Here is a 144,179-nt window from a genome sequence, read left to right on the forward strand (position 1 = left end):
CTAAATTGCATGGCTTTGTATTGTGAAGATTTAAATATGCAACCGATTAAAATCGATCGTGAATAAAACGGTGGGCAAGTTAATTTTTTTAGAAGACATTTCGTATGCGTCTTATTTGTTGTCTCTTACTCGTATGATTGTTTGGTTCCTATCAATCGCCGTAAGTACGATCTGATATTCTTCACAAATTAATGGTTAATCTTACCGCAAGGCCGTAGTCTAATTTTGAAAAACGCTTAGTTTTCACGAAATTACGAGAGACTTGAGCATATTTGTTTGGATTTGTCGCCACACATAGCCAATGTAATGTTACTTACAACATTGAACCGCTATATTGGTATTAACCTATCGTGTAATGCCATAGAAGAGTGATATATTAGTAAATTGCTATTCGTTTGACAATTTCAAATGCTAATGATCTCATTTCTCAAATACCAGGGAATCATTTTCAAAGATTTACTGATGATAATATTGTTGAAGTTGTGATGTATATGTACCCATGGTGAATGAAAAAAACACATCGGAGAAAAATCCAGTGGTCAAAAGGTTTATGGCCATGAAAAGAATGTTTCAGTAGGATTAGGAAAATCAGATAAGCCGGTATTGTCATCTGTTACCAACTACCTCTTGATGAAAAAATGGAAGGCTAAGTTGCATGCTAAAATTGGAAGACAAGAATTAGACCAGAAAGAACTGTTTTCCTAATTTGGAAGTGTTTTACAAATATTTTGAGTTCTAGGGGCATTATGTTAAGAAATGGCTTGCCAAATCGTAAATAAGGGGCTTGGTTTTCTACTACATAGAAACATGGCTATTGAACTAATATCTTAGGTGTTCATTTGAGGCTTTTGAAATTGGGTTGTAGAGAAGAATAGAAAAGATTAAATGAACAGAAAGGAAAACAAACGAGGATGTGCTCGGTATGTTGGAGGAAGAGAAGGGATTATTGGAAGAAATCTAAAGGAGGCAGGAAATATGGACGCAGAGCATTTTGATTAGCAATGGGATATTGAAGACTTTGATCAAGGGGAGAATGTTAGGCACACAAGGAAGGCGCAGGAATAGGATAGGAATATTGGACAGTAAGAAGGGAGAAAGGAAGTATTCAAATAAGAAGATAGGCTAATTAAATTTTGGATTTTAGCTTATATTTTCTCAGGAGAGGCAAGAGAATTGTCACTGTACTGTGACTTGTGACCCTCCAAAACCTACCTTAACCAGCAGATTACTGTTTATAATATGATTATAGCACTTTGTTATCTGAAGAAATAGATTATTCTCAGATTTTAAACCTGAAAAATAAGACCTCCATGCTAGCAAATTTGAAAAAATACATTCCTATAGTCATTCGTATACATTAAGAAATAAAGTCACGAAAAAGTTTTTTATTTAAAGAAAATTGATATTACAGTGTTGCCATAAAATACATGTAAACTTCACTTCATCTCATTAAAAATGGTACTCTGACAAGGATTCTTCAAGAAAGAGTGATCATAATATTTTATTTACATAATCAATTGTACAAAATTTCAATTTTATGCTATAATATTCATGTGTAATGTAATAAGTTTCATTGATTGGCTACAGTATTGTATCAGTACAGCTACAGACTGTACAGGTTGAAATATGTTAAGTGTGCTTACATATCTGTATTCTTCTGATAATGAAAAACACTTTCTATGAAGCTGTTTCTTCACGTAAGGGGTACAGGAAAAAGTCACATTGGGCTAGGTCTGGACCTTGGGAAATAGGACAATCATGCTTCAGATTGATATTTTTGATGTTATCTTGATTTTGCAGAACTCACCATGCCCAAAATCACATCTCATGTGCAAAGTGTTTGTTACCAGCATTTGGATGGCATTAAATTAAATGTTCAGTATTATTGATATTTGATGATATTCTCTTGCAATGGTGGCAGAAATGTTAATGATTACTTGCACAAGAGTAATGACTAGAACTGTGGTTCAAGCTTCCTTGGAATTTGCCTCCCCTCTTTAAACATTTTAAAATCATCTTCTACTTGTACTATAGGGAAGAACAAACTTCCATAAACCCTCTGTATTTTTATAAAAGTCTCAATTGATGGTTTGTTTGGGCGAAAGCAAAATATTATTGCAGCATATTTCTTGTTGCATGTTATCTCCTTTGCTGACAGGTGAACAGTATTTTACAACTTGCAATGGCAAAATGTATGTCAAATCAATGTAACGTGGACCATGAATCTATTACTCTATTAATATAGCAAAATTAAATTTTGTACTGTAAATTATGGTATTAAAAAAATATGATAACTCTTTATTAAACAGCCCTTGCACATGTTTTTGCTATCATGATACGCAGGAGTCAAGCTTGAATGTATGAAAAAGAGAATTAAAAATGCAGTCCTGAATGCACCCAAAGCTTCTTTCTTATAGCATACTAAGAGTAAAAAGACCTGGACTATTAAATTTTCCATGTTCATCTACAAATGCATTTATACACCATCTACGTATGCACTATGATACAATGATTGTCTTTCTAGACATAAACTACCTTCCAAATTATTTTATTAATTGGTCATTGTATATGAATATAGATGATACAACTCACCTAACCTCCTCGAAGAACCTAAACCATGTTGTACAACGTAGCATTGACTGTATGAATAAAGTTTGTGAAGATAATTTGATATTCATGTGCAATGAGAAAACTATATTTATCTAATTTCATCCTTATCAAATAAAAATTATAGCCTTCCCACTTTTGAGGATTAATGGGTCTTCTCTCAAGTCTTCTAATGTGACAAAATGCTTAGGGATGCATATCCATGAGATTCTATCTTGGAAAATTCATTCCAATAAAATAAGCACTAAAGTTGCTATAGGTTTTTACCACCTGAGGAAAATTGTGATGCTGGTACAGCTCTCTAAGTTTATCTGCATTCATCCATAGTTGAATGAATTATGAAATTGCCATGTGGGATGGCTGCACAAATGGGTAGTGATAATCCTAGGTAAAGTTCCAAGGCGATGTAATTGTAGACCTTACTTTAAAAAATTTTTAATTTTAACTATTCCCTGTATGCATATTTTCCTTGGTATTATTATTGTGCTGCAAAACAAAGCCAAGTTCTATTTGATAACCAATGCTGATGTACATAGGCACAGCACAAGGGGGTGTAATGACTCGGGGATAACTACTCACAACTCAGCTATGTTTGCTAAGAACCGTTGTTATGCTGGTGTCAAATTCCTGAAATAACAAATACTGTGAAAACTGAGGGAAATAGAAAATTTGCTCTCATTTAAATCTAAACTTCATGAGTTCCTGTGTGAGCATCAATTCTATTCTATGGATGAATTCATGTCTCTCTCTGTTGATGTCTATTAGCAACCAATAAGTATCAGTCAATCAATGATTGCAATTTGGAAAGAAAAAATATAAAAAAGATATAATGTGCTAATCTGGAATTGCCTTGACAAAGTGACAACTTTATATGGACATGCATGAAATTATTTTATATGTACCATTTCAAATGGAGTTTTTGCTATAAAAGGAATCTCTGAGATCTGGTTTCTTCATTACTTTTGAAAGAGATCCACTTATGAATAAGGGATTAGTTCACTGGCTTCCCACCCGAAGGACTTAGATTAAAATCCCATCAGTGGCAGGATTTTTTAGTGATTTGTCATGCCCTATATGCAGTACTATGTAGAGATCTCTTCAAGTAGAGAATGTGGTTTTTGAGATGGGATATTTAACTGTTGATCCCTTCGCATTTTTAGTAAAGAATTGGCAAATACATATGCAAGGTTTTTCCTTACCCTTCCCCTTTTCCCTGAAAAATAGTACCTCTATCAAATTAACCAACATCGACAATAACTCAAGTAACCTAAGCTTTCAGTCACCTCCCCTAATAACTACTACGCCTTTGGTGTGTGAATTTTGGTGGATAGGTAGGTCAGGTTTTAATAATGAGCCTTTTTATTCCCATCATAGATGTTCCCAGCATGGATGTCTTAGCTTATGATTCAAACCCATTTCAGAGTTTTATGAATAACTTTCATCTGAAATTGAAACTGTCCATAATAATTAAGTACTCCTTTATTTCCAGGTTTTTGAAGCTGAAATGAATGAAGTAAGTAGCCTTCTATTTGAGTTCAAGATCCCAGCAGTTCCCAAGAGGAATGAAAGAAATGCAATACCAACAGGAAAGCAAATTCCTCGTACTCCAATTAAGCCTGAGAAGGAAGTTAAGGGGGTTAGCGAATTTCACACCAATGCATCATCTTCTGTGCATGCAGAGAAGAAACCCATATGCTCTCTAGCAGTCCCTCAGAGAACAATTAACTGTATTCCTAAAGGGAAAGAGATCCCTCGGACTCCCATACAAATGAAAATGATTATTGGCCCTTCCTCATCCCTCACCCTTGCCACGTCTTCGCAGGAAGTAGATTTAGGGGTACAACCATTAGTTGATTCAGATGAGAAAGAGGATATTGATTTCAAAATTGAAATGAGTATTTTAACAGGGAAAGTAAATATTAGGAAGAAAAATTCAAAAAAGAAAATTACGGATGAGAATGCCGAGTGTGTCTCCAAGGTAAGTAATAATGACTCCATAAGCTCTTCAAATGCAAGTAAAATGCAAAAAAGTGCAAAGCAAATCAAGAGTAAAACTCGTTGTAAAGGAGGTCCCTCTAAAGCCTCCATTGAGAATGTTTGTGAAGAAATGGAAACCAAATGTGCTCTTGTTCAGAAGCCACTGAAGGATATCATCAATGATAACACTAACAATTGTGTTCGTCGTAATCCAGAAAGAAGAGCAAAAGCAAAGGTGAACTATAAGTTTTAGAACTTAGTGTTAAATGCGCTTTATTAAAATAAAAATTACCTTGGTCAGGCAAGACATCATTCATTGCAATTATAACATAGATCTTCGAAGCTGTGACTAATGTTATGTGATCGCTTATGCAAAAGAACAAAATCAACGATATTGGTGTTAACAATGAATCCTTATCTTCTTGTGTTGTAATTTTTAGACAATGTCTGCTAGAAACAGTCAGGATGCCTGCTGTGAAATGATCTCTTTTTTTTGTTGTAAATCATTCTTAAATTCTCTTGTCAGTGTGGGATTTAGTGCTTGGATGCTGTGGTTTTTGTTTAAAAGTGGACTAATGTTTACATTGAATGAAATTTCTTGGCTAGATGTATTGTGGTTTTGGAATAAAGTTTTAATTATGTACAGTGTTTCATTAGAATAAATTGGTATATTTAAGATAAGTTTAGTGTAAAATGCCACAGGCATGGCTGAATAATAGATTTGAGAGATAATCTGAGGACACTGGATCAATTTCCTGGAGTGGCTTGATTTTTTGAAAGTTTTCACATCTCCACCTTTATGCAGAGGAAGACATTTCAAATGAATATGCTATGAGTGAAAAGGTGCAAATCTGCCTTAAGCCTAAATACATTCTTTATTGAGATTGGACCAATATAATAACATTTTTATTCTCACCCCCTCTTCTTATCTGATCACTTGATATTTTTGTTCCCATCTTCTTAAATAGTTATGGTGAGTGACTGCATTTACCTGTAGATGTATCCAAAACTCTGTATTAACACAAAATTTTTCTTTCTATGATATGAGCTTAATTCATGAATGAGATTTTAACCATTGGTGAAACGATGTAAAACCATACAGTATATTTTTATGGTAATTTCTTAAATTCGTCACCAGTTTTTATCTTTATGTCAAATTATATGATTGTATTTCCGAGTGGATTGAATCCACAAAGTGATCTTGAACATGTTCAACAATGTCTTTCTTACAGGTAAAAATTCAGGATGACAATTGGAGCCTCCTTAATTCTGGGAAATATTTGAATTAAGAAGCCTAAATATCTTGGTGGCCATGTAAATTTTCATGTGGAAAAAAGTATCTCTGCCTACATTCCAAGTTGATTGGCCATGACGAGGAACTATATGATGAATTAAAAACCATTTTGCAGTTAAGTACAGGAAAAATGTCACCAATGCTTTCACTGATATTAGTGCAGTCATTCACTACTGTATGCTGAAATTCCATTTTCCATGGGTATTGTTTCAATACCATGTATGTATTTTTAGTTCCACTGCCATATGTAACTTTCCTAGTTCAGAAGAGCTTTCATACAAATAGCAGTTGAATAAGAAATGCCCAAGGGCAATGTTTTTAAGCCAATATAGTAAATTACTGGGGGAGAATTTTATGTAGAATTGATGAAATATTATTGTTTTTATAAGAAAATTGCATTTTATATAAACAATGTTATAAAACACATTGTTGTGAAGTGTGTACTAATGGAAGTTTGATTGTAGCAATTTAAGCAAATAATGTTTCATATGACATTGAGTTGTAAACCAGTTTTCCATTTGAAAAGTTGTCCTCTAAAATTTGAGGAAATGAGTCTTTTTCGGATTACAAATTTGTCATTTACCGAAATGTATCTTTTTGAAGGACAATGGAAAATTCCTAAAAATAACTTATTGGTTTATATTAGCAAGTTCAATAATGCAAAACATTCATCTCTTCATAGTGTGTAACAAGCAAGAAAAAACTGCCTTTGTGATATATATATATATATATATATATATATATGTGTATATATATATATATATATGGAACAATTTTAATTTCTTCCTTTGTGGAGAGGGTTTTGTGAGATATTTAAAGGAAACTTTATAGGGTATACCATTGAACTGTCCCCATCCTATTCCTCTGAAATTCAGGAAAAAGTTTCCATGCATTTTCCTGTATAAATACATAGCTTTTTCTTTTCATGTTGTACATAATTTTCTTCCTTTTAATGTAAAAGGAATTCATTTTTTCCTAAATGTATTGCAGTTAGGAGTGGAGGAATAGCATTTAATGATGCCTCTGTATCTTCATTTTGGAAATTGCTAATACAGGACTATGTATCTTTACCCTGTATATATAGTAGACTGAGATAATCAGCATTGAAAATAGTATACATAATTTTTTGGATGCTTTTGTGAAAATGCATGTAAAATATCGTAAAAAAATTTGAATGCATAAATATATAATGGATGGCAACATCTATCGGAAGAGAGAGTAAATAGTACTTGATTTTCATAGTACTATAATTATACAAATGGACCAAATTAATCTGTTTTCTGTTCGATGAATCTGGATATTTGATATCTTATTTCAAATAGACCCAAAGGTTAAGATGCAATTCCCCACAAAATCTACTTCACACTCCATTTTGTACCCTTTCCATACTAAGAAAATGAGTGACTTTTCATTTGCTAAAGAAACACTTGTTAAAACAGGTGATGAGTAACATTAATTACCAGAACATCAATAGTTTTTGTAAAGATATTTGCAGAAAAAAAACATTGACATAGTCTTAATCATATTTATTAATATATAATGTATTATTTTGAACTCTTGGCAGGTAGAAGCTGAATGAATGATGACAGAACTTATACATTTGATAGACGTCATTAAAGAGATTTTAAGTTCAACTGGGAAGTATATGACGGGAAATCTTTATTTTCTGGCTGATTCAATCGCAAAAAAAGAAGATTAACCCTAGGACTCTTGGTGTATGTAGACTGATTGTCAGCCCTTTTAGCGCTATTTATTTACTAACTTTCTCATTATTTGTAATTTTTTTCAAGTTTTTCATCGTTTCTAAGTTATGATCATTTTAATGTATTTTGAAAATTTTGAACATGATAGATTTTTGAGCATTATTACTATGAATAAAAATATAATTTTTATTTGCCCAAGAGATCAAATACAGTGAGACCATACAAGATGAAAGACACATCAGGGCATATAATATAAATTTAAGCAGGTTTAGGCACAGATACGATAATTCTTTGATATAAGTGACCAATTTTCCATCAGTTGCTCAGTGAAATTATTATTGTTGGTACTCTACCATTTAAGATTGGATTAGGATGAACTAAGTGGCAATGATAAGTTTTGCTGCTCCTTCTAACAAAACGTAACCAGGCATCTGACACTACTATAAACCCTTCTTCATACTTTCTCCCTTCATTCCATCCATCCTGCCCCTATTGCTTGCCTAAGGTTCTCCCCTTTATCAGTCTTCAGCATCCTGTCACCAATCAAAATGTTTTGCATCCACTTTTCCTGTCACCTTTGGATTTCTTGCCAACAATACCCTCTCCACTCCTACCCTTCTTTTTTTCCTATTCTGTTAATTTTACTTTTCTGTCCTTTTTGATACCCACTTTTCAAAAGACTCTAATCTATGCCTATCATCTTGCTTCAATCAGTATGCTTCCATGCTGTACAGCCATGCTCCATTTCAAAGTTTTGAGAAGCCATTTCTTAACTCCTTACTCAACATCTCTGTTATCTACTGCCTCCTCCTGATGAAAGTTTCATTCCCTAATGCAAATCTTCTCCTTATGTCCCTACTACTTTGACCATTTCATTCCAGAATATATCCAAGATAGGTAAACTCTTCCACTAGCTCTAGTTTATGAACTTGGCCTTCCTCTTTCTCAAAACTCTCATAACCTTAGTTTTGTTTATAGTGATTTTCATCCCACACCTATTGAACTTATTTTCTAGTATGGTCAACATGGTTGTAACCACTTGATTGACTGAATAACCAAAGCTCGATCATCAGCTAATCTGATTTCATGAATTCCCTATCTACTTTCACTCCTGTCTCCAGCCCTTTCTGAGGCCTCCCTTACTAATACCTTCACATAGATGTTGAAAACATAAGCTTGAGGTCATCTCTAACTTTGATTATTTTCTCCAGTTCTTCCTATGTCTCTCTTACCAAGCTGTTTTATACTTCATATTTTTTAACTTTCACCTTGTACAAATTTTTATCCTCTCCCCTACTCTCTCTTCCCTCCCCCTCTACATATGCCAACCCCTCATGCCCATCATCTGCACTCTATTTTCTTCCCTCCATCAAAAGAGATGTTTATACCACCAAAATATCAAAAAATAGAATTGTGAATGCCTTTTTTTGTGTTTCTAAGTTTTTTATGCCATCACTATGCTTATATATAACCTTATATTCACTTTTTGAGCAGATTTATTTTGTAAATATATACTCATTGCTACTTAGTGCATTAAATCTGTGTTTTCTTCTCTCAATATGTGTATTATTGTTTCTTATGCAGTAAGCCATAGTCACCTATTTTTTGTCCAATTCTTCCTTTTAGTCTTACATGTTTTTCTCTCCTTACATTTTCCCTAACCACCTCTGCTGACTTCAATACCAAACCTCACAACATGAATAAGTTTGGTTCTATGCTCACTTTGTTATGTCTAATCAGAAAAAAATTATTCAAACTAGCTCAGTACTCCTCCCAGCAGAATTCCTCTCATCCTGCATAGTTTTAGGCATTATTTGTAACAGGCTAACTCCAAAGTTCCCACTCTGAGGACTGCCACATCCCTTCACACATATTTCCACATGTTAGCGAACCAATGTTCATTCTTTCTATTTCACTCTATCTGAAATCTATGCGCTAAAGTAATTAATACATGCTAATCATCGATACAATCCCTCATCAAGATACTAACTCTCTCTCTACCCCACCTCCTGCACAATATCCAGCAAATTTTCAAATCAGCTCTTCGCTTCCTACAACTTTGCTGCATGAAATCTCCCAGAAAACTGTTCTTCATATGCATGTGTTACTTCCTCCAAGGCCTTTCATGACCACTACGCTTAGTCACCCTTCCCTGACCACCACCACACCTGACCTGACCTGACTTGACTTGTCAACCTTCCTTCCCACCTCTCCCTAGCATTCATGGCCAACCAATTGTTTCTTCGCACAACTTGTTGACGGAGAATTTCAGCCTTTGTCGACTACTACCGCCAATTGCTGGGCCACTCTCTACTATCCTATGTTAAAGACACCATTTCCTCAACATTCTCTACTCAATCTCTTTCCCTCAGTACACCCAAATTATCCTGCTGCAATAGGCATCACATCCCTTTACACATCAATCCCTCACACTGTGTCTCTATCATCTTTCTACAAGTACCACTATCTATCCAAATGTCCCATTCTATATGTTCCTCACCCTGAGTTTTTTTTTATCCCTACCATCTTATCCCTAATTGCGATTCCTTCTCCTTCCATTATAAACATTGCCTTCACATCAAAGGCTGTGCAATAGAAGTAGATTCAGCCCTTCATATGCAAACCTTCACCTTGGCCTCATTGAGAAAAATTTCCTTTCCTGTAACCTCTGACTAACTGTGACTCTGCCTTTCTGGGTTAGGTGCATAGATGATATATTTCTTCTCTGGCCACATGACATTGATTACTTTATTTATTTCTACCCTCAATGCTTTCTCTTCTCTCTTCATTTATCACTTTCTTTGATGTTAATATCTCTCTTACCAATCAAAATGTCATACATGTGTCCCCATAAAACCCATTTATAATTAACAATACCTCCACTACACCAGCTGTCACCCATCGCACACTAAACACTCTCTTCTATACTTACTACACATCCATGGTCACCAAATCTGTAGCCATCCAAATTTCCATAATAAATCTCTCTCCTATATACAATGCTCTCCACAACTACAGATACCCTGAGTCCCTTTTAAAACGTAAAAATTCTCTCCAACTTTTGTAAGCACAAAACCTTTCCAAGACATTAACTCTCACACCCTCAATATGCACTTTATATTTCCGTGGAATGCAGTCCCTCAAAATAATTCAAAGACCTCTTCCCCATTCTGCCCAACCACAAAACAATATATACTACCCTACTACCTAAATGTTCCTCTGTCACTTCTAAATGACCCACCAATTTATATGGTGTATTGGAATTCACTAAGCCCTTTTTTAAATCTTCTGTCTTCCACAAAGCCACTCATATCCACCTTGCAATTGACCCAAATAAAACCTCTCCCATGTTCACCACTCCTTGCCTCACTTCTCAGCTGACACATTCTCTCCTATCCAATTGTTCTCTCTCATGCACATCCCACAATTTAAATTGCCTGTACTAACTAAACTGCAAACTCTGTCCCTTCATCTACATTGTGTAATACACTACACTCTATACCATAGGAATAAACAATCACCATACCTCTTGCAAACCTTTTGCATTAGCCTCTCTACCAGTTCCCAAACATGGCTCCCTCAACTGTTTACTTTAATAATTGTTACAATGTTTGTATCCGTTATTGCCTTAACCCCCCTCAGACAAACTGTTAAAGCTCAAACCACTTGGAAGTGGTTTGCATGTGACTTCTGGGAATTTGCTCAGGCTCAGGTCTGAGCCTTGCCCACAAGGGGGTGTACCCTTCTTCCAGTGGACCCCAGCATTCTTCATTCATCTAATTCTAGTAATATATTTTGCTAAATTTTGTTGTCTCTGGCCTAACTTTATGGAATTTGAATAACATATTAAAATGAAATAAAATTATTGACTCTGTAATTCCAACACTATTTAAAAACATGACCCAGGTTTCGATGTTGAACATCATCATCAGGCGATGGTGACTTTCAACATCGAAACCTGGGTCATGTTTTTATATGGTGTGTGGAGTCGTAAATTCAATATTTTACTTTTAATATAAATGATGCCAATTAAGTTACTCAATTTGTCATGAATCAAGATCATCTTCCAAAATTTAGATGCACATTAAGAGGTAAAAGATGCATGTGAAGAACTGGATATAGACATGAAAGTCTGTGAACAACTAAAAATCAGTTAGGTTTGTGGATGATCATTCTTTAGTTGGTCAGCCAAGGGATTACAATCACTGCTGAGTGGACTAGAAAACTAGTATGGGGGGATCGAGATGGTGCGGGGGCTAACGTACTGGCTTCCCACCCTGAGGGCGCGGGTTCAAATCCCGGCGGTGTTGAATATTTTTCAGAGGTATCTCGATCCCTACTTGAGGTGCTTTGTGGAGGGCACTTTGAGGGAGTACGCCGTCCGTCGGATGGGACGTTAAACTGCGGACCCCTTGGCGCCTTTCGTAAAGAGTAGGCTAATGCCGACGCCGGGTTTCTCTCCACCCTTCATCCTTTCCTGTCCATCCCCTATGGCGCAAACGACCTTAGCTGTCGGTCGCCTCCCCTCAAAACTACTAACTAGTATGGAAGGTATGAGAATTAATTTTAACAAAACAAAGGTTATGAGGTTTTCAAGAAAGAAGAAGGCAAAATTAAAAACTGTAATAGAGGGTCATAAACTAGAGTAGGCGTAACATTTTATCTATCTTGGAATTGTATAGGACCGAAATGGTCAAAGCATTGGGTGCATAAGAAGAAGAATTACATTAGGCAAAGAAGCCTTCACAAGGAGTAGGGCATTGATGACAGATGTTGAGTAAGGATGTTAAGGGAAGGATAACAAAAATTTTGACATGGAGCCTAGTTTTGTATGGCGCAGTAGCATGGTAACTGAAACGAGCGTAGATTAGAGGCTTTTGAAATGTAGTAATGAAGAAGGATGGAAAAGGTGACTTGGAAAGAAAGGAAACTGAATGAAGGAAAAAGAAGTGCTATGCACAGTGAGAAATGACAGAGGATTGTTGGAAGAGATCCATAGGAGACAGGAAATCTGGATGTTGAGCATTTTGATTGGTGATAGGATGTTGAAGAATGTTTTTAAGGGGATATTGTTGGGGAAGTGAAAAGGTGGACGAAAAGGATAGGTATGCTAGATTGAATGAAGCCAGAAGGAAAAGTTCGCAGAATTCAAGAAAGGTCCATTATCATTCCACAATCAGTTAATTAGCTTTAGTAAATTTGTGTTATCACCGCCGTTAAATCCATTTTAAGGATGCCCCATGTGCAATTTTGGAATCATTCTCATCGATTATTAGTATTAACATTAGTTTTACGCACCAGAACATTCAGTTCTCCTATTGGTTAGCATCTTCGTGTCTGTTTATTTCTTCCTTAGAATACTAGTTTCCTTATAATTGTCATGTATTTCAATTTTTTATCGAGATTGGAAGTAGCTATAAATAAGTGATTCCGCTAAAAATATGTAGGCATACTTAATGAATGCAATGCATAGATGTATGCACCGTTTAAGGCAAAGGGCTCGTATAACTGCCGCTAGAGCGAAAAGTGTTTCCAATCCTTTAAAATTACGTCCTTTGTAGTACAAGGAAAACTTTTAATTATCTCCTTTCCCCACTTGCACGGTAAACGGCCATCGAAATTCATCGCCAATTAAATGAGACTGGTGGTGATGGTTTATGAATATGAAAAGTGCACTTTTTGTTGCGACAGTTCAAAGAAGGCCGAACGTCGCGCGACATCGAAACCAAGAAGCTTCGGCCACGACGTATCAGCAATTTTCCAGTTGGCAAAAGGGATCCTTACGGAAATGTTCTCGGCGCCCATGTAATTATAGCGTCGACTTTACGAAAAATGTGTGCATCTGCTGTGAGATTATGCTGAGATGTAATAAGTTTCATCTGTCTGGTATGAGCAGTTTGTCAGAAATAAATGAGGATACCTTAGAACCTTAACGCACATAGTGTGCAATGACCTACATACAGGTGTTGCCTACATGCACCTGTATGTTCTGCGTGCGTCTTATCCGCAATTACCTCTGTTTGGTATGTCCGTTAACATTTTTTCGACGGAAGTCGCAAAATAACGGCAATTGTAATGTACCCGATGAGTATGCCCCTTCTTTTTCGTTTCTTTCTTCTCCGACTTTCTGTAGAAGCTCTAGTTAGGTATTCGATCCTGTATTCTGGTCTTCATCACGCTCCTGTAGCAATACATTTCTAATATTCCAATCTCCTCTTATCTCCTGGTGATGTTGTCCATGGAGAAGCGTGGTCCAGATAAACGTTTTGCACGAATACCCTTAAATCAGTCAACTGGCGGCAGTTTCCAAAATGCTGATTCACCTCTCGGCAGTACTTACCTTGGCGATCATTGAGCAAAGACTTCATTATGACGCGGGTTTAAAGGTCGAACTATATACGAGCCCTTAAGGTAAGCTGAAACAACGCCAGCGATTCGACGAAAGAAACGGTTCGGGGTCGATAAATTGTTTAAGATTAATTTCATAGGAGCGTTATTATAAAGCCATTTATACGAAGTTGGACGAGGAACTATTATTTGATGATGTTCCCATACGGATTTAAGCTGAAAATAACTCGCAGACCGCAGAGCTTCGTGACGCACTTCCGCGGTGAATCGCGAATCCGTTCAAGGGAAAGTTCAGTGGTGGCAAAGTCACGGTGTAATTGAATACAGAGCTGCGCCGGCAGGGTAATTGCAACGGCCTTAAAACTCTCTTCGAATTTCAAAACAGTTTATGGCCCGGAGATAAGACTGACGAAAATATACGATGAGTCTCCCTCCCCCCCGCCGCCGATAGTGGAAACACGGGGCACCGGTTGCCGAATTGGAGGGATGCTTCGAAGAATCCTGTATCCGTCGTTGTGGTCTTCAGTCGACGATGGAATCTAGTCCTGGCGAGGGAAATGAGAGAAAGGAAAGGAAGGAGAACCCGAGGCATGGCGCCAACCCATTATCCGTGGCCGTCTTCTGGTGAGAGACCAACGGATTTGATGAAATGATTAGTGGAATTTGTGCAAACCTGTGGAAAAGTACAAAACCTTTTCATATGGATACTAAATACTTCCACGAAGTGAAGCCTGAAATTGTAGAGTATATGTACCCCAACAGATTTGTCTATTCTCGGCTGCTTCATCTCCGAAATCCTGGAGAGTTGGGTCTATTGGGTTAGATTAGATTTTTGATGGACTCAGGGATTACATATTGCTGTATTCCTAAGGCCCAACTTGCTTGACGCGAAATGCCCTTCCATGGCAATGAAGAAACCCTCTGCATGTTATAGTAATTCATTATTCAGCTCTACGTGCATCCTGCTTTCCTTGATATCATGCAAAATGCCCATAAATTTCCTCCGTCTACTCTTTTACCAATACTATCCTGTATATCACCGTCTTTAGCATCACCGTGTCTCTCAGTATCTCCTGTAGCCACTTATTCTACCTTCGAATTTCTCCTATCTAAAAATTTGTCTATCTTTCCTTAACCTGCCCGAAACTTCATCGTTTTTTTATCCATTCGTCTATTTGTTTCAAACCCACCTATTGAGTCTCCAAGCTGTGCTTATCCTCCTGCCTTAAAAAAATGTTATGGGTTAATTTTAATATTACCACCTACTACCCAATAGGAAGGAGAGAACAAGGGTGGTGTTTTTCCATTGTATTTTGGCTTTACCAAATTGCCTCTACGTTACCGTCTTCAACAATTCTTCTTGGCTCTCAGTATCCTCTGCATCCACTTGACCTGCCTTCTTTGAATTTTTCTCAATAACCTTATTTCTTCACCTATCATGCCTAGACCTTTGTCGTTTGTTTTCCTCTCCGTCCATTTTATTTTTTCCATTCTTCTGCAGACCCACATCTCAAAGGCCTGCAATAACAGCTGACTATTATACAACCATATAATGGCGAATTGTTTCTGATTATAGCGTTGCTGGAATGAAATGTGCGTGCAATCGCCGGAGAACTAGGAAAAAAATTCCTTCGAACTTCGTTCTATGCTCTATTTTAGGATGGGTAGAATAGGCAAATTCCTTTTCAAACATCGTATTGCATTTTCGAAGGCTTTAGACAGAACTGTGGTCATTGCTGCTGCTGTTTAAGTATCACAAATTGCTGGCGACGTGTACATTCAAAAGTTGTATCTGGGTGAATTTTAATTGGTGGGAATCATTCAGAGAATAAGTAACAGAGACAAGAGGCATTTTTCGTATGTTTTTGTGGAAAAATTTATTCGTTGTTAAATAATATGAAAGCATTCTTATGCTGGTGTAACTTTGTGTCCGGTCATAAGCGTATGCAAAGAATTTTGGAATTGCCATCAGCTGGAACAAACTTTCACATATTTGCGCATTCGAAGTCGATGGTGTAAGAGTTTGCTGAATTTCGCATGGGAAACGAGGAAGCAGCCACGGTATTTGTGGCATAAATAACTGCTGACCTTGGGTAAAACACATGGGGCCACAAAATCTTTAAGAAAGCATAGGATATAAGTGAGGTTGAGGGAATATGCAAGCTATGTACATGCGTAACATTTTTTTCCGTGAGAAAGCAAGTTAATGTAAGCATACATGTTGCGTCATCAGGGTGGCGTATATCCTGCCCCGGAACGCAAATAGTGTGACTGAGACGTTCAGTCGTAATCCATTGAGCAGTGAACATTCCAGCTATTTGTTATAACAAAACAATTTCTAATTCGAACCCTCCGTCTCTACGCACCAAAGGAAAATTCTGTTTTGAGCCATGCACAAGTTAGATAGCGATACCTGTTTTTCTCAACTCGTTTCAATTTCGTACACAAAAATAAAAATGGCTTGAGCGATAAATAGCGAATTGACATCGAAAGAAAACTTGATCGCATTTCAATCAACTTACTTTAGCTTAATCAGTATTGTCAGTAGATGTATTTGCTGAGATCTCACAATCTAAATATATTATATATGAATTTGCTAGTCCTTCGGGAACTTAAAAAATAGCGCTGGGAAATTAATTGATTATTTGTCCATTTAGATGTGTATCATATATTCGTATTTTCAGGTTTGCGATAGAGAATAATGACGTACAAATACTTTTTCATTCGTAAAAAAGTTTCAACATTTCACGAAAGATATTTCTACATTTTTCTGAATTGCAAAATTTGTTTTCCAACCCGCGGTCCCGCGGGACTACGCTCGAAGTCTTGAAAAATGTTATCAGGACGTAAAGAAGTATTTTATAAAAGTTCATTGGAAATATTGCGGTGGAGAGACTTGCAGTTCTGATGTCATTGATCATGCTTTCTCCCTTATTGTAATGGAAAAATGTTCGTCGTGATAGATCACAACAGTGCAAATTGGAACGTAGTTGTAAGCAATATTACTCGAGCAACTCGGGCTAGCAATGAATGAATTTATATTTTTCGTCAAAAAAAACGAGCCGGGTACCCCATACGATTATTATTCCTTAGAAAAATACGGAAATTATTAGTGAAATGACTTACTTGAATATTCATAAATTACGAGGTGCCATCCAACTCTTCGATCACTTGAAATTAAACCTCTTGGCTTTTCCACATGGTTCTATGTGGAAAAGCCAAGTGGTGCAATTTCAATAGGAAGATTTTCAACCAAGTGACGCCAGAAACTGTTTTATTATAAGACCACTTATTCTTTCGGGACCGGGAGGAAATAAAAAAATGTGATTGGTCTGTTGCGAGATTGAGAAGCGTTTTCAGTGCATCAAATGGAACACAAAATAAAATAGGTAACACATAACACATGGAGGACACTCACATTGTAGATTGTTAGAGCTTTCGGCCTTCTCCGAGGCCTTCTTCAAGCAAGACTGCAAATTTTCCGAGAGAAACATGGAGTCGGGCGAGGGGGAATGGGGAGAAGAGGGGAAGGTGCAGGGAATACTGGGAGGGGAATTAAAGATGGCGGTTAAGAATTGGATTTTAAAAGATCGGAAAGCTAGTATTTGTGCGGATTCTCGAGTTCTCACCTCTATATTGGTGGCTGAATCGGGTAGGGATTTTAGGATGGTGAGGGGAAACACTGGTTGAATGAAAGATTGTGGGAATTTGCATGTGAACGGAGAGGAAGAGAAGAGAGTGAGGCAGAATTACAGGAGTAGCGGTGATTGTTCATTCAAATGGATAAGAGGGAAATGCATTCGCCTATGTTAAATGAAGTGCATTGATTGCATGACAAAAGATAGATAATGTTTTTTGAGAGGCAATTAGGGTGGGAACGAGATGAGGGAGCAATGAGGGGATATAAGGAGAGGGTAGTAGATCTGATAAGTAGACATGTTTTACATCGGTGGCGGTTGCAAGTAGGGGCAAAATGAGGAAATTCGTCAGGGGGAGCCAAAAGGTTGGTGCATCTCGGAAGGTTTTTGAACTGGCGGGGTCTGGCGGGGTCGGGGTGTCTTTAGGCGAGAGAGGGGCATTGGGGTAGTTAGGATTAGGTCGCATCATTGTCGTGTAAAATAGGAAATAGTTCTTTAAGAAAGGTTTTCGGTCTTTGGGATCCGGGGAAATAGGTGGTACAAAGGTTGAGTCCTGCGTCAGATGTGGGGTTGTTTTTATGTGGTGTGTGCGGTCGGGTGGAGCAGTTGATTTTATTTTATAGGAGCTTTTCTGGGTAAACGCGTTTGTGGAGTGCATGGTGTAGATTGTGAAGGTTTTGTTGAGAGTGGCTTTGGTGTCGCAAATTCGGTGTCCGCGGGACGACATTCAGCCACCTGTGTTGACGACAACATTGATCGTGTGCGGTCCCTAGTCCTTACCGATAGTCGAAAACTGTCCGAATGAAAGCTAATAAATAGAATTTAGGAATTTCAGCAGTGCACACTAATTTAATTGGACATGATGGATGGATCCTTCACCATGGCAATACACCTGCACATTTAGCAATGATTGTTCGCCAGTAACTGGCAAAAAATTCAATCATCATCCTTGATCATTCTTATTATTTACCAGATCTCGCCCCCTGTGACTTTTTCCTATTTCCAAAATGCAAAAACGTGATGAGGGGACATCACTAGGAAGATGTGGACACCATAAAGCAAGAAAATTAAAAGCCTAACAGCCGAGGACCTCCAAGGGAGCTTAAAACAGCGAAAAAGAAGATGGATTAAGTGTATAACAACGAATGGATTGAGTACTTTGAAGGGGACAGAATCAATGTGGACTAAATTTTGCAAAATAAGGTTTTAATGGCCTCAGTTTGTGTATTTATTGGACAGTCCTTGTATGTGTGTGTGTGTATGTATCTGTGTGTGTGTATATATATGTTAAAAAAATATATATATATATACACGCATATATATACACATGTATACATACACACACACACACACACATGTATATATATATATATATATATATATATATATATATATATATATATATACTACCTTGATCAAAAAGTTCCCGGAATAACCACCGTGTGGCGCTCCCATCGTTCCGATTTGAGTTCTGTTTTTTTTGTTAAATTGGTACATCTGTTGTTGATATTCCCTTTAAATCTTAGTGTCATAACTTGACATTTGCAAACGTTACGTAGCCAAGAGTACATCTATCTCTGTGTGTGTTGGCGATTTTTTACAATTGCAGAAATGGATTTAAATTTGCAACAACGAACTTGTATTAAATTTTGCGTAAAAAACGGATTTAGTGGCGCACGGACGTTGGAAATGTTGGAAAAGTGTTTCGGCAACGATTCTCTAAAAAAACGGTCGTTTACCAGTGGTACGAGCGGTTCAGAAGTGGTCGTGAGTCAATCGAAGATGATGAACGCAGTGGCAGACCATCGACATCGAAAGTCGGTGAAAAAATTGATAAAGTAAAAGAAATGTTGGTCAATAACCGCAAATTAACCATCAGAGAAATAGCGGAGGACTTGAACATTGCCTATGGATCCTCCCAAGACATTGTGGTTAATGATTTGGGTTTCCGTCGTGTAGCAGCAAAGTTGGTGCCAAAAGACCTCAATTTCATGCAAAAAAGAGACCGTGTTGACGTCGCAAAAGACATGATTTGCGAGGCTGAATCCGATCCCACATTCATCAAAAGGATCATTGCTGGAGACGAGACGTGGGTTTATGAGTACGACACGCAATCCAGACATCAGGCAAGTGAATGGCGTTCACCAAATGAGCCGAGACCAAAAAAACCACGTCGTTTTCAGTCAAAAAAGAAGGCAATGCTGACGGTTTTCATGGATTACAACGGTGTAGTGCATCATGAATTTTTGCCAGAAGGCCAGACAGTAAACAAAGAGTATTATTTGGGCGTTATGAGACGTTTGCGTGAAGCAATTCGCCGAAAGAGACCAGAAATGTGGGCAGAAAACTCGTGGATTTTGCACCATGATAACGCACCGTCGCACAGTGCTATCATTATTCGTAATTTTTTGACGAAAAATGCAACAAATACCATCCAACAGCCACCGAATTCACCTGATTTGGCTCCCTGTGACTTCTTTCTGTTCAATCGAGTTAAAAAACCATTACGGGGAACGCGTTTTAGCAGCCGAGAGGAAGTAATGGAAAAATCGCAGGAAGCACTGATGGACATACCGAAAACCGACCGTAACTTTTGCAAATGTCAAGTTATGACACTAAGATTTAAAGGGAATATCAACAACAGATGTACCAATTTAACAAAAAAAACAGAACTCAAATCGGAACGATGGGAGCGCCACACGGTGGTTATTCCGGGAACTTTTTGATCAAGGTAGTATACTTATACATGTAATAATAATTGTTAGACATTGAAAAAGAATATGACGTAGAGGAAGATAGCTTAGGTCCAGGCATACTAGACAATGAGATAGAAAGGGCAATAAGGGAGATGAAACTAAATAAGGCCGTGGGGGTGGATAATATTCCTGCCGAACTATTGAAATGTGCAGGAAAATGTGGGAGGAAGAGGCTATATGGGCTGATTCGTAGTATTTATGAGGAAGGAATCTAGCCGGAAGACTTTGTGAGATCAGTTTTAGTTCCTATTCCGAAAAAGGTAAAGGCTACATCATGTGAGGACTACAGGACAATAAGTTTGATATCCCATGCAGCTAAAGTCGTTCTCAGGATCATAAACAAAAGGATAGGGAGTAGGGCAAATGATTACTTAGGGGATGATCAGTTTGGGTTTAGGAAGGGGAGAGGTACAAGTGATGCCATTGCAGTAATGAAATCATTACTCGAGAGGAATATAGAATACATTTTGGACGTATTTGCCTGTTTCGTAGATTTCGAAAAAGCATTTGATAGAGTGAATTGGGGAAACCTAATAAGTGTATTGAAGAACATAGGAATAGATTTGAGGGAAAGGAGGCTAATCCGCAACCTGTGCATGTCTCAGATTGCTCAGGTGCAAGTTGGGGGGATGGAAAGATGGGCAGTGTAAGGAAGAGGTGTAAGGCAGGGTTGTCCATTATCACCGTTGCTGTTCAACCTGTATGCATAGGAAATGATTAAAGAGGCATGGGAAGAACTGGAGGTAGGAATGAAAGTTGGCGGGGGATTTGTAAAATCAGTTAGGTTTGCTGATGACCAAGCTTTAGTTTGTCAGTCAGCCAAGGGGTTGCAAGCATTGCTCAGTGAATTGGAAATTCAGTGCGACAGGTATGGGATGAGAATCAATATTGATAAAACAAAGGTTATGCGCTTTTCTAGAAAGAAAAAGGCTAAGCTAAACATTAAAATAGGATGGCAAAAACTAGAGCAGGTAGAACATTTTATGTATCTCGGTAGTGTTTTGGACCAACACAGTCGAAGTAGTAGGGACATAAGGAGAAGAATTGTGCTAGGAAAAGAGGCTTTCACAAGGAGGAGGGAGTTAATGACAGGAACGTTGAGTAAGGATGTTAAGAAAAGACTCGTAAAAACTTTGATATGGAGCGTAGCTATGTACGGCGCGGAAACATGGTCATTGAAGCAGGAGGATAGATGTAGATTGGAGGCTTTTGAAATGTGGTTGTGGAGAAGAATGGAAAAGGTGAAATGGACAGAGAAGAAAGCAAATGATGGTGGGTGAAGAGAGGGGTTTGTTGGGAGAAATCCTATGGAGGCAGGAAAAGTGGATGAAGGGGGTATTTACCGGCAGTGGGATGTTGAAGACTGTAATAGAGGGGAGAATGTTACGCAAATGAGGAAAGGGAAGGAACAGGATAGGAATGTTGGATGGGATGAAGGGAGGAAGAAAGTACTCAGAGATGAAGAGGGACCTGATGTAGTGTAGGATGTTGTGTTCTGTTTTGCTAGGGGTCCCAAATTATTTAATTAGTAATTATTTCCATCTAAAAAACCTACTTTAACCGGTAGATTACCTAATAATAATACAAATATAATCATTTGCCCATTAAGTTGTTCAGTAGCTAATGGCTGGCAAATTATACATGTAGTCTTTGCCAGGATTTACTTCTTTTCTGACCATAGACATTGAGGGTAATTAGAATGCGCAAATATTGCTTATGCTGAAATATTATGGTGGTTAAATGTATAATAATAATAATAATAATAATTGGGCCCGTTCGAGCAGGATCGGGCAATTTATTGTTTCAATTTGTTTTTTGGGGTGCCTTATGTTTAAACCCCAATACAATTTCGTTAATTTTACAAAATACAAAATATGAGTTACATGCCATTCCTTTCCGTTACTCTCCCCGTTCTTACTTTATCTTTTATTGATAAATCTTACCAAGATTTTCCTAATCGGTTCCTCATGTAGGTATTGCCCAATTTGTTGGACGTTGTGCAAATTTTTCATATAACTGGAAACCAGATGTATCAGAGTTTTAGAACACAATATCTTTTCTTTCTTTCTAACTTGTAGGTGGGCCATCGAGATGTTTAAACTTGGATATAAGAAACCAATTGTGGAAGAAAATCTGTTCAAGCCCTTGCCTTCAGACTCATCAGAATACTTAGGGGATAAACTTGAAAAGTAAGTTACACTGTTACGATAAGCTAGCTATAATTTACCTGACTTAACACTTGGATGAATGTTTAAATTGAGGAATGCTTTTGACTTATTCAGCTGATTGAATTATCCTTCAAGAAATTGATTTATTATGTTTACTTCAGTCTTACCTTCAATTCTAATATTTGAGGTACACTTATCTATCTGAAATGAATACCTCTCTATGTAGTGCATGTAGTCCGAAAACTCTAAGGTGTTTGTAGGGTGGCCTATCAACCATGAATATCATTTTAAAATGTGAAACTTGTGCATATTTTGATCCCTCTATTATTTTAAATTAAAAGTTGGAACGGAAATCATTTATTTCACCATATTGGAGCACTCCATAGCTGTCTACCAAAAGCTATCACAAGTGATGTTTCATATGTGTTACTTATGCTAGTGCTCATTTTTTGTCATATGTTACTAAGCGGCTATCACATAGGAGTCTATCACACATCGTATGTATGCCTATTTAGGACACCAGTGGTGATTCAGTCAACACTATTACAGCTTACTATAATAATAATGATGATTTGTATTCACCTATGTCAACCTATACATAAAGAATAACACAAAGGATACAAATACATGTACATGCAAATACAATGCATGAAATTAACAATAACCCCTAGATTATAGTACAATTGTAAAAGCGATTTCAACAGTCCTGTTATTTTTTACAAAATAAAAAAATATAACGCATGTCAGAAAGCTCATAATAACACACAAATACGAATCATTTTAAAGCTTTTTTGTTATCATTTAAAAATTCTTTTCTACTGAAGCAATATTTGCCAAAAACAGTAATTTTAACTTAGTTTAAAATGTGCTAATAGTCATGGCTGTTTTATATGTTTGCGTAGATGATTATAAAACACAATCTCTAGGTGGGAGGGCCCCCTACCGTAAAATGCTGTTGTCTGGCATGATAAATGAATGTCCAGCCTCTCTTTGGTTGCATATTCTTGAATTCTTGCATTCGTCATTTGTGAATAATAATATTCTCTAATAAACATACAAAGGTGAAATATGTGTTTTGGACCAAAATGGTCAAGATAGTAGGGGACCAAACGAGAAAAATTGCATTAGACAAAGAAGCTTTCACAAGGAGGAGAGAGTTAATAACAGGGACTTTGGGTAAGGATGTTAAGAAAAGGCACGTCGAAACTCTGATGTGGAGCATAGTTATGTGCAGCACGGAAACATGACCATTGAAACAGGATGTAGGTATGGATTGGAGGGTTTTGAAATGTCAGGGTGAAGAAGGATGGAGAAAATTAAGTGGACAGAAAGGAAAACTAACGAGGAGGTGCTAGAACCATGAGACACCATTTTAATTAATGTAGAGGAAATATTAATGACATTAGTAATACCATCAGAGAAATTCTAACTGAATATGAAGACAAAGTAAAGAGATTGGTATAGTATTTGAAGAAATTTTGAATTAAAAGATATGCATGTTAGAATGCTGGAAGCTTAGTATAATGTAAATGATTGGAGAGGGGACTAAATTCTTAGGTCTGAATTTGTCACTGCAGTAAAGAGCCAAAAATGTGCCAGGGATCAATGATAAACACTTGGAACTAATAAAATATATGTTTAGGAAATAAGGATATGGCACAAATTTACATTTTAATATATTAAATGCATATGAGAGAATAAACACCAATGGACTATAAGAAGAATGTAATCGTCCCTGAACTAAAAAAGTGGTGGAAAAATGTGAAAACTTCAGTAAAATGAGTTCGATAAGTCAATCATGAAAGATTTTGGCAAGAATATAAACCAGAAAATGGACAATAAAGTGGAAGAGTTTTCGAATCAGGACCAATTTGGATCGAGAAGAACTACCAGAACAAGAGAAGCTATTCTCATTTTCAGAGTCATCATAGAGAAAGAGATGCAGAAAGATCAACTGATCTAAATCACATTCCTTAAATCTGGAGAAAGCCTTTGGCATTGTGGACTTCCATATGATGCTTTTCATATGTATCCTAAAGAAAATTCAAATAAACTACCATGAAAGGCGATTGATACACCTAATATGCAGCAAATGCAGAAGGGATTAGATGTGGTGAAAGCAGGGAAGAAGGTAAAATAGAAAAAGGAGTAAGATTTTGCTGGAAGGTATTTTAGAATTATGTATGTATCTGTAATTGTGGATATGTGAGAATGAGAGTTTAACTATCTGTTGAGTTTTTTCAAGGGAGTGAACCCTGGTTAGGATTATTTTTATTCCTGAAAATTACAGCTACTTTGACATTTTTATTTTGATTTTTTGCATTATATGTCTCTTTACTCCATTAAGAATATTCATAAACATTTATTATAGATTCTTTCTTTATGCTCTCAATATTTCTGCATTAAAAAATAACTGCGGGTGTGTAGGTAGTCAAGCTCATTGCACAGAAATGTCCCTTTTATTTTTGTTTGTGCTTTGTTATTTTCAAACATGTTTTATTTCTGAGATATTTTAAAATTGTTTTTGTATCTGTATTTGTAGATGCATGACAATGAGAAAATAATCATCGGGTGTGTCTTTTTTCTATTTTATATTGGACACTAAATTGTTGTTTATTTTTTAAGGTGAAAACAGATTTTGGATTGACAAGAAAAATCTTTTAGGTTTATATATAGGAATAAAACTTTTAGTTCTGTCATAAATTTATGTAAACATATATAAATTGCAGGCATTGGGAGGACCAAGAAGCCAAATGCAAAGCAAATGGTAAGAATCCAAGTCTCTTCATAGCCCTGCTTAAAACATTTGGTCCAGAATACTTTTCTTGGGGACTTCTCCTGAGCATGAATGAACTCATATTAAGGTATGATTGAAATTCTATATTATTTCATCTATAAAAATTTATGTGTGAGCGTCTTAGTTAATTTTTTATTATGCTCTTTGTGTTGTAATTATAGTCTTAACCTTGAAGCTGTGTAAAATTAGAGAAAAAGAAAAATATAAAAACAATACCTTTTCACTGTCCTTTTCATTGGTTCCTTTTTACTTGGTTACTCATTGTAATGTACCCGTTTATCAACATGCTTTTTATTTTATTATTATATTGTGAACTATTTGTGCCATGCATTACATTTTCACCACCAGCACTAGATTAAAACCCAGATATCTAATCACTTGTTGTGATATCTCTTGCTACTATGGGTTCAAGAAACTGAGCTCAAAGGAAGTTGTTATGCCATTGATATTGAAGGACTACGACTGGATATATGACAAAGTTCACTGATTCTTCAACATCTGAATCTGGTGTGATTTGTGACTTTCAGGAGATTAACTTCTGACCGACTTGATCCCCTTTATAGTGGCTAGTCTAAAGTCCCAATATCATTTTCAGTTGGAATCAATCCATTAGAAATAACTTCCTTGACTATGCCAGATCATGAAGCCCAAAAGAATGGTTTGACCCTCCCTCCTTGGTTGTTTAGATAAGGATATCTGCTCCCCAATTTCTGGTCTTTCCAATTGCATAAATGGTAGACTGTATTGGCCCCATGGAAACTGATCATGGATATCCCCCACTTTCACAAGCTTTATCATTTCCAAAAGTATCTTAATGAAATACCTTGTGGATTTCATGAAGATATTCTTTCTATTCTGTGAACAGTTTCATCCCGTTGGCTACACCTTCAGGCACTTTCATCTAAAGGATGAAACTTGTTATAACATTTACATTGTTTTTGGGAAATCCAAAAAGTTATTATTCAATTTGAAGTCAATAATACATGAAACGTGGGAGATTGCGATGGTGCGGTGGCTATTGTACTGGCTTCCCACCCAGAGGGCCCGGGCTCGAATACTAGTGGTGGCAGATATTTTTCAGTGGTATCCTGATCCCTTCTTGAGGTGCTCTGTGGAGGGCACTATGAGGGAGTGCGCCATTGCCGATCCCTTGGTGCCTTAAGTGTAGGCTAATGCCAATGCCAGGTTTCTCTCCACCCTTCACCCTATCCTATCATCCCTAAAGGTGCAAATGACCTCAGCCTTCAGTTGCCTCCCCTAAAACTACCACTACTACTTCATGAAACACCAGCAGTCTGCTTAGATGAATTGATTGAGAATATCTTTATGTGTTGAAATGCATAAAATATTATTTGGTTAACTGGATATATCAGGTATCCAAAAGATGATTTGAAACATGGAAAATCATGTTATATTAGGGCTCTCAGGCAATGCATGTTATAATTACACCATTGTAGGATGACATTTTAATGATTTCGGCGCAGGAAAAAAGCAAAGATGTCATTTTAGACTGCTTGGAATATCAATTTCTGTAAATAAACATGGGAAAAGATGACTCTACATGGTCTGTTTCTGTGGAGTTTGCCAAACACCCAATTAAAATCTCTCCTGGGGTGTAGATATGTTTTGTGGTTATGGTAGTCAGGTAATCCATGAAGGGTTCCAGATTTAAACCAAAATTGTGATGTTAAAACTTGGAAACTTCCTGTTTCACTCAATTAATGTTATTTTGTGGATACCAGATCCTCATGGGTGACACAGGGAAAGAAGCTTACACCTGCCCCATTGAATCTTTGAGTTTCACATGCTGTAGAGATTAGTAAGATTTACCTTCAGCCATCAACTAAATTTTCAGATTGGTTTTATGGTCTAGGATCCCTCCTGGTACAGTGATTTTCAGAAGGGTATGGATATTGTGTCATGATAACGATAACCAGCAGGGAATTTTATGTATATATAACCCTAAATGGCCTATATCATTGGGATACATTGGAGAAACAAATTAATCCTGCCATCATTTACCACCACGAAAGGAAACTATCACCTTTACTGCTTAAATAAAATAATACTTATATTGGGATTGCGAATCATGTATAAAACTTGAAAACTTATTTTAAAACTATATTGGGTGACTAATTTTTGACTTGAACGTATTTTTGAGCACAGTGAAATCATTAAATTCCTAGAAGGTACAAGAACTCTTTACTGACAAAAATACGCCATTGTTTTTCTTTTACATAACCATTGATCATATAAATTACCTACTGAAGTTCCAAACAACAAAGCTCCTTAGATCATAGTTCAAATATTAACCACATGAAATTTGTTATCTCTTTGCAGAATGATTCAGCCAATGTTTCTTGGAAAGTTATTGTCATATTTTAAAGTTGAAACCACAACGAGCAGAAATGAGGCTTTGCTATATGCCTCAGGGATTGTTGGGATTACAGCAATCAATGCCTTTATCCTTAACCATTACATGATTAAGACATTTCAAATTGGAATGAAGGTTCGGGTCGCAACTTGCTCTCTCATTTACCGAAAGGTGAGTGAACAGCCATATATCATGGTGGTCTGGTGGGTACATATGTGCACATAAATTAATGCATGATAATTTCGGGTTTTCTCCCAAGATGGAATCTAAAGTAGGTATTAGTTCTAAAGTGAGTCAAAAAAGTGATTAATGAATCTGTTAAATTTTACTTTACCATGTGATTCAGTAAGATTTACAATACTAGACCCATTTTTCCCCTGAAAAATTTCCTGAATGTGTATATTTTCAAACTCTTCATTACACAAACATTTAATTTTTCATCAATAACTCATTTAACTACACTATTTATTGATTTAAAAAAGTAAAATAAGCATAGATTAACAAAAGAAGTAATGAATTAAGTACTGTAAGAGATAAGTTGATAAAAATTACGTTCACAAGATTAGAATTGATTTTTTTGGCAATTATGGTACTCATAGAAAGGTTAATGTGTATGTAAGTATGAAAAATATGGAAAGCTGAAAATCGGCTATGTTGAATTTTAGGTGCTCTGGGAAAATCAGGTAATTGATAAACAAAGCTTATTATATGATATTCATTTGAATAACTTGGCTGGATAATAACATCCTCAAATGATTAATCATTGATATCAAACATTCAAAATTTTAGTTGGTGGAATAGTTTATAAAAATTAACAAACATGGTCCTACATGTAACTGCATGCTTAAGAATCCTCTGTGTTGCTGCTGGACTTAGTGGTACCCATGATGCTCGCTTGCTAGTTAAGAGTACCATATATCTATTGGGATTAGCCCAATTCATTAGAATTTTGATGGAAAAAGTATGGCTGACCTGTACCCTTTTGTAATTTTCAGTCACTACGTTTGACCTGCACTGCTTTGGGAAATACTTCTATAGGGAAGGTGATCAATCTGCTATCCAATGATGTCGCTCGTTTTGACGTAGCATCACTCATCCTCAATTACTTGTGGATATCTCCATTGGCAGCAATAATTGTTGGGTTTTTGATTTATGAAGAAATAGGCATAGCATCATTTGTTGGCATTGCAGCTGTCTTTGTTGTGGTTTCACTTCAGTGTAAGTTTTATTAACTTTGCCCCAGTTTTCACTATCATTTGCAAATAATTATGGCAGAAGTCACTGTGGTTCTAAATACAGAGACAAAAATATCTCTTCTCCATGTGTACTTGAATGCTCTTGAATGTTTTAATGACCAGTGAAGAGGTTTGATTTATTAGTACCCCAAACAAATGAAGAAACTTCATAAAATTTCTCGAATTTTCCACTTACTGAAATAATATTTTGCATTGCTGGATGACTGCAATTACAGTAGTAATGTATGATATCTCTGATGGGACTTTAAAATTACAATTATATTGATTTTAATTTACCATTTCAAATGAATTGATAATATTGAAAATTATTTTTTATGCAATTATCTATTTTAGTTTCATCTTATATTTTGACTTATTAAAGTTGGCCTTAATATTTCATCAATAACAAAGAAATGCATGAGATAAATTGTTAAAATTGAATAGCTATTTATGGTCATTATCAAAGGTTCTATGTCTAAAAAGTGGGCTAGTTTTTTTAAGACTAAATTTTGTTGATAGGGTCATATGTACCATTAAATTTGGAATCAGACTAGTGTAATTATCTGAGGTTCTTTCATCTCTTCATATCAGATATCTGGATTTCATTAGTCTTGTTGGTACTAAAGACTAAGGCTTGTCAGCTTAACGAAATTATGATTCGTATTTGGGTCACTATATCAGCGATAATTTTGCAATCATCCAAAAGCATGTCAGTCACTATTTGGCTTTGTACAGAAAATACTTAAAAACACTTTGCTAGAATATTTTTCTGCTTTTATACATCCCTTAACACATTTTTCCACAGTAGACTAATGACAATGCCAGGTTTCAATCAATAATCCAATCCAGGTTGAAATGGATTGGATTTCTTTTATTCTAATGCTGGCTGTTGGACAGAGGGTAACTCTACGTCTTGTAGTTATTCATTGGAAATAGTTACACACCAGTCCTTGTGGGTTATGGTTAAGAGTAAGGGAGTGGAGGTTATAACAAATGATTACAGATATTTTATCTCAACCTCATCCTACATTTTGTGCTGAGTTCTGAGTGACTGAGGAAAGGAATCATCAAGAAAAAATCCAGCATTGTAATTAGCTTAGTGATAAAGTAAGCACAAGAGGGCACACTAATAGATGAGCTGACTTGGTTAGCCTGTTAGGAAGAATAATTGCTGATTAACCTTTAGGTTGTGGGCTTAGATTTTCCGCTGGTAATCTATATATTGGCTGTAGTTTGTCACATAAAGTATTTTCCTTTATTGGTCAAGCTTTATGATATGACTTCAGTAATTGAATTACCCTTAAAAACAAATGGGGAGGCTATTTATTTACTCAGGTAGCACACCAAGTTTAATTTTTAGTCTTAATCGCTTCCAAGCCAAAACAAACTAAAGCAAATGAAAGAGATGTGTCCAGAAAAGAAAAGGGGTTTATCCAGCAATTTTTAGTATTAATATGCATTATTTTAGTGGAACTTCATACGGATTAATGCACTATTAGCTATGCTATGCAGGGTTGCCAGAATAATTTATCCATACAGCTGTAATTGTATTTAATTTGCATTAGGAATCTTTCTATTGCATGTGGGCAGTTTCTTTTTCGTGGTGGCTTCTATGGGCATGTAATTTTGGACAAAAATACTTTGGACAAATGGAATTTTATTTTTCCAGGCATAGTGAACACTGAATTAAAAAAATGAACTGATAAATTTAAAAGTTAACTCTTAAAGAAATAATTTGTGACCATTGAATTTTGCAGCCGCAGTGTAAGGTGTAGCTATAGTCCTCTTGGGGTAATTGATTTGCTGATTAGCACACATTGAGCTCTTCAGCATGAGTTAAAATAATCAGTGAGTAATCCTTAATCTGGGGACCAGATGCCCTGGGCCTAACTGCATTAGTTTACTGGTGTGTATATAAGACTTTGTGGAGATATTAAGACTTCCCTCTCTTCTGAATCTGACCTTCCACCTTACCAATAGAAGCCCTTTGGTAGCAATAGATATCCCATGAATAAATGATGAACTTTCAAAATTGACCATTCAAGAAATGAATCAAGATCATTGAATTTTGTTGTAGCAGTTTACTAAAAAAATGATAAACTTTTAAAGAAATAATCCAAGACTATTGAAATTGACAGCAGCTGTTTACAATGTACGAACAGTCCGCTCAACTGTCAGAATAAATAATGATGAATGTTAATAAATGATAAAATAACTAGAGAAAGAATGAAAATTTAAATTGCTGCTATTCATTACAGTGAATGAATTGAAATCTTAATTTTAAGTACATCTGAGGCATTTGTGTGTGAAAAAGTACTTTTTCTTTCAAAAATAAATTTTCAATCTAAAAAAGTTCCAGAAAAGTATATCAAAATCGGACCTAGCCTATGTTACTTTGCATATTTTAGTCTATTTATATAAAAAATTAGAAGCCATACATGCGTGCCATCTTGGTGTGATGTATCCCTAAAAAAACAAAGAAACAGATTAATATTCAGATTTATATATTATTAGGGTTGTATGGTTTTGGTGATAAATATAAAGAAAATTGTGGATTTTAAATCCAAATCTAATTAATTGGAAACCTCCGATTGATGAAAACATGCCAATAAATATATCTAACCCCCTAAGGAATTTTTATCAATACAGCATATACTGTTTATGTTTTCTGTTTTGGGTCCATTAATCTGATGTTCTAAAGCATGGACTGGGAAACTCACTTCAAAGTTTCGCTTGCGCAGTGCTGTGAGAACTGATGAAAGAGTCCGCCTGATGGATGAGATCATACGTGGAATTCGTGTCATTAAGATGTACGCTTGGGAAAAGCCATTTGCCATTCTAATTGCCAATTCAAGACGGTAAGATAATATTAATTTTGATTTTTTCCATGGTGAAAAAAATTGCCATAGCCATGTGGAATTAGCATTAATTATGATCAAAAATATCTTTTTAGCCAGCCCCAAATATTGTCATTGATGTAAATCCATCTGGATTTCAAATATTCAAATTTGATAGCGTGTAGTGGATTTAGGTTTATTAATTATGGAGGTCATTGAGGATTTATGCTAACTTATTTAGCTCAGTGGAATTTACCCCCAGACCTTGCACACACCATACTGACTGCCAGAAAAGTAGTCATTAGGGAAGTCCCAGGAAATTATTGTGTGGCTTAAGTAATTCCTTGTTTTAAATTAGCCTTCGCTATTCAGAATAATTTTCAGGGAGGATGGATGAATGGAAGAGTCCTCAGTGGAAATATTGGGGAACTTCAATATAGGATTTTCTAATATTTATAAAGCTTGATTCCATTTGCCAGAATTAATTTCAGTTTCTCCCTATTTGGGATAAAGGAAATGACTTTAATAAACAAAGCATTGCAGAAATTTGAATTCTTTAAAGTTATAAAGTTTTTAGAAAGAGACTTTGGCTACCTAGTAAGGTTAATTAATAGAAGTAAACCATTTAAGACTTCAATTTAACAATTTCAAGAGTTATATTAAAGCCCCTCCCTGTGGACTACAACCTTGATGTGGTGGAAAGGCTTTTGCTTCCTGATGACCTCTGCAGATGTACTGGCAGGACAATAATAAATGCTCCTAGTATGACTCTAGGTCCTACCAGATAGTTTAAAGGGTTGGAGCCAGATGAAAGGTAGTCCTTGTAGAATGAGGTCCTCAGTGAGGTGGCTGCCAAAGGCATCTGGCCCCAGTTGGGCAATCAATTAAGGGATGGAGTCATGTTAAAAATACTACTGAGGAATGGGCAATCGACTCAATTAGTTATCCCAAGAAAATATGATGGAACCATGTACATGGTTAGTATAACAAGAATTGGGAAAAGTTTAGGAAAATTGAATTTATATCAGATATTGCTACGATGTCTCAATATTATTCTTAGCATATCCTTTGAGCATCAACACTTTTGCCAGTGGCTTATCCACTACTCAAAGAAAAAATTATTTTTGATACTTTTTACACAAACCTTTTATGCAAATGAGTTCTGGCAATTATGGCACTCGGCTCACTGGGCCATGTGTTATGCCAGGTAGTGGGTGAGGCAAGGCTCCCTTAGCAGTCATCTTATGAATTTTTTGCAAAATGGAATTGATAGCAGCAATAGTAAAGATGTTGAAGAAGAGGACCCAACTGATTAAAGTTAGAACATGGAATATTAGGACATTGTTCAGAACAGGAAATTAGAATATATAAAGCCGGAGATAGAGATAGGAAGTATAGATGTTTGAGGGCTAAGGGAGGTGAAATGGAAGGATGATAGGGATAACTGAAGGGATAGTAATAGAATAATATACTGCAGGGGGAAAGAGACCCAGCAAGGGTGGCAATTGTACGGAACAACAAAGGAAGGAAGAAGCAAACAGACTATGTGAGTCATAGAATAATGTTAGTAGAAGTAAAAGTGGAACCAACAAACTTGGTCACTATTCAGTTCTAGATCCAACAAGCAGGCATAGGGAGAAAGATGTATAATGTGGAATCTTGGTCACTGAAGCAAGTTGATAAGAGGGTGGTCCCCAAAAGTACCTGACCCAACAAAGAAAACACAAAAATTTTGGAAAAAAAATGTATTTATTTTGCAACATAATCTCCTTTCAGCTCTATAAACTTTTCCCAGCGATTTTCAATTATTCAATGCCCGTTTTATAATGTGAACTGTCTTTCCCCTCAAAATAGCCATTATTTGCTGACGTCACTTCTTCATGGTTGGAACATCTTTGACCACAGAGCCATTTTTTCAAGTTTCCGAGCAGAAAATAATCCAAGGGGGGCTATATCTGGCAAATAGGGTGCATGGCGTAGCAATTAAAACTTTAATTCATGAATTTTGGCCATTGCAATAACGAATTTGTAAGCTGGTCTTGATGAAACAACACTTTCTTCTTAGCCAAATGCGGCCACTTTTGCTTGATTTCTATGCTCAAACGTAGCAATAAGTTTGCATAATACTCGCCATTGATAGTTTTTCCTTTTTCAAGATAGTCAACGAAAATTATCCCACCTGCATCCCAAAAAACCGACGCCCTGACCTTGCCTGCAGATGAAATGGTCTTCGCCTTCAAAGGCACCGGTTCTCCCTTTTGAATCCATTGTTTTGATTGTTCTTTTTTCTCGGGTATGAAGTAATGGGCCCATGTTTTATCCATTGTTATGAAATGGTGCAAAAATTCTGATTTGTTGCTGTGGATCCTTGCTAAACATTGAATTGAAACATCTTCATGAGACTGGTTTTGCTCGAGTGTGAGCAAACATGGCACCCATCTTGCACACAGCTTTCTCATATCCAAATATTCAGTTAATATGAAATGTATTGCACCTTTTGAAATGCCAACTATTTCTGCTAGGTTGCGCACTTTCAGTCGACAATCATCCTGTATCACTTTGTGGATTTTCTTCATGTTTCTGGAGTCGTCACCTCATTTGGCCTCCTTTATACTCTGCTACCCAATACTTTGATGTTATAAATGAAGGAACAGAATCACCCTGAGTAGAATCCAGTTCAGCTTTTATATTGGTTGGGGAGAGGCCTTTCATATAAAAGTATTGTATCACATAATGATGACCAATTTTCTCAATTTTCACAAATTCACAGAAAACTTTCACTATTGATGGCTTCCAAACAAATACTAAACAATGTAGCATCTTCAAACTTGAAATGTATGCTCAATAGATTGCGTACTTTCTAATACAGTGATGTTTTTCAAAGAACTACTGCCATCTCTATGTCAGGCTGGGTACTATGGGACCCCCCTCATAGGCCTTGATTGGAGGCTTTAAAAATATGGATGTGGAGAATAATGTAAAATGTGCAATGGATGGAAAGGAAAACAAACCAAGGGTTTTTAGGCATGGTGGGGGAAGAGAGGGTATTTTTGGGTGAAATCCAAAGGAGGGAGGAAAGGTAAAAGCAGAGCATTTTAGTAGGGAATATAATACTGAAGACTGTGATGAAAGGAAGAATGCCAGGCAAGGGAGGAAAAGGATAGTCATGTTGGATTTGATGAAGTGAGGTGGAAAGTATGCAGAATTGAAGAACAGTTTAATGTAATTTGGAGATAGTTAAGTTGTGTCTTGATAAATGAAGCTAAGAATTGTGCTATGGTTAGTCAATGTCCATCCAAAACTTACCCTAAATGGTAGACTTACACAAAAAATAATAATCAAAGCACTGAGTGCATTTCAATTGCAAAGTGTTCTAGAAGTTTGCCTATATTTATTTAATTTATTTCATATTGAATTACTGCATATCAATACAATACAAGATACATTTACATATAATCTTGATCATATTCAATAGTAGTATAATCTTAATCATATATGATGTACAACAGAATTACAAACAATAAATACAGATGATCATAATAATAAGATATACAATAACAGATAATCTTCAAAAAATAAAAAAGGGGTATGAACTTCACAATATACAATAGTAGTATAAATTATAAATAGAATACTCATTCTGGTCCTGCTAAGCCAGTTAGTTCTGACTTGACAGCAGGCGTCACATAAATAAAAATGATAGCTATGCAATTATAAAGCTACATATATTCTGGGTCAAGTTTGGTTCTAAACCTTAATCCATTCTGCATGATAGCCAGTCTTTTATTCTCCCTTTCACAGTAATTAATGACTGTGATATTCTTCAATCCTTAGGGATTTCATTAAAATATAGAGGTACAGTAACCTCCAATTTTCTTCTGCCTTGGTTTGTATTATACTTTTTGTTATATACGTAATATCGCCCCTAAAAGGGTATTCTTTCTTATTTAAATCAGGTGTTCTATATTTGTCATGAAAATAGTTTCCTCTTATAATGGCATATCTATACAGCCTGTCTACTGGCAGAATTCCTAATTTTGGAAAGATATTTCTTCCATCCAGAATATTTTTATTTTTTGATCTAGTCTCAGAAATTTTCTCAAGGATTTTTTGCTTTTATTAGCTTTGTTATACCTAGTATGGAGGTCATTAAGGGTCTTAAAGGTTAAACGTCCTTGAAATTGGATTTTATGCTGGTTTAAATAACATTTTTTCCAATCAAAGTTATACGAAATATTTCCATAATTTTGTCTATTATTTAGTATATTAATTTTTGCAGAACCAGTGGGTCCCCATACTGCTGTGCCATATTTTAAAACACACTCAACCTATACAAAATGCACTACTTTGATGACATTCAAATTTGTAATGTGGTGAACTTGACAAAGGATGTAATTTAATTTATTTATTTTTAAAATATGTTTACCAAAGTTAATATTTAGGTCAATGATTGCCCCCAAGTAATTATATTTATTTACTTGTTCCAGCATGGTTAGTTAAGTCAGAAAAGTTAGAATTTACTATAGACAACTTTTAATTTCTGAAATGAGATTAAAAATTTTTCAATTTTGTTCTAATAGTATTGCACTTGTGGCATTATATCCCAACATGACACTGTGTATTTATTGGGGGAACCAATTGTAATTGTAGATTATAGAGCAGAAGAGTGTATGTGCGCATGGGACTCTCACCTGATCTTTACGCTATTGAATACCAATCTCCAGTTATGTGATTTCCAAAGATTTTCAGTTTTACTATATGGTATTGTATCGTTTGCCCGAGTCCTTGAGTTACCCTCGGAGGACGAGTCATCAGGAACATCATTTTTATCCGTCATCCGCCCTCGTCTCTGGTGACTTGAGCCTCTAAATCCGCGCCTGAATATCCTACGCATATTCGGTTTTACGCACGTTGGGTTGCATAACCAGAGGGATATAAACTATATCCTGGAACCCCTTGGGCTCGTATTCGTTCTCTTCTTATAAAATACGTCGCGTAGATGAATTGGAAAGGGTTTATCTCTATTCATTAGCGAGTGTTGTAGTATTTAATAATAACATGTGCTGTGAATGAATATTATTGTTATGAACATGCTACAGCTGCTTTCTACCCTGTGAATTAACCAGACTACTGACCGGAGGGTCCCGGGTTCGATTCCCGGGCAAGTCTCTACGCACCTGTAGCTGCACTCTTGGTACCAGATCTTTCTGGGAAACCATAACTGGGACAGGGAAAGGAACTGGCCCCCTACCCTGATGCTTGAATTTCACATGGCGTCGGGCTTAGTACAGGGTGAACTCCACCATCACCTACCAAACCAACCTTCGGGTTGATTACTGTGTTCATGGTTTTTTTTAATATATGTATATATATGCTAATCATTGCATAGATATGATGTATGCATGTATGACATTAGACATGATCATTCTTGGTATCACTCATTTCGTTATTTCATGAAAAAATTGGCATTTGGGTTTTTAATGAAAAGTGAATAGTCGATTAGTTTGCACATATTTAGTATTTGTTGTTTGTATCACCTGAAAAAAATGATTCTGTAAGATATCGGTATGACATGGTGTGGCATTGAGAAAAGGAAGCACCATGAAAAGCAAATGTACATTGCAAGGCCATAGAAAGGATCTTAAGGATGTGGTCAGCTGCCAAGTCAGTAATTGAGATAAACTCAGCGGGCTCCTCCACTATGTATGCATTAGAATGCTAGATGTTATAATAAAGGAATCCCACTTTGGGATTTAGATTTCCTCAAATTGTTGAATTTGATTCATCTCTAGCTTTTATAATTGAAATTAGCGTAATAACATTATTAACTCTCCTCCAATGATGACTCCATTATTTTTAAGACTTGTGATCATAATGGAGTCAGTGTTTTGGAAGTAATTCATTTCAAATTTTTTAAATGCATTATATTTGCACAAATATGTGTGTATATTGCACATATTTTTGTAAATAATTGAGATGATCTCCTGTTTCATTCCTCAATATTGTTTTTAATGTGATACCATCACTGGAAAGACCATCTTGAAGAAGTCAGATGACTTTTGATCCTTCTCACTTAGGAACAGATACTGAACAAACTACCATTTTTCTGGTTCCTACCCTTAAATCTAATTCTTATGAATAATCCTACCTGGAGCAATTATAATTGACTATACTGGCACAGCTATATTGGTCATTAAATATAAACCCTTCCAATATGTCATGGTTGTAGTTTCTGTGGAGGGATTATTTATTCATATAAGGAAAATTATGATTGATTGCTTAAATCTTCACAATTAATACAAAATCCAGTTTGGTTGCTTAAGTATTGATACCAGATAGAATGGGATTGTTAAAAAAGTAGAAAAATTGTTTTCTTCCAGCCCTGTTCAATGAGTATTGTCCCAGCCTTATATTATAACAGGGAGGAAGTAATAGTACTAAGAAATTAATGTTCACAGGCAAAAATGCCCGTAAGTGCTTTTTTCCAATGAGTACTACACTTATAAAAATTTGATTGTAAATTGCAGGAAGGAAATTAATGTCATACGGAAGACTTCATTTATTAGAGGGCTGTACATGACTTTTAACCTGTTCACAACAAGAATGGCTCTCTTCTGTGCAATCACCACCTATGTTGCCTTTGGACATATTGCACCTCCTGAAAAGGTAATTAATTTCTATTTAAATTTCTCCTGCAAAATATTAATATACATTTTTATTTTTTAATATTTAAGTCTTGGTTTAATAGACTAATGTACAGGTATAATTCCTTCCATTATGCAAAATTAAGTTTCAGTTTTGAGTGGTGGTGATTAATATTTAAGCGAACCTTGCAAAATACACTAATGAAAATTGTTGAAGGGTGACCAGTATCTATGAAGACATTGGTAAATGAACAAATGAAGTTAGGACCATATTTATGAACTACTTAATACACGACGAATTTGGTCATTAAAAAAAGGGTGAATGTTTTTAACCAAGGATTGTTGCAAATGTCGTTCAATTTTTTCTTAGTTAATATATTGAAGCCTATTTTGAGAAAATTAAAAAATTGATCTTAAGGAAATAGACTTCTTACTTTCTGATAAAAAGTTGCATCGAAATAAATTTTCAATGCTGATAATTTTGCACCTTGCACATGGATGAGGAATCACATTTACCGCTGCGTTAATTTGTTAGTAGTACAACTTTTTATGCTTATAACTTAATCTTTTAAAAGATAAATTTCTATAAAATTTGCACAGAAACTGTAGCATTTTAGTTTTGAAAAGTAAAATTTATGTTAACAGTTTCTCTGATAAAAAGAGTCAAGTCTACAGACAGAGTGAAATCATTAAAATCAAATAAGTTATTAACAGCTGGCAAATAAGCATTATTCATTTGCTTTATGGATTGAATTCCATATAAAATATTTATATATAAAGTCAAATAAATTTTATGCCTATTTTTACATCATTCCAACCTTTTTATTTCATTTGCTTCCAAGTAAAATCATGTGATTGTTTTTGAAACTATATTTTCAAAATATAAAACAAATTAAATATTATTGATATTGGCTCATAAATAATATTCGTTTTTATTTTTCTGTAACTATTTCTCCAATTTTAATCAAGCCAAATATTAACTTCTCAAATTCCAAAAGAAGGGTTCACTGAAAGTTCCTGGTTTCTAGCAGATTGAATTACATTTAGTACATAAGGTATATGTACCAAAGGTGGCAGTGCATCACTCACAACTGTCCTGATGTTTTGATTTATCTCACATAAATTCCACAAAATATGTCTTTACTTTTCGCAGTTTATATGTCAATCATGCCACAACTTTATAGAAACTCAGTTCTATTCTGAAAGGCAGTTTATAGATAGCTATGGTCGTGCAATAATTTTTAAAAAATTCTGTTTTCCATAATTTTTCTTAAAGAAAGGAAGTTAGATTAAGAGTCCATTATAAACCTGAATCCTTACTCTGACTATACTTATATTTGGCTAAAATTTTTAATTGGACATGGTTTGGCTGGATAATAAAATAGATAGTTTGGTGGTTTCCACTTGAATTATTCTTAATTAGTATTTTTATTGCAAACCAAAGGGTTGGTTGTGGTTATGAATATGTTGTTATCTCTTTTTGGGCAAATATTTCATATTTCGATGATCAAACCCGATAAAATCTGATTAATGATTAAGAGAATAGTGATTGTCTGTGTTAAATCACTGTTGTGGAAAAGTTTCTTCTCTCAGCTTCATGGCCTCTTTAAAAGTCAGCTTTTCTACAAAATTGGTGATGTAATTTTATTGGCACAACCACTATTGTTCTTTTATTTGATTTATTTAAAGGTATTTGTAATATCATCATATTACAACATCCTCTCACACACAATGAGCAGTTTTTTTGTCCGAGGGATTGCAGAAATAGCAGAAGCAAGAGTTTCTGTAGGGAGGCTGCAGGTAAAAAACCTTTACAATACATAAAGGTACCTTATTTAATCTCAGTATCGAAATAATTGTGCCTGCACTTTGATTCATTGAAGTGGTACTTTTATAAGTGACCTTGACATTTTAATTCACCTTTTCTTAAGAGCTGCAGATTAATATGCCATCATTGTGTGCATGGGATTAAAATAACTAAGCTCACTGTTATAACTCACCAACAAACTTGAAAACTAGTGTATTGATGAGGCTGTGTGGGGCTAGAATGCACAGTATAAACATTCTTTGGTCATGTGTGAATGTGGTGCATTTGTTACCCATACAGATGATCACATACATGTGGTTGATTTTTGTAACAAATCACCATGAAGCAATAGAATAAATGTTTATAAAATTGTTTTAATTATTTTTTGTAACTTTTAAGTTTTGAATTCACAATTCATTTGAAAAGTTAATCACCTAACGATTTCCCCTTCTATGGTTTTGAGAAATAAATTGTTACTGAACATGGAAGCTTGTCTAAGTGTTGCTTAATCAGCTCTTTCCGTGATACAACATTGCATTGGTAAACTTTTATAAAATTCATGGTCAAAATTAGTCCATAATGCTTAAAATTAAATTAAGTAGCATTTTACTTAGTACAGGTGCTTATTTAATGTGCTTGAATATATGCCAGTTCCCATTACAGATACTTATATTTTGTACTTTACAGATCTACTAAAGTTTAAACTGGCTTGCTCCAAAATCAACAATGACAAAGTCCTGTAAGGGCCTAGTTATTTACAACTTAGATGTCAATGCAACAATTTCAGAGTATAAAAATCATTTGCCTTGACTGGGATTCGAACCCGGATCCCTCAATATCCGGTCAAATGCTTTAGCCACTTCAGCTATCGAGGCATCCTCTTAAACTCTGAAATTTTGGGGCTTTTAAAGGAACAAGATGTTGTGACAAAATACTGTACATACAATGTAAAGCCAACTTTTAAACACTTATGGTGTTTATACCTTGACAAATTCCAAAGAAACTGCGGTCAAGGCAAATGATTTGTACACTCTGAAAGTGTTGTATTGAAATGCACATTAGCGGATGACTCCGTTAAAAGTTACTGTTGCTGCATCTCTCGCAGTTTCTTTGGAAATCGTACAACTTAGATGGTTTAAAATGGTCAGTTAGTGATTAACATTTATTTGCAGAAGTTTATGATGCTTGATGAAGTGAAAAGAGAGGAAATATTGTGCAAGAAAAAGTCACAACAAGACCCAGCCCCTCTATTAAATGGGACGGTGAATAAGAAGACCAATCAAGATCATGAAGGTGAAAGTTCCATTTCCATGGAAAAACTTGAGGCTAAGTGGGACCCAAGTTCATCAGATGCCACCTTGTCATCTATAAACTTGAATGTTAAACATGGTACTCTGCTAGGCATCATTGGTTCTGTTGGTTCCGGAAAGGTGAATATTTATTTACCATTTAATAAGACCATGTTAAACACAAACTAAAAATTATGAATAAGTTGTTTTTAATCACACCAATTATTGCTAATTCCTGGGAAAACTCTCCTATTTCATATTCTCTCAAAAACTAAGGTAAGATTCTGTTCATTATCCCTCTCAGGAGGGATTAGGAGTTGAAATAATCAATTTTTACCTTATATATCTATTGAAATTTTTATTTAAAGTATAGAAAAGTGAACACAACGATAAAAAATTATGTATGAAGCCCACTGTCTAATTTGATGAACTGCTTAAGGAATGTGGCTCATCAACTCATTGAAAGGCTTTTAGCAAATCATAAAAGTAACATTGTGTTACATAGTAATCATTAAAATACATTTTATCCATATTAGGTCTGCAATTAGGGCATATTTTTAATTTAAAGTTAAAACAATTGGACTTGAATACACAATAGTACATTGACCAACAAATCACTCAGGGTTTAGCATTTTCAAGAAATAAACTTTTTTATAAATTCTGTTTTGGTCTCTAGACAAACTTATTCTCAAGATACAAATTTTAGTGCTTTTCTAATGCAGCATATCAAATACTAATGAGAGCTACAGTTAAGTAACATTTATTCAAAGGTGTGTCTTTTCAATTGTATTAGTGCACCTTGCATGTGCATTTACCACTTCACTCATCAAGCATTGCACAAAAAAAAACAAAAAGAAGTCATTGCTGAGAGCCAATCAAAACACTGAACCATAAAAATGGTCATATGGAAATTGATAATTTAAAAATTTAATTAAAGATGATTCTTATAAAAAGCATTCAAAGCAAAAATATCTAAAATAAAATAAATATGTACTAAGTATACACTTATTCAAGCCAAAATGTCTAAATCTAGGAAAAAATTACCTAATTGATTTTCTACAAGATAATATGTAAAATCGAATTTCAAGACATGCACTTTTCAAAATACTATGGGCAAGATTGAATTAGCACTGCATTAAAACCAGGAACAGCATTATTCATATATGTTAACTTCTAATGGTTTTCTTATATTAGTTATGCAAATGCATGTGTCATTACCATTAAGTTGAGTAGCAACTCCCAATAAAACAACCTAAACATTAAAAAACTTGATTTTAACTGCTATTAAGTGGATCAACCTTTTAACTGCAATTCAGTGTATTACCTATCACATCCATAACCAGGTAACTAACAACTGACCATCCAATGACCTTTGCAGAGTTCACTACTTCAAGCTATTTTGGGGGAAATGCCAACAACATCAGGGACAATGCAAATAAAAGGCCATGTGTCTTATGCATCTCAAGAGCCATGGGTATTTGGAGGAACAATACGCCAAAATATTCTTTTTGGTAATAAGTATGATGAGAGACGCTATAAGGCTGTTACTGCTGCATGTGCCTTACGTCCTGACTTTCGTCAGTTGCCAAGAGGGGACTTAACTCATGTTGGAGACCGAGGATCTCTTCTAAGTGGTGGACAGAAGGCAAGGGTGAATCTTGCAAGGTGAGAAAAAGTTAGTTATAGCAGATATTTAGATTTCCAAAATGAAAATGAATTTGTTTTGGCAATGAATGTATTATGTTAAAATTAATAAATGCAAATTTAGCCCGTACAGAGAAAAGAAAATTTAAAAGGGTACAGGAGAATAGAGAGAATTTAAACGATAATACACTTAAATTTGTGGCTTAAATGTGATGAAGGGATCGAGATGGTGCGGGGGCTAACGTACTGGCTTCCCACCCAGAGGGCACGGGTTCAAATCCCGGTGGTGTTGAATATTTTTCAGAGGTATCTCGATCCCTACTTGAAGTGCTTTGTGGAGGGCACTTTGAGTGAGTATGCCGTCCGTTGGGTGGGACGTTAAGCTGCGGACCCCTTGGCGCCTTTCGTAAAGAGTAGGCTAATGCCAACGCCGGGTTTCTCTCCACCCTTCATCCTTTCCTGTCCATCCCCTATGGTGCAAATGACCTCAGTTTTCGATCGCCTCCCTGAAAAACTCTTGCTACTTGAATGTGATGATTATATTTTAGAATGCTTGTGGGAGTGCTCAATGTTCATTGATGACCCAAGATAGGATAAGAAAATCTTTGGTAAATATGGAACGAATACAATTAAGTAGAGCTTAAGCAATGAATAGAGGTGCAACTATTCATTCTTAACCTTTCCTCTAATCTTGTTGATTGACCAATTTCAGAGAAATGATAAATTTGTGACCAATGAATCTACTAAGAAATTTAAATGAATGAAAAAGTTGGAAATATGTTTGCTTATGAAATATGTGTACAGAATTTTCTCTCATTCTTGATTTGGTATGCTGAAATTAGGCCATTTGCGATTTCTGTCTTATTTTCCCTGTCAGATCGTAAGAAGTGCTCTTTCCTTTAGTGCATAATTGCTTACTTTTACTATTTATTTTGAATTTGCCAAAATCAATTGTTGTTTTAGAATACAGCGTAGTGATTTCAAAAAGAAAAAAAATGCACGTTCTTCAACTGCAGTGTTCCTGGAAATTGACTTTTTACCCTCAATTCTCAGTTATAGAATTCAATCATTAAGTATCAGTTAATTGAACCTGTATCATTCATATTACCCAGGTTATATCCTGCAAGGCATTTGAAGTAGATTAGGTGTTTTTTCTGAAGAACTGCTGATTCAGGCCAAGAACTTTTCTTAGTTGGCTCTTGAATCTTATCCTTCTTAGTCAAGAAATTTATGGCTTACTACTCAGGAATTGTATATCGCTAACCCTTCCCTATGCTAGTAACCACAAATTCTACAATCCAGAGATTTTCAAGATAATATCTTCAAATAGTTAACAGTCAAATTTCCAGATACCTTTAGATTTCTTCCACAATGACCTACTCCTATGTAAACCTTTTCAATACCATATTTTTAACTGTTAAATTACTGTTAAATACACAATTTGCACAGTATGAATACAATTTATTTACTCTAAAAGATTGTGCACTTTTCCTCAGGCTTTGTTGGTTTGGAAAAGTACAAAATCTTTTAATAGAAATATCATATACTTTTACAAAGTAAAGCCGTAAACCATAGAGTATATTATATTTATATTTGTGATTTGCATTTTATATTTGCATATATATTGCTAACTATATATACACAAACAAATGATAAGCTAGTATCAAACAACAGTACACAATGAAACTAATGATGGTGTGGAACACCATATTTTTCTGAATAAAATCCTTCTCGGAGAATAGACTCCCATTTCCTGTTTCAGAAGCTTTGTATTCTAAAAAGAACCTGGTGAATTCAATTAATAGTTACCCAAAAATTGTTTTACTCAACTTTTAACTCATCAGTCTTTCTTATCCAGATTTTCTATTATGTATCTTCATGTTGAATTTTACAGAAGTAAATGATTAATTGAAATTTTATGCATCCATTCCATAATCACCTTAGAGCATTATATGGGAAGGCTGATATTTTCCTGCTGGATGACCCACTATCTGCTGTTGATGCTCATGTAGGTAAGCACCTGGTGGATGAATGCCTCTCTGGTTCTTTGCTGAGAGGAGCCACTGTTCTGCTGGCCACTCATCAGATCCAACACTTGCGCAATGCAGATGAAATAATTTTGCTTGAGGAGGTATGCATTCTCAGATAGTAGTCTTTAGTTTTAGGCTAGGGTTTTTTCTCTACAAACAGCAACAAACTCAGCAAAAAAGTGTTTGAGAACATTTTCCTTCAAGCAATATGAGCAATTTTGAGAGCAATATTAGCCAATAATCTTATTTTAATAGAGTTAAAAAATTAGTGCACCTAATATTGAGGTAACATGGTCCTCCAGAAGGCAGAGCATTCGACTTCTGACCAGAAGGCCCAGAATGGATTCTGGGGCACACCCCTGGGCTTCCTGAGCCTTACCCAAGCTGTTTTATTTTTGGGTACCAGATCTTCCTAGGAAACTATAAGTAACATAGGGAAAGAAACTGACCCCCCCCCTATCCTGATGTGTGATTTTTGCATGTGATTGGGCTAAGTAGTGGGTGGGCTCTACCCTCACCTATCAAACTGACCTGTTGATAACTGTGGTTGGTTATACCAAATATTTCAATATTATATAATAAAAGATTAATGTGTCATGTCTATGATAATTCCTGATTTTTCTGGATAATATGAAAAAGAATTCAAACGGTTCAAAAAATCCTGGATAGTACACTCCCTAGAATTCATTTACTAACTTACAAAAAGCTTTAATATTTATTGTCTAAATACTGTGAAAGAATTATTTTACATAACTTAACATATATGGGCGAAAGGGAATTACAAGTTTTGACACACAAAGGTTAAAACTTCCAAATACACAAGTCTTTTTATAGCTAATTAAGTTTGATCAGCATTTTGAGTAGCTTACCAAGCTGAATCAAAATTAGTTTTACCCTGTGTATGTTTTTGAATGAAGCACTTACAACATGATTTCTAGTAGCCAATTTCTCATGGAGTAGAGGAAATGGTTCAGAATGATTTAAATATGCATCTTCTAAATCTGTTTCCAATTAAAAAATATGTACATATGTCTCTCAAGAGATGAATTTAAATACCTTTAGTTTACAAAATGCAATATTTAACTTGTATTTCATGAAACCAGGATTGAAGATTGTTAGCCTTGCCTTGTTAGCATATTTTTATTTATTTTTACTTCTCTGATTTCAAATGGATTATGTGCCACACACAGGAGTTAAATGAGTATAGTGTGGTATGAAATTGATATTTAAGGTAAATATGTACATATATGTGTATACAGTTTTAACTGGGTATTGGTATGGTGACTGTGGTAATGAGCATTTACATGGAAGTCTGACAGATATTTTTTCATATACACAGTCTGTCCCAAAAGAAGTAGGACTGGGTCAATCAAAAACAATTTATTGCCTGAATTGATATATTCACTCAAAAATCTTTGAAATAGCACCCTTGTGCATTCACACACTGCTGCCAGCGGATTTTCCTTGCCTTGTATGCCTCCTGAAAGGCAGCGACCGGAAGGCTGCTAAGCTCCCTCATTATGTTCTATTGTAATGCTTCCACTGAGCTGTGATGATGCCCTTTCAGCACAGATTTGAGGGGGTGGAAGAGGAAGAATCTGGCGGGGTATTGTCTAAAAAATTTGAATCCTCACTCACATGGTCGAGAAGCTCGTGGCAGATTCACATGAAAGTTTCCTTTTGTTCATTCGAGAGCACTAATGGTACCAATTTTAAACATTTCCTCATGCCCATATTTTTGGTCACTAGTCGATACACATCACTTTTAAGGATGCCAAGTTCATCAGAAACCATGTGAACACTTCAACTGCGATCCCTGTCCAGCAAAGCTTTCACTCTTGCAAGACTTTCATCACTTTTTGAAGTCGAAGGGTGTCCTGAACATTCGCCATCTTCTCTACCCTCCTAAAACTTGTGCCTTTCAAAAACAACTGGTTTGCCCATGGTGTTATCAACATAAACTGCCTTGAGCATGCCATGAGTCTCTTTCCTGGTTTCAAGCAAAATTTGATGGTGCAGCACTCTTTCAATAACTGGTTCATGACCGAGCGTAATGAGGTCATGTTATCGACGTTTTGCAAACAAATGATCAGCTCTCTGCAAGGGCTGGGAGCCAACTACCATCAGCCTTCAGCCTTCCCTGAGACTCCCCTCCCTCGAACCCAGCCAGAGGAGCCACTGCCCATCAGTCTATCTGGGAAAAAATAAGTCATACTATTTTTGGGACGGACCTTGTATTTTACGTGGGAAAGGATGTATGCAAATGGAAGTGGTAGGAGTCCAAGTATGACTGCCTTTTCATAGTCATTGCATTGCATTGCATCACTGATTTCAAATCGAGTAACTATGTGTACATTATGGGGTACAAAAATCTAAATGTAAGCCTGTTGTTTGTGTAAATAACGAGCTTATATTTATACCTAACTTTTCAGGAGCTGTTTTCTAATATTCAAAATTAGTTAGGCCCTATCTGTGAGATATTTTTGTGTGATACACATACACATTGTCAAAAAGATACTCAGTTTTATATGACATTTAAAAACTATAATCACATGGTTAACCTTTGTGAATGATATTTCATGGATTATTTCGCTGAATCTTTAGTATTTTATTAATGCATGGTGGGTGACCATGTTTGGTAGAATACAATTTAATTTGATCCCAGTTCTTTAATATGTTTATTTTTTGTAAGCAGAATAGTTATCAATGTGTAGAATAACCAATGCCAGGTTTTCATGGTGATCTAGCATTACTATTTGATGATACAAATGAATGAGTTCTTTATGGATCTTCAGTCAGGTAAGGTAATTAACTTTTAACTATTTGATGGCTGACTTTTCCACCAAAACATTGACAGTTTATTAACTTACCTGTTGGAAGGCATTTAAAAACTTCACTCACACCATTCCCCTGGAAAACACCAAATTTATGTTCATCCTTGTTCTATATCTGAAAGTGCATCACTGAATCTGATGACTCCTTATTTTAATAAATAATAATCCATGGTTTGACTTCCCATTTTATTTTTTAGGGATCAATTAAAGCGCAGGGATCCTATGAGGAGCTAATGGGTGCTGCAGATGGGCGGAAAAAGAGCAGCAGTTTAGAAGTCAAGGAAGGTGGAATTGTTGGGCTCATTCGTCAGCTCTCCCAAATGTCTTCTGCAGTAAGAAACTCTACTATATTTGATTTCCTTTTAAGAGTTGTTACATTACATGCACGAATTAGAGAGAGGAATATAAGTGACAATACATACTAGTAGAAAGAATTTCTAGCTACTGGCTGTTGATGGAATACACCCATCAAATAAAATGATATTTGAACAAAGCTTATGAATAGGTCACTGTGGCTATTTATTTGAAGAGATTATTCATCTTCATGATCTTGAAAATTGTAGCTGTAATTTTGTTTTAGGAAGAAGATTGGTGCTAAGGCCATTTAATGAAGTCAATTATGATTCAATAAAAAATTAATTTACTTAATGAGTTGAAGAAGCTCAAATTTAATGAAAAATCATTTTAACTAACAGAAAGCAAAAAAAATTAATGGAAATTCTGGGTAGGGAGGCACTGGAAGCACAAAGATTAAATGCATGAATTAAACAGTTAAGTGAGAGCAAAGACATGAGTTTAGAATAATTCTAGCCCTACATATTATTGGCAGGTAAGAGCCGAAAAAATGTTAATGGAAATTGACTACTGAATATACCAATATAAGGAATCCTTTTCCCCTACTTTAATATGTGACCATATAATTAGAATATGTCACATACACTTGAACATATTGAACATACACATATTGAACATACACATTGAACATACATACATACATATTGAACATATTGAATATACACATATTGAACTTACTAAATTTAAATAATGCAGAATGCTAGCAATCATTTATTACTGTAATGTCTGGTGGCCAAGTGCCCAGCTTTATGCTGCAATGGTGGCCCTGCAAGTGTAAATGTTTGATATTCTAGTGGGATGAATTAAAAGTAAGATCTAACCGAATTCAGGATAAGTAAGAAAATAGATGTGTCTATTTTTTTGAGATATATAGTTGCCTTTGTGGAATTCATACTTCCCTTCCTTGTTTTGGGGTATGCACAGCAATTATTCTTTAGATCAACTTTTATATTTTGAGTTGAATTTGGCAGTCATCATCAGTGTATTCTACCAAGACATTTAGAATAGTCTGTTATGCATTTGTAAATCATTTTTTTCTAAGAATCTTATAGATGAAAAGGATGTTGAAAGCATTGTTTGTATCACATAAGATGGCTGAATAATAAGGCAAGTTGAGAATATGTACCCAAGTACATGTTATGGAGAAAAGGTAGAAATAGCCTACTGTGTATTTTAGACTACTCTTAATATAATATCTATCTTATACAGGCTACAGATTAACATCCAGTCTATTGGAAGAAGCAACGAAAGTTATACATTCTTCTCGATATAGCTCAAAAAAAGAATACCGACGAAAAGTCCTTTCAACTGCAAGGTTTACCGAAGAAAAAAATCCTAGTCTTCAACCCATTAAAATCCTTTGAACAGTTAGTGAATGAGAAATATACGTAGATGATTTGCCAAAATATATTTTGAACTCAGAGGAAACTTGACATGCAAATAGATTTCTCATAGTATTCGAACACTAAGTGATGGTGGTAAGAAATAGTGCACTGCAAGAAATAGTTGTGCCACTCAATTTTGTTGCCTACTATTGAAAGCAATAGTACCTACCTAAAATATAAGTTTTCATATAAAATATATTCACCATGCTAAGAATAAAAGTTAAAATGTTAGTCATGAAAATATCAAATCACTGTAAATAATAATTTCTACTCTTTGGCAGAGCAAAAGATCATCTATAAGTGAGGCTCCACCTTATGCAAAGAAAGATGATGATGAGTCTGTTGGAAGGGAAGTGGGAGGAGAGAAGGAAGCAGAGAAAATCAAAAAGGGGTCAGTGGATGGATTGGTTTACATGAGATATTTCACAGCGGGTGCTCAGCCCTTGGCTCTTTTTGGGATGATGATGTTATTTGCATTGACTCAAGCAGCTGCTAGCGGTGTGGATTATTTTGTTTCATTTTGGTAAGCAACTAATTTAAAGTCAATTTCCCTATAATTCAAATTAAAGTATATAAATATGCATGCATTTATAAAGTATATTAATTGGTAATCTACCAATTAAGTTAGATTTTGGATGGACACAACTACCAAACAAAAATCTTGTCCCTCATAGCAAAAAAACCCTTTATTTTGCTCTTCAACATAGACCCTCTTCATCGCCATATACTACATTCCTTTCTTCAACTTGTCCAACATCCCTGTCCTATTTATGTCCCTTTTTTGTTTCCCTCATATTTTCCACTCTATCACAGTATTCAACATCCCATAGCCAATCAAAATGTTCTGAATTCATATTTCCTACCTCCTTTTGATTTCTCCCAACAATCCTCTCTCCACCCCCACTGTGCCTAGCCCTTCCTCATTTGCTTTCTTTTCAGTGCACTTCACCTTTTCCATCCTTCTCCACCCCCAAAGTTCAAAATCCTCCAATCTACATCTATCCTCCTGCTTCAGTGACCATGTTTCCACGCTGTGAAAAATTGCACTCCATATCAAGGTTTTGATGAGCCCTATCTTAACATTCTTACTCAAAGTCCCTGTCATGAACTCCCTCCACCTTGTGAAGGCTTTTTTACCTAATACAGTTCTTCTCCTTATGTCCCTACTTTTTTGACCATATTGGTCCAAAACACTTGCGAGATACATAAACTGTTCCAAGTGCTCTAGTTTCTCCCATCCTAGTTTAATATTAAGCTTAGCTTTTCTCTTTCTGGGAAATCACATAATCTTTGTTTTATTAATATTGATTCTCATCCCATATCTGTTGCACTGAATTACCAATTCACTCAGCAATACTTGCAACCCCTTGGCTGACTGACAAACTAAAGCTTGGTCATCAGCAAACCTTACAGATTATATGAATTCCCCTTCGACTTTCATTCCTACCTTCAGTTCTTCCCATTACTCTTTCACCATGATGGTGATAATTGACAATCCTGCCTTACACTGCCCTTCCTGACTCGCCATCCCCCACTCACACCTGAGCAGCCTTAGAAATGTACAGGTTGTGGATTAGCCTTCTGTCTCTCCACTCCATTCCTATTTTCTGCTATATACTCAATAGTTTTTCCGGTCCCACTCTATCAAACGCCTGTTCAAAATCTACGGAACCGGCAAATACATCCTGATTGTATTCTATATTTCTCTCGATTAGTGATCTCATTATTGCCATGGCATTGCACATGTTTCTCCCCTTTCTGAACCCAAACTGATCATCTCCTAAGTAATCATTTGCCCTAATCTCCATCCTTTTGTTGATGATCCTGAGAACCACTTTATCTACATGCCAAATCAAACTTAGTGTTCTGCAAGTAAAAAATATATGTAAGTAAATAGTGTAAATAATTTAAGTAAATAAATAACAAGTTATGTAAATTATATATGCAATTTTGTATGGTGTGGAAATATGGTCACTGAAACAGGAGGATAGATGTAGATTGCAGGTTTTTGAAATATGGGGGTGGAGAAGGATGGAAAAGGTGAAGTGGGCAGAAAAGAAAGCAAGTAAGAAAAAGGCAAGGCCTAGTGGGGGTGGATTGAGAGGATTGTTGGGAGAAATCAAAAGGAGGTAAGAAAGATGAATTCAGAGCATTTTGATTGGCAACAGGATATTCTCTACTGTGATAGAAAGGAGAATGTAAGGAAAATTAGGAGGGGGCAGGAATAGAATAGGGATGTTGGATTGAATGAAGAGAGGAGAGAATTATGTGGAATTTATGGGGGGCTTACTGTAGTACCCAATTTCAGGGTGTAATTTTAGTTAGGAGAAATTTTATGGGCTATGTCTATCCAAAACGTACCTTGACCGGTAGAATATGAATAAAAATATGCTTAGTTATCACACAAGAAGTAGACTAATAACAGTGGCTGTTGATCTAGTTTTAAATTCACCAGATCCTTTGATGTATTAACACATTATATATGATCGTCAAAGTGATTTTGCACCACAGTACTAACGTTAGTAAAGCAAAGGTAACATTAGTAATAAAAATCTTTCGGGCCAATATGAATTATTTCCTCAAACTCCCCTGTGTATACCATCCATATTTATAATCACACATTCTAACTCTCCATTTCCCCTTCCCTACCCTCTCTCCTAACCAGAAGCAGATTGGCCTGGCACAATGCTTGGAGTTTTCTTTAAGGTCATCACATGAAGGGCCAAAATACCTGACCTGTTCCAACATAATTTAGTTTAGATATGAGCCATTCAAAAATAATTTACCCAGACTATTCAGTGGCAATCCATATCAGGGATGCAAATGACAAACCCCACATTCAACAGGGTCTTTACCCCATCTATCTCCAAACATATTTAGGAGCACTGTATGTTTCATTATAAATTCTTGTGTGCCCTATTAATGATGATCAATCATGGAAATCAACAATTAGTTATGTATAACAGTATGGACATAAACAGAGTACTGTTTTAACCTTCATACACCATCACAAATGGCTGCATGAAACTTTCATCTATAAGATATATACTCTATATTCTGATATCTTATGTCACAGTGTAAAATAAATCTTACTAAGTGATTTGCACATTTTCAGGACAAGAAATGAGGAAAAACGATTGTACCAACAAATTTTGCTACAACAGGTTAACAATGAATCTAACTCAATTGGATGGGTGAATGAATCCCTCATTATTCCTGAATATGTTCAGGTAATGATTTACTTTAGTAAAATTTTTGTTAGCTGATTTTTAAGCTAAAGTCCTAATAAATTGGGATAATTTTTACCTCATAATTTGTCCTACACAGCACACTCACTGGTATTTTCAAATGATTACTTTGACTACTTTCATTAGGAATCTCCGCCAATACCAACCAATATTCTTCTGAGTTTTTATGGAGCAACAGTGGTATTTCTTTTTTTTATTTCAATCATCCGTTCTATCCTCTACTATACCACCTGCATGAGATGTTCATCCCGTCTACATGACAGTATGTTTAAAGCTTTAGTGAGAGCTCCAATGAACTTCTTTGATGCTAACCCATCAGGTAAATATTTTACTTAGAAATAGAAGAGCTGATCAATGGGCACTTTTTCATTTGTAATGGAATATTTCTTCTAATATGATTTCGTAATCAGATACACTAATTGATGTGTATCAGATGTATCAATAGATTGTTTTCTGTACCTAATCCTTTTTTTTCTAAGTTTTACTTAATATTTCTCCTCTCATAGCTCTTTTCATTCACGAAGAAATTCTTTAAGCCAGGGAATAAGACCTTGGCAGGTTATTTATGTCACTCTGGTTTGTGAATGCATCATATAAATTGCCGATTCAATATTTCAAAAGCTATTTATTTGTAGGTCGAATCCTGAACAGATTTTCAAAGGACATGGGTGCCATTGATGAATTTTTGCCAAAAGCCATTCTCGATTCAACACAAGTAAGTCTCTTTATAAGGTTTCCCATTTTTAGTAACCCTGCTTGAATTGTGGGTTCCAATCCTACTTAGCTCATGAAGCACTGATGTATTCATGAAGTTTTCTCAGGTCTTCCACCGAGTCAGGGGTTCCATGTTGGTCAATGTTTCGATGCCCAACTTGCCCATCGTGCATCGTCCTCAGGGTAGAGAAATTGAAAATTTGCAAAATAAGACATTTTAAGTTTTCAAATATGTGCCAATGCAAGTGGAAAAACCTTGCCTCCAGATATGACTCATCTCACTCAAAACACTTGTTCACTCACCTTGCCCTCTAAATGTTAATCCTCTAGTTTTCTCTCTTTCAACATTAGTTGCCACATAATTCAAATTTGATTTTGAAAATTACCTGTTACATATTTTGTTAAAAATTGCTCCAAAAGCAAAATTAGTGGTGCCAGTTCTTCAAAGCCATAGAAAAGCAGTCAAGTGCTCATTGTTAATGGAAAAGAATTTCGATTCAGAAAGAAAAAATATATACTTAAGTCATTAACGTGCAGGTATTATGAGAATGAATTTTCCATTAGTAGGGAAGAATACAAAAAAATCTAACCTATTTTTATGTGATTTTTTTTGCAATACTGTAAAAGTGACATGTATTGAAAAGGTTAGTTAGTATGGAAAGCACATTAAATTTGTGGGTTGAAGATATGAACAGAAAACATCTGTTGATGCTAGTATGCTAAATCTAAAAACCCTAAGCCTATAAAAAGCCTTAACAGTAATAATCCTCTGAAAAGGCAGAAACTAGCTGTTCAAAACTAGAAAATTTTTGGAAAATACAAAAATTCCTGCTGCTGCTGATGAAGAGAAGCTGCTACTGAATTTCCCATAGGATTGAAAACAATGTTCAAGGAGGAGGGCTACCATCACAATTAAGTTAATAACTATGATGACATTGGTTTGTTTGGTAGAAAGATGCTCAGGAGAATGTTTATAAAAAAATCAAAACACAGAGAGAGAGAGAGAGAGATGGTGTGCTAAGTTTGAAAGAATCTATCTATATTTATGTTATTTTTCTCAAATGTAGCTACAGTCACAAAAATGTCACCACCTTGCAGGTAAAATTCTTCTGAGTCTAGCATTTATGGGGATTGACAACCCAGCTTAAAAAATTCTCAGGAAAAGGAAATAAATGCTCACAATGAATAAAACTGGCGCTCTGCACTGAGATTTCTAAAGAAATTGGGATGAGTTTGGATTTAGAAGAATCTTACTGTCTGCAAAGATCACCAGAAGAGAGTAATGGGCTTTGGAGGTTATTTGGGTTTTCTATGAGTCACTGGTGTTTAAACCATCTTTAAAGAGTTCCTTGGGACAGTGTGTGAATGTGTAGTGAAATGATGGGCCTTGGAATGAGAATGAGGGAGAGAACCCCATGCATTCAAAACTTCCAAGATGAATTCTGGCTTACAAGAGATGATTTATGAACAAGATAAGGCGATTTCTCAGTGTCTCAGACCGAGAAAGATGTTATCTTATTTTTCGACCTCCATTAATATAAATTTAGGAAAAAAAATTAGCTTAACCTTCCCAGGGTAGTCCTTATTTCCCTCCTTATCTGACTTTCCCCTTGATGGGAAGGATGTAGGGGTAGGAGAAGAAAGTAAAAGGGAATCTGTATGTGGTGTCAATGTGTGTAGTGTATCTTTGTACTGGTGATGTATGTAGTTAATAATATAATAAGATGCCATCCATTGTGCATGTACAGCAATTGTGGCAACAAATCTTAACTTGGCAGACAACTTGCCAGCATAACATTCATGCTATGCCCATGGTTAGCCCCAAATATTTTTATTATAGCAGGATAATAATACTTCAAAGCTAAGCAGTACCTACATCAAAATCAAGCTTTAGAACATTGAAATTCATAGTTTGGTTACTATGACATTTTTATGTTATTATATTACACATTTAATTCTAGCACATATTTTTAAGCTATGATATAACCAGAATTAACATTCACATTTTATCTATTTCATGGTGAAAACTCTCATACAAGATTTTGATGGTGATGATGGGTTCTATTGTTGTGTCTGCAACAGTGAATTATCTTTTGCTTTTACCAGTCCTAATTTTGGGAATCATATTTTGGTTATTGAGAGGCATATATCTCCACATTTCTCGAAAAGCCAAAAGGATTGAAGGAATTAGTAAGTTTATGAATAGCATATAATCTATTAAAATTATGTATTTGATATATGTGATAATCTTAAAATCTTATTACATCAAGATTTAAATTAAAATAAATCCTATTAGAAAAGTGTGTTGCACAAGCACCTTGTTAATGCATTTGTTAGCTTCTATGTCGCCCGAGTAGAGAGTTGAAATTTTAAATGGATAAGTTGAATTCTGAAAACTGATATCTAACAATTAGTGTTCCCTCACTTTAGCTTTAACTTCCAAAAAGTGACTTTTTATGCAGCCATTTGCTATAATATTTCATTGGATTAATGCCTGGATATCTGTGTAATCATAAATACTTATGGATTCATTCTTTTTAAATATTTGATCATAATTTTTACAGCCAGGAGTCCCATATTTACGCACATTGGCAGCAGCCTACAAGGCTTACCAACAATCAGGGCTCATGGGGCTGAGAAGATTCTGCAAAAAGAATTTGACAATATTCAGGTTGGTACACAATTATATACAAATAGGCTATAAAATGTAAGGAATTTTTTATTCTAGATATTTGTTTAATTTAATACTTTTGAAACTTTAACAATTAATATAAACCAAAGTAATCAACCCATAGGTTGGCTTTGATGGGTGAATCAGGAGGTTACTGGGCGAGCTGACACTTTTATCTTTTCAGAAAGCAAATTTTATGGAAAAGACTAGCATCATAACATACCAAAACTGCTGCATTACATGTGTGTGTTTTATGAGAAAAGTCATGCTGAATTGATGTTGTTATTATTAGGGGGTGTACAGTACCCCTTAAGTTAGTGCATCTCTTACAAGAGAAATGATGAATCAATTTGAATGGAACAAAAAGGCAATCTGGAGGAAAAAGAGCAAGGGGGGTGTAGGGAGGCAATTTTCCTTTCCTTTAGTTGCATAGGAGAGCGTTTGATCTCTGCTTGTGCACTTACAATATTCAACCCCTCAATAAACAGTTCCAAACTTGGGTCAGGTTGAATCAGATTTATTCACTGCACCCAACATCTGGTTTGTATGCACCCCTCAAACTCTTCCCCCCTTTGGAAATACCTGTAATTTCCTCATTTCTCATGTGATGCCAGCAATCCAGTTAATGGGAATGCAAGGTGCCCACAAAAGTGTTCCTGAAAGAAGATACATCAGGAAAATGTTTGGGATGGTTCGATGAAAGAAATTGACTTATGGCTAAATAACTGCTTTTTATTTCATACCATTTATCATATTTTACTACTGTAAATCACATCATTGATTTTTATTGTTTTTATACCTTGTAATTAAATAATACTACTGGAAAATGACCACTATGCAGTGTTTAAATTCTTTTTATTACACAGATTATAATTAATTCAAAACAGGGCGTTTGATAGTAAAAATATTATATAAAGAATAAGAGTGGATCTGGATTTTGGTAGGGGATATTGTAGGGATGGATACCTTTGGTAAATTGACTTCAGTACATATACAACTTGCTATAAATATGCGCTTTATCCTTCGAAGTACATATAATTATTACAACAACAACATAAGCAAAAAAAGAAACATCCAAAGACCTGTTTTTATGACATTTTCTTGTTGCTCATCCAGTAAACTGAAGTTTTAGGTATGTTGGGGACAAATAAATGGTTGTTGGTAGAAATTTGAAGAGGGCAATACAATGGAATGCAGGAGATACTGAGATGTAATGGGATATTGAATACTGTGATTGGGGGGGGGGGCTGGAAAAGTCAGGTAAAGAGAGGAAAAGAATAGACATTTTGGATGTAATAAAGGGTGGTAGAAAGTCTGCAGTACTAAAGAATATTTTTTTTTAATGTAGCATGGAGATTAAAGATATTTTGTATCATGTTAGTTAGGGCTCAGATGGATGGTAATGTGTAGTGTCAGGGGTTCCTTAAAACCTCCCTTAAGCTGGTAGCATAATATAATAATAAAAATTAATTACACCCCAGAAACATTTTTTATGCATTTCAGATTTTCACAATGTAGGCATAGAATTTAACTCTAAATGCAAGGTACTTCAACCACTAGGAAAACCAAATTATGCCTTGGGTACCAAAATTATTGTGTGGAATTTTTTAGAATATATGCCATGGTTAAAGAGGCATGGGAAGAACTGAAGATAGGAATGAAAGTCGGAGGGGAATTGGTAAAATTATTTGGGTTTGTTGGTGACCAAGCTCTAGTTTGTCAGTCAGCCAAGAGGTTGCAAGCATTGCTGAGTGCATTGGAATTTCAGTGCCAATATTGAAATAGAAGGGCAAAAAATATAGCAGGTGGAACAGTTTACTTAACTGGGAAGTGTTTTGGGTCAAAATGGTCAAAGTAGTAGGGACACATGGAGAATAATTGCATTAGGCAAAGATGCTTTCTCAAGGAGGAGGGAATTAATGACAGAAATGTTGAGTCAGGATGTTAAGAAAAGGCTCTTTATAACTTTGATATGGAGCACAGTTATGTACAGCATGGAAACATGGGTATTGAAGCAGGGTGATAGGTATACATGTAGATTGGAGGCTTTTTAAACGTGGGTTTGAAGAAGGATTGAGAAGGTTAACTGTATATAAAGCTAAACAAAATAAGAAGGTGCTGGGCATAGTGGAGGAGGAAATGGGGTTACTGGGAGAATTCATATGGAGACATGAAAAATGGATGCTAGGATTATTGATTGGCAATGGTAAATTGAAGACTGTGATAGAGAGGAGAATGTTAGGCAAATGAGGAAGGGGTAGGAGCAGGATATGAATGTTGGATGGAATAAAGGGAGGAAGTGGAGCTTATTGTAGAGTAAGATGTTGAGTCATGTGTTTTGTTAGCAGAGATAAGGATTTATTTGGTTACTCGTGGCCATTCAAAACCTACCTTAACCAGTAGATTACCTATAATAATAATAATAATGCCCTATTAAAGACTTTGGTGGAGCATAGGGCTTTATGCATATGAGACCTGGTCTTTTGAAGCAAGAGTATAAACTTAGTTTGGAAGCTTTTGAAATTTGGGTGTAGCAGAGAATGGAGAAAACAAGTTGGACTGATAGTTAAACAAATGCTAAGGTTATAAATAGAGTGGGCAAAGAGAGGAAGTTACCGTGAAAACAAACAAATGCTGTAGAGGAAGTAACAAACTTTTTACCTAGCATGAAGGCAGGCAAAAGTTATGAAGGAGGAAATACTATAGGGAAAAGAAAGAGGAAGTTCTCACAATACTTGTAAATGACCATGAGGGTCTACCTAAAACTTGCTGTTAAATAGGTAGATTACCCTGAATGAAATGTCGTATGTTCAGTCCATAGGTTGAATAACTCTATTTCTGCAAGACACTTTCCTTGCCAAAAGCTTACTTTTTGCCCCTTTTGCTTCTTCCTCTACTGACTAGGGGCATGACAATTATACTTTACTTTATGTGGCATGTATCGAAACTCTAGATCTGCCTAATTGCAAATTCCTGCACTTACAATTATAAATAAAGACAACAGCTCATGGATACTTGATTTGACCATAAAATTCTTCTGGTTTCAGGATATAAACTCATCTGCTTATTATTTGTGCATAGCAATCAGCACTGCCTTTGGATTCTGCCTTGACATCATGTGCCTTATTTATGTGTTCTCGGTAACTTTTAGTTTTCTGTTATTAGAACAAGGTTAGTATATTTACTTGTCATACTGTTTAATCACTGTATTAGAATATAAAAACTAGAGTTCACATACATGACATAGTAATTTGAATACAATGTTTACTTTCTCCGTAGAGAGTGTAGGAAAGTATTTTTTTCACAAGAAAATCTGACCTCGGGATTAAAAAAAATAAATGTGTTGCGGCCTCTAGGACATGCTTTGACCATTTTCTGACAATATGTTTCTGTATCAAATGTTTGTGTTACCCTGAGCAGTACAAAATTTTATAATTGGTGACATTTTTACTAAGAGCAAATTGACTGCGTAGGTTTTAGACAACATCCAACTACCAGAAGCAACTCTCAGCTTTTATTTCAACATGTGATTGTTGTGCATCAAAACAAAATATTCAAAAAGAAGGGATCATCTGAGAACTTTTTATTTAAACTGATGAGAAGTTTTATCAAGCACCATTTTAAATTTCTCATAAAAAATAGTATAATTGAGTTATTCCAAGAAACTGTGGGAGATGCTGCAACAGTAACTTTTAACGGAGTCATCGGCTAATATGCATTTCAATGCAACAATTTCAGAGTGTAAAAACCGTTCACCTTGATTGTAATTCGAACCCGGATCCCTCAGTGTCCAGTCGAGTGCTTTAACCAGTTAAGCTATCAAGGCGTCCTCTTAAACTCGGAAATTTTGGCTGAATCCTGGTCAAGGCAAATGATTTTTACACTCTGAAATTGTCGCATTATAACTCAGTTATTAGCATGGACATTTTGAATCATTAGTATATGGATAAAGGATAGCATTTATTATTCTGTTCTCAATGTATAATATTCAGTGCAAAAGACTTAAAAAGATACCTTTCACATGGGGATTTTTTGCCCCTTCTGAATTCGGCCACCTTAGAAAACCAATTGTCATGGCTGACTCATTTTTCATAGTCGAGGAAATGCCAAATCCATTCCACCATGGAAAAAAATAGGTTTCTGAAACACAATGTATTTATAAATGCACACTAAGAAGAGATGATTTTGAGAGTATTCCTTCATTTGCCTTGCTAAGGCACATGGAAAAACTTTCATGTCTTGAGTAATACAATATGTTACTGCCAACTATTAAATACTGTCTTTATCTTGGTCATATTAAAGAAAACTATTACAAGAAAGAAATGTGCTGGGAATATTAAATTTAATTTCCATTAATTTGTTCTAGTAACATTAAAATTGTTAAATATCTTATAATTTTATGTTTTATTTGATTTAATTGATTAGTTATTATTATAAAAAGTACTCTTGGTTGGTCAGAAAGAATGAAGAAGTTTTAACTTAATTTAACGGCAAAAATTAATATGCATTAAAAGGCCAATTAGGCCAATAATAGTTCAATTTCTATGAAAGCATAGGTTGTAAAATTTTCTCATTGATAATTATGCAGTGAAAAACTTGAACAAATGCTCAAAACATTAAATTGATCAAAACTTGTATATATATAACTGGTCTTCCCCATAAGAAGGGGATTCAAGTTATCAATAAACTTGACATGTACTAATGCCGCTTAACTAAATGTTATTATGACTCAAATGACAGTTTGTCTGGTGAACTGTAACTGAAAGACACAACACACATTTAAGCAAAGATTCAGGGAAATTATATAAATATTCCCCATATTGTTGGTAACCAGCGAACAATATGGGGAATACTTTTTTTAGCTTGTTTTTTAGTTAGCCCTATTTGACTGAGAGAACATTAATTATTGTCACTCCATCTTGTCTCAGTATTACTTTATTCTTGAAGTTTGTAGGTTTTAAATGGATCTTACACAAAGTTAAAATCTACTATCAATGAATTAGAATCTAAACTTCATCTATGAAAATTTAAGTTTTGTATTATTCTGTTTTGCAGAGAAGCCACATAGGTAGTATTTTTCACCCATTTTGATAAGCTCAGGAAATTTTTTTGTTTTATTGGAAAGATCATCAGAAAAATTCCCAATTGGCCAATACATTACTCGTAGATTAAGAAGTATATAATAGAAAGGCCTCACATATTGACACACAACATAATATGTACTCTTTTATCACAGAATTTTGAAATATTTTTGTTTGCTTGTCCTTCAATTGCTACTGTCATGGATTTTCTTTGAACAATGGCATGAAATCTGTTGATTCATAACTTCAATATCAAGACTATCTCGAATCATTAATTTGCATTCTGAAACTCCTGAGCATAAACAGGACAGAAGTAAGTGATGAAGAGTGCAGCATAAAGGCAACTATGGTTTCGCGAAACAGATAAATTAGTGTTTCATATGTCTTTTGGTCTACTTATCATTGTCGTGCATACTTAATGTTTCAAAGTTTTGGACAGCTGATCCAATAATAAATGCAATGCTTAAAGGGAAAGAGTCATTAAGAATGTCCAGATTTTTTACCTGCAAAACCTTTCCAAACAAATTCTCAGAGAGGCACCTGAAATAATAATTTGATTCAAATGAATGATTTCGTTGCAGGGTTTATTGGTGGAAATGTTGGGTTAGCCATAACACAATCTATGCTGCTGACAGGAATGTTTCAGTGGGGTGTACGTCAAACAGCAGAAGTGGAAAACCAGATGACTGCTGTGGAAAGAGTTTTAGAGTATACGGATGTAGAAAATGAAGAAAGTCAAGCAAAAGTTGGTGAGAGCAATAATTGTGGTATATGTTTATTATGAATAAACACTGATGTAAAATGGAAATGTGGCTGATGTACAAACTTGTCTTTCATTAGTAGGTTAATAAAGGTATATATTTGTTTCTTGCAGATTCCAAATCTATCGAAGGATGGCCTTCTAAAGGAGAGATCTGCTTTCAAAATGTAGGAATGAGTTATAAAAGAAATGGAAGAATAGTTATACGACACCTAAATTTAACCATTCAAGCTTCAGAAAAGGTATTTATGTGTATAATTTTGATGACAGAGGGGTTTTAGGACTTTTGGTAGGGTCAGGCTTGGAGACAAGGGATCATTGATCTCCTGAAATAATCACTTTTTTGTCATGTCCACTTTTCTCATTCGTAGGTCCAAAAATATTTTTGAATGTATCCAACCAATAATTCTTTTTAGACTTTTTTCATCTGGGCATTAACCTAATATTACTTTTCCTTTAAAGGTGGGAGTAGTTGGTCGAACTGGTGCAGGAAAGTCCACTTTAATAGCAACCCTTTTACGCCTGGGATATATAGAGGAGGGTACCATTACTATTGATGGGGTTAACACCTGCCACATACATCTGGAAACCCTGAGATCAAATATTTCAGTCATACCTCAGGACCCTGTTCTTTTCTCAGGTACACTACGTTCCAACCTTGATCCATTTCAAGAATATGCTGATCATTTACTATGGAAAGCTCTTGAAGATGTAAGTTATTTCTTGAGTACAAATAAAGTACTTTATATTTTCTCATGGAGTAAGAATTTTATATTGTCTAAGGAGTACTAGGAGAATATGTGAGCCCTCAGTATTTTGTACTGAGGGTTAAATATATCAGGGTAGGGGGGCCAGCTCCTTTCCCTGTGCCGGTTATGGTTTCCCAGGATCTGGTACCTGAAAAATCACACAGTTTAGGTGCAGCTGAGGGTGCCCAGAGAGGCTTGCCTGGGAATCAAAACTGTGCCCTTCCGTCAAAAGTCCAATGCTCTACCCCAGGACCACTGCGACCCATGTATTTTAGTCTCTGGGCAACCTCAGCTGCACCCAAGCTGTGTGATTTTTCGGGTACCAGATCTTCCTGGGAAATCATACCCACCACAGGGAAAGGAAGTGGTCCCCCTACCCTGATGTGTGAATTTCACATGCCGTCGGGCTTAATATAGTATTGGGTGAATTCTACTATCACCTACCAAACCGACCTTTGGGTTGATTATTGTCCTTATGGTTTATAATGAAATACACTGAGAAGGTTATCACCGAGTGAGGTGAAAGCAAGTATTCCATAGCTATGAAGTCCTGTTTAGGGAGCTGAATTTATCAAGATTTGTTCTAATTTAACAGTCATAAAAAAGTTTCGGTAAACATAAGTTTTTCAATTTCTTCATGTGTCATGACAATCTCAACCAATCTGTAAAGTCCCATTGAAAGAATTATTTTTTCAACTTAATGGTTTTAATTCATTTTACTACATATTTTATTTATCCACAACATTAAAAGTAGACAATATCAATTCTTATGGAAGGAATTCATCAAGTCAAATATGTTTCAAACCTGCATCATAATAAACTTACAATGGCATTATCTACTAATGAAAGATTAGGGTTGAAAACAAATCATTTTTTGTAAGTTGAATTGTGTGGAGCATGAATAATGCCGATAACTCATGGTTATGTATTTGGCAATCAACCAATATTGTTGATATTATTCTTATAATTTCCATAAAATTGAATGGGGTCAGTTTTCTACTCCAATTAACACTTTAGAACATAATGTAATTTAGTAGATGCATTAATTATGGCTGGTTGAACATCTGTGTTACAAATGAATGCCTTTTAGTAAAACATTTACATAAGGATTTTGCAGTTGAGACTTGTCCTATTTAATGTTTGTAAGGAATTGTCGAGAGACTATTTATTAGTAGACTCATTATAGCTTCTGAAGTTGCTTTTAGTTATACCATCCAGGAACTAGCCACTATCTAAATAGGACAATGTTTTAGCTAATATTTGTGGCTTTGGGATAATTTTATACCTAGTAGCCAATTTATTTACTGAAACATATGATAGTGACAGACAGTTTATTCATGAATGACTACCTGGAGATAAATTTAACCAGTTATGATCAATTATTAGTCTGTATATGGTAATGAATAATATTTCTTTCATTTTTGAAATTTTTGAGGCTATAAAACCTTAAGAAATTAATACAAAGGAAGGATAACAAAGCTGGGGAAGAGGAAGTTCATAGTCCTTCCCTTGCCTTTACTACTGAATTGTAGTCAAGTTATCAAACCTACCTTAAAGCTGAAATGATTTCAAGAAAAAGAATCATTTCCATTAATAATGACAGAAGTGCAAGTTTAAATAAGACAAAATAATTTCAGTTTTGTTGGAATGGTAGAATAGTGATGAAAATGCAAAAATAAATTTGTTCAAGAATATCCTGAGTAAATATCTACAGGTGTCTGGATGTATCTATATTTCTGCAGGTGGAACTCAAGGAAATAGCATCTGAAACAAATGGCTTAGACACTGTAATATTAGAAGGAGGAAGAAACATCAGTGTGGGCCAAAGGCAGCTTCTATGCCTTGCACGAGCCTTATTGAGACAGAATCAGATTCTGCTGCTTGATGAAGCTACTGCAAATGTTGACCCCAGGTAAATGACTTTCTGGTTGCTGTTTTCTCCCGATATAGTGCTACAGCCCTTAAAAGCAAAAAATCCATTTAAAAGTTTATTTACTACTCTGTCCAATAAATAAGCGAACTGAGGCCATAAAAACTTTATTTTGCAAAATTTAGTCCACATCAACTTCGTCCCCTTTAAAGTACTCTCCATTTGTTGCTATGCACTCATTCCATCTTCTTTTCCACTGTTTAAAGCACCCTTGGAAGTCCTCGGCAAATAGGCCTCTTAGTTTTCTCATCGTTTCTTGCTTTATTGTGTCCACATCTTCCCAGGGATGTCCCCTCATCACATTTTTGCATTTTGGAAATAGGAAAAAAATTTGCAGGGGGTGGGATCTGGCAAATACAGAGGATGATCAAGGATGATGTTTGAATTTTTTGCCAGTAACTGGTGAACAATCATTGCTAAATGTGCAGGTGCATTGTCATGGTGAAGGATCCATCCATCATGTTCGGTTAAAATATTGCGCACTGTTGATTTTCCCTAATTAGTTCATCAGCTATCGCTCGGACAGTTTTTCAGCTATCTCTAAGGACAAGGGACCACACAGAATTAATATTGTCATCGACACAGGTGGTTGAAGGTTGTACCGGCCTTGCATCATCTGCGGCATCTTATCAGCCATCTTTAAAATTCTCAATCTACTTGAAAACGGATGTTATCTTCAGAGCATCATCACCATAAACAGCCGTCAATATTTCAATAATTTCTTGATAACTTTTATGGCACTTCACCAAAAAACTTGATGTTTATTCGTTGCTCCATGATTTTGTAAATTTCCATTTCCGACAAACTGTAAAAATAAGATCAACAGAAACTATCATAACTGGCACCATATGTCTCAACGATCTGCCAAGACAGAAGGTTCGTTGGGTCTCAGGCAAGTAGCACCATTAGTGGGTGGCGCTATAGTCTGCGTCATGGCCACCGGATTGCACATTTATTGCACAGACTATGTATAAATCAAATATAAAACTTAATAAACCTCTTTCAGTGATATTTTGAAAAGTATTAAATGTAGTAAATTTATTTAAATCAGAAGTTTGTGCAAGAATTATCAATGGTATCTTTTAGTATGGAGAAATGTGAACCCTAATTGTCTTTTGCCAAACTTTAGTATCTCCAATTTTGACCTAGCACTTGTATACATGCATGAATCAAGAAAATAATTTACTCCACGATCACATATATGATTCACCATGTCAAATCATTTATTTACAGAACAGATGCCTTGATTCAGCAAACAATAAGAGAGAAATTTGCAAATTGCACAGTTATCACTGTTGCACACAGACTGAATACTGTCATTGATTATGACAGGGTCTTGGTTCTGAATGAAGGCAAACTGGTGGTAAGTTCAGCATTTTTTTGTGTCGAATCAAAGAAGTTTATTTATGCTTTAATAAAGGTATAAAATCTTGGCGAGATTAAATGATGTGTGATTTATCAACTATATAATATATTACTCTATGACAATATTTACTCTGAAGTCGCCAAATTAATTCTTATTAGACATGATAATTGGGATTCTTGCAATATTAACCTGAGCCAAAGAATAGTTTTCATTCACATTTAAAATGACATTCTCCAAAATTATTGGTACAGAATTACTTGGAATTCCATTGCAAGTTATTGAATTGTCTTGCATGTTTCACCTGAACAGTGGTTATGAAATTTCTTTCCTTAACAGGAATTCAATCATCCACATATCCTACTACAGAATAGGGATGGTTTATTTTATAAAATGATCCAACAAACGGGCATAAATATGGCCAGAAATTTAGCTCGGATGGCAGAGAAGGTGAGAAATTTCAAGCATGTTTTGATTTACTAAGTGGCAGTCATGAGTATTTAATATAGAGATATATTTCATAAATCTGTATAAACAAAATTAATTTCGTTTTTCCAAACACTTGCAGAGTTAAAAATTACAAATAACTCTTAAATTTAAATTTTTCAAATGAAAATATTTTAAGAATCAATTAAGCTTAAAGAAAATATTTAAACCAAAAAAGCTGATGTAAGATAGTAGGTGCCTGCAAGTGTACCAAAATATAAAGCAAAAGTGAGTTTGATATGGCCTCATCAGCTGTATCTCATTTTCTATTCTGTTTTACCACAGATTTCTTGTAGTTATCTCTTTAATATTGCCCATTCTTTTCCTGTGGTCTCCCTATTTGCCTCTATTGTGGTTCCCACTCCAAAATTTTTCTTGATCAACATTGTTATCTATGTCTTCCCATGGCAGCAAAATCTCAATCTATATTTTTCCACAATTACTGTAACCTTCATATAAGCCCAAATATTTTTTTCTTTTGTTGTAGCTTCTAAATACTATAGCTTTATATAATGAAATCCATCGTAATAATTGCTAATTTTCATTTCTCTTTTTAGATTGTTGCCTGTGTTTCTGTCATGAGTGCTAATATGCTTAGGATGATATTATATTATATGCTTTCTTAAATGTTCTTATTGTTTTGTCCGCTATAGAAGGGAATTTCAATTATTTATAGCTTGTCCACTTCATACCATCCTTTACAAAATTTACCTATAACATCCTTCAACATGAAATTGCTACACAAAAATACTTAGTATAACCACTCCATTTGAGAAAATTTCCACTAATTGTGATATTGCTTTTGTTTCTCAAACTGCAAAATATTTTTCATTAAAATTTACTTAAGGCTCACCACATATAATTTTAATAATTTTCTCATCATATTGTCTTTATGAAATTTGTCGCATGCTATGATGAGATGCTAATCAGAAAATGAAGGACATAGCTGATTATTATTTATCATTCTCATTTTACCATACTTTTGCCATTTGTTTAGAATTTCATTGGTGTCCATCATAAAAGGGCTAATTTAAAGCATTTATGAGGGAAGAATTCAGTCATCAGACTTCATCAGATCAGTGTTAATTACCATTCCAAAAAAGGGAAAGGCAGCAATACGTGAAGACTACAGAACACTTGACTACTGAAGTCTGATTTCACATGCAGCTTAAGTGGTTCTCAGGATCATCAATAAGCAAATGGAGAGCAGGGTAAATGATAACTTATGGGATAATTAGTCTGAGTTTCGGAAAGGGAGAGGCACGCATAATGCCATTGCGGTAATGATGTCACTAATATTGAGGAACATAGAATACAGTCATGAAGTGTTGTTCTGTTTCATAGATTTCAAAAAGACATTTGATAGAGAAAATTGGGTAGAATAAATGAATGTATTGCAGAAAATTGGAGAGACTTATCTGCAGCCTATGCACGTCACAGGCAGCTCAGGTACAAGCGGTGGATGGAGAGTCCAGATGGGCAGTGTTAGAAAGAGTACTAAGACAGGGAAGTCCACCTTCACTTGTGCCTTCAATGCATATGTTGAGGAAATTATTTTATAGGCATGGGAAGAACTGGAGATAGGAATGATAGTTTGGTGGGGAATTCATAAAATCAGTTTGTGGGTGATCAAGCTTTGGATTGTCAATCAGCCAAGGGCCTGCAAACTCTACTGAATGCATTGAAAAGCCAGTGTAATAGTATAGGATGAAACTAAATGTAAATAAATTAAAGGTTATGGAGTTTTCCAGGAAGAGTAAATCTAAGGTAATGTTAAAATAGCAGGGTAAAAACTAAAGCAGGTGGAACAGTTTATCTATCTAATAAGTGTTTTTGACCAAAATGGTCAAAGTAGCAGGGACATGAGGAGAAGAATTGCACAAAGCAAAGAAGCTTTCACAAGGAGGGAGTTGATGACAATGACTTTAGGTAAGGATATAAAGAAAAGGTTCGCCAAAACCTTGATATGGAGCATGGTTTGGTATGGTGCAAAAATACCGCCATTGAAGCAGGATGGAGAAGGTTAGATGGACAGAAAGGAAAGAAAATGAGGAAGTGTTGGGTTGGGTGAAAATGAGGGGGAAGAGAAGGAGTTGCTGATACAAATCATAAGGAGCCAGAAAAAATGGATGCAGAGTATATTAATTGGCAATTGGATGTTGAAGAATGTGATACAGAGGAGAATGTTAGGCAAGCAAGGAAAGAGGCAGGAAAAGGATAGGGATGTTAGAGAGAACAAAGGGAGAAAGAAAGTATAAGGATTTGAAGATGGACCTAGGGTAAGATTGGATGACTGGTTGTGGTTTGCTAAGAGAGACAAGTCAATTGTCATTAATATTTGGTACTTCATGTCCATCAAAAACATACCTTAGCCAGTAGATTACTGATAGTAATATTTTTCATGAAGTTGGAGATGATCTGCACCCTGGATGTAATACCTTAATTGGCTTTAAAGTGGTTGATGGTTGTTAAATTTCTATTTTACCTTTTGTTTCCATGTCATGATACAGGATTTTTTTCCAGATATATTTATTCTTAAATCCACTCTGATCTAACACCTGATATATATATGTATGATATATGATGTGTGAATTTTCACACGCCGTATAGGGCTTAGTACTGGGTGATCTCTACCATCATCTACTTAACCGACCTTCGGGTTGATTACTGTGTTTATGGTTTATATATATATATATATTCATGTTAGGAACATGATTTGGAGGGTTTTTTTAGGTCCCCAAATACAGGCCTGTATGCTGTACAGCCCTGCCTGGCACTTTACTCTTTTTTAATATCTACTTGTTTAATCATTGAAATATAATCAATACAATCTCTCCCTACTGTAAATCCACTACATCATTCCCAATTTCTATATTATTTTTTCCTTTATAATTTATCCATAAACCCTTCCAATAGTTGATGTTTGGCCAATAGCATTAATTCATTTTTATAACCTTTTTTATGCATCTCTTGGACTGTTTTTCCAATATATTGCTAATACTATATGTATTCCTATCTGCATCAATATAGTACAGGGAAAGAAATGGGGAAGGACTGTATGCATCAAGGAATAATGTAATTTTAATTGTGTTCATTAAATTATTTTGACTAATCGGGGCACAGGAATAAATTTTTACTAATAGGTTAACATGATGTGAATATCATACTTTCAGAATTTACATTTCAACGACTGAGGATGAATTTTAAGGCATTGATATTATCCACAACAATAAGTATATGCATTAAAAGGGGGATGGATGCTACCATGAAAAACTGATTAGATATTAATAATATTGTATCTCTTAATAGGATTACAAGAGCAAGTTTAGAAGAGATTCAACTCAACTAGAATCAGAGGAAACAACAAATCTCTAGAGATTAAATCGTGGCAGCTTAGTTTTTATGAATTAAAAATCATACCCATTATGTGTGTCAAACTATAATCTAACTAATCATTACTCAGCATTTACCATACATTTACTGCCAACTAAATGGAAAATACCTTTCATATAATTGTCCAATGTTAAGTAGGCAGGTACTACAAATAAATTACAAAGTTATTTAAAATTATTATGATAACATAAAATCAATTTTTCTTTGAATAAAGATCCTTGTACATCAAGTTTATGAGTATTTGGGAAATAAAAACTACGTACAACCTCAAAGACATAGTTATAAATTTCTGGTTTGGTATTTGGCAGTCCAGTGGTTAGGGTGCTAGGCTATTGACTGGTTGACCCAGGTTTGATTTCAGGTGATGTCCCTTAGCATTCTCGGGCTCACCTGATCTGCATGATTTCCGGACCCAAATCTTCATGTGAAACCACAGGTGAAAGACATAGCATCCCCACCCAGATGTGCAAAATTTACATGCTATTAGGGCTCATTGCTAGGGGAGCTCTTCCATACCCATCATCAATCACCACCCCACATCATCCCTACCAATCTACTTTCATGCTTCTCCAGGGATGATTATTGCTACAAACACCAACTTTTTGACAAAAAAAGTCTGCACAGACCTGTCTGTCTACCATGCTCACACTTGGTTTACACAAAAAATACGTCATCCTAATTCCAGCTCAGTAAAGAGATATTCATACTAAACACGAAATAACTTTATAGTTAATGTACCAAAGCTGTAAATAGTAAAAAAAAGTATTTAACAATGGTTAATTGTTATTTCAGGGTAGATTTCACTACCCAAAATCAAGAAGTAATAAAAGCATCAATTTTTCATTTGATTTTATTACACACAAAATACACATTCAAAATGCACTGTGCATATCTCATCAAATAGCATTTATCATAATGCATAATTAAGGCACTTCTTTACATAGGATGAAAACAATTATGAGGCACACATGTAAAATGCACCAATTAGCAGGCAATGGGTACATTAACTGAAAAAATTATTGCTTCTCAAAGAACAAACATTGAAGACAGAAACCTTCAATTTGAGAGTTTATAAATGTTATGAAATATTAATTCACAAATGGATGTGGGGTTATGTACAAACTACTAGCAACACAGGTTAATTTTGAGAACCCAGTGTATTAAAAAATAAGGCTCTACAGTGAACCCTTCACTTACAATACAACAGCGAAGTGTAATAGCAGTAAATAATTAACTTTCATTGGAAACTTAACTGTAATTACACATGAATTTCACCAAGACTAACTTTTCTAAACTGATGAAAGAACTCTGTAAGCACATAGATACATTAAAACTTATTTAGGAAGATTCCCATTGCATTTATAGCAAAAAAAACCTCTTCAGCGACAATAGTTTCCACTCCTATTTAGTCAGAAGTGTGATCACAGCTTTATTTCAACTACAAACATTTGAAATGCAGCCACTAATTACCCTTATGTCTTCAAATGTGATGCTTGGCGTGAATAACATATAATGTAGAATGGTTTTAAAAACCTTCATCTTCCCAAAATATTATTTTTGAACAAAAATGGGAAGAAATTTCTCCCAAATATTAGATCCAAAGTTATAGGTGCAGGACTTAGGTTAAAAATATGTACATCTTAACAAACAATGCAGAGGCTCAGATTTGACATTACACATTAAAATGTGAGTTCACCAGCACATATCGTTGATTAGCGCAATCAAATAACATTAACCATTAAAAGATTATTGAGTTGGTTTATCCAGTTTTGGTGAATAACTAAAGTAAATCTTAAGGCTATTTCACATTTTATAACTACAAATTTAGGGGAACTTAAAATGAAAAGTTTGAAACAAAACTAAAAATGCAACTACCAATGGGATTAGGCATGAAATATTGAACTCTTAATAAATTTAGAGCCCCAGGATTTCTAAATGAATTCTTTAATAAAAAGGTGATCATTTATCCCAAGTCCAAAATTATTATTTGTTACACTGAATAGCATAGTGTCAGCCTAACCTGAACAGTTAAGCCTCATTTTTCAATTTACTCTTTATAATTCATCTAACTCATGTGTATGGGATAAGATTGTAATTAGTAACCATAGATTATGCCCAGATATTGTTCATTTTATACTTCGTTTTAGTTCAACACATAATCAAAATATGTAAGAATAGAAAAAATGAAGTTCATCACAAAGCAATAGTTTTAAACATTAATCCCATTGACTAATTTATTTTTACAGTTAAAGATTGCTCATATATAACTCTGGAATGATTAAACAAATATTGATTCCCAAATATGGTGCTTCATGGAGAGCATACTGTTCATCGGCAGGCACGTTTTACTGCGGTGTACCGAGTTAAGAGTGCTGATGCTAGGTTTCTCTCCATCACTCACCATACCCAGAACATTCCTCCTGAACCAAATTACCCACCTATCCCAAATGGCAAAAATGACCTTGGCTGTGGGTCATATCTAATAACAAATAAAAATATTGATAAATCACTTGAGCAAGCAAATAACAAAATTAAATAATAAGTAAAAGTCAGAGGCTAATATAATTTGTGTAGAGATGATTACCTTAACTATAAGGCTCCCTCAAACATTTGATTAAGATGGTAACATTTATAAACAATATACTGGAATAATAGTTTTTTTTCAATTCTTGTCCATTACTATAACAAAAACTGTAAGCTAACAGGTAAGTTTCATTAAATGCAAAAACATATGCTAGAACTGAGTAAATCTATTTTTCTGTTTCATTCTTATTGCCATCATGGCATACATATTTGTTTCTATACAGAAAACTTTACTGGTGTTGTCGTTATTTTGGCCATCAGTGACTGGTGTTTATAACAAATATTGCAGGCAACCTGATATGTTTCACAGCAGAAAAATATCTTTCAACTTAATTAACCTAATTTACTATTCAATTCCTATGTTATCCTAGGAATCAATTATTACCAATGGAATAACAAGAGAAATTTTCCAGTTAGCTTAGCATATGGGATGTAATAGAACTAAATAAAAAAAATTCAACAAACGGCTCCATAAACATCAAAAAATCAATTAGCTAAGGAAATATATTTGAGGTGAAGCAACCAAAAACTGGCAAACAACAACAATGTTAAAAGTTTTGATACAGCCAAACATTGTTTTAAAAGAACACAGAACATTAAATTGCCTGCACCATTAACAATTATAATTATTAATAGAGAGCACTTATCTCACTTGCAAAAAGAAAGTATCAATAGTGAAATAAGGTTATTTCTGTACATACACCACTTCAGACATTTTTGTAACAATGTTACTTGAATTGTAAAATTAACCAAGACGAGGAATATCTCATCCAGTGAAGGATTCTGATGAACTTTTGTCAAGGTTTACTATATTACACAATGACCGGAACAAAATTTACACAATTCTAAAGTTCAATTTTACCTTTAACATGAAGGAATTATTAATGCTGATTGAGAACCAATTCCTGAGATTAATTGAAATAGAAGAAGGCTAAGAGTGGATCATCAGCATATTATTCCATATTTCATGAATAAAACAATATATACTAGGATGTTAATGCACACTTCCTGGAGGTTTTATGGATTTAACGTCTGCTACCTTATTGAATATTTTAAGGAACCAATTATAGTATCATTTGGTACATAATCAGTTGGCAAAATTAGATTTTACACAGAAAAATATTACTCCTTTAAATTTAAATGCTCATATAAAAATTATTACACTAGAACAGATTTAGAAAAAGGGAGTCTGGCAAAAGATATTTCTGCCCAACAATGCTCAATTTTTATACAAGAGTATATACACATTTTTCTTGATATGAATCCTGCTCCTTTTTTAAATGTTAATTTTGTATAGTTGAAATACCATTTAAAATCTGCTCTAAAAATGAATAGAGGTGATAAAATTATTGCTGTCCAGATTACCACAAAGAAAACAAACCTCTGGTAATACAAATGTACAATAAAAATGGACGTCAATATTTTGTACGATGAATCATATGGAAATAATTGCACATAACAATGAAAATATCCACAAATCATGGAGGCCTGTTTTTCCTGAGATAGTTAACCACTAATTGATGCATCACAAACACTTTTATGAAATAATACTTCCATAAATACAGCACAATTTTACAGCAAGAAACAATAAAGAATTATCTGAAAACCGCATGAGTATAAGAGTTAGGCAGCCAGTTGAAGAGAATTTAAAATTTTATTCGAGTAATAATTTATAAATCTACTGGAAAGTATGTATCATCCCCAGTCTGAAGCTTCCTGAAAGGAAAAGATGACTGCATGAAATTTATTCATCTCCAGAACAAAAATAAATGCCATTAAATTGCACTGCAGTAAAAATTCAATTGATACCAGCAGTGTTGAACCACTTCGACAATTAGTCAGGATGTTAATGATTAAAAGTGACTTACAATAATAATTAACGTAGTTATTCCAGGAAGAGTCAATTCGAATCAGCAAGAACCTAAATATTTGATAAAGATACATTCGAAGAAAAAGCCTATTCACAAATTTTTCATTCTCACCTTTAAATGAGCTGTACATTGCCAGATTTCACTAGGTCAGCAATTGCTTTATACTGCATTATGTGTTGGGTATTTTCATCCAAATCTACTTCTTCATCCACGGCATCTCCACCAGCATCCACTACAACACCGTTGGATGATTTGTTGACTCGGAGAAAAACTTGCGACAGTAAATTCGGTGTCACACACATTGTGTTCTTATCCAAAGATTGGAAATTATAGGGCATATGCCTTAAAACTAACGTTTCGAAATGGCTTTCCAAATGAGACTGATGCTCTTGTGCAAATTTATATTCTGCTGGAGACAGATAGCGTTCTTCCAGCGGCCTCTTCGACTCTAGTTCTAAAATGTGACTTGTAAACAATTCAATTTTATCAAGACGATTCCGTAAGTAACTAGTGACAATGTAACGGATTCTGTCTAATTCCATTCTATGAACTACAACACGGAAGTCGTTTTTCTTTAGTTTGTTAACATTTTCTTCCATCTGATTGATTTGTTCCAACATACAATCCACCAACTCAGACCTGTGCGGTAGAATTTCAGGACTAAACTTTTCGTTGAGCCATGCCTCTTCTAATTTCTCAAGGACACTCTGAGCAGTGATAGTCTCTTCTGAATCACTGTCCTCCAGGTTTATGTCAACCTCCATTGATCAATTTGTTACGGAAAATATTAGTTCATGTAAAAATTAAATTACAATACACACGAATAACCGCTTTAGATTTTCGCTGCGCGTATGTTTGTCCCCATATTCACTGCACTCCGATAGTGGCGCAGTTATTCTACAAGTGGGGATTTTGAAACGCGGTAGTTCGCTCTTGCGTTGTCTCGTGAAGTGCTCCAGGTGTGTACGCATTTTTTGAACGGGGTATAGTTATTTACACCGATGTTTTCAAGGCTTCAGATGAATTGGTAAGTACGAAATAAAATAAATGCTTTTCTTTTAAGAATAATCAAATTAATTTTGTAATTGTTGAGTCAGGAAATGGAGTATCAAAAATAAGTATCTCCTAATACGCTAACAATATATTTAATTTGAAATAACTGAATTCGAAAGGAATTCCATATAATAGTGTTTATTATATTAACCTCGTTGATTTTACCAAAGAAAGTGAGTTATTCTCTACTTCGGAATTCACATGAATGATATGAACATGAACGTAAAATGAATAGGATACTCTCATATATGTAGGAAGGGTGCGACGTAAGTTATATTTTGATGGAGGATGTAGAATTAAAATGCATTATCATTGGCCTAGAAAGAATATATTGGCATTAAACTTTGGCAAATAAAAATGTGGTTATGCATATAATTCATAAATAGGTGTGACTGATACATAAGAAAAGTGATTAAATAGTAAAAAAAATAGTTGAAAGATTTTGGAAAATAAGTCTGAGGTAGGGCATGATAAACTGCTGGAATTTTAACAAAAAGTGTTGGACAAGAAATACTGAGTTATATTTGACCATGCATCATTCAATGACTTGTTAAGTAGGTATGAGTGCAAAACTTCAAAGAAAATTATATATAAAGTATTTGAAAATATTTACCTCAATTTCAGTGGTCAAAGCTTACAGTTCACAAAAGTGATTGTAGCACCATACATTGGCTATTAAGTTATACTGTTGCTTGATACTAATGAAGACATTAGGAAGAAATTGTAGAATTGAGAGTTTTAAAATTAAATTCTTATTTCAATAGATTCTGTATAAAGGCTCAAAATGGCATGAACTCCAACAGCCTCTTTTGTTAAGGGTGCCTAAGAATTTGTACAATGGTATACTAGAAAATAAATAGCAGCAGTTATTACACATATTTAAAAAATGTCCAGAGAAATTTGAGAAGGGGAAAGTGATTCAACTAATTAATGTGGGTTCTTCATAAATAAAGATACATCAAAAATGTGATTCATAAATGTGAAACTTAACATAATTCTCGTGTATATGCAAATATTGTGAGTCAAAATTGGTTAATTGTAAGCAACATCAAGGTCCATCATTGGTAGTTAAATCATGTCTCATGAAACTAAAATGTAGTAAATTGTAAATTTTTCTTCCTTAGTGATACTAGTGCCATTCACCAATGAGAATATATTTATATTATATACTTTCGGAATGAATTACGTTATGTGGAATGTGATAAACAGGCAAAATGCAGGACTATCTCGCATTTATATCATATAAAATTGGATTGTAGGCAACTATTCTCATTGAATTACGAACTCAGCTTGTATTCAAAGCAAAGTGAAGAAGTAGCAAAAGACACATGGTAATTCAAATGAATGAAAAACTGACACCTCTTTAACAACTTTCCTCCTTACATGCTTCCAGTGCCTATTACCCATTTTGTTTGATGATGTTTTCTTGGGTCTTCCCCCGGGTCAGGGGTTCTATGTTGTCTGTTGTTTTAATGCTTGACTCAAGCATCATCCTCAGGGCAGATGAGTGCCATGAGAATATGCCATGTTATGGGTGATTGAACCCTTCTCATTGCTTATCCCCATTCCTGATATTCTCAGTTGAACTGAGTTTGTCTGAATAATTTTTTTTTCAATACTTTCATTAATTATATCGAATTTACACAATTGAAGGCCTTCTCAAAATCCATTATTCAATCAACATTCCAGGAGTAAAATGGACTATATTAGTTATTTGAAAAACATTTATTTACAATAAATTATATGATTCAGACAGTGAAAAAAATACCATTTTGTTTAGGAAATTACACATTAGGAAATGACAGTGTTTTGAAAATACAATGGTATAAATACTTAATATTAATAATAAATTCTAACAAAAATTAGGATAGAGTTAAAAAAATTCCACCTTCTTAATGCTGTTATGTCATGTAAGACAACAAAGTGTTTTGGAATGAGAAAAAAAATGTATAACTGTTGACTGATTAGTTTATTCAAGAGAGCGCTGGACACGCCGACAGTGCCTACTACTGCCTTCAGCTAAAGCCTGTTCCAGTATCCCTGTTATGTGAAGTAGGCCAACTGGATCAATTTGAAGTGTGTGCGTTTGAATTTGAGTTGACTTACTCGAATTTTCATTTATTTTCACCTGCAAGACAAATGAAAACAAGATATAAGTATAGATTATAATTTTCTGGTCAGAGTCATTTAATGTGTGCAATTAATTTTTACTGTAACAAGGTTAACCAGGGAATAAGTCACATAGCTACAGGAAAATGCTCCAAAGATACAAGAAATAATAATTAATTAAACCTTCTTGAGGTACTAGTAGACAAGTATTTGTGTACATCACAAATGATATTATCAGATACTAAGGTTTTTTAAACCATTTATGTCCAGTTGGTCATTAACGACCAATTAATGAGAAAATACAAAGTATGTAGACAAAAACAGAGTAGAAAGCCATTAATCTCTACCTCTGTTACTACATTGTATCTAATTATTTGAGAAATTATTACCACTCAATGCATAGTTATAATTCTCTTCAGTGGTAAATGAAATTTTTCTGGTGAAACATAGCTCTAGACGTACTGGAAAGAGGTTATTTATGGATATTTATGTAGTGTATGGCAATATAGAAGGCAGTATTTCTTCGCAAGTACAGTTAAAATTTTCAGTAAGAAGAAAATCATGCCATATTCATGTGCAAACTATTTATCAATCATATAACAATTTATAAATCATAGTATTCCTTTTTTTAGTCATTTGCTCTGATAATATAAATATTTTATTGCCCAGATATCCAGGCAGGAATCTCACAGCAATCGAGATTGTTGCGAGTTAACCATATGAACATCATTACCAACAACTACCAAATAGAAACAAGATGAAAAATGTGGTATAACCGATTTGATTACTGCTTATTCATTGCACTTGTCTATATACTTTACAGTATTGGCTATTTAGTATGTCCAGATTTGACCTATAGGCGAATAAGGAGATACTGTAATGGTATATTTTGCAACTGTTTTCAACAAGTAAGCAAACCTTAAGGATAGGTTTGAAAGCAATAACATATTTTTTAACGTCAAATAATAGAAATTAGTGTTCCATTTAAAATCATTGGTACAAGTCTATATTTTTAAGCATTTTTTCTCTCATTTAACATAAAAAAATCATAATTTGAGGATTTTTTCCTAATGGGCTCTTCACATCCAATGGGTTTCTTGAATACAAAGGAATTTTCTTTGTAATTAATCACCTACTTAATTATGCATTGCAATGCATTTTAGCACAGAATATAGTGCCATAAGGAAAAAAAACTCCAAGTCATAAATGTGTTGAGTCATAATTAATATGTTGCAATAATTTTTGCTCAGTCAATCAGAAATTGAAAGTTTGCAATACCAAAACAACACCAACATGCTAACCTTTTCATGGGGACCAATTTGTGTGTCTTTTAGCTGCAAATTTAAAGTCACCAATGGACAAAGTTGATGCATCAAGGAACGGGATGCAACCTGGAAAGTATATCAAAGGTCATGAGAGTTACATGGAATTAGCAGTTGTGCATTAAGGAGCTAAAGCAGAGCACTAATGCCAAATGACTACAAACATCTCATATCAAACAGGTTAGTAGGCATGCACATACATGGCACATTAGCCAAACATGAACCACATATTCTCCCTACTATTAATATAAAAAAGACAGTCCATTCATAGCAATTTTTATGGTAAAGAGGCATCACACAGTATTATTGTTGAAGAAATAATTGAGAGTAGCAAGATGTAAAACCATGAGATGAAATGAGGAAATTGGAATGTAAGTTCGATTCAAAATACATGCTTTCATTAAAATCCAATAATTTGACCAAATTTTGACAGCAAAATTGAATGAATATATGATCCCATAAGTTTTTCTTCAGTTAATAACACCCAAACACCAGCAATCAATTCAAAAGTTGGTTTTTCAGATGAGGGTAGAAATCACCTTACAATAAACTCAATAGCATTTCAAATTCACATATCGGGGTAAGAGGGACAGATTCTGTTACCAGTGCCACATGTAGTTCCCCAAAAAGACCAGGGTCAAAAAAAATCAAATCAGAGGAACCACTTGGAATTAAATCTGGGCCCTCTGGTCTGAATACCAGTTCTGTACCCCCTGGGACTACCACACTCCTCCAGCTTAAGAAGACTTGCAAAATTAATAACATGGTTGGAGTAGAAAATTGAGAGAGAAAGTCCAAGTCAGAAAAAAATAAAAATTCCTGAATGAACATATCCGGTTTGATAGAGTTACATTACTTCTGATATAGAGAGAATTGCTCATTCAGGATTAATTTCTCAAATGTTAATGGTGCAAGTTCTTTATTTCCCAGATGAAATATACAATTAGAGCAATTTATCTGATTAGGAATATGGTAACTTGAAGCTCTAATTATTTTATTATTAATTTTAGTAAAACTACCGACTATTTAACACAATTAAAGTACATTGTAATGTGCAAGTACATAAGTTCTATTTTCAATTGAATGCATAGGGGAAATTTGGAATCTCTATATTGATGGTATTTTTGAGAAAATTTAGCTCCTATTTTAATGACATTCACCAGTCCTCCCAATTTTTTCAGGAATAAATGTGAAAATGTCTATTTTTCCAGGTTTTTCACGTTTGAAGCACTCCAAATCTATATTAATGCAGTTTGCCATTTCATCAGTTTCATGCAAATTATGACACAAGCATTTTTATGTGAAATGATTATCTTTAAAAAAATATGATATTCTCATGGAAACAGTGTCTAATAATGATTATGATTAGCAACACACTTATTTCACATTCATGAAATCAGGTCAAATACAAAAAACATGAACCCACCTGAGCTTCAAACCTCCATTCCAAATTGTGGAAATGAGGAGGAATTAAAAGACCTCCATCCTGACCAAGAGACTTCCCTTCTTCTTCAAAAATTTTTAACAGCAGTTCTCTCTGTTCATCATCAAAGCCTAAGGCCTCAGATGACCTAGAGAATTCATCAGCCTTCAGCTGTGGATGAAAATTAAGGGCTGTAGAGAGGTTTCTACTGATTACTGTTCATGATTCTAAAAATTATAGTTCATAAACATTATTGAATTAATATGTATGCCATCAACAAATCAGTTTTAAATTATTTTAGAAAGTATGCTGATTGTGTGAAACTTATTAATCTTAGTTCCTGTGATATTTAATTATGTAATACTAACAGAAACAATATTTTGTACCTGCTTGGTAATTTGTGACATGGATTAATAGAGATTAAAGGCTCATAGAAGGATTCATTGAACATCAGACATCTCAACTGAGTCTGTTTTTAATTTATTAGGGAAGCAATAAGTAATCTGTCGCAGGTTAAATAGGCTTTCAGTCGGTAGATAAGTACATACATAAATACTTCCAATAGTAAGCAAAATAGCAGTTGCCTATTTTGATGTTAGTATAATTTCACATGAAAAATGATAACAATTAATGCAAAAGGGTCCCTGCAACTCGCTTTGCTTAAATTAATGCAATACGCACTGTACTTATCATCAGTGAAGATATTATTCCTCTACTCTGCCACCTTTAATATTCCTTAGCATATGTATTCGTTTGAAGTATGGCTCATTACAGACAACCCTACCTCACCCCCCTGCCCATCACTACCCATCCTAAGTCTCCCTCTGATAACCTCCCATACCAGTACCTACTGCTTCAAGTATGTGCAGGCCTTGAATATGTTGCCTGTTCCTCCCATTTACACCTATTCTCTGCAATACTTCCTTCAATTTTGCCCACTCAATTCAGTTGAATACCTTCTAAAGATCAAGAAAATGCACACAAAAAAATTCCGATCAAAGTATACATTTCTTTCCTCTTATGTTCTCATTTTTGTAGTAACATCACATGTTCTTCTCCCCTTCATAAACTCCAATTGACTAAACCTAAGTAGTCATTTGCACCATTTGGTAGCTTTCTCCTGATGATTCTTCAAACAACTTTTGCTCCAGATTAAATGAAACTTATTTTCCTACAGTTGTCACCACCTGTTGTTTTACTCTTTTTTGGGATAAGAATAAAAATGGATCTACCTAAGTCTTCTGGTCAAATTCCTTCTTTGCATATACCTCCTATGCACAAGTTAAAATAATCTCATTCTCCTCTTTGTAGTAGTGGTAGTATTTAGGGCATCGACCGACAGCTGAGATAATTTGCGCCATAGGGAATGGACGGGAAAGGATGAAGGGTGGAGAGAAACCGCGTCGGCATTAGCCTACTCATAACGAAAGGCACCAAGGGGTCCGCAGCTTAACGTCCCATCCAACGGATGACATACTATCTTGAAGTGCCCTACACAAAGCACCTCGAGTAGGGATCGAGATACCTCTGAAAAATATTCAACACCACCGGGATTGGAACCCGGGCCCTCTAGTTAGGAAGCCAGTACGATAGCCACCGCACCATCTTGATCCACTCTCCTCTTCATCCATTAACTCTCCAGTAATACTGAGTGGACATTATCTAATCCTGCTGCATAGCTCAACTTCTCTGTGGAGATGGGGGCTACTGGTTCGAGTCCCATGACTGGTGGAAATTTTTCAGCTTAGAAACAATTTGTCAACAGTTTTCCTGAGCCCGTGGCGGAGGGCAGCAGTTTCACCATTAGGTACTGGTGGTGCACACCGAGTGGGTTGACCTGGCATCAGCTGTGGGCAAGAGTTGAGTTCATGGTATCGGCCGCAGTACTGCGATTTGGAAGGCAACGGGAAACCACCACTTTATTCTCCCTAGAATATGCAGCCTTGTCTCGCATTCAAATACAGTAGAAATGAAAGATATGGGCTGCTGTAAACCAATCCTAGGATTGAAATAATGATGATGATGATACCTAGTATTCTTGGATCTAAGCTATCCTCACTTACAGCACATTTCCTTTCTATTCTAAGCAGCCTGGCCTAATATCTTTGGCTCTTCTTTCTACCTTTCGCAAATCTCTTCCAGCTCCATTAATAGCTTCCCTCTTTTTTTAAAAATTTTGCTTTCCACAGGATAGTTCTTGCTTACCCTGACAATTTTCCTACATTATTCGGTGCTTCGCTATTGTATAGTACTTTTCCCTGTTCAAGAGTTTTCTGTACCCTTGCAACAATCTTCTCTTGAAATTTCTTTGAGCATGTTTCTTGACAAACTTCATTTTTTTGACCTCTGCTCATTCTCCTACCTACATCCATATTAACGTCCTTCCACTTCCTTCATTCATATATCCTCTTAAAACTTCTCTCCTATGATCCAAGGCTTCTTAATTCTTCTACTCTCTGTTATTCGTATTATTACTATTCCATATATTTTCTGATACCCAGAAAATCATTCAGCCTGGACTCATCCATTGGTATCCATAAGCATCATATAGATTAAGCCAAATGTGTCAGTACCCCACTCATACAACCCAGTAACCTGGCACTCTACTTACTAAGGTACCTAGGCTGCTCAAGAATCAATTCATGTATTGTTCAGCCTTTAGGTACGGAATATACATGGAAACAGAGACATCTATTAAATGCATTTACAAGAATGAGAAGGTGACTAAGGGAATAGATACTGCTGCACAACAATCAACTGAAGGCTTAACAAAAAAACTATGACAGGGAAGACCTACAGAGGAAGGCTAGGGATTAATTACTAGAAGCAAGTAATAGAGGAGAGCAGAGCAAGAAATTATAAAGGCATGAAGAATTGACATGCCAAAGAATCATTTGTTGTAGTGGGAGAGGGGAGTAAAACCGAGTTCATAAATGATCACCTATGATTATTTTATACTCGAATTCAGATGGATGGGAGATAACATTTATTTTTTTAAGTTGACGATACTTCTATTTAGACGATATTTTTTTGGTTACGCTGAGTATCGGTATTGCAGAATAAAAACATTCTCATCAGGCCACGGAATTTTACGTAAACGACGATTACTCATGAATGTCTGATACATAAAGCTGGACAATATGGAAATTTAATATTTAATCCTATCGGTACCTTATTCTTGAAACTCTCAAGAAGAAGCTTTACCAAAGCTTCTACAGCATGCTGGAGCTGCTTAGGTGGTAAATCAAGTTTTTCTGAAAATTGAGAGTATATATATTATACATATACATGGGTATGAGAACATAACTTCATTGGAGGAAAAATAACTACGCAGCAAAACTTACGAGAAGTTTCCTGAACCAGTTTCAAATCAGGGCCATTTTTAAAGTAGGAGGAGGCCACAGTACATGCATCTTTGAAAGCTGCAATGAAAAAGGAAACGATTTCAACTCTTTCACTGAATGACCCCCAATATACTCTATAGGACAAAACGCTGTTACCAAAGCCTAAGAACTTGGTGAATATTCAAAGTAAATACAATTGTATTTTTTACAGATATAATTTAATTAAATAAGACATTTCACAATTAAAAATTGGACATTACTGAGCGCTAGAAAAGCATCTGTAATCAATGGACCTGCCTGGTTTTCGACAAAAACAAACGCGATATGGTAATAATATTTGATGAGTACTTGATTTTTCAGAACTGTGAGGTTTAGGGTAATTATATTATTAAGTTACCTGATAGTGACAGCTCTGACAAAATACCTAAATGACGTTTATGTGCCTCCGTCAGAAAAAGCAGCATCTTTCTCACTATATTAACTGATGCACTATTTTATTACTGTAACCAATGAACTCGGAAAATATTGATTATACGCAGGGAAAAAATTATGCAAACCATGCACAACGGGTTCCAATTCCCAAAATTCGCGTCGTAACGATAACAACGATTAAAGGTGAATATTCCATAAGCTCATTCAGACTATCCAACACATGAAGTTGAACTATGTCTTTCTTCCTATTAGAGTTCGTGTAACTTGAAGAATATATACAGAAATTAACCTATTTATTTATTTTATTATTATTACATGGAAATGAAAATCTTAATTTTGCTCTATTTTCGCCAAGAATATTAGAGAAACCTTAAATTTTTTAATTGTTCCCTCCATGTTGGTAGTGCTGCTAGTGGCTATCGATTCTCTTTCAATATCGATTCAAGTTGGATGCCGGGGAAAACGAATCAGGCTTTTATGCGGTAGGTAAATTTTAAATATTTCCAGGGCAATTTATTGTTGGTTTTTTGAATTTATTGTTAAAATAAATAAATAATAGTTAATACGGTTACCGATACAGATGAAATCCAGAGAAATTCGTCGTTACTAAATCTTTACGGCCCTACTAGGTGTCTTCAAACTGACAATTTTTGCAAACGCTATTTAATATGAATTAATTTAGGTCCAAACGTAACCGGTAGACATGTTTTCCTCATAAAACTAAACCCGAGTTTGCTTTTTTAATCTCCGTCATTATTTTGAGATTTTAATTGGTTCCTGTCGTCTCTTTTCTGTCTTAATAGTTTACAAGCCTCACCACTCTAGAATAAAATGCCACTTGCTGTGTTGACTTGTTTTAATACTGCCTGCCACATGTTACGGACAGTTCTTACGACTCCCTTCTGAAGGAATGCTTTCTTTTTCAGTCAAATAAGCCTTTTTCCAAGCTTCTTTCATTACTACTGATCCGGCTTCCAATCATTTTGGATCTTGTTTCATGTTAACCTGTTGTCTAACTTCAACTTTGATTGACTGAATATCTTTTCATAAGCTTAAGGCTATCGCAGGAATATGTATCTGTAGTTGTTTTGAATTCAGCCAATGAGGGTTTGACTATATCTTTATCCGGTCATCATGAAAGGACATGACCAGGGACACTATGTTCTATTCAATCATGTGAAGGAATCATATTATTTTTCATGAAGAATATGAATAAAATATACAATGGAGAAGGTGAAATTTTCAGTCTGGATTTTCATATATATATTCTATATACCATTTTGGAATTGTTATTTATATTATTAAAAAATAATAGACAATTTAATTTAGCTAAAATTATAAAAGCTAAAATAATATTATTTCTTGAGGATTTATAACATACCTGTATATCATATGAATGATTAAATATTAAAAGAATAAGTACTTTTTATTATAATAGTAATATGTAATTTCATTGGGTTCAAGAAAAAATATCTTGTAGCTGCTCAATAAAAATTGATCATAGCATTTTTTATTTAAATAATTATAAAAAATGTAATATTGCATATATATTGTTATTAGCTTGGCATGTAATGCATTTGTGGAAAAAGTTTCATTGATTTGACCCAAAAAATACATAAATGGGAGATGAGTTAAAACATATTTGTTTCACCTGTTTCTTATGATTAAAAACACTTTTCACAATGAAAAGTTACATGGGGTTAGATCTGTAGTATAGTTAGGAGGAAAAACTTTACATTTACTTTTATTAGATAATGGTGATATGTCGAAGTCACAATACACAAATGGGTCTCATGTACAATTTATGTGTGCAGAGGGCTTGTGTGTATGTTCAATATGTTGGTGGCACCCAATTTAATTTTCAGTATTTCTGTAGTACTTCCACTTAATATTATTTGATAATATTCTCTCCCAATGGTGAAAGCAATGCTAATTTTTACTTCCATTAGAGCGGTGACTTGAGCTCTGGGTCCATCCATTGAAATTGATTACCTTTCCTTTTTTAACATTGACAGTAATCTTGTAACTGTCCCGTATGGAAGAACAGACTCTCTATAAACCGGCCGATTCGTTGAGACAAGATCAAAGTTTCAATGCAGCATTGCATGTTATGTCCTTCAAGTGGAAGGAAGGATTATCTCCTTCCTTCTATTGAAGAAGGTGATTGAAAAGTTACATACTTGCATGAATTTCCTTTTTGTGGTTACTATGTTTGTTTGTGTATGCCATGACTGTGCTAGCAAATGGTTTAATTATCACTTTATGAGCTTTTCTGTACTACAGGTCGGTGTGCCACTCACAGTTTTGGTGTTTTTTGTATCTGAGTCATATTAAAAAACCCAGGTCTCATCATCAGTGATGACGTTGTCCAAATATTCAGGATCATTTTCAATATGTTGCAAAATTTCCCTTGAAATTTCCACTTGGTTGTCCTTTTGTGACACATTCAGTGCACAGAAGTTTACAATAACTGACCTCCTGCTGCTTCTGCAGCTTGGAGAGCACTAAGATTGGTTTTGCGGCAAAGCTTAGCGTCCCCCCCCCACCCACTCCAAGTGGTTTGATTTCACTCTGACCAATATGAGTGGCGAGGGAAATTAAATGGTATTACTTTTGGAATGCACCCTATATATATATATATATATATATATATATATATATATATATATATAGGGTATATATATATATATATATATATATATATATATAGGGTATATATATATATATATATATATATATATATATATATATATATATATATATATATATATATATGTTACTCATAGAAAAGAAAACTCACATTGGTATAGTTAGTAGGTGTAGTGCATTTAAAGGCATGCATCAGGTATAAGACAGACATGAACCAGATTGGCCAAATACTTTATTGGTAGAGCATTGGCCCAGCAAGTCGAAGGCCTGTGGTTCTAGTCCCGGTCAAGAAAATTTTTTCTCCTTCAACCCATACCTTTCCACTTTCCCCATCAACCTTGTATTTGTTAGTCCTTTATGTGTATTTTCTATCCCTTTCCTTGTTTCTGTTTCCATTAGTATATATTTTTACCAATTTATGTGTTTTCAAGTTTGGATATACATTGGAAACACTGGTAATAGAAATATGTGAAAGAAGTATGCTTTGCTGGTTTGATCATGCCAAGAGAATGGATGAGATTTGAACTGCCACACAGATACATGAGTGTCACTTATTGTGCTTGTGTGTTTGGGTAGTGCAAAGAAATTACCTAAGGTTGCCATTACACTGTGGTTACCATATACCCTCACATTGACATCTCTCTGGACAACACTGACATTGGTTGCAGCCCACTCAGAATGTTAAATCAGCTTCATCACTCCCCTTTGCACCATTCTGTCCTGCCTCACATGAGTGCTATGAATAAAAATAAAAGGCATTAGCTGAGATTGATTGAAAATAGACCAAACTATGGGCTTCAAATTCACTACTGCTGGAGAGCCATTTTTTTCCCTATACCTGAAGTAAAAACTCTGTCCTGCTCCCTCAGCTGATTTTGGACAACTGTCTGCCTGCCTCATTGACAAAATATTAAAAATGTTCCATTTTTGGTAGTCTACCATTTTAAGGTAGGTTTTTGGTTGAACACAAACTGCATACTTCTACTCTTCTTAGCCTTGCTTAGCATGGCAAAATCACGACACGATTAAAATGGCACCTCACACTACTATAAACTGTTCTTCAATTCCTTATACATTGTATCATCCCCTTTCATTCCATACATCATCCCTATCCTTTCCCAACCCTTACCTTACCTACCTAGCATCCTCCCAGCTGTCACAGTCTTAACCATTCCATCGTCAATTGAAATATTTTGCATACATATTTCCTGCATTCTTTTTATTTCACCCAATAATGCTCTCTCCTCCCCACCATACCTAGTGCTTCTAATTTGACTTCCTACTTGTCCATTTTACCTACATAGAATGAATGTAACACTTTCAACAACAAATTAAAAAAAACTAAAACCTAATACTTGGCAACAGCAATTAATATCCAACTGATATGAATATATTACTTTTCTAACAACGTGGTAACGACTGCATAATGTTTTTTTAAACCTTATGCAGATAATAAAAATACTGAGATGAATATACAATTGCAACCAATGTATAAATATAGTATTAATATCATAGTGACCTAAGTCAAGCATATTTTTATTTTCACTTACTAACACTCTGAAATACGATATGCTTCATTTCAATAAAGTCTGGTGTCATCACCACCCCAATGATTGATCGGCCAACGGTAGGTAAGATCTACATAATTAAGGGCTTGTTGTGTGTGTCTAGTGTTTTTATTTTTTGATATTTCTGCCATCACTGATAGACCATGACTTCATAACTAAATAGGATAACTTGGGTCATAAGTAACAACAAGTGGGAGATAAATAAACTGGCTGCGAGTTTTTCACAGGAACGCTTCTTCCTCCTGATAATCCTTTTTTTGCGAATGTATTTGCACTGCAAAATCCACCATGGAAAGCATAACAATTATAAGAAATTGTCAACCATAAAGTGTTCATTATAATTATAATAAAATGCCTGGTTCTCTTTTAATATCACAGGAGACTCTCGAGGTATTGTGAGCTCTGATGAGTATGGCTGGAAGACAACTTAGCAGCCAAGTCCTCAAACATGTACAGTATGCCGAGGATCCAGTTTTGTCATAAGAAAAGGTACAGCTGTTGTGAAAAAAGGTAAATGAGTATGAGCTTTCAAGAGCATGCTTCTCATGGCTAAGCAAACTATACTAAAATGGCACCCAGAATACAGTTGATGAATTAAGCAGTCTTTCTAACATTATCTCTTTTAAAACTCTGTATGGGAAATTTTCATAATATTATGATTAGGTTATTATAATGGTGTAGTCATGAAGGTTGGGGGAGTAATGTTCCCCCAACTTCCAAAGTCTGGCTCCATATATATTGCCGAAAACAGTTGAGTTTCTATTTTAATTTCATTGAGGAGGATGGGCTGGATATCTATTTTCCATGCAATATGCAGGTTTTAGGTGATATAATTCAAGGATCAGAAACCATCACAGTGGAATTTCCTTTCTATCCCATAAAGTCTTAATGTCTTTGACTCCAGCCCATTGCTTCAGAGAAATAACCCCATATTACTATCCAGTCATCAACCACTGCCACACATTCTCCCCTCCACTTACTCACTCAGCAAAATATACAGACACATGATTTTATGTGTTGCAAATGTACTATTTAACTTCAAATGCTGAACTAAATGTCTTTGCTGAGGGTTTATTAGCAACTCATATATTGAGCATAAAAAATACTGCATAAAACTATTTTATATGATTAGATGTTATATGGTGATGAATTTGGTTTCAGAAATTTTGTATGTAGTCGAAAAAAATAAGGAACTCCTATACATATTTTTGCATGGACTAAACTCTTTCCTGGAACTGTACAGGAAGAAATAAAAGAGAATGTTAAACCTTTATATGCAGTCCATTAGGCAGAGAACTGGGCTGCTGCAGGGGATCCAGATTGGGCACAGGGATGCTCTTGGGCACCTTCAGCTTCACACAAACTATGATTTTCTGGGTATTAGATCTTCATTGGCAACCATAGGCAGCATAGGGAAAAGAACTGGCCCTCCTACCCTGATATGTGAATTTAATGTATATTAGGGCTTAGGACTTAGTATCACAACAAACCCTCAATTATATTGATCTTTCCTGTTAATCGTCGCTCAATCATCGGGGTGATGACACCAGACTTGATTGAAATGAAGCCTATCGTATTTTAGTGTTAATAATTGGAATTAAAAAGATGTTCGACTTAGGTCACTATAGCGTCAATACTATTTGTATGTATCGGTTGCAATTGTGTATTCATCTCAGCATTTCTATTATCTGCATAGGGTTTAGGAAAAAAATATGCCGCCATTGCCTCGTTAAAAAATAATGTGTATATTCATATCAGTAGGATGTTAATTACTGATATCAAGTATTAGGTTTTAGTTTCTTTTAAGTTTTTGCTGGAAGTGTTGTATTTATTCAATAATAGGTTTAGGATTTATTCTGAAATATCCCCAAGTATTGAGGTCTATTGAAGAATGCTGTGAGTGAGAGGAAGCCTGCAGACTAGAGAATCCAGGATCGCATCCTGGTGATGCTCTCAGACAAGACCAAGTAGGGATCTTCACCATGCGATTTTTTTGGATACTATAGTGCCGCGGGAAACTAAAGGTGGCGCAGGGAAGGTAACTGATTCCCCTAAACAGAATGTTTGTACTCCATGCACCGTATGGCCTAGTTCAGAGTCAACTCTGCCCTGCAACTATCAAATCATTTTTCGGGTTGATCACTGCGGTGATAGAGTGAGATGTTTTCATTGTTCCGCCGATGATGACTATGCGTTTGCGTTTTTCAATGTGCCTGGGTGTCTCTCACTGTGTAAGTTATTACAGTTTAATGGATAGTACTGCTAAAGGCTACGATTCTGAGCCGAAGTAAATTTGATTTATCAATGACGATTAGGTTTTTATAATAGATTTTACAATTTGTTTCTACGTATTCATTGCATACTTTCCCTAAAACTAGTCTTTTACGAAATATTTTATTTCCTTCTTTATCAAAATCTATCAAAATTAAGTCATGTGCCAATTTTGTTTCTGACAGATTCTCGCAAATTCTTTCCTTCGTTTTACTAATTTCAATGAATGTAAAACTACTCGTACACCCATCCAATTGATAATTCAGGGAAATCGTATAACTAATAAAGCGGTACGTCACAAGACGCCCCATGGGAATTTGTCGGGGCGGTTAGGACACCAGCTGTAAAAAAGGGAAGGTCAAAATGTAAAGAGAAAATGAAAAAAATATTAGCTTTTCCCTTTATTTTTGCTATCAACGAAAATTGTGAGTGGAAAAAACGAAACCTAAAATTCCTCCGCTCAACAGTCTCTGTCATATTTCCTCCATATCTTGCCCTGCGGATTGGAAAACTTGGACTATTTCACTTGCAAGGGTGATAGAGCAATTGATACATTCGCATTGAACTTAACCCATCATTAAATCTTTGTCCCCATAGGCCCTCTTCTCAGATTTTGTGAAAATTACGTAATGGTTTTTGATCTTGCATAACATTTTTTTAAGAAGCCAGGAGGCTTTTTTTCTGAATTTTCGTCGACTGTTCTTAAATCAATATACAAGATGAATGAAATGATTTAATATACTATACTTTCGTGTATTCAATTTGAGATATAACTAAGAGAAACATACTGCCTCCTTCAGTTTCCTGACCGATTCAATTAGAGAATATCCAAAAAATAATTATAAGAGGAGATCTGTGGATTGTGAAGATCTGACGATCTGCGGAAATGTAAAAAATTATGCTCTTTGCCATTTAGGTAAGTCAAATTATTTTATCCTTGGTGGATACAAAATGTACCCCCCTTTATAAATACTTAATTTAGACACAGTGGAAAAGAAAGAGATGAAAATATCGATTGCCAGTGTAACATAATGTTGGAGTTAGACGCGACTTATTTTACACGATTATGAATAGACTGGTTTTTTCGCAATTAAAATTAAACATTAGATTGTCAGGTGTCATGCGAGCTAGATTAATGCTAAGTGGTTTTTCAAGACATATATTAAATTATTCGGTGGCGTGGTGTCCCATGGTTAGAGCGTCCGGCTTTTATTTGGTGATGCTTTTGAGACAACCCCATCTGACATAAAAGCGATTTGATTCTCTGGTTGAGAAAGCTTATTGGGGAACCGCGGATGACACAGAGAGAGGAGCTGACCTCCTCTCTCTGTGTGAATTTGATTAATCTTACTGTTTGGTGTGGGGTGAGCTCTACCCTCTCCAATTAGAACCAACCTTTGGGTTCATGACTCTGATTTTAATTATTTTCTTCATAGTACTGACTTTTAACTCGTCCATATGTAGCATCAGGGATAGAGATGTATTGATGAAGCATATTAACTTTGAGGTTGCAACAGAAATCCGCGTTTTGAGTTTCCTAAATCTGATGGATCACCTACCCGAGAAACAGATTTTATAGTATACCATTTAATAAGCGGGGTTAGGCCGCTAAGTCTTCAAGTAAAAGGAAATATTTTCTATAGCTATTGAACGAAATGCAATCATGGTTTTCCTTTAATTTTTAGGGATCATTTTTGGATTAGAGAAATTATTATTGATAGAACTGAGCTCTTACGGCTAGTAGTATTGAATAAATGAAAAACCCAAATAGCCGTAGACATACGTCTACAGCTACGATGTCTATGGCTATTTGAGTTTTTTATTCATTCAATACAAGAGAAATTACTGTCGAAGTAATTACGAAGAAATTTTATCCATGAAAATGATTTTATTTACTCTTGGTATTGATGAGTTGCAGGGTATTAAAGAGGAATCGGATAAATTTCAGATGAATCGACGTTGTGAAGCTAAAGGCGAGTTTTACGAAAGTCTGCTGGAAACAAAATCGTTGAGGGTTTAACTTTCAACAAAAATTCCCTGGATTGGGGAAGATGAAACTTATATATCTTGTTCAGCTCAGGTAAAACAAGCAACATTATCCATAAACCCTATTTCTGAGGCTTACAGTCATCTTTGGCACCATAGTCTAAACCAATTCCCCAATTTAATCGGCAGCGGTTCCTCTTTGGAATAAAAAGAGAACTAGTTTTAAAATGTTCTATCGGACCATAGATAGGGTTCCAGTCCCTAAAGAAGATCAAATGGTGAAATGGGAAGACTTTGAAGCGAGTAGTTTTTGAACGAAAAATGCAAGGGAGGCTCGGGTAGAGCACCACGTATTTCCTCCTCCCAAACGTGCCCCGCACGAAAGCCTTTTTCCACCCCTCTCGGATTCCAGTTAATTCTCTTAATTACGAAACGGTCCGCCGAACTTGCACACATGCCTTTGGCGTGGTAAGAAAGTGGGGTTGGGGAAATGCAATCTCGGGCGTGTTTTTCCGGCGGGTCCCGCCATCGCCACCGCGTTCCTCGGAAGCGATTCCGTCGCTCGGCGAGGTGAGGCGAGGGGTTGAGGACGAGCCACGGGAGCGTCTGGGTTCAGGATGCTTAATCAATTCCCTCAACCCCCACGCCGCACACACACCCCCGAAGATTCCTGGAAACTACCTCCTGCTCAGCTCTTAATCTTCGCGTTTAATCGCCCCATACCTCTCCCCTAACATTACCTAAACCACCACCGCCAAGCCATCACCCCTCCTCTTTCCAGAGACCCCTTCTAATACACACGTCTTCCTCTTCTGGACGGAAATCTTCCCCTTCTCTCCTCCCGAAACTCCTCCTTCTTCTTTCGCTACCCCCACCTCCCTCGGGGGTTCTCTTCCGTTTCACCTTATAAGCCGAAATCACTCCAATTTTTGGTTTATTGGACTCCGATATTGGTTTTACTCCAATTACCCCCATCCCTGGAAAAATAAATATATGCACGTCGAAAGACCTCCCTTTTAATCGCGCTGAGGTCAGGAAAAGTTGGCTGTAGGGAAGTCTAAGCACGCGGCACTCTTTTAGGACGCCCCTCATCGTGACCCGTAAATCATCACGGTGCGTGCGCATTCCGAATGGAGGGGAATGGCTCGCCGTCAAAATTGGACCTCTATAATTCAGGAATGGAAAAACAGTGGAACGACGACGACTTCTCTGCTGCCCGGGAGGGTGTCACAAACTGGTCTGCTACGGGAAATTAACTTACTCTATGGCTGGATAACCAGACTACTCTCGCACCAGTCTACATTCATGGATGCTCTTCAATTTACGCCTCAATGACTTGGAAAAAGAGGACACTTTGATTTTCCTCGTAATTTTTTGTTATTATAACCAAGGTTTCCTTACAGCGTAATTTTCAGGTTGAAGTACGCCTGAAACTGTGTCATTTGCCTCAATGACTTCCCTTTATTTGATGTCTTAATTATTGAAATGATTAGATAACGAAAGCCTATTAACATATGAGAACTTTTCTATTTTGTTAAGATACCGATAATATTTGTATTAAAATGAGAGTAGTACATAATAAATTGCTAATTATAGGTGAAAATGAAAAATGAAATGGTTGCTGATTTTAGGTTATGGTTCAAATCTAATTTTTAATATTAAAAGTGTATTTTAGTCAATGACCAGCTTTGTAAATGGCGTTTCAACGAAGTAAAACTTGATAAAGTACGTTTCGAGCATCTTTAGTAAGAAACATGCCACATATCTGGATGAATTTCTCTTGATTCTATGCTTCAAAAACATCAAAATTAATTTAAAAGGTTACGATGATATACATTTTTATTTCTTAAAAGCGTTATTAATTATTTATAACGATACATATTCGTTATTCATGACGACTTCACTGAAAATCGGAGCCTTCTCCCTATTCACTTTAACTGTACCAAATACTCATGTGACATTAGATTTTCACACCGAGAATTACTGATATGAATTCAGTCGCTAATCTAAATTTAATGGTTTTCTAGTGATAAACAAATCTGTAATTAGGTAAACTGTTTCAATGATGGTTAGTACAAGCTATAGGTACACCTTAGTCTTAGTTAATAGTGAACCTTTAGATGGTTTTGTTCCCTGGAGGCAGTAAGTCGTTGAATGACCAGGGTCAGCATCTATTCCTAACTTTTCATATTAGATGAACTAAAACCTGCTTTAGAAGTTGCTGTTGAATATTGCGCCAATCTTCGTTCTGCCGTGTCGTGAATTTGTGATTGAAATTTTGAAGAAGATGGGTAGATTTATGATTTTTCAATGTATGGATGTATGTAATTGTCAAATCATTATATCAATATTCAAAGTCCGATGTAAATGTCAAAGTGCTGTTTTCGGACTAATACAAAATAAATAAGAATGCCGCTGCTTTCTGTTTTCTTATACTTACCTACCGCTAACTTCTTTGAAGGATTTCAGTGGACATGTCTACTTAAGAATTACTTTGATAGTGTAACTTCTTCCTTAACCAACTTAAAAAAATATTTTTTACTTTTTAATTATTATTTTCTTTTCGTCTACCAGGGAAAAATATTCAAGACTTAATTAACGCAATAGCATTCAATGGAAACAGCCTCTTGACAGCTGATGAGGTCCTGTTTCAGTTCCAGCAAAGGAAAACGCGAAAAACGGGCAAGAAGATAGGAAAGGAAAATGCGCGAGAGGAGTTAAACTCGTCGTTGGCTCTCACCAGTGAGGTTCGCGGAGGAAAGCCACAATATTCCGCCTATCCGCAAAATGATTCAGAATTCCATTTCCTCGTGCTCGCCTCGGAACGTTTTGGAGACAGCCTTGGACAATGAAAAGTGAAAGTTCTCATTTTACGATGCTCATGCTTACCACATATAAAAATGCATAAGTCCTTTGTTATGTCAACGATCATTCGATACATTCACCTCTTGGCGACAAGTGAACATTAACTTCCTATGATAAAAATCTTCTGGCATAGTAGTAAAATATTTTTGCGTAATATTCAAGTATGGCACTTTTTATGAATATTTACACTCCATTTTTATCTAGACGCCAAAGTGAATAGTTAGAGTCCCTAATGTTGAAGCATACTCGCTCTCTTTCTATAATGCCCAGCCATAAAATAAAAATACAATTCGACGGAATATAGTGAATTAATATGAATTTGATGTTGAGATACTGTTTTACTCTCTCGCTTTTCCCCAACTGGAAAGAGTTCATGTCGCTATGGAGTGCCCCGTTTCCTACAACCTTTTTTTTCCCTTATGTGAAGTGTCTAGTGCTTATCGTGCTAATTTCGGGAGTGTGCTGCTGTGAAGCCTAATTCTGTGAGTGCATGTGTATTATTGTAGTGAAAAAGTGCGGCATGTGTTTTTGTTTGTCTTTATATATGTGAGTTGTGTTGTGAACCCAAGAGGGATTTACTGAATCTGCGAGGATGGAATTTTGAAGAATTACATGAGAAGGTAAGGAAGAAATCGTTTGTTTTCTTTTCGCTGAAAAACATCTGCTGGGTAATTTCTTATCTTTTTCTGACGATCCACTAATCATTTGAAAATTTTGGGTTACGTCATTTCTATGCATAATAGCTTAAACTTGTTAAACATAGCTTGATCATGAACTTCAGTAATTGAATTATTTCATTGGCTAACATTTAAAGCGAATACTCAGTTTTCAAGCAAATTAACAGTTGTCACCTGGCCCATAATTGCAAATCTTTATTAGAATTTACTTATAATACGACTAATCTTTGATCAGCATAATGTCATAATATAACTTGAATTGCTGTGTAAAAATATTGGTTTTGTTTAACACACGCAAAAAATTGCAGTAACTATTGAGTTGATATCAAATTCCTAAATTCATTCATGTAATATGTATAAAATCTGCTTAGTGGATGCACAAAAGCAGTAAAATGTATGATATAATATTTATTGGGTTTTCTTAGCAAGAAGTAGGGTACAACTTGTAATTTTATTCCATTTGCGTTGTGATTGAACAGGAGACCCCGGTTGGGTATTTATGGCTAAGCAAATTGTTTAACTGTTTCAATAGAAGATAATGAATTTGAATAAGGCGTTGAAATTGGGCACCAATTAGAGCTAACTACCTCATGTTAGCGTATTTACTCGTAACAGTAAATTTGATTACACGGGTAAAAATAATATTTCTCTTAAATTTTCTAAGTGATATGAAACTGGGCTTACTTGTTCTTAAATTGAAGAGAAAACCGAATTTTTACTTGCATAATGGACATCAAAAGTCAAAATGATTGTAATTAATTGCTCTAATTTTTAAAGGTATTTTTTATAAGCAATATTTTTTAGTACTAGCTAGGTTTTCTGATAGATGATCAATTCATCCCAAACTGTTTTGAATCAATTAAGTTTTAACAGTACATGCACTTCAGCTTTCTTTTCTTCTAAGTTAATGGCCCCAAAATATTTGACGAAATTCTCAAAGCTTTAAGAGCGGAATACACTAAAAATTTAATAATTATTTTCTTTATTTTATTTCCAGTTGGGCCTACATTGGACATCCAAGTTGACCACAGCAAAGGTAGGGATCGTCCCGGGGGTGTACCCAAAATCGGAAGAGATAATGATTCACTGAGAATTACCTGCAGTTTTAATTTAAAATTTTCATTTTAATATCATTTTATAGTTTGTTGTTTTAAAATAAAATAATTTTGTATGTTAACAAATATATTTTGTTCGCACGTCAGCAAGGCCATGGATTACCACAATGTAGGACACTCTTGTGCTTGACTCCATCCCGATGTAATATATCAATATATCATCGTTTTTATCGAAAAGTTATGCCAAAAACTTTAAGTTGAATCAAATTTATACAATATAAGATTTTAATTTCCTTGGATTTAAACTTAATTTTTGCTTGTACGACGCCAAGTATAAAAATAGTAAAGTGGTTATCAAAGTATCTACTGAAAACTGTCAATAAATATCGTCCATGCTTGTACTTTCCTTTGCAGAAAATTTGGTGCAACATACATGTATTATAACCTCTCTCTTAGAGCAATTTTTGTGTGGTGTGGGAGAGTATTTGTTCAAAATTTAGAATGTTAAGGCGAAGATTCCATGGTATTGTTGACGTGTCTTCAAAGTAAATCCTTAAACAAATTCAATCAACGATTTCAGTCGCCATTACATTTATTTTCTTACTCAATTTGAGTCAATGACTTTTGGGTATACCCTTGGAGTATTTCCTCTCTGCAATTCTCACTCTTTTTCAGGCTCCTAACATCAAAACATTTTTATTTCGGCCTCAAGTAGGCATTTAGTCAGCGTTTATTTTTCTTGTTACGTAGGTGGTAGGACACAGAGAGACAATGTCGCCTTTTTCCCATCAATAATCGCCCGTTTCTTCGCATACTATGAGAATATGCTATTTTATCTCGTTAGTGCGTTACAAGCCAAGCTTTAGTGAGAAGGTTGTGTGCTACATGAAATATTTCCCCACTATTCCGGAGACGAAAAGCATCAATCAAAGGAACTTTTGTTTACCATTAAGGATGTAGGCACTTAATTTGATTAATATGACATTTAGAGCTTTATAGCGAACGGTTACTTATAGTCCTTAAGGATATTAGGTTAATTCGTTGTTTTCATATACTGTATTTTTATTTTAAGATTATATTCCAATGGTGTTTTTTTATAGATTATAAGGAATGTGTTTATATGTGCTTCCTATTTCTTGATGTGAGCTATGTTGTTACTAATCCATAAGAGCCACAGAAGTGAGTTTCTCTGTAGAAATTTTGTAGATATTTTTCAGGTTCTACGGAAAGAATGAAGGAATGGAGAAATATGTAGTGCTCCATATTAACGTTCTTAGCCATATGTAAGATCGTTTCTTGCTTTCGAAAGCAGAATATATTTCCCGGAATTAACATTCAAGGTAAGTACTCGTATTATGTTTTGGTATCAATGCATGAGAAGGAAATGAAGCATCAGGTTTTTTCCTTCGGACTCTTTTTGGTCCTTACTTTGTCCTTGTATAAGCCTCAAATACTAAAATTGGAAGCAATTTGATGCATTGTTATGTGAATATGACGGTTTTGCGTATCAATTTTTCAGTTAGCATAAATCATAGATTTTTGTTAGCTGATTCTATTTTAGTGCCCAGTTTTATCACTTTATTCTAATTTTAGTATTAGTCCAGTACCAGTCGATCAAAATTATAAGATTTATTGTATGGAGAAACGCAAATTCATATTATGAGGATAAGTAAAACTATACGATGAATATAATGTTCGAAAGAATACAAATATTTATTTAAATGTTTGAAGAGAGAAAAAATAGCGAAGTTCGTTGCGACACTTAAATATTTTCCTAAGAATACCAATGTTCAGCGATGTTTGTACGTGTTGTACGCATTAGTAAATATTTGCTTACGTCTAGTGAGGCATCCTCATTAATTAGTGACTGGAAAAATTGAGTAACTATTATCTTTCAGGAGATATAAATTCGGGGAAGAAAAATATAAGATGGCAGATATTTACTCCGGGTTCAAATTTTATGTTTAGCATCATCCATTTTTACATGGGTCAGGTCTTTTTGTAAATCTTATCCATATAGCTCGTTTTTGTGTCTTCTTTTACCACTACTTTCTCTTTCACGTTTTTTACCTTACGATCTTACGATTCCATGAATGCTCAAACTGACTTATTCTACTCTCTTAAGTCTTTCCGTCAATTGTTTTGATATTAGGCTTCCTCTAATAATGGCATTCATGGTTCTGTCACCGCTCGTAACGTCACACACTTATCTAAGAATTTTCAAATCGTTTACGTGTATGGTTTTGGAAAGTTTTAATGGCATAATAGATTTTTATTTTTAGTTTCATAGGTATAATTCTACCACAGGTCACGCTAGTAACCAAATCAGCAGGTTTACGTTATTGTTCACTTATCTATTGCTGCAACCCACTGCCTCAAGGTGCTAAGAATCTCGTCATATTGAGATAATGGAACCTTTTATTTATGGGATTTTTATCATGCCTCGGTGTAGTGTTTAGGCTAATAATTTTATCCTATTCGAAGAAATGTAATCATTGCACAATAGCTAAAGATTTTCGTAGGCGTACATTTTGCACCAGCTGCAGTTTTCATACAACCCATTAAATTAGTTAAAAACTTCCAAAATATCCTCTGAAAATCGCTAAAATTAATTTAATGACAATGCAGTTAGGAAAAACTAAGCCTATGAATAATAATGTACAGATGTGAGATGGCGATATATATGATGGTTTAAAAGTCAAATGTAATTCAATTTATCCTACTAGAGATTTGTGCATCTGGTCTAGCTAGGTATATTTATCAATTTGCGTCACCATGAATTTTAGTTTGTCTTAATTTATCTCTCAGAAGTTTTTTTTGGCTTGAATGAATATTTAAACTGATTTAAGGGTCATATCATTGAACTGCGTGGTTCTGCATTCAGTGCAAAAATATTTGAATCGCCTCAAATCGATCAAGTAATTGGGTTAATATGCGAAGCAAAGGTGCATGGTTGCGTTTATTCAACGATTATATAGGGTTCGTCCGGAAAATAAGTGTACTGAGCTCAGGAAAAAAATTTATTACACTTTTACATATCTTAAGCTAATATTCCTCAAAATAGGACCCTTGTGAGTCGATACACTTGTTCCAGCGGCGTTCCCATTCCTGGAACGCTCCCGCGAAGGCATCATCGGGAACCTCTCGAAGACTCGTCGTCGACCTCTTCTCTGCCCTCCACGAACATCTTGTGCCACCGAAAGATCATGTTTCTGGACGTGGCTGACTCCCCGTAAGCCTGGTTAATCATACCGACAGTTTCGGTAGACGATTTCCCAAGCTTTACCGCAAATTTGATGGAATAACGCTGCTCCAAAAACTTCGGCATCGCGTTCCGTGACGTGGGTCGAGCGTGGAGGTTCGCGTTAACAGAGCTCCTCACTACACCACAGCTCAGAGCCGACTGCCTTTTTCAGCGTCGCTTGCCAACATACCCCCCTCCAATCGCAGCCCGTCAGAGCGGTGCTGGGCGCGCCTGGAGCGGCGCGCCCAGCCCAGGAGTCAGAACACTTATTTTCCGGACGAACCCTGTGCATATTTTAATTCGCATCTGTTGAAATTACGATATTGATTTCTCATTTTATTACGATCCTTGATTAGGCTAATGCCAGGTTTCTGAGCAATCGGAGAGGGAGGATAGAATTTCATAGCGAACAGTGATTGCCGCGAAGACCTATATGACAGCAGATCTCAGGTCTCTTGAGGTTACAGGGCATGTTACTTCGTAATATAATTTTTACCTAAAGCGTAGGTGGGAGAGAACCGTAATTTACGATTGGTAACCCTGTTCTTGTCATATTTTTCCGTCATTCTAACCCATAAATGTAGTTTTTCAAAGGTTTACAACAAAATTAACAGCATTAATTTAACATGATTCTCCTGCTTTTAGTACTTCTTCGTTTGTTTTCCTTTCTGTCCACTTCAACTTTGCTTAAATTGGAAGGTCTCTTTAGCAGTGACGTTGAAATTGTATTATTACTCCCATCGTACAACGGTAGGAGAGATCATGCTAATAAAGTTAGAGAGATGAAGTGTAGAACAAATAGATTTAAGATGTCTGTTTTCCACGATAGAGGATCATAATAACATTGCTCGAACGCGGTAGGGTCATGTTCGGGGGAAATTATTCTGTTGTGTGTTCAACCCCTGCTACACACCCTAGCGATGGCTGGCAGGGTGTACATAAATAAAAAAAATAAAAAATATTAATGCTATACTATGAAACTAGCTTTTGGAATAATGAACAATAATTTCATTAATTCAGTGCATAAAGTAGTTCATCAAATTAAAGTACCCAACTGAGGCATCTCAGGAGGCGGAAAGATATATGGTCAGTAATATTTGTGGAGAGTGATTTGAACAAAATACTCTAGAAATAAAAACTCCCGTTAATTTTTCATCAAGAATATTATAATAGAAGCTATCGTTAATTTAATCATTAAAAACACGCAATTTCACGTTGGAATATTTGAATTGAAAAACATTAGTCGATATAGTTTAAAAAGTTTATTGTGTGTTTTGGGTGTTGATACTATTTATGATTTGTACTATGGGTATGTTGTACAGTATTCTGTATAAAAATTTCCAGCGGCTTTTTTAAATTAAAATTTCAATTACGATTCGTTGCTTCTACCTCCTCATTTGTATATAGGAGGAATGAAAGACTCTGAGTCAGGCGTTAGCAAAAAAAGGAGAAAATTTATGCAAAGAATTCCCATGTCAACTCCTTGAGTTTAAGATATAAATCGTGGATGAATTTAGGGTGTCACTGAATGAATTTATATTTTGTACCTTTAATTTTTTATTCAATCTTTCCTTGAATGGAGTTAATCAGACTTATTATTAAAGTAATTTTCGCAATACTTTGGTTCTAGATCCTTTAATATGACTAATAACCTTTTTTGAATTGATTGGTTTATCTATATTATTGCCTCAGTGACGTATGGTTTTTCTGTATTGTTGCGTTAATTAAGTAGTAACATAAAGTTGATTAAAGGTTTTAGCTAGACGTAAAAATTAAAAGATATTTTATTGATGTGAATTTTTGTACACATTTAGTTATAATTTCAAGCAAAGAACAGTGAATAAATATCTATACCCAAAAGATCACCATAAGCATACGCAAATTTACTTATTCGCTGCATCATTTTTGGCTTAAATCATTTAGAAACAACTAAACTGTGTAATTTACGCGACATACTCGTATACTAATCAATTATATCTATGGTTAGCAGCGCTGTAAACAATACTTCTCGTTGTGTAAACATTTAACAAAAAACCTCTTTTTACAGAACTAAGATAACTACCTTGTTTTTTGACACTACTTTGATAATTTATTTTTTCAGCAATTAAAATATTATACATATATATGTATATATACATATACATACATATATATATATATATATATATATATATATATATATATATATATATATATATAGATAATGTAATAAGAAAATCATGTTATTTAAAATAAAATTCTTGATAAATATAAATGCAGTTATTGCAAAGCGGCATTAATAGCGATTAGGTACTGTAAATATTGGAATTAGTTTTAACTTTGGAATTTGAAAAGTTGGGTTTAAGCAGATTGAGAAAATAGTTGTTTAAAAATTAAGGATATCGATGTTGAGGGCGATAGAAGTGGGGATGGCCAATGAAGTGGTAGAAAGCGGAGAGAAGGTTGCTAGACAAAAACGGCGATAGGCAAATAATCTTTACTCGTAAGTCCATCACACATCAAGCTCTAGTTATTTCAAGTTTTAGAAATGACATCATTATTTATCATAAATAATTCACTAAAGAAGCCGCTTTAAATGAAAAGTATGGAGATAATTGCCATTCAAGTATGCTTCCTGTTGTTTTCATAATATTTTTTTATAAACCTTGTAAGTCATAATGTGAATACTAGTTATATATTTTTCTTACCGTAAAATCACCGCTCATTTTTGTGGACACCATTTATGTTTTACAGTTTTTAGGCCATTACTTTAATGCTGCAATCAGACACCTAAATGAAGTATACACGATTAGCATAAAGTACAGGCCTTCTTGCTTCTACGGAATCTCGATTGGTGTAAGAGATTACTATCATAACTCAGTTGTCTACGTGGTCTTCAATTTTGCAAATTAAAATTTTGAGCAGCTTTTTTCAGTTTACTATGTACTCATTCAAGCAAACAAAACATACTAAAATTCCCCACGCAATTAAACTTAATGTGCGCGTATTCCTTTTGATACGCATCTCTTGTTTCTACGATAACTCATTCGGTCTGGTGAGTTCTGCCTAAGGTATACAAGGCAGAAAGAGTCGGAACGCGATGATGAATATTCCTAACGGCCGCTCGTTAACGTTATCAACGCAGTAGATATATAATATTTTTATCTTTGCCCCTCAATTTTTGTGCTAAAAAACCGGCATGCCGTGATTTCTCGAGTCAACACAGACCATTGATTCATGATTGCAAACTGTGATACGAAGCAAGGTTGCGTTAAGTGCCGCGATAGCTAGAACGCGCAGAAATGATACAGTTCACCCCTGATAGCCTATTGCCTGTTTCATCCCAGCGGATAGATACTTGAGTTATATATATAATATATGTATAAAGATATTTTTATTTAATACGTCTATAAAAATATTATATATATATAAAGATATTATATATATATATATATATATATATATATATATATATATATATATATATATATATATATATATATGCTCATTGTTTGTAGATTCAATTCCTTGAAAAAGTGGTTCAAAGAGAGAGAAGTTTTAAATTATAAATTACAGATTCCGGTGTGATGAGGTGGAACTGTTCCATTATAACATAGTGGAAAATTGTAGTAGTCTTCTTGTCTGTTTTTAAGTTGTAATTGTTATTTTTTGAAAGGACAAACTCCTTGTGTCTTCTGACTAGGTATTTTGTTATGGAAAATTTATAATGTGGAGGGCAAAAGGGTTGGTTTGGTTTAGAAATTTTTTCATGCCAAAATTTTGCATCTTTCCATCTTAAATTTTGAAGTGTGCGTGGTTCATCACTATCCATACTCTTTTTGTAAAATAATTAGATATCAAAAAACCCAAAAGTACTCTCCAAAGTATTCAGAGCAGTTTTTAAGAAGTTCTCTCGGGTTTTCCACCGGGTCAGGTTGCAGTACACCGACGTTTCGAAGGCTGACTCTGCCATCGTCTTCAGGGTCACTTCAACCTGAAGACGATGGCAGAGTCAGCCTTCGAAACGTCGGTGTACTGCAACCTGACCCGGTGGGAAACCCGAGAGAACTTCTTGAATACCATACGCCGGGAAAACCTGAGATCCTTCATTATTCAGAGCAGTTTTTTGCCACCCTGAATACCCATATTTCATTCATTCGTTTACCTTGAGCAACATTTCTCTGAAACTCTAGTTTTATCCGGTTTTTTCTGTAAGTCTTCCCCCTGATAAATTTGCCATTTGTGAATTTTATTCTGAATAATTCTTTCTTTTGGATGCGTTCTGCCGTACTCTTTCCTATTAATAGTGACACTTTATGTTGGTTACATGGGGATGGACGGCTCAAAATATTTCTATTATTTTATGCTCGTACGAGCTGAGATTGTTTCGTTATTTTTAAAATACTTTCCGATTATATAATAGCCCCGGATACCAATTTTACCTTAGCCATTAATGCTGTTTTATTTCTTATCTGAGAAAATTAATGGGGGTTTTATGCACCGAACAATTTCTGTCGATAAACTAAGAAAATATCTCTTTCGCGAGGCACGGTGTGACCAAAGACGGATCTGGTTGTACTTACTCGTATTTAATTTCCGAAACTTGTTTCTTATGGAAAAAGTAACATACAGCCATCGGTAAAACTAAGTTACCCCTAGTGATAAGATTATTGTATATTCTACTTGGTCATATAAATTAAATTTAAAGCCTAAAATATATTCATGTACTTTATTTTTTTAAAGCATAAAACATTACTTTAATGTAACTCAAGAATGATAAATTCATGGTAAAATTTTTTCATGCTCTTGGCGTTAACAAGCTATTAGGAATGTCTTGACAAGAGGTATTTCAGCCCTTTTAAGTGAAAGAATTTAATCGTCACAATCAACATCTAATGTGAAAAACTCGGGAAAGAAGAAGAAAATTAGAAAGTCCCTGTTGGACTGTGACAATGATTTGGTTGAAAATAATACTCACGCATAAAATTAAGCGTTTTCAAAAGTTTGTGACTCTCGCGTCCGTAAATGATAGGGATAATATAAATGGAATGGTAGCGGATGGCCACGGCTGTCATCGACCGTGGAGACAAGTCACAGCAGTATTTTAAGGTAGTGAGCTTTGAGGTACGATGCCATTAGGTAAACTGGTTAAACTGCGGTTAAAAAGTGGTTAAACTGTGATAATGATGAGATAGAAAGGATTCTACGCTCTAATGCAGCATGCGCCTTGGTATTAAGCGATTCGATAAGATATGTAAATTATCAAGTATCCTAATAGCATGGCAATTTTTAATTCATTTGTATACTTTTATTGCATACATTTTAGGATATCATTGCTCCGCTTCAATTGTGTAGCGTATTTCAGGAAGGCGAGTGTGTAAATCTTGTGGGTTTACATTATAAAAAGGTTTGTTTTGTCGAAATGCTTTAATTGAGATTTATTAGCTTACGTTAATGATTTATTCATTATTATGTAGGTAACCTTTACTAAGTTATATGATCTTGAACACGTTCATGGGCTACTTATTTCACTTCCTATGATCTACTTATTTTGTCAGGAAAATTTTGAGTGATATTTTAAAAATAATGGATTTGATATACCGAAAGGAACTGTAAAATATAAATTAAATAGCCTTAAGACTATGCTGAATATTGTTTAGCCTTCGACAGTTTTAATATATTTTTTTATGGGTTGATCCACTGTTAGTTAACATAAATTTCCTGAACATTCGCTCTTCATTCGAAATATGTTCAAATCTCTTTGTATAGTTTATTCAAACAAATACGATTTATATGAAAGTATTGAGTTTTAATAATAATAAATGGAATATATTATTTTTCACGGTTTATGGTGCATATGGCAAAAGAAATAAATTGATCTACCTCTTTCACTTGCACTCTTACCCAATTTGTTTTGCATATTACGGTAGATTTGTAGAACTTCATCTGATTTTTTAAAATTTTCTCTCTTCCGAAGACCAACAAAAATATAATTAATGGCATTGTACGATCGAAATTCCACAATGTATTGATTTACTATCATTAGACAGATTTATCTATTTTTCAATTTTTAAAACAGTATATCAGTTTTAGCAATTTTAATATAATAATTAGATACAATCAGTTATTTAAAGTAATTGCTTTTTTTTCTCTTTCCATCTAGAAAACTTCACTGTCCTTTTCAATGATCGAAATAACTATTTTATACGTTTGAGGGATTGCCAAGAACAGTAACGGAATATGTAAGAAATATTTAACACGTTTTGAGTTTTGTCCCAAATAATAAAAAAAACTGTTCGGTAAACTTTTGAAGGCTGAGTGAACATTTGAAGTAAAATGTTAGTGTTTCAGGTGCATGACTTTGCTTACTTCTCAACCGAAACTTCTGGAAGTCATTTATCGCATATCCCATTTCCGTGGCTTTCAAATGTATATGCGCCAGATCAGAGTTCGTAGGTGACCTACATCCATCCCTTACAATGCGTATTCGTGTGCTAACGAAGGGAAGTCGGAGTCATGAGATCCACACGCCCGTTCGCATCGGTTTTTTGGGGTCTGTCCTTTCCAATAGCGACGGATCCGCGTTTAATGATTCGGAATCGAAGGAAATCGTTACGTTTCACTGCAGTACGCTATCATTCGTGCAGCGGTTCCAAAAAGCGGTGAAAAATGAGCACGCTATGATCGCTTCGGATCCGTCATCACACCACTTGATATTGTTTTAAAGTAACAGCATCCGTAATGATCTTGGCCATTACGTCTTACCTATTATAACTGATTGTGCATCCAAACGAGAGAGAACTTGAGAGATTTCCGCAAATTTATTTGTTTGAGGCTGGATGCGTTTCGTGGAATTGTAGGTGCATGGATGAGGCTTATATTTTTAGAGAATGAAGTGCGGACTTGGGGAGGTAAGATGCTAAGAGGTGGGGGTAGAGGGGAAGCGGGTGCATTGGACACTTTTTCAGCCATGGTGATTCGTGATGCTTTAGTGTGGCATAATGTGTCTTGTCGCAATAAAATTAATTTCAGAGAACTAGAAATTTAGTTTTTTATTACAACTCATAAATTTCCACAACGTCAACTTTGTTATTCGTGAGACTGTGCATATTTTAGAGGCACATAATGATCAACTGCTTGATATAATTTTTGCGCGAAGCTTTCTCAAGTTTATACGCCAAGTAAAGTTAACGACAGTATCGTAACTATTTAACGGCCAAAGTCTATCCTGTACGAGTACATCATAGTCGATAGTCAAAGATTATGTAAATTAAGATTTTTAAATGTGCTGTATTTTATTGGATGAATTTATCCTTTAAGTATTCATATTTTGACATTATCAGCCTTTTTAATCCACGTGAGAAATAAGTAGACGGTAATTTTGACATAGAACTTTTTCTTGAGCTCTTCCTCATTGAAGCATTACCGATGATCTCATGGTAAAGACCCTTGACGGTACTTGCATAAAGAAAGGTACTTGCATGAAGGAATCTCTGCGATTTTGAGAAAAACACTTGTAATTTAATGTGTTATTAGCATGATAGCCGGTAGAATTTTAATTTAGACTTAATTGGGGATAATAAATGAAAGTAACTTGATGCCAGACATAACGAGTCGCTTAGTTTTTTAAAAATTGACACCTATGTTAATGGATGGTTACCACGGCAATATTGACACAATTTAATGGAATATACATTTGCGCAAATTGTAGTGCTGATTAAGGTTTTGGCTAATATTTGATTAGATTAGGTTTTTCTGTATTTTATTTATTTATCAGGTTACTTTCTTACTGAAATGTCTCCTAATTAAACTAACTTTTGTAGAAGTTGATTTTAGTCGGAAATATTTTTACCTAATCGAACTAAAAATTTACCCCGGTTAGAGGAATTATGCTTAAACGATTGAGATATACAGGTTCAAATCCACCATTAACATACGTGTAGTTGATTTGGGAGGAACGTTCTGAAATCTGTTCGAAAAGTTTAATTTAAAATTAAAATTAAATAAAATTTCATTATTTAATTAAATCAATAACTAATTTAATGATAGAAGGAAGCAATAAGTTAACAAAAATGATTATGCTTTTTACTCATGCAACCGGAACGATTCGATAGAAATCAGCCAACTCATTCGGATGGCGAATCCTTCAAACATCAGCCAAATATTGGATCCAAAAATTAAAAAAAAATGTGTTTGTATATCATATCCAATTTAATTGGTTTGGGTGTGATACAGCTAGTATTCGGCTTCCCTAGCGGAATCCTGTGCGATTCAACTCCTTTATACGTTTAATCACCGCTTTATTTTAAAGCGCGAAGCATCGCGCCAAACGAGCGCTTGGGCGGTAGAATTTCAATTTTCAAGGAATCCTCAACAGATGGCGGGCGGGTTGGCGCTCACATTGCTGGCGGAAAGCAGCGAAGGGGAAGCCGGTTGAGGGCAATTCAGTTTGGCCGTCGGTTCTCTTGAAGGGGAAGAATCGGAAGTGAGAACAGATTCCGAAAGCGAAGTTTTGGTTAGCGTCATGGTATAGCCATGTCAGAGGCCAATTACGTAAGTTCAGTCTCCTTGTAGGGGTGAAATGTAGTGGAACCGTATAAGATACGATCCGGATGGTTAGTCAAAGACATGACGGCAAAATGGAAGCTTCATTAACGGAAACTGAATTGTAGTGACTTCAGAATTCGTGGAAAGGAAATATGCGATGAAAGTTTCAATAAATCCATTTGTTCAGAATCGTAGCGCTCGCCGTGAAAATTTTGTCTGCAAAAGGAAAAGACATATTAAGGTTTACTGATGAAATAACTAAGTGATTTTTTTCTATTTGTATGTAAGCATCAGGAGTTTATTACAGTTTAAAAAAAGTTAAACATGTTATTGATGATGAATGTCACCATTTTCTTTCATTAGATTAAAATTTATCAATCTATCGCATACTGCCCACTAGTTTAGCGTGGATCGGCATAAATGACGAATAATAATTGTATAATTCAGTCAATTTACACGTTGATGATATTTTTTTTGAAAAAAATACGTGATGGACTCTAAATATTAATACTGGGAACATAATAATTGTTTGGAACTAAGAGAGAAATGGATAAAAAATACTTTGTTCCCTGATACGCATTGATTTTAATTTCGCTTCCTCATTTTTTTCCGGTTGTACTTGTTACATTCCCATCATATTCTATAAATGACAAAAAATAAATCCTATGACAGGCATGGGGAATCTTTATTTCGCGAAAGGCCAGTTCTCGCTAACTTGTCGGAGAACTATTGCTGCCTCATGTATCTACTTCACGTTTGACGCAATCAATTGATCATAGTTAAAATAACGAAGCGAGCCCATTAAATAATTTTTCATAGAATGAAATTTGAATGAACTTTTTTGCACATACAAACTTTTAAAAAATCTGAAATGCAGTAAAAATATTCTGCATGTAATATACCTAATAGAATTCAATTATTTAAATATTTAGGTCTACACTCAATATTAAAATAGGCTTGCTAGGATAATATATTTTATAACACTCCTGAATTAGTGGTGTGATAGCTAACTGAGACTAAGGCTCTGATATTGTATTATTTCAATTACCTTGAAAAAAGATCGAAGTGATTGAAATATTCCAATATATAAAAATGAAACAGATGTTGGTTATTTATTATTTATTTATAACACAAAATCGGTGAGAATCTCTCTTATATGTAATCATATCTCTATTTTGTCATTTATCACAATTATTGTTGGTGAAAAATATCGTATAATTTTTCCAAAAGTAAGGTGAATTCAATTATCCTAAAAGGCACTGAATTCTTGTTTTCTGCCTATATTGGTAAATTGAAAATTTTAAAAATACAGCAATTATTAATGAGAAGATAAATCGAGCCTTAACTTACGAGTAATTTTTCATGATGGACGTTTAATTAGCCGTTTATTTGCTAACCCATGCACATATATTCACAATGAAAATGATTTAGCTTAGCCGAAATGGAAACTGATGAAATAAATAAAGAGGTGAAAATTTTTCCTTTCATGCATTATAATGAAGGAAATGGAGTAAATGTAAGAAAGAAATTGAATAAAACATCATTTAATTTCATTAAAAAAATATTCGCGTAGCAAGGAAGGCATCCAATTCCGGAGTTACAAATGTTCAATTCCCAGAAAAAACAGTGGGGTTTGAAAGATTTTCCGCAGAAATTATTATATAACTCTTACTTCTTTGTTGCGCCTGTTTCCAGCTGAGAGAATATTTTTACTCCCATAGATTTTCATCTTCCAAATTGCCGAGATTTTCTATTTTGGTTATTTTTTTCACACACATTGAGCAGAATTGTTTCGGAGTGTTGGTCTTTTGTACACAGTATAATTTTTATAATTTAGTCATCGTTGCGGTTTTGTGACTTAGAGTCATTCTTTCCTTGGTAAGCCTCCGTGTAAAAAGATAAAGCATGCTCTCATGTCGCTGTTAGAAAATCGTATAGGAAGTAATGATTAAAGTAACGTTACTTTCGTAAAAATAGATATAAAGGCAACAACATTAATAAACCATATAAGTAAAGGTAAATGGATTGCCACACGTTGTACTCTGGCCTAGGATATAATGCAGTGCTTCCAAATCAAAGGGTTATGCTGCTTGAGGTCAAGTAAGTGAACCTCGTACAATTGATATCACGATCGCCCGCATGCTTTCTTAACCGATTGAAAACGTTTCTCCCGAATATGTGTGAATTGGGATCTACTTCTTGAACAAGTGTTCACCTTAACTGATCCAATATAAGTGCTTCGATTAAATGCCAAGACGTACTTTACTACTTGATGAGACATTGAAAGGGATAGCTTGGATACACTGATCTCTATGTTGCTTTATAGTAAGAAGAGGAAACATTAGTACCAGGAAATAATGTTTTGCATTCAAGAGAGAACCCCTGATAAGATGGGTCTACTCGGTCATTAGTTCGTTGCACAATTGCCCTAGTCCCTAGATATCTGTAATCAAACATGAAAACATTACCTGATTAACCAACTAAATGTTCGTTGCTATTTTGAGGGAAATATCAACGATAGCTCTTCCTCTTTTCATCTCTATCTAGATTTTCAAACCCTTTCCCTGTCACCCTATATACTATGCGCTATATGGCTCCAGGCCTACTAGCACATTCGCTGACCTTGCTGTACACACATCATAAGCAGTACCAGAAGCCGGGTTTTTTTAGCTTTAGCCTCAATTTTTTGCACCAAAGTTTCCGTTATAACGGAAATGATTGTCTTTTTAAAGGCCAAGGTGACTTACGTAAATATTACTTCCGTCATAAAGTATTTATTTACCCTGCCTCTCATAAATAATAGTTATTTTCTGACCTTTAGCCCTATTCTATCTCAATATCTTGTTTCCGGATTTATTGTTGTTTTTATGATACAATCATGAACACTTGAAAGATTATTATTATCCAAAAACATTTAGGAACTCCTTTTTTAAATTGGCCCAAGCTACTAATATCTGATTTATTCTGACACTGCGATTCCACCATGTAAAGCAGAAGATAGGGAATCATATGTATTTTTATTTTTATCAGTGAACCTACTTATTAATACCAAAACTGTAATTTAAATCTTATCTCAGTGTAGGATTGATAACGGTGTTCTAAGAATATAAAAGTCATCGTTGGCGGAAAGATTTCAATTTTGTTCCTTACAATTTCAAAGCAGAATGGTTTGGTTTACTCAATGATTTTTCCCAGGACTGAGGCCCATTTAACTTCTCAACAATTAACATAAACCATCTATAAATCATTTGTGACAATTGTAACAAAATCAATGCAAATATCCAAGACGCTGGTGACCAGTAGGTGATTAGGGAAGGTAGGCCAGAGTTCATTTTCTTAAAACATTTGGCTCTAGTTAATGACTCTGCCTTGACCACCTTGACAATAACTTACCTTTTTAAGCCCAGTAGGTATTTTTATTTCCCTTATAATAACCTTTTTCATGATCGATTTATCGATATTGGAGAATCTCGTCTTTTATCAATGCTAGGCATTCTGCTTACTAGTTAAGTAGCCTAATTTTAGCTTGGAGTAGAAGAACATATGATTTAAACAACCATCTGAAGCGTGTGTCTCCGTGGCAATAAGGTATAAGTAATAGTTTCAGCCGAAAAAACTGGATGAATTCGATAAAAGATAGGGAAGAAGGATGATGAATATTAATTGGAAAAATCGAATAGTAAACGAAGAATTTTTGGATATGTCAGGAGAAGTGAGAAGTAAGTAATAAAACTTGAAAAGCTAAGGAAAAGTGATCTGGGATCGTAGATTTTCGCGGCGTTCAGATGAAAGACACTCCATTCTCGGGATGTCACCGCGTGGGTTGTAGGAACGACCGTGAGCACGTAATAATGTAGGACGCAATGGAAATCTTTGTGCGTAGGACAACCTACGCGGTGGCATCCCGAAAATGGAGTCTTTCAAGGAAAAGTGATTTTCTCATCGTGTTTAAAATTTTGACCAGATAACCTGATGAGGATAGTCGTCGATAGAAGAGTAAAAGGGAAGACGAAGAACTATTAAGGGAGACGGGATGCATCATAAGACAAAAATAGTAAGAAATATATTTTTAATTTTTATAGGAAGCTAGGAGATTATAGAGTACATTCTTTAGCTCAGAAGTTTTGGCTTGCACTTTGAGTGAGTGCGCCGTCCGTCGGAGGGGAAGCTAAACTGCGGACCCCTTGGCGCCTTTCGTGAAGAGTAGGCTAATGCTGACGCCGGGTTTCTCCCCACCCTTCATCCTTTCCCATCCATCCCTAATGGCGCAAATGACCTTAGCTGTCGGTGGCCTTCCCTAAAACGACTACTACCGACACATAAAGCGGCTTCAAGCAGGAAACAGGTTTTCCTTTTTGGGAGGAAAGAATGGATCCAGTATCCCACTTACTTCTGTCCGTGTTATCATGAATGTGGGGTCGCACCAAAACGAGAAACCCATCTCCATACCGCACATTTTGTCCTCCAGTCCTAAACCTAATACCAGCATTATTCAAATGTTTTGGCTCGTCTTCCCTTTTTTCATTCTAGTATTCTGCGAACCACCAACTAACGACTTCATCTTCACGTATTTTTCGCAGACTAAATTAAAATACATCCGTCTATGTCACGCGCACGCCTGACTCGGGATAGGGGCAACTCGATTTATATGCTTTAAAAAAACCCTGAGGCGTTTAAAGACCCTGGTGAGTGCCATTGTAGGAAAGGAAAGAATTGGAAAAAATAAAGTGACTACGGAATAAGAAGGGAGCTAATGTGATGTGTGCACTCCAACAATAGGATTAATTACTTACCTTATTTGCATCAGTATATTTAAGGTATGGAATTTAAAGGAGATTTGATACATCAAGTAGGTGGTGGCACAATGCACCATTAAATTTTAATGCTCACAAAATGAAGATTCATATGTAACGTATCCTACTGCGGCTGCTCCCTTTCTTCTCTTAGATCAATCCTACCCTAAGAATATAGCTTATTGAAGAAATACCAAAATTCAGAAGGGAAACGGCCAAACACGTAATAATGTGAGACGCAATGGAAATCTTTTCCTAATATTGTAAAAATAAAATGCAAGCGTCTCATATGGTGACATATTGTCTCATTTGGCCTTTACGGTAGCAATACAGTGAAAGAGTGAGATCCTCCTTTGAATAAATAGGAACATTAAAAAAAAGTAATGCGATGGTGTTGATAATCTGAGTGAAACAATTTGTCTGATTGACCACAGAAATGTTTTATTCATGCATTGATACTTAGTATACACCTGAAACCTAAGGAAATGAAACCATCAAATATATTTTTATGAATAATGGTGTCGTAATTAATACACATTACGTAGGTCATTGGGTAAGACTGACATTAGGAAAAGAAACTACATCCATTTTAGCATTTATATTCAGAGGATATGCACACTATTATTTTATTTGAGGTACTTTCTTCTTACTGCCGATTTTTATGCAAACAGAAATTTGTTATTTTATATACAGTAAACGACTGATTTTTCCATGGAGCAAAAACCATTTACGCTGCTTCTTTTCGTTTGCAATTTTCTGGGCGTCTCTATTACAACCTCGGCGTTTGTAATTCTGGGTAAGCATGCCATCAATGTTCTCGAGCGCTCTTATTTGAAAAAAAAAAACATAAAGCCCTTGATAAATCCTTGACGTCTCAATTATCTACGAAAAGGAGACCGTTGAATAACACGAAGAATATACCATTTGAGAAGACATTTTTGATTTTATTTATGGACTTTTAAATTAAATGTTGAAGTGATAAATATGGGAGTGTGCTAAAAATATGTTTTTATTTCATTTTATATATACGGTACTTATATTTTTCCTAAAAATATCTGCCTTTTTAAAAAATAAAATGTGTTAAATATTGCTATTGGCATTATACAAATTAAGTTAGTTTTTGAATGCACACAGACTATACATTGGTACAAAGTTACATCTACTCACTTGTTCCAACAAAACTTAGAGTGACATCCAAATCTACAATAAAACCCTCTTTAGTTCTGCTTACTTCCTTCCTCCATTCATTCCTATACTAAACCGTTCTTCAAATCCACATGCATTATACAGGGTGCGGCAGCATAACTTCCTTTTTTCACACACAAAATGCTTTCAAAAAAGGAAGTTATGTTGCCGCACCCTGTGCTTCCCTTCTGGTCATACAATATGCCTATTCTATTCCTACTCCTTCCTTGCTTTCCTAATGTTTTCCCCTCTTATCACAGTTTTAAAAATCCTATTGCCAATCAAAACACTCTACAGTCACATTTACAGTCTTCTTTGGATTATTCTCAATTATCCCCTATCTTCATCCACCATACCTAGCCGTTTCTCGTTTTTTTCGTTACTGTACACGTCACCTTCCCCATCTTTCTCCACAACCACATTTTATAAGCCTCCATTCAGCGCCTATCTTCCTACTTCAACGATCATGGTTTCGCACCGCCCCAAATCATGCTCCATATTTAAGTTTTAGCAAGCCTTTTTTTAACTTCCTAACTCAACACCCCCATCAACTCCCTCGTCCTTGTGAAAGTTTCTTTACTTAAGGCAGTTCTTCTTCCCATGTCCCCACTATTGTGAGTATTTTGATCCTAGGTAGTTTTATATGCATTTCGCTAAACTGCTCCACGTACTGTTTATGAACTCTTATCTTAGTATTTATTTATCTTTCCTATTTCCAGGAAATGGCATAAACTTCGTTTTGTTTGCATTTCCTCATCTGAAACCTATTGCAAGGTCTTTCAAATGCAGACTGTAATGGTTGCAATTTCTTGTTCAAATGGCAAATTAAAACTTCAAAATCCGCAAATCTAACTGATTTTATGAAATTTCCATCTTGTTTCATTCTTATTTCCAGCTTTTCCTTAGCCTCTTCGATCGCATCCTTCGCCTAAGTGTTGAAAAGCATAGGTGAGAGTGGACACTCCTGTCTGACCCATCTCCATGCCCATTCCGACCTTCCATCCGGCATTAGCATCTGAGTAGCCCGTAAAAGTTGCGGATACATGTCATTCCCTTCCATTCCACTCATTTTTTCTGGATATACATCCATTAATTCTACTCAATTTACTCCACATTGAAATTTAGCAGGAAAGTAAATATACCCTAATTTTATTCTATGTTCCTAGGTGTAGTGGTGTTCGTGTGTGGTGTTGTGTAGTAGTGTTCCTAGTAGGTGACCTCATTACTGCTATGCCATCACGCGTACCTCTTCACTTTCTGAGCCTAAACTGATTAACCACTGAATAATCATTTGCCCTCCTCTCCATCCCCTTATTGATGATTCAGAGAACAACTTCGGCTAACGCGATGTGAAACTTATTATAATGTAGTCCTTATATATGGCTGTGTTTCCCTTTTTCGAAATAGGAACCAACACTGATCTGACGAAACCTTCCTGCCAAATTCCTCGCTGATATATGAAATGAACTAGCATATAAAAAATCTTCCGTCTGCTTTTTCCTAAATCCGTAAGTAGCTGCGTTGGAGCATTTTCTACCACCACTACCATCTTTGATTCCAGTTCTCTCAATCCCTTTCTATGTCATCGTTGATTATTCCTAGACCAAAGCTATTGTCATCTACGTAATTTCTTTCTATGCATAAAAGTGTTGGCATGTCTCTACCATAAAATTCTTCTATATATTTCTTCTATCTCTCTTACATCATCCTTTGCTTAGTAATAATTTTCCTCACTTACCTTTGCCTGATTGCAGGGATTTTTCTTACTTCCTGTAAGTTCTTTCACCCTCCTGTATAGCACATCGATTTCACCCATCTTTTGCAAGCTTTCCATATCCTCGCACTTCTTTTTCTATTGAGCTTCATTCGCTCCATTAGCTTAGAATTTTTTCTATCGTACCTAGCTCTCTGCCCACGTGCACAATTTTCTCTGCAGACTGCTGATACTCTTTACTATCATCTCGGCTAATGCTTCTACATTCCATTCCCAAAACCATTTTCCCTGCCTTATATTTTTTCATCTGACGCTACACATAATTATTTCTGAACTTTTACTGATTCCGGATGCGATCCCGGGAAACTGTGCAAATTAATCACATTGTTACTAAATCTCTTCCTAACCATTATATAGTGTAACTGACATCCTTCGGAGCCCCCTGGTATTTCCCATGATAACATACGCCTCTTGGGGTGTTTAAACTAAGTGTTCGTTATGATTATGCCCTGTCTCCTGCAGAACTCTTTTGTTTTCTCCTTACGGTAATTTCTATTTCCCAAACCTGAGTTCCTCACTACCACGTCTACGTCAAAGGAACGCTACGGTACTCCATTGAATAAATTGCCTACTGCCTATCTTTGCATTCCATTCCCCTTTCATTCTAGTTACGCAACACATCCACACAGCAAATGTGTATGTATGTACACACAACGCAAAGCTTTGCCGCGAAACCCAGTTTCAGTGCTCTCCACGCTGTGGAAGGGGCAGGACGTCAGTTATTATAAACCTCTACGCGCCGAACGAAAGACGAAAAAAATGGAATCGAGCAACGCTACGCGATTACTAAGTTTTGTACTTAACTGAAATATTTTCTTGCGGAGACTAACAAAATGATTCGTAAGGCTTTTGATGACTCTGCTTTGCCCTATTCAAAATTGTCGCGGTGGATATAAGCCTTTAAGGAGGGCCGGGAAGAGGTTCACGACGAATAACGCTCTGGGCGACCGTCAACCAGCAAAACCGACAACAATGTAGCTCACGTTCGACAACTGTTCGACTCCGACCGTCGATTGAGTATTAAGATGGTTGCCAATGGACTGAACCTGTCGTCTACTGTTGTTTCGCATTGTTACAGAAGATTTAGTGATGAGGAAAGTGTGCCCCAGGCTCGTGCCCAAGGAATTGTCAGAAGACCAATGGACCAACCGAGCAGAAATTTCAAGTGAACTTTTGCAACGTATGGAAAATAACCTCATTATTTGGACAACATCATCACTGGTAATGGCACTTGGGTTTTTGAATATGAGCTCTGAGTGGCACACCGACCAGTCCCCAAGCCCAAAAAGGCCAGAATGAGCAAATAAAAAGTGAAAACAATGCTCATTGTCTTTTTCGATAATAAGGAGTGGTACATAAGAAGTCTGTTCCTCAAGGACAGACAGTTAACGCTGCCTACTACCCGGATGTGCCGGATCGTCATCGAAAAAGGGTCATCAGGAGGAGAAAAGACATTCCGCTACCTGGCAACTCCATCACGACAACGTGTCATGCCGCAGCGCGCTATGAGTCCGCGAGTTCCTGGCCAAACACAGGTGCCAACGCTGCCCCACCTCCACTTCTTTTTGTTCCCTCGGATTAAGGCAGCCCTGAAAGGAATCCGTTTTCCGTCCATAGGAGAGATTCAATCAGCCGTGACGAAGACCTGGCAAGACGTCTCTGAAGACGCCTTCCAGGGTACGTAACGGTCATCGAAGAGTCGCTAGAAAAAAGGTGTCGAGGCCCAAGGACAGCACTTTGAAGAATTTGATGTGTTTGTGCAAATCTGTTCAATGAATTACTTAAAAAATAATTGCGCTACTTTCGGAACGCAACGCGTATGTGAGGTTGTGTGCGTGTATATATATATATATATATATATATATATATATATATATATATATATATATATATATATATATATATATATATATGATTAAGTAGTAGCATTTTGAATAGAGGAGGACGACTTATACTTTTTAAGTCCATATTACTTGGGTAAAAGCAATCCCTCTCTGAGGTATTTATTTTCAATGAATATTATTTTAATAACATCTATCTTGACCAAATGGACTTGATTTTGGAGGTTCTCTGTAAAAATACATTTCAAATTGATAAATGAAGCAAACACATGCTGTGGTAAATGTCTGTCGGCCACTAAAAATTAACTCCATCAACTAATTCATTGAAAAATTTCGAAAAAACAAAAAGACAAAGCATGTAACGTGTAACATATGCATTATTAACATGCAAATGATATAAGTTTTTTCTCAAATAATCAGTTTATCATACATCAGTCGTGATTTCTATATTGTGTGGCATTGTACAATTACTTTGAAAATAAGTCCTACGTTTGAAAATATGAATAAGTTAACTCATTCGGCCTTCATATAGCTATGAAAAATGTTTATTACTAATAAATATTTGTAGAGAAATATGGAATAATTTTTTTCGGGAACATTAGTTTTTATAAGTATCAACGCCCCTGAAGGGTTGCCCTTTCTGGACAATGTGCATTTTTAAACTTGTTACATGTTATGGAAACGTCGTGACGTGGACATGGTCCAACGTGAACTTATGCCCCTTACATAAAACAGAGGTTGAATACGAGGGAAGTATATATGTATTCTGTCCAATTCCTTTCGGGGACTAGAATTTGATGGCATTTTTGCCCAGTGGGACTCAACCCCGATTGCAAGTCTTGGCCGGAATGAGGGACATCGCGCGCTGCCTCGCTGTGGGCTCCAGGACTTGATCGAATCAGTCTCTCCAAATTTACGCCTCCACCTCAGAACCTTCCCCAAGGGGCTCTCGATCTATATTCCCGTCATATTGGAGGTCGAAGGAACAACGTAGGGGACACACATACGTATTGTAACTCATTGAACACCTATCCGTACATTTGGAGCCAAGCAGTCGGTGGTCGAAACGAAATCATGGAAACTTTATAGTGCAAAAGGATAACAGATGATTTTTGTGTCGTAGTACGCCATTTTTGACACCGTAGCTGTTTCAAAATACATTTTCAAATATGAGGAACGGGGTTTGTCTATGCTAAAGAATAAATTTAGCAAGTACCTGGGTAAATAAAGGCTAATTATAACCAGACTATTGAGATACCCCACATAAAATAATTTATAGGTCGTGAGTTAGAGTTTTCGTATTACGGGCAATAATATTTTCTGTTTAATTTAAAATGATTGATTCAGATGAAGATATTCAAATGACTGCGTTTGTCTTTGTACTCTTGTTTCTATTTAGATTTTATTTTTTGTCAATCAATTCTCCCGTTAGTACGTAGTTTCTCAGTGATTTCCCAAATACTTCTCGACCGTGTACCGAAAGAATAATTGTAGCTCTATCATATGTAAATTATTGTAATCGTTATAAATGAATGAATCATAATTATCAGTGCTTTGGATAAAAAGAATTGACGATAACATTAATGAAACTGAAAAATATGTTTTGTGTCAAATCGTGCCAAGATCCTTGCACCAACACCACTAGGTTGGTATTGTAAGAGGCATTGTTCCCAATGTGCCACCCCCGGAAGATATTGTGTCCTATCAAAATACACACGGTGGTTACACACAGTACTCACTCACAGTAGTCACACACAGTTAGCATATCCTTGGATCACTTTATGCATAGGTTGAATAAATTTTTTTCTATATTTATTGGAACGACAAAAGGCAAAGCGAGCATTGTTATTGTGTAATCTTGTCCTTCGTTTCAACTGATATTGAGCTAATATGTGGACTTCATTTCCTCTCTTTCCTATTTTCACCCTTTATTCTTTCCTTCTCTTCTTTTTCTTTCCATGTCACTATTTTATTCATGTGGTTCCAATCTTTAGTTCTTATAGCTCCAAGTCAAAAAGCTGTCAATATATTATTTATTTATCCGCATTTTGGCCCACAAGCCGCTGCATTCAAAGCCTTTTCTCATGCTCTTAAAAACAAAATAAAAGCTTTAACATAAAAATACATATATTTTGTAACTTTTTGCGTTTTAGCTACAGAGATAAAACTTTCAATCGTGCAGACCGTTTGCGCCATGTTTATTGGCATGGAGGGTGGTTAAAGTACCTTTAGGGTCTGTTTAGGGAGACTCTACTCATACTTCTAGACAGCTCACGACTCAGCAGTTTGAGAATGGTGGGCATGCGTGGTAATATAAGACAAGTAATGAACGTGTGGAGGTTGGGAGGCGGGAAAATGGGGAGACCCAATTTCATGGGTCAACGCTATTTAATTTCACAGTTAACCTACACTGTTTCTCGTGAATTCGTCCTGGCTGTCCAATTTTGATATATGAGTGATTGGAAGATCAAAGTGACCAAAATCACGCTTGTATAACATGATACGATTCCGTAACAGGTCGGATTATTTTCATTTCCGTGCTCATGTTTCAGAGAAATCCACTTTAACAAATTAAGTGTCAAACCGTAAAAACATCAACGTAATAATATTCTTCTCAGGTACAAGAGTTTCTCATACATTTATGGGTGTATATATGTATGCATACACATGTACACATTATATATATATACACACATATACATATATATACATACATACATATATATATATATATATATATATATATATATATATAAATATATATACACATATATTATATGTATATATATATGTGTGTGTGTTTGTGTATTTTAAAATAATTTAACAGAAGCTTTGGTTGGTCCTTTTCATTCATTTCACTGTCCAAACTTGTATTGCCAAGGTAGTTTTTGTTAGAAAAGGAAGCATATGAGTATGATGATGCGGCATATCGGGCATAAACGCTTATCCTACAGTTCTCTGTCTGCTATTTTTTCCGTAGCCATAAACTCGAAGCTAAAAAAAAGAACAAGAGGGTTGAAATCTAGGGTATCACCTCTTCAGCAGAGGTCATGGGTCACACCAGGCTCGTACCTTTCGTTTTGTCTGACACCAAAATGGAGTTGAGAGAGCAAACTGCCGTTTGTATTCACCTCACGTTACGGGTTTTGGAGACCTTTGTGTGAGCGGCATCTTTGTTTGGTAGGATTTTGTAAGAAGATAAGCGATTTGCCTAACGTAGCATATGACATGTACATGCATAAATATTCACAGACAGTATAGGTACCTGGAACTGTTGAAACATTTCGAATCGAATTTAGTAGACTGGTAGTTTCTTTGTGCGAATTGTCTCTCTTCTTACCCTCGGTACTAATTATTATTAATCAACACTACTGGCAAGCAAAGTGGAATTCTTTAAGTTATGAATAAAAAATGCTAGTTCTATATAAACGCTCTGATTTTTCTAAGGATCGAGCTGTGGGTGAAGAATTTCCTCTATTAATATGACCGTCGACAAACATTCAAGGATAACAATATGGCCCGAAAAGGTCATTTTTCTATGTTAAAGAATAATGAAATTTAAGATTTAGGTACTCCCATGTTTTAAGTAATTGATTGCTTAGTGCGCACTTAAAAAAACATGGGAAAGTCTTATTTGGGCTTAATTATTTGCAAACTTGTTTTACACATTCATTTTTGGTAGAGTCAACACGAAATTAGTTAACTCTCAATATGACATTGTTATTTTATTTGAGTTATTTTGGTAATATAAGTAGTTTTACTTTTGATTTGTCATTTTAATATTCCAAAATGTTGATTCCGTGTCTTTTAAATATTGTTGAAACATGTTCTCTGCTTATGGCATTACACAGACAAAGTCTATGTAGGATGATGAACAAAATGAGCACTTTTTTACTTAATAACTTATTTAATCTTATTCCATTAGGGATTGAAAATTTTTAAAATAGTAGTAGTTATATGTATATATTAAAATCTATTAATCCATGGTTTCTTTCTGCTCGACATTTATGAACAGCGTGTTACTCATGGAAGACCCAATATCAGGAGTTTAAATTTGTTATGAAAACTTAATTAAAATATTTAGCGCATTAATTACCAAAAAGCTTCATTTTTAATGAGTTAAACCCATGAAATACTGGATCTTCACCGGACTGCTTCGTAGTACCTGGTATATTAAAATAAGAACTTCGCATTCAGCGTCATTTGCTTTTAGAATCGTTTAGATATTTTAGTTCACACCTATTTAAAACCCCAATTTACTCACTCACGTGGTGAAGTTTATATTCATACAACGCATTAGTTATTGACGATTGTGATTTATTGTATCATAATATGGACTTTCTTTTGCAAAGAATTGAGATCACTCCGAAGTGTGTATGTGCCTTCATTCTATTTGTCTGCATAAAAAGTTACTTGATTTAAAAAAATCTCTTAATCTCTTGCTAACTATATTCATTATAAAAGCTGAGGTATCATTTATTTTGCTTAGATATCAAAGCATATGATGGTTTGTTTGAATAGTAACTATATGATTGTGGGTATCTGTTCCAATTTTCATAGCTGCTACTGAATTAAAAGTCATACTAGAATAGGATATTTCTTACCCTCCGGCCGTCCCCCTTATGTCTCACCCATAATGGAAACAAGGGAAATGGAAAGTAACATTGAACCTCATTATTATTCACACTTGTTATTCATCCTAAGATAAGTCCGACACTACTCTCCACGAAGTACTTTCTCTGGTAAATATCATCATGTCTGCAATCTATTCTCTTAGGCATTCGTCATTATTAGTAACGTGTATGTCATTTGGAATATCCCTTTCATTTAACCTTCACCTAGACAGCATTTCTCATCAGGCCTTCATCGTTTCTCAGAACATACCCTATTCACGTTAATCTTAAGCATCCTAAAGTGAAAACGAGATTGTTTTTTTTTCCAAAGTAATTCAGCCATTATATTCAAAACAGGGAAGCTATCATTGTTTCATTGATTAATCATAAATATATGCCAATTAATGCTTGGTGAAACTGAAATTAATGAGAAAGATTTCCACCTATCCACGTCGATGTAATAAATATAATTTTGACTTAATTGGAGAACCACTTAACCTATTGCCAAATTTTATTTTTTCAAATGGATTTTTAAACTTGAACTGATAATACATAATGAACTAGTTATCGCGTAAAATGACCTATTTTGTGCATAATATGATTGATCGCTCTCCAGCCTCATTTGCTTTGAGCAAAATGTTTTCAAGGAAAGAGGTCATTCCACTCTTTCCTCTGATAGCATATCTATCCATAAACTACTTTCTCTTACATATTCTCGGTTTTTATTATATTTTGGTCACAAGGATAGCAGAAAAAAGGGATGAGATTATGATAATCCTCCAAAGCACATAAATAGTGCCAAAAGACCAGAATAGCGATGAAAATTTCATGGTATATTAATATTAAATTTAAGTTGGAATTTAGATTTCTGAATGTTCTGTATTCCGGGTACCCCTTCTGCTTGACTGCTCAATTCGCACACACACACTAGGCCATTAAGGCTGGTTATACCTACCTCCTCAAACTAGCCAGCAGCAACTTGCTCCACGTACTAACCAGAATTATGATCGTTAAAGCAAATTAGCAGGTTATCACTCGTCAGAAACAGACCGTGCAAACCGGTATGAGCTAGATCCAGGATGCTGGATCTTACTTTGGGGAAGGATAACGGAGAATACACCTTCAATTTCAAATTCGATTGCAGCAGTTTTGTCGCCATTTTCAACGACACCCAAGGGGGTCTCGTTAAGTGCGTCACAAAGTTTCGTAGTCATGACCATGACGACGCTTCCGTCGTCATGGTCATGACTTTCAGTTAAAACCTTTGCCTCGCCTCCGTGTCTGTTTCGGTTAGAATGTGTTTGAGGTACTCTTATGCATGCTCATTGACTAGTCGGAAACGGCTACAATATGCTTCCGTACCCTAATTATCTCACCTCATGTTTAATAAACACGTTAGCAATTGAGAGAGAGAGAAATGGTATGCGAATCTTTTTGGAAACATTAAACTATTCGGCTCTGCTCTTGCTCGGCGTACGTGAAATTCTGCATCGGATTCCGTCTCATCATAATGGAGGTCCCATCGCTAGAAATAATGGATGGCCATCCCGTTACTACCAACCGTTACGCCCAAATGAGATCCCGATATATGTATTTGGTTTCAATCTAACGTCATGACTATGTTGGGACTATCATCATCTGTATTTGAAAGTTATTGCTTTATGGAACTTAAACTCAAGAACTTTTTCATTTCCGTCTTCAAAGTTTTTAACATGTAGCACTGAACGCCTTCTCGCTGATTCTTTTTTTATCTACCGCTTATTATGACAAATTTTACATTAATAAATAATTCCCCTGTGTTATTAATTATTTTATCTTTTGGACATAAAATTTTAGTGTGGTATATTTTTGTGACAGAGGAGAAAATGCAAAGCAAGGAAAAGGGAGTAGGTAAATAAATATTTTGTGTGGCATTAATGAAGTAGAAAGTATGAATAGCTGGCGAAGGAAATAATATAGACTGATACAATCACGTAATAATTCAATTATTAAATAATGGAAAATAAAAAAGCTAAATTAATTAATAATTCAAACTAATACAATCATCATAACCTAATTTTGCAATTTGAGGTACCTTTGGCTTAACCCGATCTGACATTGGCAATGTTCTATCAGTATATATTAAATAAGACGTATCAATTATATTAACTTATGACTCTTTTATCTACTTTTTAGAATAACCTAGTAATATTATAATGAACATAAATTTTCTTCCAGTTTTACTGATTTTGTACTCATTCTTATTCCTTAAGAGAGGTCTTTGGATAATAAAAAGGTAAAATTTGACCCTTATTGAACAGAAAACAGCATATATAACTTATGGACACTACTCTTAACTTATAATAGAATGGGAAAGTCATAGTATTTCTGCAGAACCGCATTTGTGGAGCGGTTGCCAATATTCTGTCTACTATCTTTTTACTTATTTTTACTTTTCGAACAATAATCCCGATGACTTCGAATTTTCATAATGGTGCTCTGATTAGATTCAGATTGGAAAATGTTAAAAATTCAGCACTCGATTCTTTGAATGAGATATTAAATGTTCGGGCATTGGGCATATTTTGGGAAACAACTTTGTGTTTTATCAACTCCTACTTTGTATTCTGTCATCATTCGCTAAAAAATTCCTACATTGCACCAATTTCGCATCTGTCTTCCAAGACAAAAATACTCCATCTCTTCGTCACAGTCTCTACTAGATACCATTTTATTTAATTGATGGTTCGTTAATGAATTTCCATCTATAATGTATCACTTGAGATCACGGGTGTGTGTAAAATTTATGCTTTGGCAGAACTATTTCAAGGAGTTAAAACCTAATTAATTTTGTACCAATTGCTGGTTTCGCAAAATGTTACTAAATTTAATTGTAGGAAAGAGGATTTGAATGGTAATAAAAACCAAACATTTGTAATTCCACTGTATTTTATTTAGATATTACCCAGGGTTCAACGTTCAACGTCCTCATCAGATCGTCAGGTTGAATCTATATAAAATAGTGCGGAATCACAAAGTTATAACCATTCAGTATAAGTTGCTAATTGAAAATATTCATATTCTCATTATAATGGAAAAAATAGTTGAAGGTTAGTTCATTGTTTACATCAGTATATAAATAGAGACCTCCGGTTCTTCTCCATGAGGTTTTGTGTAATTAAAGGATTGCTCTCTCCTCTGATCCTTAGCTTTTTTAGTGATTCGATAGATGGTAGTAATTTGGCTGCACAAAGAATATTTTTGGCCCAAAGTTTTTTTAGCATTACAGCGTGCTTTTTGGGTGAATGTAATTGCTCTACCCTCCTATTATTTCGCCAGTCTTATGTGCCCATTATATCCTTTCTCTTTTTTCTTGCCCTCAGTCTCTTACTACCGTTGCTGTTGTTTATGTTTATACGTAGTCTCGTCAACGCCCACTTTCACTTCTTCACCGTTGGCTTCGGCTGTGTTAGCTTTGCCATATATTTTCGTCCACGGAAAACGTTTCCACAAGTGAGGCAGATTGAAACTGCCATCTCGGTCGAAATTGTTCGGCCATCTCGCTGTTTCGCAGGCTCATGAATTGGGAGTTGCGAAGAGGATTCCAGCTTCGCTAATAACTTCGTTTCGTCGGAGTCTATTTAAGAGTTCTAGTTCCGGGATGATTTGCTTCCCAATGACTGATGGTCGACAGGACTTTTTTGTACTGGAGTAGTTTGTATTGTAGTGCGAAAGGTATTTTTTCTTCCTCACTGAATGTTTTAACAAAGCGCTACGGCCACATTTTACGCACACTTGCGCATTAATGGAAAAAAACACGTTTTACCAAATTATGCGTGCTCTTGTAGCCTACGATCTGAGTTGTTTGTGGTAAAAAATTGTAAACGGGGGTCCTATGCGGTGGTATTTCGCTCGCCAAGTAGATGAAGTGCACATATGAGGGGGGGATGAATGGGCTGCTCTGACAAGATACTGTAGTGCATTAAAAAATATAAGGAAGAAGATGGAGGGGGATGTTGATTAAGTTGAAAACAATTATAAGTTTTTTACTGTATATCTGCTGCAATTTTATTAAGTCTTCATTCTACTCTAACGATGTACCCGTTTACAAAGATAGAAATGAAAATGAATTCCAGTTGGGATGTGACATGATTTGCCAGTTAGTGTAAATGTCTTCTTTGTAGGTAGTAGGTCGTACAAAACTTAATTTTTTCATCTTTTCTTTGAGCTAAACTATACATGTAAACAGCAATAAACGTGATACATTGAAGTCATACATTTATAGGTTCCTGACTTATTGAAAGGTCTTATATACATTAATTCCGTATTCAGCCAGACGGCTTTATTTATTTCGAGCGTATACAGCTCGGTCAAAACTACATACCGCAAATACTTAGGCATTTTTGCTTCCTTGAAATTGCAATGCATAAAGTAAAGCGAATAGTCAAGATAGGCGTAAATTATATATTGCTGAATTCAAGCTGAGTATTGTGAAACTTCAGGTATATTCTAAGAAAATGTTTCTAAAGAAAAGTGTTCTTTAATGTATAGATAATTCTTTTGATATCTGTTGAATCTGAAAACTTTGGGAAATCGAATTAAAGAACGTTGCATGAATAGCCAGGATTTCGTATTCATATCCTTTTTGTAGACATGATATTTATTCTTAAGAAATTAATGAAATCAGGCACAACTTACAATGATAACTTTATAAAAATAAAATCCTTTTTATATAGTTTGGCAATAGCTTTCATGACATTTAGCAACAAAACAATAGCGATATGAGAGTGAGTTACAAACTGAGCATCAACTCTCTATAACCCAACTTAGCATACACTTAATTTATCACTTGCAATTATGAAAGAAAAAGTTGAAAAAATGAAAGTGATTGCATTTGTATTATATTATTCTTTTGAGACTGTTTATTCCTGGTTCATCCAACATGACTATACCGAATGCATTGCGTTAGAAGTATTTGCACCTTATGAAAAAGTTCATTGGCTCTTTTGTTGGCCCCATTGTCTTTAGGGAAATAGTTTTATGCCCAAAATTTTTAATATCTGTCTTTCTATTGACCATGGTGCCTAGATCCCCATAATAGACTATAGTATTCAAGTACGGGAACACAACTGTCTTTTATACACCTACAGAACACTTTTGAAATATTCGCTCAATAACAAAATTTTCATTAAAAAACTTAAGTCGAAGTTGAAATTAAAATATTCGTATGATTAAATATGCCAGAATTTAAAGGGAACTTAATCTCTTTTCCTGATTTCAAATTAAAAGAGACCTATCTAAGAATTTTTTGGTTGAATCATTTTGTTTCGTCCAGCCTTTGGCTTCAGGGAAGGTGAATTAGTATAGATAGCAGGGACACGGCAATTCCACATTTAATATTAATTGACGACCATAGTTTTACCACTATGAGGCATTATCAGGTGTGATAATACCAAGCTGTGCTGCAATAGTGGTCGTCAATACATACAAATTAAAGAATTGCTGTGTTTCTGTTACCAATTCAATGAAGTAATTCCACCGGGTAACTGCTAAAACAGTGTCATACGTAAATCAGGTTGGTTTGAATGAAAGTAAACGGAGATTACTAATGGCTATTATAAAATTTTGGCTAAGAATCTACTAAAAGTTACCAAGGGGGTGGATATTCAAGTGAGAAAGCATCAATATGCGAAATAATAACATAAAATTTCACTTTTGTCAGTGCCTACTCTGATTAGGAGCGGCGCAACGGACATGCATGTTTTGGACGTTTCTCCGCGTCAGGGTATCTCAGAGCCTTAACCATTATAATAGAACTAAAATTCATAAAATTCTGTTGTAAAAGTTCTCTCCAGCTAATTATTCCCTCCCCTTTTATGAACTCCGATTGTTCTTCAGGAACATACCGAATCACGTAACCACATAGCTTTAGTTTTACGTACTGTTTCCAGTCGTTTTGATACTTTGTTATCAAAGCTCTGGGACCTTGAAAATTTTAATCAACTTTTAAAGTGTTAAAATCAAAATTTTGAGAATTTGAAGATTGGAATTGGGATTTTCAAGCTGAGGTATTATTAACAGGCTGAGGTCGCCTGCTTTAACTAACGTTTAAAAAAGAATGCATTCAAATATTTTATTCAAACAGCATATATCCGATTCAGTTAAAGCTATATGGTTTCCTTAATACGGTTATAGTGAATTGGTAGCATTTATCACGTACTGCACGTATTCAAATAATATTTACTCGAATATATTTCCATACATGCACGCGTCGACGGGGAAAGTTGGATACTCCTAATCTAAATGGCCGAAAACGCTGCTGGTTTAACCGTAAACTGAATTTACGGGAATAATGTTGGACAAGAGCTGTGTGAAGATATGATTAAAAATTAAAATGTCCGTTCCTAATTTAGCAAGAGCGTCAGTAGTTGCGAGGAAAGCGCAATTATATGCTGCAAACAAGATGGAATATACAGAGCTGGGAAGTCAATGCACCAAATTTCCCCGTAATATTCATAAGCAGACAGGAGAGACCCGAATTCGGGAGAACAATAAGCTACGAGCATGTTAAATTTGTCACATTTTGCAAAAATATGCCACATTATTGAAAAATATGCCATATTATGCAAAAAATGCCAGAGTTACAAAAATGTTAACACTAAAAATACTCTATTTAAAACAAAATTACGTGACTGGGCATGATGTTTAATGCATTTTGTCAACTTTCTATTATATTTTGAGGCAGCATTGGAATGTGTGGGAACTTGGCTGTGTACGAGAAAAGGTTTTAGTTGAGCTTTGAGTAGAACCTTTGCCACCTATTACATGGAGGTTTTATTGTATGGATTTAATATGTTTATCTCAGCTTTCAGTAACAGCTACTAAACCTACGGCATGAATGTGCATTGAATGAGATATTTCCTGGGGTAAAAAATGTTATTTTGAAGGTTTCACCTATTTTGATTATAAATGGTGTTTGCTCTTTGAAATGCAGCAGTACTTTCTTTTCTTTGGCCCACAGATGCCCTTGAGAATTTTAATGCTTGGCAGGAGAGAATGCGATGGACTGTTGGCGGTTCCCGTCACTCTATGATTTGACGGACCCCAAATAAATCTAATAGAGATTACACTTTCTATTTTAATATATTATGGCAAGAGTATTAGAGCTTACACCGACCAATAGAAACTGCTTTTCTGAGAATGTTTCCTTCATGTATGCAGCTCTCACCACTGGCAGGGTTCCAGTTTTCAGATACCAATCTGTTCTAAAATGTATACCCTTCGACCTATCGGGGGCACGAACAAAGACGCCTCGTTTTAGGTTGAGTATAACCTGTTTATATTATTTTGTTTGATAAAATCTTATCTTTGTGTACTACTTTGGTCGTGTCATACTCATAAATTAGCTCATAAACGCTTCTCCGTTACTTAGACTTCTTTTTGAATTTGAGAGTATTTTCTTCGTATTGATGTTCAACTACGTTTATCAAAGGTTTTACTATTTGTATTTGCCTCAAAGAACCTGCCAATAAAATGCTTAAGCTTTTGCTATTAAGGGCCTTGCTGTTTCGCTACATTTCCACACAGAGGGGGGGTGAAGGTCGGGACGAACCTTGCAAAATATGTTTTATTGGATAATTTCACCTATTGTTTATTAAGAAAGGGTTTTAATAATTAATGACCGCCTAAAGATGCATTATGCTTATAATTAATTATGTAAATGCTGATTAATTATTTATTTTAGCATTTTTCATATGATAAAAGAGGATCTGAATGTTATTTCAACGTCATCGAACGTATGTTGTCTAATTCCACCGGAATTGAATAAAGAAGTAGTGGCATACTTATTTCAATGGATATTCGTAACAAAAGCGATCAGTTAGTTATCGAAGCGAAAAATATTTCTTTTTAATATAAATGTCATTTTTACTTTTTTTTCGGAAAACGGTGTGAACATTTGCGTTAGTGATAGCGCCGATAATTGCGTCAAATAGGAAGAGCGTGGTCAATTGATTCTTACAAAAATAGGAAGGGTAAAAACCCTAGATAACTTTACGTGATATAAGTATGGCCCCAACGTCTCTCTCATTATTTCTTTTGATTGACTTTTATTCTTTTAACATGACCATTACAGTGTAGCAAACTGCTATCATAATTACATGTCTAAGAAGATAGTTTTGCCACAAGAAATAAGACTATTACCCAAGATATTTAGTTTAGATATTTAGTCTTATCTAAACATGCAAGTGGTTGACTAATAGGAAATGCTATGGACATTACGTTTTCACAGCCAACTATTTTTGCTCTCTTAGAAGAAAAATCCAGCTACTTAGTATTTTACTTAGCGTTTGAACTTTCACTTAGTATTCGAACGCAATATTTCTCCGCACTATTCTCCCATCTATCACCAAAAATTCGATCAATTCAAAGAAAATCACCCTCTTATTAAAATATTTTACCGTAAAACTAGTCATTCAAGCATAATTTCAATTATTTTAGTAAATATTAATAATATGTTTTTGACTTCAATTTTGTTATTCTACGGGAGTTATCCAGACTCATTGCAAATCTATTGGGCTCACAACCAGCAACACTGCATCATCGGCGTATAAAAGAACAAGTAGCTTTATTATTATTACAGGTTTCGAAAATTTTATACCCACTTTATCCTTGAATCCATGCCTTGCACATTTATTATATCGTATTTGAAGTTACGGCGGTTACTGTGATGACATTTTAAGCGCTCAAACTTTAGCGTAAAGACCGAAATGTAGAAAATATATGTGCCAAGAAAAATGAGCAAGGGCGAAGAAATCATCAACACAAAAGATTAGACAAAATGTAGAAGTTTTTCATGGTTTCAATAAAATAATTTTATTTGCAATGTATAGTTACAGCTATATAATGAGAACCACTTTCCAGAAAAACATGCATTTTCTTAGGCTTCCGAGGTTTAATAATGTTCTTACAGAGACTAAAATTACGTAAATTTTAGTGCATTGAAAGAACATCAGATATGTTATTTGTTTACTTTCTTTTCAATTTTCGTTTAGTTCCGTAATTTTGAGGTGAGAGCCTAATGAACCCTTCCAGAATTATTTCAATTTTTCCGTTTCGTGAATGATGAATTTTCAGCAGGGAGAATTTCCTTACTTCTTTAATTTATTTTGATTTCTCCAAATTTTTCCTCTTTTATTTTTTATTCTTGCTTTATCCTGGGTAATGAATATCACAATATCTACGAAATACATTTTTTCTTGCTGGCATGGCAGTCGGGTGATGACCTTAACCCCACGCCACACTCTCTTACAGCGGTTTGCGGGATATTGTGAAAATCTGGACAGTCGAAGTAGTTTTGGCATCTATTACAACAATTTGCCAGTGGTATGACTCTTTATCTTTAAAAGATAGCATATCATATCAAATAAATAAACAAATTAATTAATAGATAAATTGATAAATTATATATATATATATATAAATTATATATATATATAAATTATATATATATATATATATATATATATATATATACATTTTGTTCTTCCAAAATTCATCAGTACCATGTGGAAAGCCAGGATGCTACCAGGTTGATGGAAGTAAGTTAAATCCACGTGGATATCAAATACCAATGCCCGTCCGTATTTTAACCATGAATGCTTTGTTCACTGTACAAGACTGCTGACTATGGAGTATTTTGTTGTGTGAAGAAGGTGATTATGTAAAGGAAAAAGGGTGAAATATCGTAACCGTAACTTTCAATGAATTTATCGCGTGAACGCATGCATTTTAGAGTGCACAAATCGATCACCCGATCCGGTTTCAATGAAAGCAAATAATTTTTACACGGCAAAATTCTCGCATCAGGTGATTTTTTTGAAGAAAAAATAGAAACATGAAATGAAGTGCTGTTTTTCATGGTGCCTCTATTTAAAAAATATATGATATGAATAATCGGAAAACTGAGCATGGAAAAACCGCTCAATACAATTATCGAAAACATATTAAGCTGAAAATAATGACTAATTATTTGGATTGAATACCTGTCGGACATGACGGTAGTTTAGAAATCTACTTGAAGCCAAATAAGGGATTTCAATATTTTAATAAAATAGGGGCCTCAGTTTTTAAAATAAGGAGTTAGATTGATCACAGTTAGTTCAGCTATAGACGTTTGGAGATATTTAAACGAAATTTTCTTATTAATTATGCAGTTTGGATAAAATCTCTTATTAGTGCATATGGTTTGTGTTCTGGGAAGTAGAGCTGTGATAGCAATTATGTGAGTAAAACGCATGGAGGTTCGATTACGGACCACACCTCTGGGCATTCTCAGTTTCACCCAATCTTACTGAGGAACCTCAGGCGGTTACAAACTTCCCGACGTTTGAATGTTTCACGCCGATGGGGTTTCTATCAGGTGAACTTTATCCCCACCTATCGAACCAAGCTTCGGCATGATTACTATGATTTTAGATGCATACAAAAATCAGGTGAAATCATCATCACCCGTGTACCTAAATCTCATTCTAATTAAGATTTTTTCCGAGGTGAAGAATTCTAAATATATATTTTAACAAAAAATTGGTACTAACAGCCATATGTCATAAGCTAGGAATAACTAAGTATCTCAAAATACAGCTTAAAAGTTGACGATTTAAAAGAAAACATTATAGCAATTGAAAGGATATAAACAATTGCATTGACGTAACTTGCAGTTGTGTTGATGAAATTTTCAAAACGAACTTGAAAATACGCCCTAAATTAGGTTCCTTTTGGTTGTAGTGTAAAAAATATTTAACAGTTCAACGCAGTAAAAGAAATAATGTGTTAATGAAAATCCTAAACAAATGGGTTACGGAATATATATATAAGCATTAATCATTTTTATGATTTAGTTATAGGTATTGGTTTATTAAGGTATTAATTTATTTAAACTCTATTTGTATATATACTTACATATACAGGAATTATATTTGAATTTTACACACCAGTCCAAGAGTATCTAGGTTGTACGGAGAATACCTTGAGCATAGCGGTTTACCTTCAAAATGTACTTCCGACCCATGTGTACGTCAATGGTCGGTTCAAGAGTTCACCTGCAGTAAAATCAACCATTTTTTGTAGTAGTCTACTGAACTGGGTTAGGAGCTTAGCACGACACACCGCTGTGCTCCTGACGCCAAACTAATATGTCACAAATCAATCCAAAACCCCATACCACATATTAAAATAATACTTTTTGTAGTATTTTGTTCTACATAACAGGTTTAATTTTTACGAAGATTATGTCTGAACTATGTATAACTTTAATTATACCAGTTGAAAGCATGCTCGAAGATGGAGTGAATTTTCTCCATACGCACAGTATCGGATGGAGTGCATTCAGGTAGGGGTTGCGCTGGATCCGTTTGAATGGAAGAAAGACCGGTCGAATGTAATGGTCTCATAAAGAATGAGATCGAAAGTTCACACTTCTAGTTAACACTTTCAAATGTAGTTGATCATTTAGTCACGTGATTATTAGGTTTCCGGTTTCACAGGAAATTCATTCGACGCCCTTTCCGTTTGGAACTAGAGATGTGCATGTTGGCCTTATCTAGATTTTAGGACAAGTTGAGATTCCCGGAAACGAAAAGGCTGGCACAGGGAAGCCGAGGTGCGATCGCCCTTTGCAGCAGCACCAAGATTATCACAAATACAAATTACGTAAGATTAAATCGCATATTAAACAAGGACCTACCTGTGTCAGAAATAGAAGGCCGGGGGGATATAGTGTTACCAGTCCAGTCCCATGGGATAACGTACTCCTACATCTTTACAACCAAGAAAGAAATACCTAGCAGTAATCTGCGCAACTCTCGTTTTGACCAAGTGCGTTCGATATCAGGGTATGTGCGATAAAATGATTACCAGAAGTGACCTACGTGAGGTAAAGGGTGAATACCCTGATATGGTCGACTTGCGTAAAGGTTTATTGAAAAAGCATAGATTACAAATGCAATATGCCGGCCATTTTCTTAGGTGGGCAACACGTTCACCAACTAACCTATTGGCCGCGTTCGATAGGTATATATATAGGTTCGATTCTCCCTTTGAGTATGGTGTTGTATTAACCTACGGATTTTAGATAGTGTTATTTATTAACTATAAACATTATTATAAGAGCATATATTTTAATTTGTATGTGCACATGTATAATTGGTTTCTAAATATACATTTAGGTATTTTATATATTGCTCTTCTTGGTATTATTTTTGAACTATTTCTCGTAACGTAAACAGGATGTGATTTTCAGTGTGCGCTAATTTTCTGCGTAGCAAACTGGTGAAATCTGTTCTCGTTTTATTTTAAATTGCTAAATGAAGGTCGGTATAGATGCGCTACGCGAAGAGACGCAGATTGTTTGTCTTTCAGAAATAAAAATCAAGCATTCCCGATCAGATCCACTAAGTCTTGAGTGATGGTTTAACGTGTTTACAAGTCCTATAATTCTGTTCAAAGTTCGAGTATTTTTATGTATTTATAAAGAAAAGTATAATACTGGATATGCTCTATGAAAATACTATGAAATTTATTAATTTTCAAGACATGATGTTGATGGCTACCTGAAACTTTCCGCTTTATAATAGTTTTAAGCTCTTGTCGGCATTAAATAGGTGAGATGAAAGGAGCTGCGGATTTCTCAGAATCCTGCAATGGACACAGAGTGACATACCATAAATAGACGCCTTATATAATCGTTTTGTAGGTTTGCCGCGAAAGAAATACGTAAAGTAGAAGAGGTAATCACGCTCATCGAGCAATACCACTCAACTTAATAATTCTATACAAATGTTGTAGGGGTGCCCAATTGGTGCCCATGCTTGGCGGAATTAAATCGGAGGCCTGCGGAACCGCGGGCCTTTCCGAGTATAACTGTTACAATATTATTTTTTATTTTGTTATAAAAATGTTTTTATAATTTATCTAATTCAATTTCTCTCATGCAATCTGTTTTTGCATGTTCTTTCATTTTTTTTCGGAAAAAGCGATATTATTTTTTCGCGTGCATCAGTAGTTAATTAATTTTAACGTAAGTGAGCTTTGCTACTATTGTTTCTATTAAAGGACGAGGTTTTTGGCAACACAAACTACCAATATCATGTGATTGGATACCCCCCGACGCTCCTAGTCTTTATACGGTTTCAGAGTAGGCTCAGTTTCTTAAGCCCTATTGGGTATCATCTCATTAAGTTCCATGACCCAAAATACAAAACAGAAATAAACAAATTCATCACTTCTTCCCCTTTGCGTGGGGCATGGGGAAATTTCATCCCGCGTGATTATTCCTCGGCAATGTTCATCTGCCGTAAACCCTCTTGACTCAACCAATTTATGCCTCCAAGCTCTTACATCAGTTGCCTGAAAATCTTCTCTTTCCTTATTTTTCTACACTGCTGCTGAGAAAAATCGCCCGAAATTAAAGGTGGGAAAAGGGAGTCTCATTTTTCCCAAATTATTAAAAAAGTAATTTTCGTTGAACCGTTGAAACCTTTTTCTTTGTCCTTCTTTTTTAATTAAAGTTATGTGCGTTCTTTTCATGGCTGGTTTGTGTCTGTTAATCAAAGGAGATGGATTCATTGCCTGGGTAATATTCAACCGAGGGTTTCACCCACGTTTGTGCGATAGGCGAATTTTTTCCTTCGCTCCTCCTTATCAACGTACAATGGGAGCCTTTTGATCACAGGAATGAAGACAAAGCAAAGAAAAACAGCAGACGACCACTTCTTTTACAACATTTGATGTATAAGCATTAATGACTCAGTAACTGCATTATCAACTTTTATCAACACTAATGTTAAACCCACAGTATGATGCGAATGAGAAGTATATCTGTTGAAAAGATTCATTTATGGTTTTAACAAGTTTTGAAAAATCGATTAAGGCAAGCAATGCCATCAGTGTCAGAAAACTAGAACACATTGAATTTACTTATTCCCCTTCAGTTTTCCTCAACATCATACGGCCGGAATAATGGTTTGGTAGAAGCTACGCTTTTGAGTCCGGCTAATAAACTTCCGTAGGCATAGTTTTATTTTGGTTTTGGTAAAACGTCTTTACTATTCACAGTCAATTAGGGTGGAATAATTATTTATTCCTCTATCAAAACTGTTTCCTCATTTTACTGCATCATTAAATATAATAAATACGTGGTTTGTTAATGCAAAAAAAGCAAAATTAAATTATTTTCAGTGATTAATGCAAATTTTTATGTCGCCTCTTAAATTTAGGATCAAGTAAAATGTGATAGCACTCTATTAATACATAATGGTTATGCAACTATTCACAAGTCTTTGAGGAATTAGATGGGGTTAGTAAAATATAAACTAATTAGTCGCTTTACTATCCTATATACCGTTACATGCCCTTATTAACTATCTAATGCCACTAAGTACACGAAAAATACCACAAACGACCTTTAAATTAATAAAAAATATCAAATTATTTATAGTAAAATTTTTAAGTATGAAATCATATTTTTGCTTTATTTCAGGTAATAACAAATGGTAGCTCTTCCATGGATAATTAAGCCCGCCAAGTCTTTCGCTAATCAAAAGCCTTTTTACATTATTATTTAAATTAAGAATGATGCAATAAATATTTGATTAATAAATAATTTAAGTAACTATAAAAATCTATTTAAAAAAATAATATTCGTATAAATATAAAACTGGCGATTGATAACATAAAATGGACGCGATTCAATCTATATATCAGATGGGGAGTTACTATTTTTTAAATTGTCAGACCTGCTATCAGACTTCAGGATTATTGGTTTTGTTCTCTCGTGGAGTTCCATTGTTTACATTCATGTTTGACTACAATACTTATTTTGACATGAAACCTAAAATCCAAATATATGTGACTACATACATATCCATTCGAAATGATAAGAAATTAATCGAGTGAAATTACTAATTTATCACAAAATGTCTCCGTCAAAATTGATATGTATCTATGTCAAAATGGATGAACTGTATCGACACATTAGTGATCATTTTTCCGAGAAATTAGTTTCAGGCAATCCTTAGGGAGGGGGAACTTTTTTAGTCCTGGTTTTTATCAAATTTGCCCGGAGGAAATAAACTGCAAAAATGTTTTTGTCAGAATCAGCACTTATCTAATGATGAAAAATAAAATAAGAAAGAAAATGAAACTTAAGGGTTTTACAGAATATAACCTAATTGACGATTTGATAAACGGATAAACTCAACCTCTCCAGCCTTCATCTCGTGGAAGATACGAATATCCATATTAAAAGACAGATAAAATAATGATTTCCCCTGCTTTTTCTACAGATAAAGCCCACTTCTCATTATATATATATATATATATATATATATATATATATATATATATATATATATATATATATGTATAAATACCAAAACTCCAAGTTAAATCTTTGTACTTGATGACGTAACTCAGCGTCGTGCAAATAAATATATGTGAAAAAGTACCATTGTGTTTGTGATTTAAAGTAAATAGGTTCATAGAATGGATGAAAAAATTTTTGTAAATTACTGCGTCATTAAGTCACATTAATTATTATCATCTACATATTTGTCCTCAATAAATAATTTCTTCCTAAATTACTCCTGCTTCAAATTACACTGCTAACATCATGGTTAAGATTTTTTCCCTCTGTTTTTGCTGCATTCCTTTTTAAAATCCCGCTCTCAAAAAATCCCAGACCATCAGCGACGGCTTCTTGGCCAAAGACGCGGTGGATGTTGGAAATTTCTTTTTCCGCCTTTTTTGTGCCTCAATCCCGTGTCTCGACGCTATCGACGCTACCTCTTCCCCGCATCCTATTAAGTAGCCTTCTCTTTCCCTCTATTTTGTGCTTACCCTATCTTCACACAACTCCATCACCCCCATCTCCATTCCTATCATTGTCTTTCCTTGACGTCCACCACCACTCTCTCTTCTTTCCTCCCAGGCTTTATTGTCCATTACGCCACGTTCCCCGCCCTTTTTATTTACGCGCGATTGATTGGATAAGGGTGTCTCTCTTGGAGGAAAGTTGCGTTGGTCTAGCGCCCTCCTGGAGTGGCAGCGGCGGAGGTACACGTCGTACCCGGCACGAAACTCTATTCGGATGAGATTTTCTCGGAAGGTCGCTTACGTAACGGCTTCTTTCCGAGAGAGCATCACGTTCAACCTATATACGATAGATTGAAACCGCCGCTAGGGATGGAATTGGAAAGTTCTGGGGGTCTGTAATTGCACTCTTTAGTGCCTTGTTTTTTCTACATGTCATAATCACGCGCAAATTTCCTCCAGTCATGGAAAGTTATCTCTTTTTTTATCTAAAAGAAGCTAAACTTTTATGCATTGTGGAAATTACAACCTCAATCATAAATTTGTATATTTAATATTCGGATAGGTATTTAGAAAAAACTAAAATCGCGAGTGAGAAACATAAAAAAGTTCTTGAGAATCCGTACAAGTTTTGGATTCCAGCATTCCTTTATGAAACATATTCTTATTGATCGGATGAATTGATTTTTAAAATTGTGAATGGTGTAACATCTCTTTAAAGTCTGAAAGCTGATCGTAAATACAGTTTTCTGAGTGATTTAAATTTTACTCGTTCGGCTTATTTTTTCTCTATTTTACTCCGCAAAGTATTGCTGCACCAATTTTTTGGCACGTGACAGTTAATTCAATATTACGCTTCACGGTATTCGCCTGACTATACCCCGCGGAAAATACGAGCACCCCACACTGCATCCAAAGCTTTTTTACAGCGATATTTTTTTCGAGGTTCTACTTCGTTATTTCGTCGCTGCAAAGTTTTTTCTGGGAGAATGGATAGTTATTTCCTTTTATAAGTAATGTCTCGGTCGTTTAAATTTACCTGCAGGGCAAATCCTCCTCAAGTTTCCTCAGATAAAGCTCTATTTATTACCTCACATATACCGTATCTTTTATTTTGTTTTTCTTACTCCCCCGTCCTTTGTATCCTGAAAAACAATTTCTTCTTTTTACAAATTAAAATTTCTTTTTTATGCATCGTCTTTTGTATTGTATTTCACAATTATCTTCCACCTACTTCCTCTTATACGATTTTATCGCTCTGGCGCATCTTTTTCATGTTTATTTGCCATTTGAATGTTGTGGTTTTTAAAATGTTGTACCTTTTTCAATATTTTACTCATATTTCCATGAAGTCTCCTTGTATTAATCGACAGACCTGTATCCCGGAATGGAATACCAACTGCATCATAGTTTATTATAAATAAATCAGAGGTGGACAAACATTTTTAATAGATCATTTCAGTACATAATCAATCTAGTAACAGAAAAAATGAAGAGTATTCCGCTAGTAATCAGTCAATTAGGAATCCTTCATTAATGACGGTGAAATTTTTTATTTTGATACTTCGTACGGTAAGTATTAATCTCTATTCAAAAAATATACTAAAAATACAAATTTTAGAAGCAGATATATGGCGAGAAATTTAATAGGGGATCCTGAAAAAATATTAAAAAGTACCAATAGTAGATAGGTGAAGAATACTTATCGAATCAGATTGGGTATAAAAAGATAGGAGACGCATGATGATATAGTATAATTTAGTATAAAAGAATGCAATAAAAAACAAGGGTCATTTTACACCTCATGGGATTTAAGGTAGCGAACACCGGAGAGGAAAAATCTGATGGACGTGCTTGTTCGAGTATCGTACGAGATCTCGTGTGACAGAACATACGATTACACCACTCGAACCTGAGTACTTGGAGACAAGTGCAGGTTACTGATAAGTCTCACACCCCTCCAATCTACATCTATTTTCTCTAATACCTAATTTTTTCCCATTTTTTTCGATATCTGCGAATCAGACAAATTCATCCTGATTGTATCTTGTGTTTCTCTTTATTATTGGCCTCATTACTGCTGTTGTATCACGCGTACCTATCCCCTTTCCGAAATCAAACTGATCCTTCACCAAGTAATCTTTTGCCATCCTCTCCATCCTTTTATTGATAAAATTAAGTATCATATTAAATGCCTGTGAAAATCGGCTCATTGTTCCATAATCTTCATACTCATTTCCATTTTTGGGATGAAACTTAAGAGTGATCTGATGAAAACTTCCGATAAATCTATCATACATTAATTCTACGAATTACCATAAATACGCATACAAATTATTCTTTCTCTCACGTTCTCCTAAACACTTAATTAGTTCCGCGGGAACGTTATCTATACTAACGGTCTTTTTTGATATAAATTCCCTTCATGCCTTTCCTATCTCGTATACTCTATGCGTGGACCTAAACTATTCTCACCGAATTCATATTCTCTTTCCATGTCTTAGCTTGCTGGCTTAATGTCTTTGCCATATATATGTAGTTCCTCAATGTTTTCATTTAATCTGTTTTGAAACTTTCCTGGTCCAATCAGTAATTTTATACACTTAATTTTGATTTTTTGTACGGGTTATTCTTCTTATTTAATTAATGTGTTTCACATATGTGTACAGTCCACCAATTTCGTCCTTCCTTTGCGAACATTCCATTTCTTTGCAATTGGTCTTCCACTACGCTTCTTTCGCCCTAAAATTTTCCCACCTCAGAGAATTATTCAATTCCCCGTACTTCTAATCATCTCATTCGTAATGCATGGTTTCATGTATTGTTCATTGTTTCATGGTTTGTTCTTTTCCTATTTAGTTTTCCTATATTTTCGTTTGCCGTTCCGATATCCCTTTGATGATGCTGGCTTGTTTTTCTTCTATTTTACACATGTCCCTTTCCTCACTCAAAATTTTCTCTAAATCCTGCTCGTATTCCTTTCTTGTTGTTCCAGTTAATGATTCAACATTCCGTTTCCTCAACCGTCTTTTCTTTTTTATCTTCTGGCGTCTGACGTCAAATTTTATTTTTTATTCACTCACGCCGCTTGTAATTCGGTTCCTAACCATAATATACTCTAACTGATAGCTTTCTGAGTCACCGGGCATTTTACATGTAAACCTAGACCTATTGTGGTATTCAAATCAAATATTGGTTATGGTTAAGGACTGCTCCCTGCAGAACTCTATTGCTTTCTCCAGTAGTCTTTCTTAATTTCTAAATCGTAGTACTCTACCTTACTATCATATTTGCGTTCGCGTTACAGTCCCCCTTCATTAATAATTGGGATTACCTAGGGGTATATATTGCAAATATAATGTCTTCCTTTAGTGTCCGGAATTTCAATTTTTCTTTATTTTAACTGTTTTTATGTTACTGTTCAGTAACTGAAGAATGCATATTTGTGTTAGTTCCGCTATGATTGCAGTCATCATGTTGGTGTTTAACAGTGTTCCTTCAGATTATTATTTTATGTTTCAATGCACTAGGGAAGTTAGCAGGTGTCATTGTTCTACAAACTCAATACTTTCTTGGCTACGAAGGCTTCTCATGTGGTTAGAAAATGAAAAATGTTTAATGGGGTCTCATACGTAGTTCTATTTCACTAGATGGCATTTGGAAACTTCGGGTTCAAGTGTTTTAAGATACAATCTAAGACACTCGCGAAACTTTTATCCATCCTGTTGGATTAAGTGGGAAGTAGCCCAATAGCTTTGATATTTATTTATTTTTACAGTTACGCTGCAATTAGGCAATTTTCCTGGTGGCAACGGTCAAGTTTGGTCAAAGATAACCCTTACAACGAAAATTGCATACAATGACACTTCCACATCACATACAAACAATATTTTAATAACTACAATGAAGTTTATTACCCAGTGGCTGCTTTTTCATTTATACTTAAAACTTCAAAAATTGGATGGAAAGGGCTCAAACAAACCTCCAGGCAGCTGGTTCCATTCAATTAAGGTTCTATTTAGAAAAGAGTATTTTTTCTTATATGTTTTTTGCGGCCTTATTTTTATTTTAAAACTATGGTCGTTTTTACCCTTTAAGTTAGGCTTTTCTATCCTTTGCCATAAATCTTCCCACGCTTCATCCTTTTTAACAATTCTATGCATCGCGCCAAACCTACTCCTTTTTCTTCTATTTTTCAAATTCTTCCATTTCAGTACATCTAACATTTCTGAGACTATCTGTTCTTTTGTATCTTCCGAGTACATATCTTGCTTCCTTTCTTTGAACTTTTTCTATCTTTTTAATATGTCCCACCTCATATGGATCCCATACAATGGAGGAGTATTCTAGGATAGGGATAACCAGTACCTTATATGCTTTTTCTTTTGTGGCTACGCTACTTCCTTTTAAATTTCTCGTCACCCAATGCAATACTTTAAATGCCTTCCTTGTGAAATTATCTACTTGGACTCCCCACCCAAGATCCCTAGTCAAATAAATGCCTAAATATTTGCATAGACTGGTACATGGGATTCTTTCTACAAAGAGGATGTAAATTTACTTTTCCGCATTCTTTTTATTTGAAATATGTATATGCTCACTTTCAATTATATTAATGCCCATATTATTATTTCTAACCCAGTCACCAAGGCGATCGATGTCATTTTGTAGTATTATGCGGTCATTTACATGCTCTATTCGTCTGTATATAATGCAGTCATCAGCGAAGAGTCCTATTTGGGAATGTAAATTGTATGGTAGATCGTTTACGTAAATTAGGAAGAGTAATAGCCCTAGAACACTGCCTCGTGGAACTCCTGCTAATACGCTCGCCTCATTTGAAAATGTATCCCCTAATTTTACATTTTTAGTTCTGCCTCTGAGAAAATTTTTTATCCATTGTTTTACCCTCAAGTCCAACGGTAACGAATCCAACTTTAACAATAATTTATCGTGAGGCTCTCTGTCAAAAGCTGCCGAAAAATCAACAATTACTGCATCCATATCCTTTCCTCTGTCTATTGCGTCGCCGA

The 144,179-nt window shown here is 35.1% G+C and overlaps 3 protein-coding genes across 3 annotated transcripts; 1 reads left to right on the top strand and 2 right to left on the bottom strand.

Annotated features, from left to right (window-relative positions):
• The first annotated feature begins 17,902 nt into the window (after nt 1-17,902).
• Nucleotides 17,903-70,098, top strand: LOC139701123 (probable multidrug resistance-associated protein lethal(2)03659). The gene is made up of 26 exons (XM_071599700.1): nt 17,903-18,012; nt 22,402-22,512; nt 25,221-25,355; nt 27,629-27,833; nt 28,658-28,880; nt 31,599-31,755; nt 38,262-38,400; nt 40,068-40,178; nt 41,358-41,615; nt 42,853-43,139; nt 45,063-45,249; nt 48,180-48,314; nt 50,003-50,244; nt 52,837-52,951; nt 53,096-53,288; nt 53,605-53,684; nt 55,723-55,873; nt 56,248-56,354; nt 59,402-59,525; nt 62,017-62,169; nt 62,289-62,437; nt 62,658-62,906; nt 64,687-64,856; nt 66,108-66,237; nt 66,577-66,687; nt 70,033-70,098. The coding sequence occupies exons 1-26, from the start codon at nt 17,903-17,905 to the stop codon at nt 70,096-70,098; spliced, it is 4,098 nt and encodes a 1,365-aa protein (XP_071455801.1).
• Nucleotides 70,099-70,989: 891 nt separating this feature from the next.
• On the bottom strand, nt 70,990-75,407 carry Sld5 (DNA replication complex GINS protein Sld5). Its single transcript, XM_071599578.1, has 2 exons — nt 74,682-75,407; nt 70,990-74,415 (listed from the first exon to the last, which is right to left on the bottom strand). Exon 1 carries the CDS (start codon nt 75,332-75,334, stop codon nt 74,684-74,686), a length of 651 nt encoding a protein of 216 aa, XP_071455679.1. The 5' UTR covers nt 75,335-75,407; the 3' UTR covers nt 70,990-74,415; nt 74,682-74,683.
• A 1,968-nt stretch (nt 75,408-77,375) lies between these two features.
• Nucleotides 77,376-84,467, bottom strand: LOC139700857 (COMM domain-containing protein 2). Its single transcript, XM_071599289.1, has 6 exons — nt 84,219-84,467; nt 83,822-83,899; nt 83,649-83,731; nt 80,481-80,648; nt 79,034-79,123; nt 77,376-77,751 (listed from the first exon to the last, which is right to left on the bottom strand). The coding sequence occupies exons 1-6, from the start codon at nt 84,283-84,285 to the stop codon at nt 77,593-77,595; spliced, it is 645 nt and encodes a 214-aa protein (XP_071455390.1). The 5' UTR covers nt 84,286-84,467; the 3' UTR covers nt 77,376-77,592.
• Nucleotides 84,468-144,179: the final 59,712 nt, after the last annotated feature.

Source organism: Hetaerina americana, unplaced genomic scaffold (genome assembly GCF_022747635.1).
Source record: "Hetaerina americana unplaced genomic scaffold, ioHetAmer1.1.p SCAF_11, whole genome shotgun sequence".
NCBI lineage: Eukaryota > Metazoa > Arthropoda > Insecta > Odonata > Calopterygidae > Hetaerina > Hetaerina americana.

Bases quoted from the DNA above. Each gene is read 5' to 3' on its own strand.
- LOC139701123 (XM_071599700.1), top strand. From the start codon at position 17,903: ATGAGGAAATTCGTCAGGGGGAGCCAAAAGGTTGGTGCATCTCGGAAG. The intron at 62,907-64,686 runs GTAAGTTATTTC...ATATTTCTGCAG, and splicing joins TATGGAAAGCTCTTGAAGAT to GTGGAACTCAAGGAAATAGC. The intron at 64,857-66,107 runs GTAAATGACTTT...ATTTATTTACAG, and splicing joins ACTGCAAATGTTGACCCCAG to AACAGATGCCTTGATTCAGC.
- Sld5 (XM_071599578.1), bottom strand. From the start codon at position 75,334: ATGGAGGTTGACATAAACCTGGAGGACAGTGATTCAGAAGAGACTATC.
- LOC139700857 (XM_071599289.1), bottom strand. From the start codon at position 84,285: ATGCTGCTTTTTCTGACGGAGGCACATAAACGTCATTTAGGTATTTTG. The intron at 83,732-83,821 runs GTAAGTTTTGCT...CTCAATTTTCAG, and splicing joins ACTGGTTCAGGAAACTTCTC to AAAAACTTGATTTACCACCT. The intron at 80,649-83,648 runs GTACCGATAGGA...TTTCATCCACAG, and splicing joins TTGAGAGTTTCAAGAATAAG to CTGAAGGCTGATGAATTCTC.